Here is a 124,730-nt window from a genome sequence, read left to right as displayed (position 1 = left end):
ATAGAGCTTTAAGGCTTTATCTCCTACCGGGGGCGCTTTAGCTAAGAGGTTATCTAAGAACTAGTAAGTCTCCTATGGCCTATAGCTCTTAAAGGTAGTTTGCTAGAGTCTTTAGTTGGTTAATTTATACAAGCTCTCCCTCTATAGCAGTAGGAAGAATACTCTACATTTTCTTTTTAACAGCTATATTGCTAATCGCTATATCCTTACTTATACCTACAGCTAGTAGGTCGCGCAGTTATTAGATAAGCTTTTACTATTATAAAAAGCGGTATAACTTTACTAATACTTATAGAGATCTAAGCATTATAAGTCTCTCTTAGTTTAATCAACTCGCTACTAAGGAAGGGCTCTTTAACAATTCCGTACTAAGTGCGAATTTTATAGTAGCTACGGTTTCGAATCTTATATATACAGCCAGGTATACAAGAGATCTTAGTAGCCTTTTAAAGCTTTTTAGGAATTAGAAAAAGGATGAAGTCGCCTATATTAAATATAGTAATAAAATACTGTGTACTATACTTCTTCTTTATCTGTTCTTAAGAGCGAGCCAATTACTATTAAACTCTCTTATAAATATTCGATATATTATAAAGGGAGCTCGACCCTATAGAAGGCCTCTATAGCCGTAGTTCCTTTTAGCGCTCCTCTAGCTTTTTTAATACCCACTACTTAAGCTCCTGTTATAGTGGAATTGTATATATAGGATTGTTGGAGTTCTTAATTGCCTAAACTAAGTTATACCTATAGGTAGGCTTGGCAATATTATAATACTTACTAAGATCTATAGATAGAACGCTAGCTCCACCGGCTTTGTGATAGAGTTATACTTATAAAGCTTTAATTTAAACGGCAAGATTGTCTATAAAATAACCTCTAGGGGTATAGTAGGAGTCCTTTAGATCTTTAATCTAGTTGTCTAGATATAGTTTCTCTTACTACTAAATAGATTGCAGAGCTCTCTTAATACGTTAAAGATTAGTAGTACGCTTAGTACTTGCTACCGCTAAGGCTACAGCCTCTCTATCTATTGCTTCTATTATTTTGTAATATAGTTGCATTTTAGCTTCTTGGCTTAGTATAGGAAAGCCTTCTAATAGAGGCGGAGGCTGCCTAAATCCACTTAATCTTAACGACTGTATAGTATGCTAAATTTATTGCGTTCGAATTAAGACTAGTAAGTAATTGTAAAAGAGGCGATTGTCATTAGATAAAGTATAGTTTAGAGAAGTTACCTACCTCTAGTCTCCCTTAGCTAAATTGTCGTCGTCGTTATTATTGTTAAATTAATTGCGATTGCCTATAGAGCTAGTTCCTAAGCTTGGAATAATACTATTAGAATTACTGTCTTTATTGGCGGAAGATTTGCTAAAGGCTGAGATCTAATAACTGTTATCTTCTATATTAGAAGATATATTGTGAGCCTTATTAGCAGTAGTAAGGGCGCTAAAAGTAATGGATTAATTATTCTTATCCTCGCGCTCTTGCTTAGCGGCCTTCCGCCCATTACTATTCTTATCTAGTTAAGAATCTAAAACTTCCTTATTGCTATTTAGATCCTTATAATTAAATTTAGTGTTACTAATATTAGATAGAGGCTTCGCTATAGCCTAATAGGTAGGTAGTAGTAAAGTAGAGGCCTAAGGATTTCTCCTATATAGGTAACAAAACGGCATATAACTAATTAACTTATAGTAGGTATAATTAATTAAGGCCGTAATAAGTAGGTAAGCCGCTGCCTATTGTAAAGTTTCTATAACTCACTTTACTATATAAAGCTTCTTCTTTATAAAGCCGTTGGCCTACTTTATAAGGCCTTCTAATTATAGGTAACGGGGACGGCTATTAATAACTTTAACTCTATAATAACGAAGTAGAATAAGAAGGGCGCCTTTAAATTCTAAATTATTATTACTTTGCTAAATATAAGGGTAAACACTATAGTAATATAGCCATTGTAAAATAGTAGCGACGACTTCCTTAGCAGTCTTCTGCTTAAGAGGATAGAGGGCGCAGTATTTACTAAAATAATCGCGTATCTATAGAATTTATTTATATTCGCCGTCTGGCTTAAAGCGTATATTAATTAGATCGCCCTAGATACGGTTAAAAGAAGCTAATAAGATAATTAGCCCGCGAAGCCCTACTGCACGCGTTTACGTCGCCGTGGGTGGAAATATTATCTGGAATCCTATTCCTACTAATAGCTAAGTGCAGAGGCGATGGTGGAGAGCCGTTGTAGCGCGTGCAGCGCTGTCGTTTAACTCTGTAGTAATGAGCTCGCGACGCGTATAAAGTATCGCCCTTAACAATACTAGGAGCCTTACTGCCTCTACTTGGAGCTCTTGTTCTACTATTTAGGGAGGCCTAGTAAGGGAAACTAGGATACGAAAACCGCCTAATATATGACTACCTGGCTTATAGCTAGGCCCGAAACTGGCCTTATCTAGCTAGTTAATGTAGACGCGTCCTAGGTGTATAATAGGACACCCTTAGGCTTATACTAGCTCTAAGATCGTAAAGTAAGCGCGATAAGGGCATAGGGATCCTCCTTTTATAAGAACTTGTTAAGGTTAACGCGTTATAGATACTTTATATAAAACTTATTAAGGCCCTAAGGCTACCGCGAAGAACTTATTAAGGCCCTACCTAAAGAACTCGTTAAGGCCCCTCTATAAGGGCCTATCTGGTATTTAGTATACTTAGGTAACTTAAAAGAGGGTCTTAATAGGCGTAGTGCGCGTGACCTAGGCGACGGCGACGCGATGGCGATATAATGGCGACGTGTCGGCGACTAGACGGCTTAACGAGGTGGAAATATAGGTAAAGCTCTAGGCAGCGGAGACATAGGCCAGCTTTAACGGCCCTATAGCGTTTAACTTATAGTTGATTTACAGGCGACTTATAGGAGGGTCTTAATAGGCGTGGTGTATATAACCTAATGTGTATATATATAAGGCGACTTATAGGAGGGTCTTAATAGGTATAGTATACGTAACCTAATATATATATATAGGGGAGGCTATAGGGGAAATACAGGCTAGTTGGATAAGGACTTAATAGTTAGAGATATAGGCTAGCTTATAAAAGGGGGGGATATAAGCTTAATTAGTAGAATAGGGTAGAGTAGGTTATCTGGTGGGACCTAGTCTATAACCCCATTCTATAAGACATAATTGGCCTATTATAGGGAAACCCTTATAGGTAACGCGAAATGGGAACTGGAAGTATATAGGGTGTTACGCCCCTATATTACTACTAGCCTCCTATAAGGCGTAGTACGTAGTAGCTACTGCTGGCTCTAAGGACCTTACCCCTTAGTTAAGCTTTAACCCTTAGTGTACCTAGTAGGTAGATAGGATTATATCCTAGCTAAAGAGACTATTACGTAGCTTAAGAGAATGGATATACGTGTTGGTATATTAATAGACGGAACCGTTCGCCTTTAGGGCGGCTTGCTAGTAAGATATACTTAAGGAGTAAACAGGAGTTACTTAAGCAGGAGAGGTTTTATTTAGGCCTTAACTATAAAAGGTACCTAAGGCTTCTATATTATAGGATATAGCCACGACGCCCTTATAGGATTACGCCAGTAGGCGCGTAAGATAGGAGTTATAACCCCTGTAAATAGTAGCTTATACCTATACCGGCGGAAATAATAAAAAGAGGCGTAAAACTAGAGGCTATAGAAGGCTCCTAAGCTGTATAAAAGCGTACTAACTCTAGGAGGAGACTTTTATATAGACTGCTAGGGGGTAGACTAGTACTTAGGCTAATAACCCATTATAAGATATCTAAGAGAATGGTGAAATTCCCTATATAAGTAGTGGTGGCAGCTAACTACTTATAGAAAGCCCTAGGCCCTTAGGCCTAGAAAAGGGAAAGCTATTAGAAAACTAGGGTAGAGGCCTGGATAAGTAGGTATACTAAACTCTACTATATAATTACCTGCCTTAAGAAGTACTAGCTTATATACTTTATAAGGTAATAGCGCTACGCCACTATAGACCTTACGTCTACTATGCGTATCGCTAGCTACGAGACAGCCCCTTAGAAAACCAGTATGTGAGTCCTAGGGATCTAGGTAGACCTTAAGCTCTAATAGAAAGAACAGGTTAAAAAGGCCGCGAGTAAGGGCTTAGCAGCCTTTAAAGCGATATTAAGGATTACCGCGTCTATATAGGGCCTATTAATGCGCCGCTTACGCCTCTTATATATAGCCACCGTCTAACTAGCGATGCTATATAGTGCCTAAGTGTGGGGAGTATAGGACGACGGCGGAACGCTAGCGAAAAGCTTACTTAAACTACTATAGAAAGTCTAGAACTAGTGTCTCTGTAGGGTTATAGGGGTATACTAGCGAATACTAATAGCTGCAATGGAGAAGGAAGCGGCTATTCCCCCAATCTAACTCTATATTAAAATAATAGCCCTCTAAAGAGCTGCTAAGACGGCCTCTAATAAGGTAGAAAAGGAATTAGTAGAGGCACTTAACGGTATTTAGAATATATTAGTAAAGCGCTAGCAAAAAACAAAACGGCTACTAGTACTATTAAAAGCGCTTAGGGAATACGTAAAGGACTATAAAAATAAGATATAAGGCTTCCTCGCGTACTAGAAGGACTATATAGAGCGGGAAGCTATAATAAACCCCTATAAACGTAGCCAGCGGAACGCCAATAGAGCGTAGGCGGAGTGCCGCTACTATATAGGAGGTCACCAGCACTAAAGGTAGGTAACTACCTTTATCGCGAAATGGGCAGATTTAGAATAGCGATAATAGTAATAGGTAAAGGCTAAAGACCGTATAGAAACTATATAGAAGACCCTATAGGGGAAACCTATAATCCTATTATACGAAGACCTAATAAAAGCAGAGGTTATAGTACTATTTCTTATTTATATAGAGGTAATAGGGCTTAATATATGGCTTATATCCGTTAGTATACTAGTAGTTCTCCTATAGTACGAATGTAGCTAGATAAGGTAGATAGTCCACTATATACTATTCTAGTGTCTATACTACTAAAGGGCGGACTTTATAGCAAAATACGCCTTTAAACGCCTTTAGGATGTTCTAAATAATAAAGAAAGCGCCTAAGCGGTAGTAAAATGGCTAGTATAGTTAGGTGTTTTACCCTAGTTTTAGGTAGCGAAGGTAATAGATATAGAGGATATAAGTAAATACCAGCCCTTTTAAAGCCTAGAGGACTAGTAAAAAAATAAGGGTAAAAGGATAAGGAAAGAAGGGGTAGAGTAAGATTGTCCGCGAAGCGCGGCTAGTTGGCTTAATATGCAGACTTAAAGGTAAGTAGAAGGCGAGCCGCCGGCGCTCTAATGTTGGAACGCTGCTATCTCTCTAGCGCGGCCCGAGGTGGGGTTTTCTCTAAGTTAGAGTTTTTCCTATAGAAGGTATTAGCCTATATAAACCCACTAGGGGGACCGGGACGGGCGGTAAATTAAATTTATTATTATAATAAGACAATTATATTAAGCGGAGGCTTTATAGTAGAGGCTGCTTTTCTATAAGAATATTAGTAATATACCTTTAGATCTAGAATTTTTAACTTACTCCTTATAGATCCGATAGTAATTAATTAGCTAGTTAACTTTAACATTTTTTATACCGTAATACTCTATTATAATTATACGGTACGTCTTTTTCTACCCTAAGTGTTTAATATACTTGCTTATAATTACATTATAAATCTCTAGCTTAGAAATTTGTCGGAACGTTAATCACGTAACGTAGTTATAAGACTACGAAGCGAGACTAACTGTCTGACCTTAGAGCAACCCCTTTCTTCTAGACAACAATTAACTACTAACTTTAACACCGCATACGTACCACTATAAGTGATATTCGTGCACGTTGATAAAGCGAGTATACTGATACTGATTAGTAGATATATAGATTAGGAAATACGCAATAGCAAAGCTCGAAACTATGTATTAGCTTAACTGCTAACGCATTAGATTGCAGAGCTATCGCCCTATTTTAGTTGAAGGAGAAAGCTATATTACCCTCAAAGCTCAAGACCACGTATTAGCTTGCTGACGCGTAAGATCGCCTAGAGAATCGTATCTTTACTTAGAGAGAGCTACGTCACCCCTCAAAGCTCGAGACCACGCATTAACTTAACTGTTAACGCGTTAGATCGCCTAGAGAACCGTATCTTTACTTAGAGAGAGCTACGTTATCCTTAAAGCTTGAAACCACGTATCAGCTTACTAATGCGTCAGATCGCCTAAAGGACCCTTAAAGCTCGAAACCACGTATCAACTTAACTGTTGACGCGTTAGATCGCCTAGAGGACCGTATCTCTGCTAAGAATCGTCTTTAGTCTTTAGTCTTCAAAAACTGTAGACTCGTTAAGGGGACACGCATACACCCTTACACCCTTACCTTTACACTCTTAACCTCGACCTTAACCTTAATCTCAACCTTAACCTTAATCTTAACCTCTATTTAAGACTACCCTTATACCTATCCTTATACCTACCCTTATATCTATAACTATAGCACCAACAGAGAAAGAATAGGCTGCGATGGCTAGAAAATATGGATATAGAATCGATGCAGATAAGGCTATAAAGGACGAACTAGTAGAGTTTGTAGAGACGATAATATACCTAATACGGGACTTTATAGATAACGACTTGTAGTATATCTTTTAGGAGCAGTTTAAGGGGTTTATAGTAGAGAGTTTTAAGAAGATATATATAGACATTAGATCCAAGCTACGAAGACATCTCCTTAAAAGAGGTGTTTATGTAGGTAGACGTAATAGCAGAGTTACTATATTTAAACTGCTATTTAAAGTTATATAAGAAGAAGAGCTGTATTAATAGACAGATAAGGAGATTATAGAAACTATTAGGGAGTTAGCAGAACTACTAGCTTTAAGAGCACTACAAAATAGGCTAAATTACGCTCGTAACGGTCTATCGGGTTAGCCTATAGCTATAGTTGTAATACTACCTAGGTCTGCTGCACTAACTGCTACCTAATAGTAGTATACCCTATTATAACCTACCTCTACGCAGAATTAGCAACTATTGCCTGCGGCAACTACCTCTTCTTTAGTAACTACTACTACCCTACCTAGTTCTCCTCCTGCCTAGTATTCTTACCCTAGTACTACTAACCTTAACCCCAACTTTGTTAAACCGACAACTACCCTTATAGCTATAATACCGCCTAGAACGTAGATACCTACCCTTATAATACTATAACCACCTATAAAGTTTTAACTGTAACTACTATAACCACCTATAGAGTCTCCGCCGTAACTACCCCTACCGCTAGCTACCCTAATCGCTACCCCCGCTACCCCCCCTAGTACTCCTACCCTATTTAGTCCTCCTCCTACCTGGTATCTTTACCCTAGTACTATTAGGGATAGACTAAACCATACTTTTAACGGTTTAGCTATTGGCCTAGAATTAGTTTAGCCTATAGCTATAGCTATAGCTATAATACCGCCCAGAACGTAGATACCTACCCCTATAACACCTTAACTATCTATTATATCTATACCCCGGTAAGCTGCACTAACTACCTCTACCCTCCCTCTAGTAACTGCTCTTACCCTACTACTAGCTGCTCCGCTAATTTCACTAGCTATTCCAACTGCCGTACCACTAGTTGTCCCGATTGCTGCACCGCTAGCTACCCCAATCGTTACCCCCGCTACCCCTACTGCCCCCGCTACCTCTGCTGCCCCTACTACCCCTCCCGGTCCTTAATCCTCCAATTATAACTAATTACTATGGTTAAGAGAGTAGCAACTACAGCAGCTGTAGTAACTGTAGCAGCTATATATATATACACTACCTAGGCTAACTGTGCCTAGTATAGAATAAGGACCTAGGTAAAGACCTAGATATAGTAAGGAGGTAGCTATAATTATAAAGATTTATATAGATAACCAGAAGGCTTACTAGGGAGTTCCTACCTATAGAACTGCCGTCTTAAACCCTAAAGAAGACTTGTCTTAGTTAATTAACAAGTTATAATCTTTAACCGTTATATAGGAGAAGGAATACCCCAGTTAAGAAGCGTATACTACCTTTATAGATTGCCGCTACTATAGTTAAGATTAAGGCCGGAACTATAACCGGAATAACTAAAGCCGTAACCGAAACGGCTAAAACCTTAGCTATAAAGGATTTAAACAGTATATAAGTACTACAGGTGTTAATATGGAGGGGGTTCCAGTTAAAGCCTATAACTTTATTGGCGTAGGATAAATAAATAAACTATAAGGCATTGCCTGGGTGTACGTGTTTAATATCCGCAATATCCGCAAGATCCGCAATATTAACAATATCCGCAATATTCGCAATGTCCGCAATTCTCTACACTGATTTAAAGTCTTTATATAACTGTCTCGTCCGACAAGGAACTACGCAAGAGAAACGCTTGATGATTAATATTAATGGAGACACTAACCCTGCGGACGCTACGATAAAGGTTAAATTATGGGCCGTAGGGTAGGTTAAACGAACGGAGTTAACTTTAGTTTAACTAGGTGTAACAAGCTCGGACTATGCAGAGCCAACCGCTAAGGCGCTAGTGGCGGGCGAACTAATAGCGATTTTCTATCCCGGGGATGGAAAATCCTAATTGGCTGGTTCAACGGCATGGCAGAATTTGGCAGAATTCGGTAACATGGCAGAATTTGGCAGAAAGTCGCTATTGCGTATATGCTACGAATAGTCTAGAAGTAGGCTTAACTTTGAAGTGTAGATTAGCCTTCTTTTTAGAGTTGCTCCAGTGTTGGAACGTTAATCACGTGACGTAGTCATGAGACTACGAAGCGAGACTAACTGTCTGACCTTGGAGCAACCCCTTTCTTCTAGACAATAATCAACTACCAACTTTAACACCGCATACGTACCACCACAAGTGATATTCGTGCACGTTGATAAAGCGAGTATACCGACAAAATTATTTTTAAAGCCTTTTTATTGGCGCTTAATAGGCGCCTTTAGAGGCCTTATAAATCTAGGTAAATATCTTTCCTTATAAACCACCGGAGGTTGGCCTTTAATTTAGCGTTGCGTTCTACCTATATACGAGCTTTATAATCTAGATTAGCAAGCTAGGAAATAAGGTCATTATATTTATATTAGGAGACTCGCTTTATAGAGTTCTTTCTAGTTTCTTCTAGATACTTTATAAAGGCAGGCTTTACTATAACTAAGAAGGTAGAAATAGCTTAGGCGGCGTTATAGAACCCAGATATAGTAGAAGGTAAGGTAGTATTAGACGTGGAGGTAGGTATAGAGTTAGGCGCGGAGGCCGATATCGCTATTACTATTAGATTTAACCTAGTAATTAAGTTAGATATATATTTAGAACTTATAAAGAAGGCCTATATATTGTTAAGGGTCTAATTAAGTTATAGATAAGGTGGTAGCTAAGGAGCAATTAATGAGAATTTTTTAAAGTTTGTTATAAAGTTTAAAGTTTAAGTTTAAAGCCCCTGTGCTAAGCCTAATTAGGCGATTACTAAGTAAAATTAACACTATAAGGGGCTTATGAGAGCTCTCTAAAAAATACTTACAGTTAATTGCGAAATATTATTTAACTACCAAATATACACTTATTAAGTAGATCTTTTGGCGACGTCATATAGGCGTCGCAGGCGCAATTTAGGGTTACTATGGGCCTTATGCGATAACTATTTACCAATAAAATCTAAAGGTGAAATAAAAATTAAGCATATGGCGCAACTATTTTGAATAGCTTCGCGATTGGCGGTGTAGATATAGCGTTGGTGAGCCTCAATTGGGCTATACCGTCTTGTAATTGGCCTGATCTTTAAAAGATCTGTTCCGGAATGAAGCAATTAATCCGGAATAAAGCAGCTCAAAGCGGTACACGATTTGTTCCTCTTTGAGAACGATCTGTTCCGGAATGAGGCAGAAATATTCCGGAATAAGCCGTGTACCGGTATTGGGCAGAACACCTTAGATTAGGCTACCGCAAAATCATTCCGTATAAAGTTAACAATAAAGTAAGCAAGATAACTATAAAGGTCTATACTAAGCACGTCCTCCCACAGCTTATCAATGACCTTAAATTAAGAGGCTTAACTCTTTACCATAATAAAGATTCAAGCCACGATTCCAAAGGAACTGAAGCTTAAATCATAAATCACGATCTCTCCGTTATTAGTTTACTAGTATATCTTCTGACACCTTAATCTTTACGAAGGCCGACGGTTTTGAAAACCGTCCGTCTGCTAAAACGCAAGGAACGCCAAATCTCTACCTTTTGGAATTCGTCAACCCAACACCCAAAAATTATTAATTAAAGTATTATGCGATAGAGAAGAAGCAGATTGGTTATTCTATAGAATTTTGCGATAGTTAAATTCAAGGCGCAATTACTATTTATTTGTTATCGCGGGCCTAAAATACGCAAAATACTCACTTAAAAAATTGGCCGATTTTTAAAACCGGCGGCCTTCGTAAGTCAATGGCCTCTATATTAAAGAGAAGGTTTTATTATAGGCGGACAGCTATGGAGAAGGCAGCGCTTGATTTACACAGATATCTTAAGAAGAATTAGACGAGGCAAAGGTAGAAAGTATGTATAATTGGCATACTAAAAGTGTAAGGGATATTATTGCGGTCACCTCGGGTTGCCCTCAGGACAACCCCCGGACATCCCTCGGATGGTCGCCCGTCACGTGCTGGAGGCACGTGCCCGTAGTATATAGTCTCCACGATCCCAGAGGCCTTACCTCCTCAAGGATTCGTCTCCTCCACAATCCATCCTGTTCCACAATCGTGCCTTATAACCCCCTGTCTACAAAGTCCCCTCACAAAAAGGCTACATGAATGTGAGAGGAGAGATGGGCAAATGACTAGGCACTAGCTAGGTAGAGAAATTGAGCAATTTTAGTGCGGGCGCACGGACGAATATCGGCCACCTTTTTCTCCGGTTGAGAGCGAGGCTAAGAGCTCCTGCCCGAAGCTCCCTCTCCTTTTCTTTTACTACAATTGCTGCCCCTATACATGTTCGTTACTGTCTAATTATGTTTACTTCTCGTCTAGCAGCTCGGTCGAGCCGGGATTTCTTGTTATGCTCTCCTTACAGCTTTCGATCACCCCTCTCCAAACACCGCTTCCGAGCTTTCCATGCGACTGCCCCTCAGAGAGACGTTCAGGTAGTGCTGGAAGCGGTTCTTGCTGTACCACACGCTATGCTTCAAGGGGTGCATTCTTGTGGTCTTGCCTGGGCCTATACAATCCCTGCAACCGCTCTCATTGTCCGCTGTATCTGCGTATTTGTCCCGTTCAGCCTCCCAGCTCGAAAAACCCAACAACGATACTTGGCTCTCAACCCTATCCGGCAAGCTCATCAAATGCAGGCACGCAAACAATTCATCAACCAGATTAGGATAATGGGGAAATATAAAACTTTAGGAGAAGGGTATGCGGCGCTTGCGCTAGCTGAGGGCAAGGATTTAGCTGCCCTACACAGACGTTGGAGCTGCGGTCTCGGCCGCCGCCTGCTTCCTGTGCTCCAATTCCCTGTCTGGCTAGTAATGGCAGAAATCATTAGGAGAATGCTTGGCATTGAGAGTGGTCTTTTAGGCTTGGCCGTCAAAGCCTTCACGACAGCGCCAACTGATGCTATCGCTATTGCCGAAAGTGGAGCAGCTACACCTTCTCTCGACGGTTCCTTCTTGGAGCCTTCCCTCGCAACTGAAGGCATGCTCTGGTTTCCCAACCTGATGGTCCCAGACCCAACTTTAACCCTTCCCTTTATCCTCTCCAGCGTTATGTTGGGTAATATCTTGATAGGTTCAACCCCGACGAAACGTGTTGGAAGGTTTCAAGAGAGGCTTAGAAGACTTTTGATAGTTGTGGCCCTAGCAATTGGCCCACTTACACTACAACTTCCCGCTGGACTCTTGCTGTACTGGATCTCAAGCACCTCATCTGCCATGCTTATGAACACCATATTGGATATATTTTGGCCACTGAAGGCACCTCCAGTGGCTTGTAAGCGACCTTTAATAATGCCAAAGATCAGGAGGGTACGGCATTAAGTTCTTAGCCTACTATATGACCCGTCTAGGAGATTCCTGCATTGGCTGGATCACGCAGGCTTCATGATTGGTTCCAAAAAGCTACCGTTTCAGACCGTCGGTTTTGCCCGACTATCGGCTATTATTTGGATTTGCAAAGCATACCGCTATATATGGAGCTTTCTCTTTGCAACACAATTGAGCATTGACCATGGATGGTTCAAAAGCTTTCCCTACAGTATAAGCTCTAGTTATGTCCACACTGTTAGTCTACCGTCGTTCAGCATCCTCAAGAGATGCAAGTTCCGATGATGCAATTTTCCGTCCGGGTTTTCATTGAATGACCCTGCTATCTCGAGTATGGCCTTATGTGTGGAACGGAATTTATCCGAATAGGCAGAGGAGCCGGTGGAATTTTCTGAACTTCCGTATTCCACCGTTGGATACCATTCTCCGTCTTACTCGAGGAGTCACGGTGAATTTCTGTGACAGAATTTGCCGAAGGTCTGCACGAAGAATTCGGATTAGAAGTGCGACGCCTTTGTTTCCTTCGAAGCCAGAAAATTAGAAAACCACCCAAAGCCAGGAGAGATAACCCTCCTATAACACATCCGGCAATAACACCTGCGTTTGACTTGGACTTCGACGGATTTGTGCCCTGTGCTGGGACGTTTATCGAACTCGCAGGATTTGTTGAGCTCTCACACATCGTGTGCACATCCTCGGATACCCCATCTATCGTGCCAATGACTGCTGGGGCCAAACTAAATTTGTTCTTCGCGTAATCCACCACCAAATAGTTTTGGGAGAGAAATACGCCACCCAGTAGCGGAATGTCGACGCCATAATCCGTCAATCCTGTTCCCACGGCGGTCATCAATCTACTGGAGTTAATCACCGCATACTTTCCCTCATTATCGGTACCCCTTTCTTGACTTAGCATCTCATATTGAGGGATCACGGACGTATATCCGTTACTGAGCGTAATCGTTAGGTTTCCAATCAGCGGCTCAGCGGACATTGGGTATGTTCGCATGGTATAATTCGCCGATCCATCGCCTGGGGCATCGAATGTGTGATTCGTCAAGTTTGCCCACTTGGCAAACATGGCATTGGTGAAGGTGAATTGGTTTTGCAAAGAGTCGATACAAGCAGGAACAGTGGCTCCGGGATCCGCCATGACCGAGAATGAACCTTTCTCATTACCCAGTACGATGTCTTTAACTAGAACCTGGAGCGGGCAGGCGATTGGCAACGCGCCTACGCCGCCGAGTGGGAAATCCGTTAGGTTTACTCCTTCTGCAATGCGAGCTGCATTGTAGCCTCCTATTACCAATTCGCCATCGAAACCTTGCAATCCCGATCGACTTCCGAAGAAAAGGCCCAAAACCTTGGATGGAATGGTCCCCAGGTCAGCCAGCTTCTGCATAAAAGAGCTGTCTTGTCCAAACGCAATCGCAGATTTATTCGCTGCACTTGCGTCACTCCATACTTCGAACGGGAAATCTGTTATTTCTGGAACTCCGGATAACTTCGCCACATCGTAGCCCTGGATTACAGTCGTGCTATTCCCTGATGGGCGATAATCGATTGATGATACGTTCCAGGAGCCTTCAATAACGGGCGTCCACGTCTGACTCTGATCGGGGGAGAAGATGCTCCCTGAGGATCCTTGGCATGCAATGATAGCAGTAGTGTTGGGACCGAGCATGAGACAGTCCTCTGCGTTACGTAGACGGGTGTTGTTCAGGTTGAAAGTCATGCGCATGCCTAGTTATCAACGAAGACTTAGTGGTTGGCGCTGATGGGACCATTTCAACAATGAAACGACAGGGATGTCTACCTTCCGGTTGCCCAGGCGTTCCTAAGCTTATCGGGATCCCACGATTAAGGCCAACGCCGTTGGAGAAGGTGTTATTTGATAGGGGAAGCCGGAGAGGAGGAATGCTACAATTCATGGATGACACCGTCGTTGCAAGGCTGAGCAGCACTGCTAGTGCTATGCTGCTTGAAAGCATCTTGTAGATCATCATGCCAGGTTGATTGAAGTTCAGCTTAGTGGTAGGAGGAGTAGAAGGCAATATAGGCCTTTGAGGATAACGTAGCTACATCTTAGGAACGTGAGAGCGATCCAACTTGCGGGTGTCATGAAATAGACATTCGATAGTTCGCTCTCTTAGCTCCCATCCGCTCAGCTTCGTGGCTTGCAGCACCCCTTGTCCTCTCCATCTCGCGGGCCAATTACAGGCAGCATGGTGACCACACAGAAGGGGTTTTCTCGAGGTGCGGATAATATAGAAACCTGTGACCAGAAATTATGCGGTGGTGCAGTGACTATTCCTTGATCTTTACTCTCAACTCCCTTGTTGCTATCTGCAACTAGAAGGTGCTCCAGGTGCCCGTTGCCCATAGCTCCACTGCCAACTCAGCGATTGAGATAAAAAAGATCGCCGAAGTACATCTCAAGAATACACCAGCAGGATTTCCTCCCCTACTCAAAGGAAAGTGAGGCTGCACATTCGATTCTCTCCCCGCTACCTGTTATCCCGGCCTTACGATTAGCCTTGCGAGCCGCTATATGCAAGGGGTGGCCGCCACGCCGAAACGGCACTCGGGCCTGATTTCAGTCTTGGGTTCAGTAATCAGGCCAGGTTAGTATCCGGGCTGCTGGTCCAGTTCTCGGGTTCGGGGGTTGTGTTGGGCCGTGACGTGCCTCAGTGCCATCTCCGACAGAATGGTGCACCTAGCCTGCAGTTGAGGCTAGAGCGAGCAACCAAGGATCGGAGTAGCAGAAGGATTGCATGACGGGCGGTGCGGGTGCGAGGTACAAAAGTTCTGGATTAGAAGGTTAACTCATTTTGACATTGGAGCTCTGGTTCCGTTATAATATGGAGCCTCCATATTCGTAACGGAGGTGCAACCGAACGACCCCTAAGCCTATCTCTAGGGCTCGTTCGGTTGCAAATTGCCTCCGTTACAGTATCTGTTCGATCTGTGCGTATTTTAGCGTCGCCCATTTTATAATTAGTGGCGGCTACTACCGTGGTTTAGTTAAATCTGTAATTGAGTCGATCGTTTGGTGAGCTTCCAGATGAGGCTCCAGATTTGGCTTCGCATAATGCGTAATTGATTTTTATAAGCAATTCAAGTGACCCCCTCTGCCACTAGGCCTCTATTGCGACTCCCTGCCTTAGTATAGTAATAGAGCCTCCTCCTTAACTAACGTCCTCTTATTAGTTAACGTTTTTTACACCTTCGTTAACCTTCCGTATAAGCCGCAGCAGAGTTACCGTGATACCCGCGACACCCGCGACACCCGCAACGCCTATAGGGTATAGGAGGGCGGCGCGTTTAATATGGACAAGTAAGATAGAGAAGGCGATGTTAGAGGGCCTCGTTAAGGCCGTTAATAAAGGATATCGCGTAGATAGCTCTTACAAAGCTAACGGCTAGAAAATTACTCTTACTCGTACAATTACTATTGCCTAGTAGCCCCTTACTGTTAGGCAAATTAAGAGCAAGTATAATAACTATAAGAGGAATTAGAAGGTGTAGATGGAGCTCTACGGCCTTTTTAGTTGGGGGTGGGATAAAGCTAAAGGCGTACCTATTGCTAGTAAGGAAGTTATAGACGCCTACTTTAAAGCCCATCCTAAAGCTATAAAGTTTTATAATGCACCGCCTGCCTTCCTAAATCTACTATAGGAGCTATTTAAGGGAGTCCTGGCAATAGGTAGTTATATAAAGTTAATTAACGAAGCAATTAAGAGCTGTATAGATCCTAAGCTTCTCTTAGCAGTGGCCTTATAGGCGCCAGATTTGGTAGATAAGGAAGCTAAGGATAAGGAAGATAAGGAGGAAGTAGATAAGGCCTCTAAGTTAGAGTTAGCTCGCAGCTCTATTAAAGGCCGTTAATTAAGCTTACCTTTAGCTGAGCGCCCTAGTCCTTCTAGTATATACAGATCCTCCTCCTCCTTAACACCAAGCTAACCTTTTTTACTAGCTATATAGAAGCGGGCTCTTAAGTAGGCTGCTAAAGAAGTTAAATCTAATATAAAGCGCTAGTGAGGAAGACGGCGAGTTGTAGAGACACTAGAGGAGACAGTAGAGAAGGTAACGAGAGAGATAAGGGCTATAAGAGAGTTAATTACTTAGAAGTCTCCTTAAGAAAAGGCCTCTATAGAATTTATCCACGAGTTTAGTTACCTAGATCCTGTAAAGCAACTAGCTATTTTATGAGCTTTTAAGACGGAGTCTACTGCTAGGTTATTTCTTATAACAGCTGGAGTTGTAGAGCTTCGGCGAAGCTTAATTAATAATATTTTAGCTAGCAGGAAGGAAGGCGCGTAGGAGAGTAAGCTTTAGGTGAGATCTGAGCTTAAATATATAAGATTTTAGGTGAGATCTAGGTGGCTCTTTAGAGCCTTTCTATATAGGCAATTAGTGAGTAATATATAGAGGGAGACTATATAGATTTCTATAGTAAATATACCCAAATCTACGATATATTCTTAATTAAATTGGCCTACTAATTACCTGGCAGTAACTCTCCTATATAAGCTCCGCAATCTTATTACGTCTTTAGTTTATAACTATATCGCTTTCTACCTCTATAAGCCCTATGTCTTCCTTATTTATAACCTTATCCTCTACCTCTAGATTGCCATCTAGATTATCTAGATTATTTATATTTATAAAGTTATAAACTACAGCTAAGGCGTATACTATATCCACCTGCGTACTTAAAGGAAGGTTACGCCTACTGGCCTTAAAGTACCGGAAATAATTCTTAAAGACTTCTATAGTACGCTCCACTATATTCCTTAGTGCTACATGCCGTAGATTAAAGAGCTCCTTTGCGTTCTATAGCCTTCTATTTGCCTATACTTGCTTATAAAGATAATACCGTACGCTATAATAGGGAGTTAGAGTTATAGGCGTGTTAAAGTACCTAGCATTCGCGACGTAGTATCTACTAGGTAAGGCTTTAAATTCTTTAGCTTTTGCTAAATTAATAACTCTAGAGTTATAAGCAGAGCCCTCCCAACTAGCTAGAACGTAGAGGAAGTTTATCTAGAAATTAACAACTATAAGAACGTTTTGCAATAATCCTCCCTTCCTTCCACACCACGGAGCTTGCCTTATATACCCGCCCGGTACGGAAATAGGTAGATAAGTACCGTTAAGAGCTCTAATACAATCAGCAAAGAAAGGATATCGTTTAGGGTTATTAGCAATATCTTCTAAAGTAGAGTTTATAGGAAGCCAAATGACTTCCTTATATAATTTTAGAAGGCTAGAAAGGACTTCGTACACGGCTTTATAAGGTAGTAATTAATACTAGAAGTTTAGCTGGTAGGTAAATACTTACTTATTACAGACGCTTTAAATACAATATTACGACTATTTGGAGAGGAGTTGGAAGAAGCTAGTTGGTTAATACAAGCACGGTCTAGGATGGAACCCGTAGAACTATATAACGAAGAATGGTAACCAAAGTCACATAAGATGCTATGAGAGGAACGAGAGGAACAAAGGGAACTTATATACCTTATATATAAGACGTATATTACGTATAAGAAGGATTTTATAGGAGTACGGTTGTGTATTTAAGGATCCTTAATCCCTACCTAGATAGTTTCTTCCTTATAGTAATTCTTAGAATATAATTAAAATTAATCTATTAGGCAACTACTCTACCAGTTATTATTACGTTATTAACTTACTTATAATACCTATATACCTAGCCTATTAATAAGCCTACCGTAGTCCCTACTATAAGGTTCCGTTATATAATTACTACCACAGTTATAGTTTTAATAAGTTAAACAACATACCACTAAAAGCAGCCACTATAACGCTATTAACGGCGGCAACTACGTTAGGATTAGGTAATGATACTAGTATAGCAGACACTGACTTACAACAACCTATAATAGTAGGACAGTTATAAACAATAGTTAATTAGTTAATGGGAGATAATACAGCACTTAAAAATAGGATTAATAGGATAGGAGTAGCAAAGGTTAAGTTACTATTATTTAAAAGATTCTTAGGAAAAAAATTAAAGCTTAAAGAATTCCTTACGCAAATATACTTTAAGGTTGCGTAAAAAGGAGTAAAGCTGGTAATAACTATAGATTAAGTAGCATATGCAGGATTATTCTTATTAGGAAGAGCACTTAAATAGTTTAAGCCTTACCTTATAGAGATATAAGTAAATAGAATAATAATAACGAACCAGGAAGTACGGTTTATATTTTTAAGCTGGAATAAATTTATAGAACGATTTATATAAATATTTAGGGACCTAAAAGCAATAACTATAGCGGAAAGAAAGCTTTAGGACCTAATATAATAGACTTTAGCGATTAAGTATATAATATAATTCTAAACGCTAGCTATATAACTTAAGTAGAATAATAAGGCGCTTATAGTATAGTATAAACAGGGACTTAAGGCTAAAGTCTAGGACGTAATTATTCTAATAGAAGATGCAAACACCCTAAGGGAATTAATAGATTAAGTAATTAAGATTAATAATAGGATCTTCTAAAGGGAATAGGCTAAGAGAGGCTAGGATAGAGTTCTATAGTTGTATAAGATATAAAATATACAACGATTAAAGCCAAATTAGAAATTATGGTATAGCGTAGAGCTAATAGACCTAAGTAGTACTAAAGAAGCCTATAAGAGATAGAGTAAGAAACTATAAAAACCTAGAGGTTAAGGATTTAGTGATTATAGGATTAAGGAGTATAGGCTAAACCAGGGATCTTAATAGCAGAAGACGTTTAGGCGGACTCTATAATAAAGTTAATAGTTTAAAAACGGAGCTTATATAAATTATAGAAAATAGGGTTACTTTATAAGGGATTATAAAGATGGTTAGAGTTATTATATAATAAAGGAAACTAGACTAATAGTATATAATATATACGTATAAAGGGATAATAGTGCACTATAAGGAATAAAAGAGTGTTTAATTAAAAGTTTTACGTTCTGTTATAATAACGCATACTAAATTTATAAAGACGCTAAGTATGGTATAAGCTATTAGCTATAAAAGCTAGAGTTAAAAGGACTTAGAGGAACTAAAAAGTTAGATAAAGAATAAGATTAACTCTATAAGCTAGATTAAGATATTACAGTAATATATAGATAAAGATTAGCGATAATAATAATAGAGTTAGAGTACTTATTAATTAACAGTAATGAGAATATTAAAGGAACTAACTAGGGGTATCTAAACCTTAATAATATAATAGAAGTAGAGACTAAGACCGCTATAGAGTAAGGTTCAGTAACGGGTATTATAATACTATTAGACACAGCGTCTATTGCTTTATAAGACGGAAGGAGTAATATTTAAAGACAATTAAGCAAGCAGATGACTGCTAGTGCTAGCTTACCACTTAATAAAGGTAAAAGGCTAAAGGCTTAAGATTTTTATAATAAGACGAAAGATAACTAAGATTTTTAAAATAAGATAAGGTAAGCTTAAAGACCTACAATAAATAGAAACCAATAGAGTAGAGTAGTAGCTTAGTTTAAAGATATACAAATAAGCTTAGGATAAGAATTCCCAACGGTATAAGATTCTTAAGACGAGATAAGTGAGATCTAGGACTCTTAAGATAAGACGAGGACACTAAGCAAGCCTAGTTAGACTAAGGCTGGAGCTAAGCTTAAGTTAGAAGTAAGCTTAGGATTAAAGAATCTAAGGGGTTAAGAATTCGGAGTATAAATTAAAACACCTATAAGTAAGAGGCAAGGAGCTTCTTTATAGATTAGAGAATCTACAGCGTAAACAGCAATTAGACTAGGAGACAGATATATAGACCTAGAAGACTTACTAGGGGAATATAGTATTCAGCCTAAAGATTAAAAAGTTAATACTAAGATTAAGAAGCACGAAAACTTTAAGGATTTACTCGTAAGACGCGACGTAAAGGAAACTATGGAGGAATTTAGGGTAAGAATTACCTTATAGCAGAAACAAAAACTAGATAAAAGATCTAGTATATTAGGACGTATAAGGGATAAAGCGCTAGTATAAAGAATTACTAATAGGCCTAGAATAGGCACACTAAGAGCTAAGTAGCTTACCGAACTGGAATAAGAAGAGGATTTAGGGATTCCTATTAGGTTTAAAGAATAACACATTAAAGGCTATTACAATATAGTAATAAAGAGATATTTTCTTACGGACAAGCTATATATACTTAAGCAGCTATACTAAAAGTAGTATAGGTAACAACGCAATAATAAGTAGGAAGATTTCTATATATAGTTAGACAAGAAAGTTATCTAAGACCACCCGATTATAGAGAAGGCTATAACTTACATTAAGGGAGCCTTAATTATAATATTAAAAGATCTAGAGGAGTAATTAGAGGACTAGAGAAGTGAAAGGCATATCTTAGTACCTATAAAAGAAGTTATAACGCTTAGATTAATATAAGAGAGGTTTAAACTCTAGGATAAAGACAAGCCAAGAGTTAACCTAAGACATTAAGCATATTACACACTATTATAGATAGTATATATAGATAATGCGTGTAATATATATAAGACACTAAAGAACAAAAATTAAAAGTATTTAATAAGGATATATTAGATAACAGATAAGGCAAAATATTAAAACGCTAAGTATATATATAGTTAGCACCTAGTAGAAGTTTAAGAATAAGGGGACTTAATACTTTAACTAGGAAGATTCCTTACGGAAGAATGCCTAGACGGATAATAATAGTGGGAATATTTAAAAAAAACACCTGTCTATAGCATATTAAAGACAAGAAACGAACTAAGTATTAGCCTAAGTTAAACTAAGTATAAATAGGATCTAATAGCTAACAGTTAGGAAAAGTAGAGGCCTACAGAACTAGAGGGAACCAGTAGTAGAGCCTTAAACCCTTAAAGGAATTTAAGGATAACACCTAAATTTAAAAATTAAATAGTAAGATTAATAGTTTAAGGCATTAATAGATAGTGGAGCAATAAGAAACCATATCTCGCTAGTAGTAGTTAAAAGAATAGGGTTACTATATAGACAGAAGGAATATCCTTACCTACTAGTAACAATTTTAGGAGATCTAATAGCCTATGGAGGAGGTATTATTAATCTTAAAATAGAACCTATTTAGCTAACCATTAAAGGGAGATAAATTAAGATGTCTTTTAATATATTACCATTAGGGAATAATAAGGCAGTATTAGGAATGCCTTAGTTATAGGAATATAATCTAAAGATTAATTAGGTTATAGGTTAGGTTAATATTAGAGATACTTAACGCTGTAAAATATAATAATAAACTAAGTTAGTATAGTACTAAGTAGGAGCGACCTATAAAGAAACGGAAAAAGGGCTAAGCTATGTACTAAAAAGATACTATAAGTATAGTAAAAAACTATAGTTACCTAAGAGTAAAAAGCTATTAGAGTATATAGTATAGGACTATAAAATAGAATTAGAACTAGGAATAAGTCTAAGGTTCTTTTCAATCTATAAGCTTATCAAAAAAGAAGGTAGAGTATTAAAAGAGTTTATTTAAGAGAACTTATAAAAGGGATATATTAGACCATTATAGTCGTTAGCAGGTTATCTAGTACTATTTATACCAAAAAAGAATGGCAAACTAAGGCTATATATCAACTATAGACAGTTAAACAGCATTACTAGAAAAGATAGGTATTCTTTACCCTTAATTAGCAAGATCTAAGATAGAATAGGCAATACGTAAATCTTTATAAAGATAGATCTAAGATAGGCGTACTATTAGATTAGGATTAAGAAAGGCAACGAATAAAAGGCAGCCTTTAGGTTAAAGAAAGGACTATATAAACTATTAGTTATATAATTCGGGCTTATAAACATACTAGCAACGTTCTAAAAGCGTATTAACAATATATTAGGAGAATATTTAGATGAATTTATTATAGCATACCTTAACAATATTATTATCTACTTAATAAGCGAAGAAGAATATAGAGAACACGTTAAATAGGTCTTAAGGAGACTATAGGAAGAGTAAATGCTAGTAGCAATTAAGAAATGCGAGTTCTTCACTAGGAAGACCGATTTTATTAGATTTATTATTAAACTAGGCCAACTTAGTATAGATTTAAAGAAGATTAAGGCTATAGTGAATTGGCAAGAACTAGAGAACGTTACGCAGTTAAGATTATTCCTAGGGTTTTATAATTACTGCAGAAGGTTTATAGCGTAATAGTTAAAGAATATTAAACCACTTACGCGATTAATAAGGAAAGAAGAACTATAGGCATAGGGAGAGGAATAGCGAGAACTCTTTAAGAAAATTAAAGAGTTATTTACCTAGGAGCCAGTTCTTAAGATCTATTAACTAAGACTAGAGACGGTTATAGAAACAGATATATTAGACTTTATACTAGAAGTATATTTTATACAAAAGCATCCAGTGGCATATTATAGTCGGAAGATAATACTACTAAAGTTAAACTATAACATCTATAATAAGGAGTTATTAGGTATAGTTATAGCATTAAAGGAATAGAGAGTATTCTTGCAAGGCATGGAAAAACTATTTATAGTTAAGACGGATTATAAGAACCTAATAGGATTCCTAACGATAAAGGAACTTAACCAAAGGTAGGTTAGATGGGTAGAGATGCTTATAGAATACTATTTTAAAATTTAGTATACTAAGGGTATAGACAATACGCGAGCTAATGCGTTAAGTTAAAAAACTAAACTATAGAATAATAATAAGCTATTAAGGGCTTTACTACAAAAAGATATAGATAGACTAATTAGGTACAATTATCTAAAAATCGTAGCAACTTAAGAGAATGAGTTAGAAAAGGTCTATGAGATACTAGAAAGCTTTTAGGTATAAAGAATTCTAAAAGCATAGCTAGAAGATCTATAGTCGGACGTATACAAAAATTAAGAGGTAAAGTATATCCTAAGAAGTATAGCAGAGTAGTTTATAGAGGACTTTTATAAGGGATTAACTTAAGGATATAATAGAGCTATAGGCTTAGTATTAAGACTCTAGGAGGAGTATATTATTAATAGAATCTAGAGGATAGCTAAAAGGGTTACTAGAGAGTGTCTAGATTGCTAAAGGAATAAACTAATAAGATATAAGCTATATGGAGGGCTATAACCTATTAAAACACTAAAGAGACTATAGGAGGTTATATTATAGGACTTTATTATTAAGTTACTAAAGTTAAAAGACCCTATTACCGGATAAGATTATAACGCGATCTTAGTAATAGTAGACAAGCTTATAAAGTAGGGATACTTTATAGCCTATATAGAAGAAATCTTAGCGGAAGATGTCGCTAAAATCTACATTAAGGAAGTATTCGCGAGATATAGAGTACTAAGTAAAATTATATTAGATAGAGATCTAAGATTCGTAACAGCATTTTAGGAAGTATTCTTGGCGGAATAAGGAGTTTAAGTAGTAACTTCTACTATATATTATCCGCAGATAGACGGTTAAACAAAAAGATTAAATTAGACACTAGAGCAGTATCTAAGATATTATATTAATCACGCATAGAATAATTAGGTATCGCTATTACTAGTTATACAGTTTGCATACAATATAACACCTTAAGAAGAAATAGGTATATTACTATTTAAGGCGAATTACGGATATAAGCTAAGAATATTATTATTGCTATAATAAGTAAAGAAAATAAGTAGTAAAGCTAAGTAAAGAATGGAGACTTTAATAAATCTTTATATAAACCTTATGGAAATAGCTAAGGCAGTATAATAAAGAATAAAAAAGTACTATAATGTTAAGAGATCTAAGGGACCAGATCTTAAGGAGGGAGATAAAGTATGGCTACTATATAAAATTTTTAAGAGTTAACAACTAAGTAAGAAGTTAAACTATATTAGACTAGGACCTTTTAAAATTATATAGAGGATTTCACCGGTTATATTTAAGTTAAACCTACTAGCCAAAATGAAGATCTACCCTATATAGCATATTATAATGCTAAAGCCAGTATACGGGAATATTAAGCCACTAGTTTATAAAGCAGACACGTATAAAGGACAAGAAGAAGATAAATAGTAAGTTTTAAAGATTATTAGCTATAAAAATGTTAATAACAAAATATAGTATAAAGTAAAGTGGATAGGCTATAATAAGACTACCTAGGAGCTACTAGAGAATCTAAAGAACGCTATAAGAAAGGTATAGGAGTATCGGAAGAGAAAAGGTTAGGTAATATTAATAAAGAAGAATTACTAAAGAACGAGCTACCTAAGGGGGACCTAGAAAAAGTGACTGCTAAACTACTTAGAGTTATTTCCTTCTCTATTAGGAGAGAATCCATTTTTTTATTACTAAGTTCCTATAGACCTTATTCTATAAGTTTCTACTCCTTAGAATAAACCTTCTTACGCACTTTCTTAAGACAAAGTAGATAGGTAAATGCCGTAATATAAGCATCTAGGGCCTTTTATTCCGTATCCTAAGAATACTTAAGCTTAGTAAGGGCCTGCGCCAGGTCACTATTAAGCTTTATAGTAGTAGATTAAATATAAGACCCTATAATAAATTACTTAGGGAACTTAAAGACTATTAAGAGTTATAGGACGCGTATACTTAGCGTTAGAAGTAAAACGAATATCGCAAGATAATTAAACGTTTGCTTTAGTACACTCTAAATAAGAGGAGGGTTGCTGAGATAAAGGACTCGCCAGTATAATATATACTAACCCCTCCCTTAAGCAACAAGAATATAAAGATGGTATTATTTTACTAAGCGATAATATTATAGTAATAGTGCGAGCATAATGTTACGCGTATAAAGAAGAAGAAGCTTTAGGTATTATAAGTAACGATATTAACCAAATTAATTAGATGGATATTATACCTCTAGTAAATAACTTAGAGATATTAGGTATCTTTAAGAATAAAGATAGAGAGGAGGGAAATAGTGTTATGGATGCTTTAAATATAATATTATAACTACTTAGAGAGAAGTTAAAAGAAGCTAGTTAGTTAATATAAGCACGGTTTAGGATAGAACCCGTAGAACTATATAATAAAGAATGGTAACCAAGGTTATATAAGATGCTATAAGAGAAATAAGAGGAATAAAGGGAACTTACGTACCTTATATATAAGACGTATATTACATATAAGAAGGATTTTATAGGAGTACGGTTGTATATTTAAGGACCCTTAGTCCCTACCTAGATAGTTCCTTCCTTATAGTAATTCTTAGAATATAATTAGAGTTAATCTGTTGGGCAACCACTCCACCAGTTGTTATTACGTTATTGACTTACTTGTAATACCTACACACCTAGCCTATTAACGAGCCCACCGTAGTCCCTACTACAAGGTTCCGTTACATTACTAGTGGATCGTCGCAGATGAGTGTTAAGTTACCTTACTTAGTAATCTATATAATAAATTATTGCTAAATATTATCAGGAATATTAATAGCTTCTCGGCCGCTAATAGAAGTTTCGTGTCCTTTAAGTCGCCGTATAGTTATAACTACTTAAGAAGCTTCCTAAACACCTTAGGCCTTATATGAGTTATATTTATAAGTCGTTGCTTATGGCCGTAGAGCAACTGCGCCGTCTACCTCGTTCCTCGCTACGTATTAGTATGCTAAGTATAAACGCCCCCTAGAAACAAGCCCATCGCGATTATGAAGGTTAAGATAATAACATTATATGCGGCTTGCAAATGCGACAGCAGTATCGCGATTAGGGTGTGTGGAGTCGCCATATTATGAAAAGTCGTCACTTGGGCGCGTATGCGAGAGCTCCAGATTATAACGGAATATATAACGGGAGCTCGAAGCTATATATTAAAACAGTACCAAGAACCTCATTATAACTACTATATATAGTATAGCTTGCAAATTTGACGCGCTTACCGATATGGAGGAGCTCCATATTCAAACGGCGTCAGATCTACCGAACAACACCCTAGGCTATGCTAGCGTCTAATGGTATGTCTATCCCATGCTCTCGCACGATTGTGGCCCGTGCGCGAACACCAAAATATTAGAATCTATATAGTTTCCTACCTTTAATTGTATATCACGATGGGTCGTAAACGTACTTCCAGAAGCAGACACCAAAATATATCATTTTTGAGCTTTATTATGACGATTTAAGATGGCAATTGTGACTCTAAATCCTCGGCTTCATATCGCCGGGACCCTATCTAATTTTGGCCCCCTAACTGGTTCGTTAGCGCAAGAGCCTCTATCGACAACGCATGGGATACTGCAATCACTCGTGTGATGCTTTCCTCCCGCCTCCTCCCCCCCTTCTATAAACTTCCCGGATCAAGGCCTTGATCGGGAAAAATCTATCATATCATCTAAACGCCAAACCGGTATAATGCTTTTGTGTACCCCGAAAACAGAAGATGCGCCGCCCGAACATAATCGGATTGAAGTGACTCGCTAAAACGCGGCAAGAATGCAAAAGAAGGTAAGAAGATAGGAGAGGGTTGTATGTTGCGATGGAGGAGACTGAAGAGTGTCGTAAATGGATTGGTCGTCTCAGTAGTGTTACAGGCGTAATTTTCGTGATTTTGAGGTATCCAAGGACGCGAGGATTGGGCGGACAGTCGTCTAGTCGTCGAGACTTCCGACCTAGACAGCAAGAAAGATATGTGGTCGTTTATATCCGAGCTCCCTGGAGCTTCCGCATCTCCCTCTCATGCGCAAAGACCTTCCTGCTCGTCTCTAGAACCATCTCGAAGCCCTCGCGGCCTTTAGCAGCGTTCTGCTGGAACCGCTCAACGGTGAACTGCTCGATACTGTTCTTGATCTTCTGCCAGCCGCCACATAGCGCTGTGATTTTGGCTTGCTGCTGGAACATGGTGCGGGAGTTGGGCGCGGAGGCCGATGGCTGGTACACGACGGTCTCGCGCACCGAGAGCAGATCCGACCAAGTCATGTTCATCGAGCACATTGTGACTTTCTTCGCCTTCGGGTCGACGTAGGACGTCTCGTAGACGTGCGAGGTGTCTTGGCCGCCGAGCAGCGAGTTGACCCATTTCGGCGCTGATTGCCGGCATGTGATGAGGCGCTCCGTTCGCAGCTAACAAAAGATTTTATGTCAGTAAGGTCGCTGGTGACGGATTTGGGGTGTACACTCACGATTCCTGTCTCCGGATCCACTGTCCGAGAAAGGGTGTCGACGGCGATAACGTGTGGCGTTTTCTCATTCCAGGGGCCGTATTTCCGCCAATTCGAGGTTGAGACTTCCTCCCATGAGTAGTCAAACTCTGTGCTTGTCGAGAAGACTTTCATGATTGCGAATTTTGATGCGTGTGTGCGGTGGTGGATGGAGTCGGTGAAGGAGAAGGGTGAGGTCAAAAAAGTCTCGGGCGCGTCGGCAAACGAAAAGTAAAGCCGAATGCGGTGAGCGTGATGGAAATAGTTTCTCACGCTGACGATAACACAAACTCTGGTTTCAATCCAAGGGGATAATGCTGGAATAGCAAGTGCAGAGACATGCAGAACAATTAAGCACGAGAGAGAGGTGGAAGAGAGAATGAAATATGGAGATGGTAAGTTGAAAGGAAGAAAATGGCTTTTTGTGCATGCGATCAAAGAATCTGCATAGGGCTTGGTGGCCGCTAAGCGATGTGCAAGAAAAATTGCCGTCCAAGTTCCGAGCGCCCTGCAAGCTTTTCGCAGGTCCACGTCAAGCAGGTCCCGCGCAGCCAACGAGAGGAGACGCGGGAATACGTCCCAACGATCGCTGGCTCTAGATCTTAGGGCCAGGCCCGAACTTTGGTTGCCAACTCTGGCCTTCCAGAGCCCAATCCATTCTGTAAGCCATGCCCATGACACCATCGTTGGAGTACTGTGGAGAAGGTATCGACGTTGACAAAAGTAACTCTCTTCTTCACGTCAGCTTCGGTAGTTGGGCAACCAGTAAGTTATCAGCAATTTCTCCATTTACGTATATATGAAACCTATCAACAACAGAGCGCATTGCTTTCCAAGCCAGTCATCAATTACCACAGGTGAATAGGGAAACAACATCACCGTCCCTGCATCAAATTACTCAATAACCGGCTCCGGCCCCTTGTACAAGGATGACCCATACCTAGCACCACCATGCTCAGCGAAAAACAAGTAGAAATTAGCTCCAATGCTTCACCCTCGCGACTTTGGCGTATCCAGGTTTTTGTCAAGTTCTCCATGGACATCAGAGTATGAGGATGCGCCGGTCCGAACAAGTTCTTCTGTGTTTCTAATACTTGCGCCTGTATCTCTGCGGCCTTCTGTAGGTATCCTTGGTTCGCGTATGTTACTGCTAATTCGGCTCTAGCAAGTAGAGTGTTAAGGTGATCCGGACCTAACATACTCAATACTATAAACACCAATTCCTCCTGTAATTCCTCGGCCTCTTTTAAGCGTCCTTGGTCGAAGTACACTGCCCCCAGATCAAGCATAGCCTCCAGCGTAGAAGAATCTTTTTGGTTTAACACCCTTTCGCACGTTTCTAGTGCCCACACTAACATCTCTTCAGCCTCTTTCAACCTCCCTTGCCTCGCGATTGACAATGCTAGACATTTCATAGCATCTAGAGTATAGCGATGTTCATGTCCATGTATATCCCTCAGAGACTCCCATGTTCTTCGGAGGATTTTCTCGCCCTTAACATATTTGCCCTGCCTTACCCATATATCGCCTAGGTATATGGATGCATTAAGTGTATTAATATCACTGTCACCCTTCCATTTTCGAGAGGCGATTATCACTCGCCGCATCATTTCCTCCGCAGATTCGAGTCTGCCTTGATCAAGGAGTACAACAGCCAGGCTGTTCAAAGTGAGAAGAGTTTCGGGGCGATCTTTTCCATACCGTGTCTCCAAACTAGAGAGTTCTCGTCTGAGACGGTCTTCGTCCTCTTGTCTATAACGGAACTCAACCGATGGTGATGGGGCATTTGTCGTTTGTGACCGTAGCGGAGGCTCTGCCTGAACCGTCAATACTTCAGGGAAAGGCTTAGGTACTCCATTAAGGAAGTCTCCTTGCGACGTGGTCGGAAAAATATGTGGAGCGGCGGGGTCCTTAGGGAAGTGCGGTAGAGGTCTCCTAATTGGAGCTGGGCTCCGCCCCGTGAATGTGCTGGTTGTGGGTCGAATCATGCTAGACTCGGATGATGCCGGGGATGGAGGATGCGGACTTTGCACAATGGAGCCGATGACACTAGTTGCTGAAGTTGGGGTCCTGGCAGAAGGTATAGGACTTGGAACAAGGGAGGCTCTTTCGGAAATGGTCCTGCACCAAACGTCGGATGGGGTAGCTGAGGCGTGTTAGAGTATGTGTGTAGGAAAACAAATGATTGACGCTCTCTTACATGCATCAGGGCTTGGAGCATATGGAATGCTCTCAGGAATCTTGTTCCTTCTCATCCATCGGTCAACTTTTTCAGGTTCTACAATGTTTTCTCTAACTGCGAAAACAAGTTCCCTTTTATCAGGTTCCACAAGCTTTCTTTGCTGTCTCTTTCTCACGATCGCGCGCATCTCATTTGTCTTGACATTCTTGTCCAAGCGCCACTGACTTATTCGCGTTCTATATTGCCGTATCCTAATAAGGACTCAAGCATTAGAACGAGATGAAACTTTACATGTAACAAGTCAAGAAAATACATACTCTGCCGCGAAGCCAAACTCATTCTCCATGGTCTCTTTCACCTTTGAAAGCGGCAGGTTTTGCTCAATGTGGAGCTCTACAATACGATCTTTGTAGGGATTCCATGCATCGGCAGTCAATGTCGGAGCCTTTCTTTTTCGCGTCTTGGTTGGCGGTGGTATGGGAGGTGCAGCTATGTCTTGGGCATCACTGGGAAGCTGGAGACCTTGCGCTTGATTGGGGTGGTCAAGTGGCGGGGGCGGATTGGATACTGGCGATGTGTGGCTATAGCCGGAGATTGGTGGCATTGGTGGAGGTAGAGCCTCCGAGGCAAGTTCTTCGAATATTGGATACATTCCCGAGGATTCTGTAGCTTGGTTTGGGAGCACTTGCATCTCCATGGGATATAATGGTTCAAGTTGATGATGGCTGAAGAGAAATGGATTATCCATTGAGAATTCCATTGAGAAGTCCATTGAGTGCTCCATGTCAACGTTTTGATAGGCGCCTAGACCATTTCAGTTAACCGGTTTGTCTTGTTCCTTCTCCTCAGTTTCCAAGATGACAACATACCATGGTCATGGCCGTAAAATTGGGTGCTCATTGAAAAAGAGGTGTGTGTGTGCATGCTCAGAATTCGGAGGGAGAACGCAAAGAAAAGCCCGGTTGACCATAACGAAAGGCCGAGAGGCTGAGCGTTGATTGGTCTGAAGACAAAACTCCTTTCTCGCGCCCAAGCGCTGGCAAGGCGAACCTGCACGGGCCGTGTCAGGGATCACTCAAGTATGCCAACCCAGAAGCGGAGGTGGAGGCTGGAGATGCATGGCTTTGCAAAACTACTATTTTGCCAGCTTTCCGCTTACTACCAAGTTTCAGTGAGCTGAAACACCACCCACTCGAGATTGTCGTAAACAAAAATACTATCTTATGCATCATTTCATTTACCGTTGCTTCCGATGGCGATATAAGTAGTTGGATGATGAGGAACCGGTGTGATTGGTCATACCAATCACACGCGTCCAATGTCCTGCAAAAGTCCTATGCATGTCCTTGGCGGAGATCCGCTACTCTCCATGATTCAGTGTTTCTGGCTGTACAATACGTGTTTTTCCCCGAGTCTTTTTGTCGCATTTCCAGATAGGACTTTTGCAATTTCAATCAAAGTAGTTGCCGCAGCCTTATGTTTTTGACATCAAGTTCTTTAAAGGCCTCCAGTGTCACAACATGTCTCTCTCAGTCTCATCTGGCCAGACCCATCCTTCACCACATTTTAGATGACATCTATCCAACATGAGTAAGGAACCTCATTTATACATGGTATGGTTCGTTTACACTGACCAACAGCAGCTTTCACGCTGATAGACACCATCACCATTACATTAGCGGTGGTTACTTTGGTGGCTACAGTAATTGGATCTTACATCAACTACAAAAGCTATGTGGACGTAAAATACAAAGGTCGGTGATCTCAGTTCCGATATTCAACCTTAAGAATACAAGTTGACTCTCGCTCTATAAATAGTCCCACATGTCACAATCCTACCTCTTCATAGCTGCCACTACAACAGTGGCTTCAAGCTTCAAGCTGCTCCAGCGGCATATTTGCGTCCGTGACTTCTGCGAGAAGATTGCATGTCAGCATGTTTATCAACTGCACAATCTTATCCCAACTGCATGTCAACAGGCGCGGAGGGTTAGAAAAGGAAAGACAAGAAGCAGATGTAATGAAGAATGGAAGTTTTCTTGTGCTTGGTGATTGTGTTAAGATAGTAATGGTGTATGTTTATGTCATATCTTCCTTGCCACGACGCCCGTAGGAGTACTGTGAACCCTGTACCACACCACCTCGGCATCTCGGATAGTCCCCAAGCTGGATATCTTGATGAAAGAAGATCCCCAAATGCCAATATACACTGCTGCAGGAACTCGTTAAATTCTTTAGTGATTGGAGGCCGACGTATTGCAGTAACTTTGCACTCGTAACATTTCTGCGCCTTCATGCCTGGCGATACGTATCCCTCTCCCCATTCATCCTCAAAGGTTTTACTAATACTGGCTTTGTATAATATTGCATTTGTTGCTTAGTAGGCTGCTGTAGTTACAAAACCCAAGATAACCCTGAGGTCAGAGATCGGAGTACTAGCCTCATGCGGCACCAACGCTCGCTAGGTATGAAGATATCTCAGACCACCTCAAGGGCGCATCCATTTGTTCTTGAAGTTTAGAATACCAGAAGTAGGTTCGCGTGGGCCCGCCTAGGGATCCGAATCAGACGTTAAGCAATGAATGAATAATAATAATAATAATAATAATAATAATACTACTAGAAGTAATCGAGATGGTGCGGCGGCGGCGGTAAAGGCGGCGGTCGGGTTTCCTCCTCACCTCTTCACCCTTATGAAACCATTTGGAATTTCCATTTACAAGCCAAATGCCGGTTTGACCTCACACTCCCGACTTCTGACTGTCTCTTCTTTGATATTGTCTTAGCCGCTAAAATTATGATGTCCACCCTAACTTCGTATATGAAGGCAATATCAATGGGAGCGCCTGCGAGTGATGAAAGGATATCCATATGATTTCGAAGACTGGTGAATAGACGGATATTTTGAACATTCTGGGATACTTTGCGGCTAATCCTAAGGTCACCTAATTTCAATAAGTATTCGGTGGACACAACCACTAGCTGGAGAGCAGATTGTCATGTAAGATTATTTCCTGTTGGCTGGTGGTCACGCCGTTCCTAGAGCTTCGCGTGAGTGGACTGTTGATATTAATCTCTCCAAATGTGAATGTCAAAACAGAGCCAAAAAAAAACCGCAAAAACTTTTAACTTCTTTGAATTTCGAACACACTATCTCTCGGGAATAGCGGTAGAAAGCCTGGCTGTGTGCCTGATTTTACTTGGTGTTTTTCATTGTTAGCGCTTCTGGCCCTTCGATATCATTGAATCATTTACCAGCACTCCTGGCACCTGGAGGAAATAGAATCGGCATTCAAAGGGTGTTTGACGCAACTCTGAGACAATCCTGGTGGCTGGGTATTTGTTTCTGGAGGATGATATGGATCTGAAAAGCTGACAAAGACACTTCTCCGGAAACATCCGTTACACTTAGTGGCGACGGACGGGTGTAGTAAAAGCCAAGGCTCTTGTTGGACTTCTTCTATATTAATAGATAAGGTTGATCTCACGCGGAAGCAGGCGTGCATTTCGTAGGTCGAAGGAAATAGTGTCGCAGACCGAGTTTGACCCTAGCATATGACTAGAAGAAATAATAAAACTTAGAACACGCTGGGACGTAGATTTGTATACGTGGTGGTAGCCTCGAGGGCCGGAGAGGTGGCAGGATGAGTGGCGTTGAGACTGGCTGAAGATTCTTTCGAGGGCAGGATAGGCAGATTTTGCTGCGTAATTGTGGCGGGGAGACGATGATAGTCTTGAATATGTGTTATGATGCGTCTGTTAGAGATCAGTGTGCATTGGTCTAGTAATTTGGGCGTCTGGTGGTGGGTTGGTGGCCGCTGGAAAATTTTGCTGCACGAAATCGCGCAACATGAACACCAGATTCTCCGTCCACGGTTGGGTTTACAAGACTCGCGATCAGATTGGTGAAGTCCCTGTGAGCTATGAAACTTCCAGCGGATGAAAAGGTGATCTACTCACGAACTCTAGTCGAATAAACTTTGGTGAAGGCTTCAAAATCTATCACCATCAACCTCATATCAATCACAACAGCCAGTAGTTCACATCAGCAGAAGCACAGAAAAGAAAGGGAGTTCTTCTTCAAGCTCTCACACAAGGTGAAAGACTTAATGAAAAAAGTTGATTCGCGTCAGCCCGAGGCAGTGCAATACGAGCGACACTGTGCAACCAGACATGAGCAAGCCCAGCGGCCTGGTTGCGAGTTCCAAAGAGTGGTATAATCTTGAATTGCGACCGTAATCGCGTTTCAGAGATTCTGGACATGTTAGCAAGAGGGATTTGTCAAGAGGATAATGAGGTACTCACAAACTGAAAAGAACAGATACTACACTTGATCTAAGCCAAAAGGCAAAGAGAGCTAAAGAAAAAAGAAGGGAGATGCGAGGGACGGCCGGCGATTATATACTTGGATGCCAAGCCGCTACTAGCTAAGCGAGGGCCAGGCAGCAATCACACGTGATAAATTCACGTGCGCCCCACTCGGAACTTGCCGCCCGCGCGAACAATGGCTTCACCCTGTCACCTCCGGTGGTTAGCGCAGCCACGTCTGCTGTTTAAGGGAAAGTTAATAAAACACGCTAACCACCAGACGGGCCTGGGTGCTGCAGAATCAAAAATTACAAATTACATCCTTGAATTTAGCTGCGATTAGACACCACGCTTCTAATTTGAGCATTCATCCATAACACTTCAACTGCTTGGCTGATGCTGGGAAAGATAAATTAATAGGAGTACATATACACCGTGATCCTACAAGCGTGGAGAAGAATACGTGATTGGCCTCTTCCCAAGCTAAGGGATCTAGGGCTTTCGAATCCTCAGAGGCATTCGAGGACCCAAGCTTTGTGGCCTCGATTAGCCATTTCTTGACCATATCAATAGGACGTCGTGAGCTCCAGCCGTTGTACCCAAACCACCACAGAACCGCTTAAACTCGGCTTGTGCATCTTTACGACCCAGCAATGCAGCCTTTTTCAGGCAATCCATTCCAGCAGGAATATCTACATCAAGATCTATGTTCCCATGGGTAGGGTTGACGTTTGCATTTGGTTTCGTAGATCGTATGCCGTGGCGGCTGGGATGGGCTTTGAATGCGGCGTACGAAACATCTGCCTCAGTTCGATAGATTATCCGAAACACTTTTGAGCGAATGGAGAAGTTGTTGTGCAACAGGGTTTAGACCCCATAGCGAACTGTCCTCAGAGATGAATCTAGCTGAGAATGAGGCCATATTACCATGATCGAGATCGGAGTCACTATATCGCACGTATCAGCTCCATGATTTCCAAGATAACCAGAGGAATATCCTTGCTTACTGATGGAGACTCTCTTCGCTTTCATTGAAGTGCAGCCGTCTCTTTTCAGGATCGTTCCGTAGTAGCGTATTGAGAATGTCTCCGACCTTCGCCAACTCGTTGGTGAAATTGAATTATCTTATTGCATCGAAGCGCATGCAAGAGCTATCATGTCATCTCCATTGCTTTTCTTCTTTAATAAATGCACTTTTGCGCATCTCTACAGGCCCAAGAAGCTCATTATCCCAAGGTTCAAGCCCGTTTCTCGGAACAGAAGGCTGCAGCTATATACTGCACAGTACCGTTAGATTGCAATCACGAGAAAAGACGTAGACACTTACTATCTGCCTTGAAAAGCACTTCCATTCCTGTATCCATCCCTCGTTTCCACTCTGGAGCCATCCAAAGGCCCTCTCCCCTCTCCCGTTTTCACACCGGGTCTCTACCCACAATTTCATTGTCGTCCAAGTCGCGGATTCTCGCAGTTTGAGAAGCACCAAAGCAGGCGCTGCACACTCGCCCTCAGACACGCCCACTTGCGGACTACACATGACACGCGCGACCATCAGATTGCCACGAACCATCATCACCTCCAGTCCCGTCAACTCCATCGAGTACAGATGCCTCCCCAGATTCTTCACCATATCGCGGTATCCCGACCCACCATCCGGCAAACTCTACTAACTTTTCGAAAACCCTCAGCCGCCACGCCGTCGTGCGAGATAACGAGACACGGCACTCGAGTCTCCTCAGCCATTTCCCCATCAGCACCACGCATCGACCCCCTCTCCCCCTCCACAACCGCCTTCTCGAAATCCGCAATCTTAGCCACAAGCCTCCTCCCCGCACTCCCACCCTGCCACAGCAACACCGTCTCAGGCCTCAAATCCGTACGCGCCACACCCGCCCTCCGCAGCGCCTCGACGCGCCTCACCAACCCCTCCACAAGCTCCACGCGCACCCCCGCCGTCATCAGCCCCGGCCCCCGCCCGGGCCCACACCCCCGCCAGCGACCCCAGCGCACAGTGCTCGACCACGACCACCGGATACAGCGCCGCGAACCGCTCGTCCGCGGCCACGCCCCACGCGAGCCCCAGCACGCGCTGCGCGTTCTCGTGGTCGCGCAGCTCGCGCCGGGCCGGGGTGCGCGGCTCCTTCAGCGGGGCGTCCGGCTGCCTGCGCGCCGCGGCGCCGGCGGCGCCTGGCCTGAGGTCGAGGCGGTCGGTGTGGTGCGGTGTTGGCGGGAGGGCGGGCCGTTTGAGGATGGCTTTGGAGGGGGCTGCTGCGCGCGCGGAGGGCGGGGTGGAGGAAGGATTTCGAGATGCTGGCGGGGTGAGGGAGGAGGTGGGACGCAGGCGGGTGGTGTAGCGGGGTGGTGTGTGCTCAGAGGGAGTGAGGTTGCTGCTTGTTTGGAAGAGACGGGTTGTGGGGAAGCTGTGGTAGGTGGAGTGGGGAAGATGGTGGTGAGGTGGAGGAAGTGGTCAGGCGGGGTTGGGTGGAAGTATGAAGGAGGTTTTACGGTAGGGTTTGAGGAGAAAGCAGTGGATAGTAGAGAAGATGATGCGTGTATGGAGAATGAAGATTTGGAGGTAATTCTGTCTTCGATTTCTTCTATAATGTAGTTGCCATGGCCGTCGGACTTTTGCAACTGCAATATCCAAGAAGCCAATTGAGAAAAAGTAGAGATGGTAATAAAAAAAAGTTCTTAATTGACGATCTCAATCAGGGAAAGACACCTTTCCAATAGGCACAATAACTGGGGTTTCCCATCAAAAGACTGAAGGAAAGAAAGTCCGTACGTCACGATTATTACCCGGATATTACTGTCATGCATAGTGTCACGCCGCATCAGCCGAACGCCGCCTACACATGGGGGCCGTTATCACCGTCTCCGCGCTATCGCAGGGCTAACTCGTCCTCAGCGGGTTTCTCCGCGGTCGTCTGTGGCACTCCAACAAGGAGCTTCGCTGAGAACACTCTTCCGCGTGGGGTAGGTGTAAACAAGCTCGCTCAGCCCCACGGGAGCTAAGTCTCAGGACCCCTCATGACAGGATATATTTAGAACGTCAAAGTGCCTGCGTCCAGGGGTGCGGTCGAAGGACAGGTCTACATAGTAAGCATGTGCATCTAACTACAGGTCTGCTGCTCAGCCACAATGTCCCGCAGAAGGATTTGGAACAACAGTCGAGGGTTCGAATAGGCATGATAATCGTGGCACGCGTTAAGTTGCTTGTAGCTGTGCCTTAGTTCGAAATTAGGATGAAATATCTGNCATGACTGATCGTGTTTCACGGGCAGGAGTTCCAAGGTCTAGAGGTTACCCTCGAAAGTGATGTCCTCGGAAGTCACGAAGTCTACATTGGGCGGTAAGGCGAGGCAGAATATATGCATCCCACTAGATAATGGTAAGAGTATGTTGCATTGCGGATGCATATAGGGAACTTTGATTTTCGCGATTTTCGCTAAGTCCTACTATGGCGGTACTTTGTGTACGCAGACGTGACCGAGACGCCTCGCAAAACGACTGAAGAATTTTGAAGTTCTCGTCTAGTAAAATTTCCTTATATGCATCCGCAATGCAACATACTCTTACATAGTGATGTAGTCAATAATGATAGAATGATGAAGGTGCTCAAGTCTATTTATCTATGAAACCCCATGTCTCCCGAGCCCAAACCCCTTGTCTCCAAAAGCATAAAATGAAGGGCGAACTGTAGTCGTAATATAATCGCAGTGCGTACAAAACCCGTCGTAATCCACTGGCGTCCTAGGACCTAGGATTATGAATCTCCATAATAAGACGTAGCCCACCAGAGGCGCGAAAACCCCAACAAATTCAAAAACAGGGGGAAGTGGTATCCAGAATGAGTGCAGCCGTTAACGTAAACAAAACCTCGTAAAACAGAAGAAATAACAGAGCGTAGAAAGAGGATATAAGGAAGGTATATCGAAAAGAAGCGAATATTACCCAGAAAAGAAAGGACTGAAGGAGAACTATAGCTCTCAAGATATATCCTATCTGCTGCCTTCATAGTCACTGGCCCAGCCTCCACCGGCCGCATATGCTCTAGATGCATTAGGAGCTCCATACTCGCCGTCATCCTCTTCATAAAGCTCGCCACCACTGCTAGCATCAAAGCTGCTTCGGCCACTGATCTCGCCTTCCAGTTCCTCCGGTGGACCTGGAGGTAGCTGGTCCCATTGTATCCCAGCAAGCGCCGGGTATTGAGCGAGTAGAGCAGCGGGCAAACCATATTGTGGGCCGGCTGCAGATGCTGTTGCCGCGCCTGCATGATCCATACCGCCAGATACTGAAGGGTAGCCTTCATATCCTTGCTGTTGGGGTGGACCCATCATACCACTATAACTCTGAGGTGCCATCGGCCCTCCAAACATGTTGTTTCCATTGTCCATGGGTTGATTTTGTGTATCCCAAATGTTTTGGCCCTTCTCTTGTGCTTCCTCTTCGAGCAGTGGTCGGATACAGACGCGGCCTGCTTCTGAGCGGAAGTGACGCCCAAGAGCGTCGGCGCGTGCGAACCGACGTCCACAACCCCAGTTACCCGCATCTTTCAAGACGCCGCGGCACACAAACTTCTTCTCTCCCGAGTGTAGACCTTCATGACGTTTCCGATCGTGCTGCCGCGCGAATGCTTTACCGCAAACACTGCATACGAAGGGACGTTCATCGGTGTGAGTGCGTAGATGCGATCGCAGATTGTAGGCACGCGTGAAGCGCTTCGGGCATAGGGTACATTGGAAGGTGGCAGGATGCTTCTGAGTTCGCTTCGCGCTGGATGATGACGCATCGCCCGGGGACTGTTGCGAACTAGGTCTAGAAGGGTCTGCGAGGTCAAGAATGTAATCGCGATGGGGAATGCTGGATGTAGAGGATCGGCGGGAGGCTTTTGTTGATGGTGATGGAGAGCGGGATGAGACCTTCGCGGCGTTGGGAGATAGGGAGCGACTTGGATCCGATTGACCGTTAGCCGGCGTCGAAGCGCGAGAGCTTGCGCCACTAAATGGGTCCGACTTTGCGCGCATGCGGTTGCGGCTTCGAGCTAAGATAATATTAGGCATAATCGATAAAGATAAGCTTGACTATACTCACATCGATCCGGTGGGCTGAGAGCATCGGTTTGAGTCCCTGACTTCGCTGGCTCAAAGCTTGCCTGTCGAGATGGTGGTGCAAAGTCGATATTAATCTCCGGTGGAGACATTTGATCAGCATGGCCAAAATCAACACCACTTGCCTGATTGATGGTCGGGAACGGCTCATGTTGTGGTCCTTGAAACATTTCCATTCCTTGCTGGCCTCCATACTGACTGTTCATGCCCGGACTCAGCCCGAAGTTATTAGATGGTGTAAAAGGAGGCAACGACTGCTGCTGCGGCATGAGTCGAGGGGACATACGGGGACTGTGACCTGGGCTGACATGTGATTGGTTGTCCGAAAGAGTAAACTGTCCAAACTGCATCACGTCCTGAAACATGGCAGGATCTTGCTGGGCGCTAAGCAATGGCGAAGGGTTATCAATATGGTCGAAGCTGTCATTATTCCCCAAGTACGGGGACGGTTGTGCAGAAGAAGAAACGTCCGAGTACGTATCAGATGGTGCCTTCCGATGATTGTGGAAGCCCATTCCTCCCCACTCTGCACCTTGTCCCTGTGTGTATGCTGCGCTAGGATCCAAAGATACATGTCTCGAATGTCCAGGAGTTGGGAATGCGCCCTGATTTAAAGAGGGGGAGGCGCGAGGGCTGCTGTTCTGATGGTTCATGGTGGGCTGAAGGAGGTGAGGAGGAGTAGGAGAGTGCGCTTGTGTGGTCGCCATCTGGTTCATAAGGTTCGAAGGGTCAACCGATTGATCCTGAGGCCTCGAGTCGAGTAAGTGGGGGTCTAATGTTCCTCCACCTAAAAATGACGGATCGATTGATTGCTCTTGATTTGTGTCGTTGCCTGCAAAATATTGGTCAAAGTCCTCGTTGTTGCCACCCGAGTCGTTGATATCAATCAGGTCCTGCGAGAACAGGTTGTTGCCTTGCGGCCCGAACTGGGGGCTAGCCGATCGTTGTATGCCTTGCGCCTGAAGAAAAGTGTGTTCCGTAATAGTTGGCTGCGAAGGGAACTGCTGAGGCTGACTGGTGGTGAGGTACTGCGACGATACGTCAAAGCTCTGCCCCGACGATGTAAGCTGGTTGTTGAAGCTGTTGGTGGAGTAGGGGTCGTTAGATAGCGATTGATCTAACCCCAGACCGGTGATGGTGGTGTTATAAGGCGCATGAGGGGATGGGGAGGGCGAATGCCTTATATGATTCTGGTGGCCGGCTGATGGCGACCTCCCCCGTTGCTGGGTATCCATGATATCGAGTCCTGTTGCTTTTCTTAGAGTATAGAGTCACAAGCTTTGACCATGGATCGACCTGGAGGCGGCGAACGATAGGGCAAAGTTGCGGGGCCTTTGTTAGAGTTCCAACGTAATGACTGGTCCCCGGCGACTGAATTGAAGAGCGCAAAGTCGAGCCGGGCTGTGAGGCTTGTGAGATCACGATAGATGAGGATTGTGCTGTGCAGAGCGCGGCGCAGTCAGCCGGTTTTGGGATGATTAGGTTAGCTGCTGGGGCCGTTGCTGCCCGCGCTGGCGCCTCTGTTCCGCAAATAGCACACCCTGCTCGGCACGGGGTCGGCAGCGATTGCTGGAGCTGCTGAGAGAGTGGTTTCAGGGAGCAGAAGATGAAACCGCGTAAACTTGGGGGCCAAGGCAGCGCCAGTCGCAGTATACGAGCGGCGCGACAGAGGGCCCTCGAGAGTTAGTGGAGCTGGTCTTGCGACACTTACGGCGTGGGGAGGAGCGCGAGTATTCCAGCGTAGCGCAGCTTGTCGCAAGGAAATGAAGGACCTGAAGGATGCCGCACGAAGACGAGCGATTTGCCTAATCGGCTAACAGAGCGTGTATTGGGGACGGACGAACGAGTTCGGGAGTCCCCTCTGATGGCGATGTCCAAAACGGGGTGGTTGGAGAGGAGGATAGGGTCTAAGCCTTCTTCCTATACGGCTAAAGAAGCACCGTTAAGGTAAATGCAGGTTTTGTCTATGGGTATGGATGAGTAAGGTGGGGTGGAATAGAGGAGAACGACGCGCCGAAGGGACAGTCAGACGCCTGCTGCAGGCGATCAAGCCATACGAGAGAGGACAAATGTTGACCTTCACTCGTCCGCTTGTTCAATCGTTCAATCGTCCCTTCAAAACAAGCGCATTGTAGGCATATCCATAATTCTATTTTGGCATTTCTGCGATATCACAATTAATGCAGGTCCAGCAAATGGATGGTTGCAGGCCAATTGCGAAAAGGCGGCCAGTGGGTGCATCCAAGCTGTCAAGTTGCATCCACCGCCAGCAGGCTTGGACCCAGCACTGCCCACATGTCAAGGCTGACAAGGGGTCCGCCCACGAGGCAGACTGCCCAGGACCCGGGCCACCGTTCCACCGTTCTACCGCTCGCCTCGATCCTCGCACCACCATCTAACCCCTCCCTAGGCTCCATACCAACTCGTCGGATGTTTTCCGATAGCAACATTGCACCACCACACGTTAATCACATCTGCGTGATAATAATAGAGTGCGCTTGATCTTATCCGGCCTCTGCCGACGGGTATGTAAGGTACCATAGCGACATATTTCCGCGCTGCCGGCTTTCCAGTAATTCGGGCCCTAAACACCACACCACTATCCAAATTTAAGTCCTTGCGCCGGGTCCCACCGTCCATCCTGTGGTGGGCCAGCAGCAGGCCTGGGGTTGTTGGTCTGGGGAGTCGGAGCCCCTCCAAATCTAATTCCTACCTCTGGTGTCCACATTCCGGTATTCGGCCCAACACTTGCCCTTGTGGGCGTGGGTGCCGTCAAGGGTTCTTCTGCATGAGCTTTGGCAGCATATGGTGGGATCTGATCCGGTGCATGCCGTTGCTGTTGCAGCGAGCTAGCCTGTTGGAGATTTAATGAAGACATTGCCGTTGCAATATCGCTAAGTGGTAATCAGTAACACAACAACAGAGGGTGATGAATGGGTCGCACTTCTCAAGCTGTGAAGCTTCCGCCTTGCGCTGATAAGCGAAAGTACGGCACTCGTCCCTGAACCTGCTCACGATTTTGGCGAGATCGTTGTAAAATTTCCTCCCCACATCCAGATTGGAGATGATCTCTTTATACCTGAAGAAAGAGTTCTCCAGGCTCTGGAGTGCTTGCTCTCGCTGCTTCGTTGATTGATCTCCCCGGCGTGCACTCACAAATGCAGCATTTGCTTCTTGTAAGCGCTTGATGGCCTCCTGTTGCTCCTTGTTTTCTTCCCCTACCATTTCTTTGTCGGCGTCATATATGCGCACTCGCTTATCGAACAAATCCTCAAACTGTACAGCCTCAATACTCTGCATGGGATACTCCCGCTCTAAGCGAGCGGCTTCGCGGAGCAGGTCCGGGTCTGTGAAGCAATTAGAATACCATAGCTCTGAAACAAGCGCAATGCCTACTTATGTCATCTTGCTTGGCCTTCATCCTGAGAGCTTCAATCTTGCGTCTCCTCCTACTCTCCAAGCGACTGACTTCGTTTATACACCCTCTTAACTTTGCAGCCTCTTTCTCAACTGCCGGTGTCATTGTCGGTTTTCGTCCACTGGGTACGAAGTTCTCGAGATCTCGATCCGTACCGCTCAAAAGCTGGATGTGATATTCGTTCTCCTTCAATTTCTTTTTAACAATATTGTCACTGTTCACCGCAGCTTTGAAATAGCCGTCAATCTCTCCGATCTGCGCGTATAGTTTGGGTGCCGCTTCCTCTGCGGTTGGGCGCGACCATCGATCTGTCCCATACTTTCGTCGAACGGCCTCATCTTCTGCAGCCTCGGACTTCAGAATGTCACACCCTTCCTGATAAATTGCTTGATCACTCTTCTTGAGCTTTTTGGTGTCTTCCATCGAGAGATGTAGCCGATTGAGGCCATCTTGTTGCCTGATTTCTTCAGCATGTGCAATAAGCCCCGGTGGAAGGCCGAGAGGCTTCTCGAGCGCTTGGAGCGACCCGGGTAGATTCAAGCTGTTTAGAACTCTGAAGACTCAATAAGCATTCGGACTTCGTTTGATATGGGTCTTCGAGCAACTTACTCGTGGATCTTTGCCGTCATACCTTCCAACTCATCGATGATCGTATTGTTTACCAGACGATCTTTCCGGTCTACGTAGATACTAGCCGCCAGATGTACTGAATAAGGAACCAGTTTGGAGAATAATGGCCGACCAAATGGTGCATTATCACCTAGCATGGAATTGGAATCCGAAATTTCTTTGGGAACCTTGGCAGACACCATATTAGCTCTATCGAGAGTCTTTAATTCGGGCTTCGGGGGCACAGGCACTAAGGATATCGCCATTAGTCAGAAATTCTCGGGACAAAATCTTTTAAAGAAATATGCATACGTAGATAGATCATGTCATTATCTTTCTCTGCTCTTTTTAGATCTTCCTGGACTCGATTCTTCAACCCATTTAGATCGGCTAAGACAGCTTTATTGATATACCGCTGCTCCTTCAGTGCTTCATTAACACAGAGTAGACTGTCCCGCAGCCTAGCCACTTCTTCTCCATACTTACGTTTCTCCAGGCAGTCACGTGCAGCCCGGTATTGCGCCGCCGCAGCAAAATGGTGATGCTTTGCAGCCATATGGTGGATCCATTCGCTACTTATCGAGTTGGACTGGACTCCAAAGTCGCCCGCTTCCGCATACAAGTCGGAGACTCTGGCAGCAAGCTTAGAGATGGACACATCTTTCAGGCCATCCTTGACAGCTTTTTGCCAGAAGCACTCCTGCGCCTGTGCCAAAAGAAGCTTCCCAAGACTCTCCAGTGTCATAGTATCCATATCTTCAGGTGGCGATGACCGCATTTCGGGAACTACGTTGGTCCGGAGGTAAGAGAGAACTCCCGCGCCTAGACAGAAGTTGTTGGCAGCAACTCTCAGCCCTTCCGAAGTACCTCGGTTTGAGGACATAGCTAGCTGTGAATACATTGCGGCAAGATTGTAGAGTATATTTGCTAGCTCAAAGCGGAGATTGTTCTGGGATACTGGAATAATATTAGATTGAGCTGCAGACATTATAATTAGGGTTCCAGACCAGGCCGACTGGTATTGTACCCTAGCGCAGGATACCAAGGGAAACCAACACCAATCTGGAAGTAAATGGTCAAAAATTATCTTCCCCTTCTCGAGCCTTGGTGTACATACGTCTACTGGGAATTTCCCTCCTATCCAAACGAGTTGTGCTGCATACGTCTGCAATTTAGGGATATTGCTTGCATGAGGATCTTGTGCATGGGCAGCAGTCGAGCGAAGCTTGTCGATTGCCTCCAGGTCCTGGGTGAACATGTCTGGGTGTTGGTCATATTTGGTGGAGATGTATTGCTTGATGGCTTCGGAAAAAGAGACAGAATGCGTCCGTCGAAACGGGAGGAACAGTATATTCCTACACGTCTTCAGTTTGTATTATTTATTATCTGCGAAATTATCATAGAGCACTTACGAAGTCATGATCTCAGCTGTCGAAGTTACCTATGTTGCAGCAAAGCTGGGCGTTGTTTACTCGAGGCTGAACTGCTGAATCTTGAAAATGTCGTAGCGGGGCGCTCGCGAGTGACGTTGGGGGGGGGAATGGCGGGCCAAAGCGTGATCCGTTTAATCGCTGCTGGAACTTATACATTTGGTACAAGCTTTTGAAGGACGTTAGTCTAATATGAGAAGTGGCTTCGCAACCTTCTTAATGAAGCCTTTCCTTACTCAACGCTTTGTTGGAATCCTCTGCTAAAACGGCTTGAAGCCCTTTACAAGGCAATCGGGCTGGAACGATTAGGCGACCCAGGCTTGGGGCAGGGTTGATGGCGCAACTCCATGATTGATATTCCAACATTACTCGCATTTGGCTAGGACACTTTCCAGTTATTTTCTATGGCCAATCAGCCGGATGAAATTATCTGGTCGTGTGCCAAGTTCCCTAGACCAAACACACGTGAGGCGGTGCTGCGGTGAATCTAGTCTCAGCTCTTCCGTTCTTAAGTTAACGATAATCTGTCAGCAACAAAGCGGCGGCAATCTATAGTAATCTAAGGGTATGAAACTCGCAAAAATCCCTCTACCCCTCCGCCCCTCCTTGCGCTATATAACAAACCGACACCCTCACTGAACTACCTGCAAAGCTCCTTAATCCTCAAGTTAAACCTCAACTGTCCTATTCAACGAACTTCAAGCCCAACTCAATCAAAACCCTCAATCCGCCACCATGTCTGCTGAGCACACTTACAAGTTCAATGTCGCCATGCACTGCGATGGCTGCTCTGGTGCTGTAGAGCGTGTCTTGAAGAAGATGGACGGTAAGTTTACCTTGAGAGTTCAAGTCCAAACCGCTTCCGACGACTACCACATTCAATAAACAATAGTCTAACTTTATCTATCTCACAGGCGTCAAATCCTACAATGTCTCTCTTAAAGAACAAACTGCCGAGGTTATCACCGAAGAGTCAGTCGACTACCAAATAGTTCTAGAAAAGATCAAGAAAACTGGCAAGAAAGTGAAGTCAGGCGAGGCGGATGGAAAAGAGATGCCGGTTGAGTTGCTGCCGGCTGAGCCGCGGCCGGTTGAGCCGCTGCCAGTTGAAGCTGTGGCATGAACAAGCATCCCCTTAGAGCATAGCAGTATTTCGGGGTCGACAAACGGGTATAGTAGTTGAGTTTTCCAGGATCGCCTCGGCATGTCATTCAGTTATGGTATTCTCTCGTCTCTGACTGCAAGCCGTTGTTTTATCCATTTGCACGGTCGGTCTGAGGGCTGTTGTAGATGGATTGTTTACGGAAATGAACCTCGGTCTTGTCGATGCCACCGTCTTCAAGACTGCCTTTTATGACCCACGAGCCTTGATTTGACCATTCCATTCCGGAAAACGAATAGTGATACAATCCCCGAGAAACCCCAGTAATTAAAGGCTGTTTAGGTTTCCGATAAAATACCTCACTCGAGATACTTGCAGGCATTCTCTCGCATTCTGCGGCTCAGTTTCTTAACATATATTGTAGCGGTTAGAGCGCCTAAAAAGGCCTATTCGCTACGGTAAGGAAACCCTGTATGTACACTATGATCTTCTGGGAGGTGTTATCGATTAACCATCCAGACTCATATTCTCATGAGTCACTTATCCCAGCGTATCCCTTCTCCAAAATCCTTCGGTTGGCAGAGAAGTCCACGAAATCAAGATTGGAAAGTACATGTAGCAAACAACTTTGAATGTGACCTCTCGGATTGATTCAATATCATACATTAGTTGGAAGAGTAATTGGAAGAGCAGGTGGAGGATATGGTTAAACCTTCCAGACCCTGCACGGAAGACCCGACAAGCATCAGCTTCCACAATGCCTACTCGTGTACTCGTATACTGAATCTGGATAATTTCTTTATCAGATGGAGTCATCCATGCTCTCAGGCGGTCGTTCTTTCGCTCTCCAAACGGGCCGAGCCAAGCAACAGCCAGCAAATTCTGCTGCCTAAAGCCACACCGTCCGTAACGCGCGTACCTCAGGCAGCACTACAAGGCAGATTGCACGCAACTATCGTATAAACCAGCAATCTAAAGCGTACTGGCGACGTTGCTTGATGATGCTTCGTGTAGTGTATACGCCTTCTCGGTAACCCCGTTTTCAGTCGCTGCCAGACTGACGGAAGCATGCCACTCCTGACAGCCTCGTGGTATCCGCTTCCCTGACAACACCACAACTTATCTCGTATTGGGGGAGATTAATCCATCTCCCGAGGTCATGATGGCAATTGGGCTTGTGAATCATATTCTTCGTGACGCGTACATTAAAACGGACAAAAATGGAGGTCACGCATCTGGGTCGTCTGTTTACAGTCGCTAACTTTCCGTTTTTAACTGTATTCTGACCCCAGTCCTATAAACCGCCGAATGCTCCCCTGGTATTAGATCTACAGAACCTAGTGTACTCTTACCATTTCAAATCCAGAATCCCTATTTCTATTTTACTATCATATACCATCATTGCCCAGAAATACTCTCCTTATATCTCAATCCCATCGCTCTTGATTAAACCGAATTCCATATGTCACCTCCCCCAGGAACACCTTATCCACATCTCCCTTCCCAGGCCGACCTCTTCTACCTCTGCACAACTCTCTCCACATCCGACACATCATTAAATCTAAACGTCGGACCTCCATCCAAATCCTCTCTACTTATCGGTGTATTATTACTAGGCAATGATCTTATTCAAACACTTGACATCACACCAATTGACCTTCTCACCATGTTAAGCGAGGAGGCCATAGAAAGACTCGGCGCGCCAGAGGACATAACAAGCGATGGCATTGGGCTAGATATTCGCTACGTGAGCGAGAGCGGAGAAGGGTTATTTTCACTCACAGCCGGATTAAAGGTTCCCGTCACGGTAAGAAAATTCCCAGTTTCCCTTACCAGCGAAGGAGGCACAAAAAGAATATCAATTGAGCTTGAAAGCTAATTACTCGCCATCCAGGAATCCCTCGAAACAATACTACAATTCGACCTCATCCTAATCCCCGGCCCTCCCTCAACCTACCAGCTCTCCTCCGCCGCCACCGACTTCCTCGCCACGCAAACCTCTAACCCACACTTAATAGCCGTCATGAGTGTCTGTACAGGCGTTCTTCCGCTTGCGCAGGCCAGCCTCCTAAGTAATAAATGCGTTGCAGCGCCGCATCATCTCCTTCCCTCACTACGGCAGAATTTCCCAGACACGACGTGGGAAGATGTGCGGTGGGTGAGTGATGGGAATGTTTGGAGCTGTGGCGCGGTGACGAGCGGTGCCGATATGATGGCCGCGTGGATGAGAGAGTACTTCTGGGATAGAGCCGAGGCGGTGGAGTGGGTGCTACAGGCAGCGGGGGTGAGGGAGCGGAGGAGAGGCTATGAAGAGGTGAGATGAGGTTAACAGGGTCTACTGTATATAGGGGGAAAGTGAAGGTGGTGGATCATAACTGTATTCTCTACTCTGTTAATATACCCAGCTCTAGCGTTAGGGAGATCCATATCATTAATATAATTGTTTAATCAACAATGGAGAGATTCCTAAGATTTGCTCCTGGGCAACAGTAAAGCCAAGGTTGTGCTAACAATGGTCAGAAATGGATTAAGCTTGGTTGTTCTGAAATTACGATCAATTCAGAATTATTAGTTAAGCGTCAAGTCTACAGCATACTTTAGGGAATCTTCAAAGTCATTTCTAGATTGAGTGCCGCATGGCAATGGCTAGATAATCATCCCTTACACCCCACACTCAACGATCCGGAAGAAGTCACGATTTAGGAAACAACACGGCCTTTCACCTAGCCTGCAGTATGAGGGCATTATGCAACGTGGTCCAAGAATTACATGAACTGATCACGCCGCTGTTGTCCTGATTGCGCAATGGAGCATCGTGTCACTTTGAGACATGTCTCCAAGTTTCCGGAGTCGGAAGCCGGGAAGCTGCGCAAGAAGTTCCGTTGTCGTTATGTCCTCGCCCTAACCTAATGGATGGACGTGGGCGAAGGGTTGCCGTCTGAGTCGAAGGAATGGCTCGCTTTTTTTGCCAAACGAGGGTGGCATTAGCAACGTCAGCGACGTAAACCCCTTCATGCCCAAAAAACGCCAGATATTTAGCGCCGTTTTGACTTCATAGAAAGTTAAGGAAAAACTCATTGAACCTTACCCAATAGACACTGCAACTATTCTCGGCCGGAAGCACGCTTGTCGAACAAGGCTAAAATTGGAAGCCTTTGAAAAGTCTTCAAGCGTTCATTACGAAGACTTGCTTGGTCGTAATACCTACTTGAGGCTAACCTAAGGCTCCGGAAAATTTAAAATAGTTCATGAACTAGAACCTGGCCCAACCAGCGGCGTTAGTGACCAATTCTGGCCTCAATTATTTGAATGGAGTCCTTGGAGTTTTGAAACATGGAAGAGAGGATATCGTAATGACCGCGTGGCGGTCTTCATATAGGCACACTTAATACCACGACCATTGAGTCAATAAGCTCGTAGCATCTCTGGCGCGATTGGCTCGGTAGGTGTCCCTCGATAGTTGCCCATCATATAAGTATTTAATGAGTAACAGATTCACATTGAAAGCACAAACACTGCGTTTCCCGCCGTATCTCTTTATATTGGAGATTTCTACTCAACCTCAGCACTACTTGAAGGAACATAAAGGAAAGAGAGCGTCAAAAAACAGGCATTTGAAAGAAAAGTGATAAAAGCTGGAGAGGTTGAACTAGTTGGGATAAGGGACGCGCAGGGGGAAAAGAGAATGATACGGCGGTGAAGCAAGGGAGGCCATCTCAAAATATTGGTTTTCTGTACTATAATAGAGGAAATATAAGAAAATTTTCGTATTATTATATCAAGGGAAATGTAAGAATATAGTGAGAGAAATATCATGGCAGTTGGGAGAAAGACCTGCAAAAGTAAGAAAGCGGAGATAGCAAAGTATAGTTTAAAAGAACGACGCAGTTTAACGTAAGCTAAAATCATTGCTCGGGGGGGTGGTTCGAGTCGTGGAAATTAAATAAACCTCTGAAAACATTGTCATGGGATCGTGAGGCTATTCAGATATTCCATGAGAGCAGCTTTCTAAAGAGATGCTACTCCATGCTACTCCATGCTACAAGGGTAGGGGCGATCTTAGTGAAACTCATCCCCGGATGGTAGGGCAAGGCTCGTATAGTCAGAATAAGAAACTCGGTGGACGGTTGGAAGATCGCTCTCAAAAACTGGATGGCTGGCGAACGATGGAACCAGGCGCAGGATATCAGCTCTATGTATTTTGACAGTGTCCGAAACTTTCAGAAGCTGGAGATGGTGGTCAATCCATCTGCCCCCTTGGCTTGAAGAAAAGCCCCCACAATGTTGACAGTATGATTCCTCGGCAGCACCACCTTGTCTGGTCCAACGTTGCCAGATGAACTTCGGGGCGGCGGGATCGTCGGATCCAACATGCTGTTTGAAAGAAAGCCAGTGCTCGTAGTCTGTGGCAAGGTGCGCCGATTCAAGATGGGGGACAAACTCTTCGGAGGTTTCAAAAGTTTGGCGGCACATCGGGCAGCGAACTCTCGCAGTTATGGGGTCATATCCCATCCGTTGAATAACACTCTGCTGACGCAGACGATGGGTTTCTTCATGTGTGAGAATGTGTTCCTGGATCCGGCTCGTCTCAGTAGCAGAGAACCATTTCTTACACGTCTTGAGGCCGCATTTCCGGGCCATCGTGAACGATCGGAACACCTTTAGAAAATCGTGACTAGAAAGCAGATCAGGATATTCGGAAAGGTCGATCTCATGATGAGTAGCATGCAGCCGCAGCAAGTTTATTGGTAAATTCGTTGCCACGCATCCTTTTACTAGACAGCGGCAAAGCTCGCTCTCGGCATGGCCAGTCTTGAGGTGATCGAATAACTTGTCCCAACGATAAAATGGTTTAGAGTCTTGACGATGGCAGTAAATGACTGGACAAGCTATTGTATTGGCCTTGGTATGCTTCTTCATATGCCTGTTGTACTCGTATTGCCGACCAAACTTTGTCCTCGAACGACAGCCAGGCCACGTACATTTCCATATCTTGGTGCTGGCATCTGTATTCTTGCTAATCTCATTAGTAGAGTCTGCGTTAGACACCCCTGGAGACTGAAAACTGTTGGTCGTGTCGATAAGTTCATCAGCGGATGGTACTGTGGTCTTATTGGCAGGAAATTGACTATGCTCGGACGGAACCGTCCTAGTGGGGGGAGGTGTGGGGGTCATGGATTTTTCGGACACCATTACCTCCCCTTCCTTAGAGTCTATCGTGGGAGACATCACTAGGTCGTTCTGACTTAGTAATGATTTGGCGACATAATGGTGAACAACTCCATCAAACCGGGTCCCTTCGCCTTCAAAACTAGGAAATGGACTGGTGACACTGCTAAAGCTACTCGGCCTTGTTTCTAAGGTCGGTGGAGCGGCGATGGTCGTAGTGTCTGATAAGGTGGCAATGTGGGAATCGTGGCGATCATGCTGGGTGTTCACTAGAAAATGCTCCGGAAATATTCCACCATGAAGTGTTTCGGTGTTATTCATCCATGTTGTTGGGAGAGTCAAGTCCGGAAATAGTCCATCAAGAACAATTGCAGGGTCATGAACATGAGATGCTTCGACAAGAAGACCTTCATTCGTCTGAGGGAGAAATGGTTGGCGAGAGGAAGTCTTATCAGATGAAGACAGAAGACAGTCAGGGTATGAGAAGAGTGTCAAGGGAGTAAAGCATTCATCGACTGAAAGAGGGACCAAGCTATTCCGCGAATTTGCCCTTTTTTTAGTGTCAGCTTTTTTTTTAACTTACCCGAGGCTAGCTTCAGCCCCTCCAACCAATCCCATCATCGGAGTGTCCGGGGCGTCGAAGTCGTCCGAAAACAGCTGCTGACTGCTGAAGCCGGTGTTCATGGTTGGCCGGGAGGAGTGAGGCTTTAACACTAAGAAAAAGGGCGACTTTGGGGCGACCTGGGGGCGATTTTGAATTGTGCAGGTATGTCTTGTGCTGACGTGGCGGGTGATTCTCTGAGGAAAAAGATACGAAAGACTTGAGAAAAACCAAGCCGGGGGACTGCCCTCCTTATATGTTTAAGGGAAGTGGAGCCTGCTGTGCCACATTGAAGGGCGACTTAGCTGGGGTTAGGCCATGCGTCGTGCGTGCCTTATGAACAACAAGGTGACAGATCGAGTTATCCCAATGTCTTGTTAGAGCCTTGAGGGACTTCAAGAAAGCAGATTGCAAATTTGTGCTAGCCGCTCGCTTCTGTTCTTGACTTCTTCAGATCAATTCAAAAAATACACTGCGATGTGCGACTAAAGTTTCTGATTATAGTTTGTATCAGAGATACAGTCTTTTAGGTCCCCTCTGCTCCCCTCGCAGCTAGGTCAGGATCATCTTTATTAAAAATACAGCCTCTTCTTTCTTTACATCAATACCTTGCCCTTCTATTAAGATCTCTATATCTCAACGTCATCGTCTGATTGGTCGCCGCAAAAGTCGACCCAATATCATTCGTCTTAATATTCGAGAACGTAACCACCGCATCCGGATACTCGACCATGGGGTCCGCTGGGTTGCCAGGTGTCGTCGGGCAGGGCCCACGCGCGACACCAGGCGCTGAGGCACTCGGCGTTGTAGGATATGTGCCATCAAGCCACAGCATGCCGCTGCCGGAGTCGTCCCAGATGTTGAACACGAGCACCATGCCGCCTTATTGTGCGAAGGCGTTGGTGGGCGTGATGTCGGCGACGCTGAACGCGGCGTTCTGAATCACCTTTCCATCCTGGATGTAGAGGTGGCGGATCTCTTTCGGTATCCCCGTGGTGGTGTTGTCGCTGGTGAGGAATTGTGACCACGGTGAACCCCCGGGAAGCGTCGACGGTTATGTTGGGCCCGTGGTGGCTTCCCATGCGGTAGGGGTTGTAGTCACAGCCGTCTTCATCACAAACACCGTTGCGATGCGCGGATCCACTACCGCAGAGTGGCCCGGAGCACTTGTATGGGCCGGTGATGTTGCATGAGGAGTGAGAGCTGCCACGGCGTCGTTTGCCTCCCATAGGTCCATTTCGTTGCAGCAGGAACCGTATGTGTTCAAGTTTACTTAAATTACAGTTAGCTGCCTCTACCGGATTATTTCTCTTATGTAGGAGCTCTGCTTACCCCTCCATTCACGAAGTTTTGTTTCGGACACCGGGCATCACAATATCCGGTTCCATACTTTGCGCCTGCAGCGTTGAGTGCATTGGCACCTGCAATAGGGCTTATCTCAGAAAGATAAAGGGCACGATTGATGCCACAGGGTACCTTCGAGACACCCATATCAATGGTGATCTCCTGGTTCAAGAGCTTAAACAGGTCGTATATAGTGTCACCCTAAAGCAGATAGACTCGTGGCAATAACATAGAGGTGACGTTTCCATTTTGGATGTAAAGTTTGAGTGTCAATGCGTCACCGTTGGTAGTGATACTGTTGAACGGTAGAACTCGTGTGTGGATTGATCTATGAAGAAAAGAGACTATATATACATGAAATAGATGAGTTATACGCATCCTGATCTAACCCTAATATAGTAGCGATTGGCACCAGGTCAACGGATACCGTAGCTGGATAATCAACACCTTCCAGTGCGCAGGTCTCGACGTCGGGGCGGGGGGTTGTGTTGGAACCCCTGTTAACGCAATTTGTGTAACTGCCTACACTATGCAACCAGCGATAGTTGGAGTCGAGCACAATTGAAGTATTGGCAGAAACACAGCCGCCAGAGTGGAACAACGTTGCGACGGTAGACTTGGGTGGACCCGGAGTGTACGTTCCCGCCTGCTGAGCAGCAGCATACGCGGCAAGGGATAAAACTGCGAGTCTAACGTTCTGAGACATGACTGCTAGAGAAACGAAGGCCAAGGACTTCCAATCAAAGAAAAAGCAAGGAGTGGAATACAACAGGCACTCTTAGACTTTAAGGAGACATGCCGACATTTTTATAATGAAGAGTATCTTTCTACTTCAAGTGACGCCTTGAGAAGCTATATTCATGTGTAGGTACCATATTGATCCATATAGATGCAGCAACGTCATTGCGTTTGTTTGAAACTGTTAAATCCGGGGCAAGTTGATTAAAAGCCAAGAAACTAGATAAAGCCAGATAATCATGGGATGAAAAGAGCAGAACTCTGAATCTCTTTATATCAGACCCACATTCCTCAGCTGTGGCTGGGCGTTAGCCACCTGAAACCGCGAAGCACAAGCCACTGTGCATAGTATACAAGCATTGCAGCATATTTAATATAATTATGCTTATCGTTAACATGGGGCGGGCTGTACCTCTGCCTGAAGGGCCTGATGATCGGTGAAATTTGATCGGATGCAAAGCCGACGGTGTGGTCGTAAGCAGTCGGTACAGCCCCTCATGTTGGCAGGAGCGTCTCGTTTTACTTTAAGTATTGACTCAAGTATATTGCAGTGATTCCAATTTGGTACTTGGAACTAAAAGCGCCGTTCCAAATAAGCCAGCAGCTCCTCTTGCACCAATTACAGTAGTTAAGTTTTTGATGCGATTTCTATGATTTGGCCGGGTAATCGTTGGGGATTCCTGAGGCTTTGAGGCAAACGCAACTGCAACTAGAAAATAATAATTAAGAAAAGAATTCATAAAACTAGCGTATTCGGGGCCAATGAATAGTATTTCACAGGCTGATTAAATCTCTAGAACCATGTAGAAATGAGATTGAATAGCAGGAGTGGCAAACTTGGCGATAGTCTTGGATTGAATAGCCTCATAGGACCTTCATTTATGCGATTAACGTTGCATATTATATTCAAAAAGTCACGAGTCCTTTCAGAATCTCAGCATAGAAATTGGGATAACTTACCGGATCACTACAGTCTTGAAACTGCCCGGGTAGATTCAAGTTAACCATGCGAGTTCCGTTAGCACAAGTTTGCATTTCCTTCAATGGCTTCATCACCAATATTTGACCACTCGACTGGAACAATACCGTAAGCCACTTCTGAGGGTTTAAGGAGAGAGAAACAAAACCACTCCTCTCAGAGTCTGTTTTCTTCTAGTATTATAGTGGATAGCCTTTAACGGCTATTCAAAAATGCTTTTTGTATACCACACAGTATGCGATCACAAAGAGGCCGGCGTGTGATCGCTATTCTTGAAGAGATATGCAGGTGGAGATTGGCCAAGCATTGAATTAGTGTCAGAGAATAGGTTGAACCGTTGTATATCTACTGGTAGCCATTGCTGGTTGTGTTACTTGAGCCATTATTTCCTTTGAAGACTAATCAATTTATGTTGTAACAGTGGAACGAGTATATAGCATGACAAAAAACCCCACAAATCTGAAATGCGAAGTTGAAAAGGCAGCGTTGATGTGAAATATGCTATAACGGGAGGAAGTGAAGAAAGACGGTGGGATAGAAGGTCTTCAAGAGCTTTGGTTTGGATCACATGAGCAGCAATACTTCGTATGCGATGACACTGTGCAGGAAAGAAAAGGATACAGATTCGTGTCAATGGCCGCACATAAAATCTTAAACGTCCTCAAAACATCAGACGCTCAATCAACATCCCTAAAAACTCCCAGCAACAGAATAATAATCCAAAGCACAAACGAAGACCGAAAAGCTAACATCACCGACTGAATCACTCCACATTATGCCTTCTCACCATCAAGTTTGGCAGCTGAATCTGCTACTTCGCTGGCAACTTGAGCCAGTTCAGTGTCTTCCTTTTCTTTAACCTCCTTATCTGCTGCCGGTGCATCTTGGCTGTCCACAACCTTCTTGACTACATCAACGGTGGCCTGCGGCCCACCTCCTTCAGCTGCAAGCACCTTGCCAGCCTTATCCACAACAAACACGCCGCGCTTGGTTCCCTTGGGAGCTTTCTGCATGCCGATGGCCTTGATCAGTGTCGCCGAGGGATCGCAAAGCAGGGTATACGGCAAGTTCTGCTTGGTCTTGAACGCCGTATTAGCCTTAGGGCTATCGGAAGAGAGGCCATAGATACTAAGGCCGGTCGTGGTCAGAGGTGCGTAGGCGTCGCGGAACAGACATGCCTGGTTGGTGCCTACGGAGACGGTGAGCGTAAGCGAGACCACTCCTTGATATCAAAACGCGCGATGCGGAGTTGTAACCTACAGCCGGGAGTTGATGCCCTGGGGTATGTGAATAAAATAACACCAGCCTTGCTGTCTTCCACCAGCTTCGCGAGTGTGGTTTTCGTGCCGTCGTGCGTCTCAACCTCGCCGCCGAAGCTGGCGAGATCAATGCTGTCGCCGACCGATGGCGCGCCCGCTGCTGGAGCGGATTTCTTCGCCCCATTGGGGCCGCCAGTAACGACCTCCTTGACTGCTTCGACTTTGGCAGCCACAGCTGCTTTCGCCTTGCCGGCCTTGGAGGTCGCGGGTTTCGCGCCGGCCTTCTTTTTGGCCGGGCGCGCGGGCGCGGGTGGAGGCGTCTTGCGCTTGCGGAGCTCAACCATGTTGTGAGATAGATCAGACGATAAGCTACGTAGCTGCAACAGCTATCGGTCAGCGTTGCTTGAGGGTTTTGAGCGCTCTGGGGAGATTTGAAGGGCTGGAGACAGCTTCTGTGAAGCTGGAGAAGCTGGTCGCGCGGAGGGCTTCATGCCCTGTTGGCGCTTACTCACTTAGTTGTAGTGATACCTGCAGTATCACGCCTAAGAAAACGCTGAGGAGCACGAAAGCTGCACGAAGATACAAGTCGCAGAAACGATGATGTTTACAAAGCGCGTTAGAAGAGCTGTTGTGCAGGATCAGGTTAGAGTGAGACCGCTCCACCAAGCTCTCCTTGGCTTTAAGCCATGTCGATTTAGGCAGATTTATGGTGTCCCTGCTCCATCAGGATTTCGCTGCCGGGCACGTTCGATGAATCGTGAGGCGCTGATTGGTACGTTGCAGCCCTCCCAGGATGCTGATGAATGTGCGAGCTGCACCGTCTGCCGTTATGAGGCGTCGTCCGCTTCGGCTCCAAGCCCTGCAAAAGCCTGGCCTCCCTCTCCAACCTCATCGACTTGCTTATCAGCCATCAACCATCAACCATCAACCACCCTGCCAACCATGCATATTTTGAAGTTGGGTGGAATCGCATCGAACGTGGTCAGATGGCACTATTGGATCTCCCGTCGCTTTCTCGTACACTGTCCTGCCATTCGTTCTCCTCGCCGTGTCTTATGCCCGCTCGTGAGCCTTGGCTCTCTTTCATTTACGGCCAGCTCTGGATCCAGGCCTTGATATAGCCTCCTAGGTAGTCGAATCTTCCTCCTCCACTAGGAAATGTCATGGTACCGTAATGTTGGCCTAAGGCTCTGATGATATGTNCATGGACCTTCGCTACGCTGTGGGGAGCGGCTCGGACCGTGCGAGGTGGCAAGCTGCTATCGCAAACGACTCGGAGAAGTTCGGCATCCTCCAAAGCGGTGCAAAGGCGCAAGAGGTTGGTATCAGATCTAGAGCTTAATAATTAACGACTTGAGATAGATAAACCTATTGCTACATAATATTCATTTGCTTTATCATATTTCCTGCTCCGCGACGCTTACGGTCTTCATATGCTCGGAAGATCATCAGAAAACTGCATATCATGAGACTAAACGTTCCAAAAGGCAGCGATTATCTCCGGTGAGCTCTGGAATATTACTCATTAGCCTTTTAGATAGAGTTCGTTAATCGGATGTCGGTTGGCTCCTGCTGTTGATATCAAGGCTTCCCCAGACTCAAGGTTAGTAACTTTGTCATACAAACATATCTACGGCACGTTGTCGAACTTTAAACATGCCCGCTATTTAGTGATCAACCTGAAATCCCCATCATGTATCTTTGTCATTCATTTTCCATCCGCACAGCTTATGACCCTTTGAAACTATCAACAACTTCTGGGCGCCCATCTAAGTCGAAACGGGGACCATGGCCCCTTTAGTTGTTCCACGGGCTTTCATTTGGGACTGCAGGCCCTAGAGCTCCGAAGGTGATTCTCAAAACTCGTTGATCAAAGGCGCTAGAGACCCCAAGAGCTAGGCTATGATTGATCTGGAAAAACAGCGTACCAAATCAAAAGGCGAAGGACATGTATGGCAACAAACGAGGAGTTCAATTGAACTGATTGCCGGTGTAGGTTGAGGATCCGGCCTTTGGTAATGAAGCTGGAGCAGCCATACATTATAGAACGATGGATTGGTGGTAAGTATGATAACCTTAAGCAGGTATACATTTACTAACCCGGGGCTGCAGGCATGCCGGAATATGTGAGGTCTCCATTCGGCTATGGCCACCTTTAGGACGCCGTGAACACACTGCTTGTAGTGACGCTTGTAGAAACAATCTCATTAGGTATTAGCACTTCCACAAGCGGTCGCAACACTTAGACTAGTCCCGTATGTATCACAAATGCCTACCAATTTAGTACCTACTAACAGTCTTCGGTAGCGACCTTCTCCTCATCTTCTTCTTAGGCATCACCGCGACATACACTGGCTATGTTATTGGGCAATTCAAGCAGGCTTTTCCTCAGGTCCAAAGCTTTGCTGATGCGGGCGGACTCACCGCTGCCCGATAGGACGGGAGTTATGGCCATGTCTCAAATCCTCATCCTGGTTTTCATAATGGCAGCTCACGTCCTGTCATTCTCGATTGCGATAAACGTCCTGACAGGCCACAGTCTTTGCTTGGTCTGGATTGGATTCTTCGGGTTGGTTGTATGCTTTATGTTAGGCTTGCCTCGGACGATGAAGGTGATGTCGCATTTGTCGATAATGTGAGTACTTGCCAGAGCATAAATATTATGTTTGCAGGCGGCACTGATATGGATAGCTTGACTCTCTGTCATTACAGTTATGACTACGGCCATGGTCGCTATCGGAATCTCTAGGCTTGACGCTGGCGATGTACTCGCGGTCCACTCAGCTGTACTGTTTGTCAAAGGCCTTGGCCCTGTCATGAACATTATTCTTGCATATGGTAAACCTTTCTTACTTTTCACCTGCTATTTGAACTGAATGGCAATTACTAACTAGAATCTCCACAGCCGGCCATGTCGCCTTCTCATTTTGCGCTGAACTGAAAAGACCTAGCGGCTTCCCTAAAGCCCTTGCCTTCATGCAAACCACGCCCTCCACATTCTACCTCCTCATCAGTGCTATTATATATTATTATGCTGGCCCGCACGTTGCGTCACCTGCGCTCGGCTCCGCTTCCCCAATCATCGCAAACATCGCTTTCGGCCTCGCGCTGCCGACGATCATAACCCCAGGCGTCGTTAATGGCTCTATGGCGTGCAAGTATATCTACATGCGCATGTGGAAAGGGACAAGTGTCATTCACTATAACAATTTGAAGAGCGTTGGGAGCTGGGTGGGGATTTGTGGGGGTTGTGGGTCGTGAGCTGGATTATAGCGGAGGCCATTCCGAGCTTTAATTTGTTGTAGGGGTTGATTGTGAGTCGCTCTAGCCTGTCTAGGTTTTCATATAAGCGAAGATGAGAAAGGACTAATTGTTATCTTAATGAAGTGCGCACTCTTCTGCTCCTGGCTCAGCTGTAAGCTTCCCTCTCTCGATTAACCAAGCCCGAAACTGAAGATGGAAATTGACTGCTTTGACTGCTCTCAGATGACATACCTGGCAGTCTTTGGATCTACATGAACAAGGGCAAATAGTTTTCCACGCGTTAGAGACCTACCTTTTCTTCCTCAGCTGCGGCGTGTTATGCCTTGGAACTGTCATGGTAAGTCACCTCTACACCAGCCATGTCTCGTATCGAATATCTAACACAAGTATGTTCATGCAGTGTGCTCTCTGTCTCTACAGCTCGGGCACAGCACTTCATGAAGGCGCGGCTGGAACCCCATTCTCTTGCACTGACAACTGCACGCCGGGGTCGCTGGCGGGTTTGTGAGTAGTGGTAAAAGCCTGTTGTGATGTCAGCACTGAATGTGATGTATTTTAATTTCTCGGAGGTGCCGCTCTCTTGAGTTAGATAACTCTTGTGGACATGGGGCGGCGTTGTTGAGACAACAAATCAATGGTGTAACTTTATTTCATAGAATACTAGTTTATTTATTGGTATCTAAGCCGAATGAAATTTGCGGATTTGTAGCCGACACATTTGCTATGAAGACTCTTTAACACCTGTGATAACCAAGAAATTGTCTATATTCCTTAGTTCATGCAATCGGATAAGGGCATCCCGTGATGGATTGAAGGGTTGGGGATCCTACGTCTGACTGATGGATTGGATGTTGGCTTGTTGTTGGATATTTCGGCGATGTGGAGGCAATTCCTAAATGTGTCAGGCTACGGGTTGATTAGGACTCTGGAAGAGTGGTTGGACGGGCGGCCATGGGCGGAAGCCTTTTGGTACGGAAAGCTCTTGTCCTTCGGAAAGAGACTGGAATAATTGAGTTTCGGTTTGGCAGATGTCAGGGCTTGAAGGTCTGATGCAAACAAAATCCTGCCAGCGAGATCCGTAGATATTCTAACATGCTTCGCTTGGCGTTTCGGCGTTTCGGCGGTACGGCTTCTAGCAGTTGAATAAAAAGGGAAGTGATTAGGCGTAGCAGTGTCGTGTATCCTAATTTTGGTGGCGATTAAACTGATCGAGAATATTACGATTCAATAAAAGCCTAGAAATACTCATAATTCATGCGTTTGGACGTTGCATATCTTGGTGTTGTTGGAACAAGTGACTGAACTAACGAAGCAGAGTAGATGGAAAGAATAAACTTGCCACACCTGAAAACACAAAGGATGAGGAGTTCAAGGAATTACATATCTGACTACAGGGAGTGATGGCGGTACAAGACAAAGGCCTGTTAAGGGTTAGATAATAATAGGAAGATGTCAACATGGAATGTCTATGTACCGAAAATCAGATGAGACTTGAGGTGAGCAAGAAGGATTAGATACACTAACTGTGGCTGTTGATTTCAACATGCCTCTACTGCGTACATCCCATCACGAAGCATGGTGGTTGACATTGGGATTCGGAGACGGGCTATGTGTTTAATCGGAGTCAGCAAGGGCCATGAAGCGGCTTTGCGAGAGCAACAGGGGAATTCAGTAAATTTGCTGGCGCTCGTGTCCGAGCCGACGCAACGAGGGGCAATATACAAACTCATTTAAGCTATAGATGAGAGGGTCTGTGGCGGCTCGGCGCGTCACATCTTGATGACTTTGGCAGATCTCGCAGATGCTAGCCAATGGTTGGCAACCGGGATGCCTGTTTTGATGGGTCCGTGGCTGAAACGCTTGTAAACGAGAGTGGGAGAAGGAATATGTGCTGATTGCATGTTGGGCTGATAGCCCTTGGTCTCCACGAGAATTGAGAAGACAAGGGGAGCCAATTCATGCACCTTCTGCCGTCATTACTGCACACGCCGACCTCTGGCTGTGCTGCTTGTGCCATTAGCCGAATGGCGGCGCCTTGTCTGCCAGGTACCCGCGATGGACGAGCCCTATGTCGGGGGCTTTGTTTGAGCCACGGGCGATCGGCGCAGGGACGATTCTTATTTTGGCCCTGCGTGCCGTAGGAAGGAAACGAGATTTGTTCCTTTTCGCTGATGCGAGAAACAAATTAACATTTTCGATCGGCAGTGCAAGAGAGGCAACAAGTGACGGAGATAGATCCACTCGGGAGTCGCCGAACCACAGCAGCAGTGGTGACGATGCTCCCATACGTGGACGGCTGTGAGGTTACAGTGGCACAGCTGCCCATGANAAAGCGTTTGGCATCCAGAGCAATCATCGTCAACGTGCAGCTCGGGGGCGCCTGGCCCCAGTTAGAGGAAGGCGATAGGCGCATTTCACTGGCTGACTGTGCTGCGGTTCCTGATCCACTTGCAGCTTGATCCTAATCAAAACATGGCCTGGAATGGCTGGGAATGAACTGGGTAGCGCACGCTAGGGCAGACTAGCCTGTTCCTTGATACCACCCGCTGAAATTGCGGCGCTAGGGGGCTGACCCTCTTGGCGGGACACAGCGCAATCAGCCTGTGACTTTTCTATACCCTCCCCCAGGTCCCCTCACTCTTTTGCTTTCTTGCTCACCACAAAGACTTCAGTTCTTTAAACGCTCGTTTCGTCTTTCGTAGACATTTTCTCTCCTTAAACCAACCTAAGTCACTCCTTCTGGGAATCTCTGGCACTTTCGCGGAATTGATTTCTGCTTGTCTTCGCTCTTCAGCACTGCATTTATCACATCGACACGACCCGCATCACGAATTTCCAGATACCGAAACCTTATCTGATACCCTAGGATCAAGGAATACCCAACCACGACAATGCAGTTCTCAAAGCTCTCCGTCGTCTTCTTCGCGGCTCTTGCCTCCGCTTCCAATGGCCATTTCCATGGCCGTCATCACCACTTTGGCCGCCGTCAATATGGCAATGAGACTGGTATCTCCGGCCCTCAGATGACCATCTCCACCATCTACGAAACTCAGACCTTCACCATTACCAGTTGCGCTCCTACTGTTACCGACTGCCCAGCCGAGTCCACCCAGCTTGTTACCAGCGTTGTCGCTGTTTCAACTACGGTTTGCCCCGTCACCGAAGCTGGAGGCTACGCTGTGTCGACTCCACCATCCTCGATTGTTGCCCCAATCAGCACTGGTGTCTACTCGTCTGAGGGTACTGTCGCTGCCAGCGCCCCGGCTGAATCCGTGGTTACCAAGGTTACCAATACCACCCTTACCTATACTCTTGGCTCTGGCTCGTCTACCACCATTGTAACCACGACTATCCAGCACACCTCGACTGAGACTATCACCAAGGTGAAAATTGCAGCGCCAGCAATTTTGAATACCTTGCTAATTTGTAATCTTAGACTGTCTACATGACCAGGCCTGCCGGTGGTGCTGGTGGTTATGGTGCTTCTTCCGTGAATGCCGAGGCCGTTGCTACTCCCACCGCTACAACCACTATTAGCTCCACCTCAACTTTCACCAAGACCGTGACTGTCTATGCTGTGCCCTCTGAATCTAGCTCTGTGGTCGCTGCTGCTACTACGGGAATCAACGAATGTGCTGCACCAGTCACTGTTACTATTACTGCTCAGGAGACCGTCACAGTGGTAAATAAATTGTGCGCAAAATTAATATATGCTGCTAACGTTCTTACAGACTGCTGAATCGGAGAGCTATGCTGCTGTTTCGACTTCTACTGTTTCAACTCCAGCAAGCGGTGTCACCACTCCGTCAAGTTCCATCGTACTCCCTATCGGGTCCAGTAGTCCTGCTTTCTACCCAACCGGCACTCCCTATGGCAACTTCACCCTGCCAAGCGCTGTATCCAAGGTCCAGCCGTCTGGCTTCATGACCATAAAGCACCTATCAGGCACTGGCCCAGCTCCTTATGTCCCTCCTAAGCCCACTGGCGGCTACTAAATGGTTGTCTTCACTGGGGAGCGCACGGGGAGTGCCGGATCTAGGGATGCAGCTAGATACCAGCACCCCGCCTTTTCTTTCGTAAGCCCTTATTTTATAGAAAGCCAGGGTTCCCATTTCTGCATATATTCTCCCACACTTGTGTGAACTTTTGTTTTTATTTTCTTTTGTCGCGCGGCACGGGCATCTCCATGGACTGGAGCGGTGGGACAGGGTCCGTTGGTGTTCGTACGGGCTACGAGAGGTACCTTTTTCCTGACAATCGAACCTTTCTTTTCTGTCTTCACAGACTTGTTCACGAGGGTTGTGTTGTTCCTGTGCGCAAAAGCGACCGATCGAGCACGCTACGCGTCACGAATTATTCCCATCAGGCATGGCGGCGGAGTACAGTTGGCTTTTTTTCCCTTGTCTTGTGTTAGCGGGAAAAAGAGCTGCAGGACTGCTGCGACTACGTTCTTCAAAGCGAGTTGAAAAGAAAAACTGAATTGTTGTATCTGACTGAATACGAAAAAAAGCTAACCAATACGCTATGTCAGTACACAAACTCATTACCCTGGGAAATGGTGCATGTATCGAAGCCTCAATTTTCACCAATCCTCGAAGATTATTTTAGTTCCTGGCCGCTGTGCCTGATGGCTGGAATTTTTGTGAATTTTGTGTTTCTGTGCCTGCATTCGTGTTTCTATTCTCGTGTACCACAATGGATGTTTTCGATAGATATCTAGACACAGTGTTACTATGCGGCCCGGAGCTGCCTTGCGTATATTAAATTAAATCCCTCCTTTCCCGTGATGTGAATGCTGCGGAAGCTGCAACGCACGCTCATATCCAATATTCCGGAGATAAGATTAGTGGTTGAAGAGTTTCTGCTGCTCGAAATGTTCATCTTTTATGTTTTGTAATTTATACTTAATAGAGCTTATCTGCTTCACATTTTTTCCCGCTTACTCCGGAGTCTCCACGCCTTAGTTTCCCATCCTTACGGCATGCGGCCAACGGCGGGAAAGCTTGGCGTGAAACGACGTGATACTCTATCTCAATCCTATCCTCGCGTTCGCATTTAATAGGACGGCGGGACACATCTACGACCGATATGTTATCATGGTTCTACTATGATATTCAGGCGACGATGTTAGAACTTCATCACGCGACGTTTGTATCACCTCCGGCATATTTGGTGGCCTTGTATTTTTGAAGTCCGAACACAACTGTATTATGTTTAATTTTGTTCACTCGCAGAGTACCACAGCAGTATTTCCTAGACAGTAATCTATACACCGCATTGACATAATTATATTACCAATACTTAGTACCAACGCTGTTTGGACAATATTTAACTTCAGTCTACAAACCATACACTGTCTTATATGTTCTGGTTCTCAGCGCTGCAGACCCCGCACGGTCAGTTAAAAAGAGAAAATTAAGTATATATTCTGTCAGACCGATGACCGGTCTGGTGAAAAAAATATATAAGATGCTCTATGAGGAGGAATCTAAGGGGCTTGATGGCCCATGCACTGTCACGTGTACTGTCACGTGCACATCGCGGAGCTCAAAGAGGCTGCCCCTTGATCTAACACTTCTAACTGCAGGGCTGCCAATCGTGGATATGCTAGGTTCTTCTAGGGTTCGTTCGGTTGCAAATTGCCTCCATTACAGAATCTGTTCAATCTGTGCGTATTTTAGCGTCGCCCATTTTATAATTAGTGGCGGCTACTACCGTGGTTCAGTTGAATCTGTAATTGAGTTGATCGTTCGGTGGGCCTCCGTTTGAGGCTCTAGATTTGGCTTCGCACAATGCGTGATTGATTTTGGTGAGCGATTCGAGTAACCCCCTCTGCCACTAAGCCTCTATCGCGACTCCCTGCCTTGGTGTAGTAATGGAGCCTCCTCCTTAACCAACGCCCTCTCGTCCGTTAACGTTTTCTACACCTTCGCCAACCTCCCGTACGAGCCGCAGCAGAGTTACCGCGACGCCCATAGGGCACAGGAGGGCGCGTCTAAGATAGACAGGTGAGATGGAGGAGGCGATGTTAGAGGGCCTTGTTGAGGCCGTTAATAAAGGATATTGCGTAGATATAGCTCTTATAAAGCTAACGGCTGGAAGATTACTCTAACTCGTATAATTGCTATTGCCTAGTAGCTCCTTACTGTTAAGCAAATTAAGAGCAAGCATGATAATTAGAAGAGGGATTAGAAGGTATAGATGAATCTCTATAGCTTCTCTGGCTGGGGGTAAAACGAAGCTAAAGGCGTACCTATTGCTAGTAAGGAAGTTATAAAGGCCTACTTTAAAGCCTATCCTAAAGCTAAAAAGTTTTGTAATATACTACCTAACTTCCTAAATCTACTGCAGGAGCTATTTAAGGGAGTCCTAGCAACAGGCAGTTATATAAGGTTAATTAATAATGTAATTAAGAGCTATATAGATTCTAAGCTTCTCTTAATAGTAGCCTTATAGGCGCTAGATTTGGTAAATAAGGAAGCTAAGGATAAGAAAGATAAGGAGGAAGTAGATAAGGCCTTTAAGTTAGAGTTAGCTCGCAGCTCTATTAAAGACCGTTAATTAAACTTACTTTTAGCTAAGCGCTTTAGTCCTTTTAGTATACTTAAATCCTCCTTAACACTAAGCCGGCCTTTTTTACTAGCTATATGGAAACGGGCTTTTAATTAGGCTGCTAGAGAAGTTAAATCTAATATAAAGCGCTAATAAGGAAGACGGCAAGTTATAGAGATACTAGAGGAGATAGTAAAGAAGGTAATAAGAGAAATAAGGGCTATATGTAAGGTGTGACGGCTAAAACCATCGAACAAATGTCTCACTAGAGACTTGAACGAATGCTTGCAAGATCAAGCGAACGAATGCTGTATTACGAAGATATTAAGCTAAGGAGCAAGAGAAGGTGGCTACGTCTATATACACATGCCAAGTCTTAAGCGAACCCCTGACTAGGTGACGCGCTCCAGCGCCGTCACATAAGGGATATTATTGTAGACACCTTAGGTTGCCCTTAGAACAACCCCTAAACGCCCCTTAGATAGTTACCGGTTATATACTAAAGGTATATACCTATAGTATATAGTCTCTACAATCCCAGAGGCCTTACCTCCTTAAGGATTTATCTTATCCTATAATTATATCCTTATAACCCCCTATCTATAAAGTCCCCTTATATTTAAATCCTTCCTACTCTATTTAGAAGGGCAGCTGGCTTAAAAACTAGATTATTAATTTATACCTTTTATTTATAATTACTATCTCCCCTTAAAATCTTATAATAACTTAAATAGAAACTCTACGGATACCTTATAGAAAGCCATTATACTAGGATAAAAAAGTCCCTTTAATAGTAAGAGATTATAATAATATAAACCTCTAGATAAGACGGCTAAATAAGCCCTAATACCTAGATACGCTAGGAGCTTAAAGACTCTTATATACCTATAGTTACTGCTAAGGAAAATATAAATACCCTTTATAACAGTTATAATGCTATTAAAAAGTAACTAAAGCTCCTTTAGCCCTACCTAGGCTAATTATAAGATTAAGCGCTAGAGGTAACTTTAAAACCTTCCCTTAAGTTAGAAATGCTAGAGAAATATACTAATATATTTAACTAAGGACTTAACTAAAACCCTCCTAAAAGACTACTATTCTATAATTAGTATAGTAGTAATATATAGACTACTTATAAGCTAAGTAGGCCTACCCCTTTAAATAATTAAACTTAACTACTAACTTAAGACCTAAGCCTTATTAGAAAATCTATACTAGCTATTAATATTAATACTACCTTTATAGCTAGAGCTTCCCTAAGGCTAAGGTTAGAAAGTTAAAAGCCCTAAACCAATTATCTTTAAAATAGATATTAGGAAGCTGCTATAAGGCTCTTAAAAGCTATATAGAAAGGAGCCACTAATAAATATATTAGAACCCTTTAGAGGTAGATCTAGATTTAGTAAAGCTTAATTTAGGCTAAATAAAACCTTTTATAACCTAGCTAAGGCTAAGGGCTTTTTAAGAGCTACTTAATACCTACCTAAGGAGGTATAGAAGACTTAGAAAGATATCTATATTATAAATAGAAAAAGGATATAGACTAATTAGCAAAAGCCTTTAGTAGTTTAGAACTCTGCTATAAACCTAACGCCTAGCAGCTAGATAATTGGGTTTATAAGGTAGATAACTTCTTTAAGATGCTAATAATATAAGATAATACTAAAAGCGTATATACTAGATTATTAGCAAGATTAAAGACTAATTACTAAACCAAATTATATTTAATTAGCTTAATAAAAAGTAAATTACTATATAGCTATAGCTATAAACCTTTTAAAGAAATATATTTAAGATCTATATATTATATAATATAATAATATAAAGCTATCCTAGAATAGGATATAGCTTTACCGCTATAACTTCCGCTAGTTTATAAACTTTATAAAAACTTATACTTAATAAATAAATCTAAAGTCCTTTAAAAATAAGAATAGTAGTATCTATAAAAAGAAGAAGATTAGGTTTATTTAGGCTATATATAAAGCTTAGTAATAGCGGAGACGTAGCTATTTATAACTAAGTATTAGACTATTTTATTAAATAGGGCGTTTAGGGCCTCCTCGTCCCATATCTCCCCTTCTTCCTTTATAGCTTCCTCCTCTACAGCTATAGCTACGGCTACCCCTATAGCCGCCCCTATAGCTGCCTTCCCCTCTTACTACCCTCCTACCCGCCTAGCTATCTTCTGCCTCTTTTTTACTTACTTACTATCTATAAGGGGGCTATAAAGACACAATTATAGAATAGGATAGATTAGCAAGAGATATAAATCCTTAAGGAGGTAAGGCCTTTGGAGTTGTAAAAACTATATGCTATAGGTATATACCTTTAATACGTAACCGGTAACTATTTAAGGGGTATTTAGGGGTTGTCCTAAGGGCAACCTAAGGTATCCGCAATAATATCCCTTATATTACCCCCCTCTTTCTTACGGTTAGCCCCTAATTACTATTACCTTATAATAGGGAGATTATAAGGGTTTATCTTAGAAGAGGTTTAGAGAGATATTAAAGAGATATTAGTATACCGCTATATATTATCTATCTGTCTAACCCCTACTTTAAACTCCTAAAAAACCTTAATAAGGAAAAAAATATAACTAGAGGAAAGATATAAGGATTACTAAAAGACCTATTAAAAGTCTATTAAAAGCGTGCTAGTAACTACCTAAGCTAATATAGGGATTTTCATACAACTTCACTTTTAAACCTTTATGCCGGCTTATAATTAATTACGAGTATTATAGGTAATTTAATATTCTAGTATAGTTCCGTAGAACCTTTTAGTATAGGATTTAACGTATAAAGTCTTAGCTTGCCATTGTCTTTAACTACTAAGATATAGTTTATAATTTTTTCCTATAATCCTTTTCTTATAATCCCCTATATTATTAACGCATTACTTTTATATTTACCCTTAGGCTATTAGATACGGTTAAGGTATTAATTAGTTCTTTAAAGAGACTTATCTCTTAAGATTTAGTATATATACTTTTAAATCGAATAGTCCTGTACTATATATTTAGCGTAGCTCTACTACTTAGTAAATAGGAGGGACACTTTATAATAGCACCTATAGCTATTATACTATTGTTAAAAACGTCTATAACATTATTCCTTAATATTATAATATCTTTTAGGTATAATTTAACCTATATATATCTTTAATTAACGTCTTAATTACCTTCCCCTAGCCGCGTTATTAGTTTTATAAGAAAGTAATAGCTAGATAGCTTATACGCGTATTTCCTTCCTTTTAAATAGCGCTATTATAATGGAGTTATATTGGTAAGGTTGCGGCTATTTACTCGAAGGGTATTAGAAGGTAAAGTATAAAGATACCTTACTTATTAAGCTTAATCCTTTTTCTTAATACCTTACTTCCTATTATTAACCTCTATCTAATTTAGACATATCTTTAATATACCTCTTTATTCTCCTACTAACTACTCTTTTAAGTAAATTCTATAGTGTATCTTAGCCCTACCTCTATATATAGAGCCCTAACTCCTACTAACCTATAACTAGTGCTAGTCCTACCTAAATAATTTTGCCTATACGTTTTTAAAAGACTAGAAATCTAATAATAGGATTTTAGAGGCTTATAATAAGACGCATTACGTTAAATTTAATACCTTTAGTCCTTATAATTAATGTATACGTACTAAGAGCGGTAATTACGTTAAAGTAAGCTTTTCTATCCTTAATAGATTTCTATTGCTAACTTTAAGCTTTAATAGCCTGGGCCTAAGTAGCAACGTTCCTTTAATATCCTTAACTACTATATCGCCTAGGCTTTCTCTTATTTAAGAGCTAATACTAAACATCTAGGTTAAATTTAAGATTATACTATAGCTATTTATACCGCCTATAACTCTTAATAAGCTAGCTAGTAACGCTTAATATAAAAGTAAGGTTAGTATACTAAGGATAGGGTAAAGGATAGGGGTAATAAAAAGAAAGTTGCCGTCTACTATAGGAAGGAGTTTACGCATACGCATTAAGTTTTAAAAGAGTATAATATAATACGTTATTAGGTAGGTTACCCTTTAGGCACCTAGCGAATAGGTAACTAATAATTGCTATAGTAAGGTCTTAGTAGTTCTGGTCTATACTAGCTAGCTAATATCTCTATTTATTTTAGACTTAAGCGTATTTTTATTAACTATAAGCTTACACTATAAGAGCTTTATTAGTATTAGTTTAGATCTAATATTAGTGTTAAGCGTTTAAGGATCTCTGCCCTAGCTATACCTTATTGTCCTACCCCTATTTTTATGCTTACTTATATCCCTACTAAGAGGTTTAGATCCCATTCTTATTAGCCATTACTTAGTAGCCTAATAGATAATAATCCTGCTCCTAAGAATAAGGCATAGTAGCTCTTTAGATTAGGTATTTAGGATTTATTCTTATATATAGTAGTAATTAAGGACCTTAATTAAGGTGCTTAGGAAGGCCTTAAAGGGCTTTTAGAAAGGACTTAGGAGCCCTAAAAATAATATTCCTAGTATAGATTAATTAATAGGAATGCAATTCTAGTAAAATGCCCTATTAATTATATACTATGTATATAAAAAGGCTAAGGACTAGTTCTGCCTTAAGCTATAGCCCTAATCCTTATAATTTTTGGAGCTTATCTATTCTATATCCGATTTAACCTATTTACTTTTTTTTGCGAGCTTTTTTTATAGGTCGCGATAACACTATAGTATTAAAGCGCTTTTTATAATTTGTAGATTATAGACCTTAGTCCTAATATTCTTTTAGAATATCATTATAATAATTAAAGTAATCCTCTAGTTCCTATATAGAGTTCTTAGTAGGTTAGCCTAGCTATTTAACTTTATATTAAAGCTTGTTCTTAATAGACTTATAGTATAGTATAGCTTTAACTTCGTACCGCTCGCCTACTACCTTAGGGTATTTAATTAGGCCTAGACGAAAGTTCTTTTTAGGCAGTAGTCTATACTATAGCTTTAGTAAGTTTATATAAAACACTAGATGTATATAGGCTATAAATAGGGGTAGTTAAAGACGGTAGGTTAGCTTACTAATTAATTTTTTTAACTTAAAAGAGACCTAGGTATTTTATATCGAGCTTCTTTAATAGTTAATAGGTCTTAATATTCGTTAAATGTAATAGAACCTTATCGCCTACTCTAAAATGCTTATCCTAGTGCCTGCGGTTATACTAAAGTCTTTATTGCTTTTAGGCATTTTATAGGCTCTGCTTTATATACTTCTATTACTTCTCCTATTCTTAAAGGTATCCTTATACTCTTTAGTAGATATTCTTAGACTTCCTAATAGGATCCTATAAGTAATTATACGGCCTCAGCTAGTAATTATTAGGTATACTATTAAACCTAAATAGTTAGACGCTATAGGTAATCTGGATTAGTGTATACTTATATAATATATAATATTTTAAATTATAAGCGTACTCTATATATAGAAGTAGTCTATACTAGTTATCTTACTAATAGTTTAAATATATTTATAAGTAAGACTCTAATTCCTAGTTCTAGCGTTTTATTTACCCATCCGTTTATAAATAGTATTACGGCGCTAGTGGAAACTAATAGATATTAGTAAAAACTAATAGATTGTAACTAATGGATATTGGTAGATTATAGCAGATAGTTGTAAATAGTTGTAGATAGTTATAGAAAGTTTTATATAGTTTTAGACAATTGCCGTTACGTAACCAGAGGATTGTATATAACGTTAAGCGGCGCCGCCCTCCGTCTCCTTTCCTTTCTCTAGCTTTAGATCCTCGTTTATAGACTACTAATTATATAGGCTTACGCGTCCCTCTTGCCGTATTTATACCTTAATTAATTAAGTCGCCAATATTATCTAAAGCCTAGCTACCCTTTCTTCCTAAAAAGGAACTTAAATATATCTACGGACTATAAACTAGAATAGAATATAGAATTAAACTTAAAGAATATTACTAGAACTAGAAGAATGAGAAAGAAGAATAAGACCTATAGAATATGCATAAACCAGGACCTTTATAGAATCCTATTAGAAGTTACCCTAATAACCGTACTATAATGCTAAGAAATACAGCAGCTGGTAAAGTAGCTATAGGACCCTTAAATACCTCTAATAGTAAAATAGCAACTAACTTAAACTTTTAGGTAGAGCTTATAGCAGCTAATGCCAAAATTAAATAACTTTAAGAGCTGCTTAAAGCTAGAGGAACCCCTACGCCTAGTAAGGAATTATTAGACATCTAGAGACTTACTATAGTCCTTAGGGCTCTAGCCTAACATATAGCATTAGTATTATTATAGTCCGTAAAGGTTGCGGACCCCCTATTACTTATAAACGGAACTAACCCTATATTTAATAGTTGGAAGCTTTAATTATAAAACAAGCTTAAAGTTAATGTGGACTACTTCCCTACTACTTAGGCTAAAATGGCCTACGTCTTTAGCCGTATTAGTAGGGATATATAGACGCACCTACGTCCGCGATACATATAGGACTTAGTAAATCCCTTCCTCTCTAAAAAAGAAATAATTATCTACTTATCTTTTATTTATAAGGACCCCTTTAAAGTATAAAACGCCTAACTTAATTATAAAAGCCTAAAAATAAAAACAACAGAAACCTTCTTAGCTTTTAGACCCGCTTTCTATACCTAGCTAGCTAAGCTTAAATTCCCTAAAAAGATTTAATGCTAGACCTATTTAATAAGCTTATCCTAGACCTACAGCGAGCTGTATAACTAGTTTTTACTACTATATAGACGCTAAAGGAACTTATAGACTAGTACTTAGCTATTAACTAAGGCCTCTACTAAATTAAGGTATGCGCTAAACAGTATAAAGCTAGAAACCCTTTAAATCAGACTATAAGCAATATAAGAACGGCCCGCAATGCCCTAGCACAATTAGTAACCCCTATCCCTTCGTCTGGCAGCCAAAACCTTACGCTAGAAAGGGGGGGTTCCAGGGGTCAAGTGGCATCGCTTTAATGCATATTACATAATACATTACTAGCAATTAGCATTATTAGAATGAAAGCGCTCCTAATAATGCCCCTCCTTATAGAGGGACACATTACAGAATATACACCCTCCTCTTAACCGTTTTACCCTACCTTTTGACTCCTTCCCTAGGACCTTTTTACACCTTAATTTGTATAAACACCATGCGCAATTACCCTGTTTAGGACGGCTTTCCTAATAGTGTAAATGCTGTAATTTAGGCGCAAATACTCGTTTCCCACTAAGTCTAATCCGTAAGCCCTGTAGCTTTGCCTTACTAGAATAGTCTAAAAGCTTACAATAAAGCTCTATCCTAAACTGTAGGTGCGTAAGGAGCTTTCCTTTTGTAGTTAATTGATATAATCTATATGCATTTACACAGACTATGTTAATTAACTAGTAAAAGAGGGGCCACTAATTCCTTTATATAATTTGGTGAGTCTTATATGACTCCCTAAACTAATTTGCCAAGTCTACACCTCCTATATAATGATTATAATTATTAATAAAATAAGGAATACGTAGTTCCTTCGTCGAGGCATTACCAAATACTTGTTATACGATTCTCCTATTAGTTGATGTCTTTATAGGGCGTCTCCTAACCTTCTTATAAAAGTCCTTTGTAGTATAAACAGTGTGTATATTGCTTAAGGCTAAGATAATATTATTATCTTGCTAAGCTAAGTAAAGGGTATTATTAACTACCTTTGCAAGGAGGGTATTCCACTTAAGCTTTATAGCGAACTGTGTCTTAAGCACCTTAAATCTAGCAGGGAGCTCTTTATATGGGCATGTAGTACCCATTATACCAAACTTATAAGCTTGTAGCTCTGTAAATAAGGGCATAGATGTAAAGTAATTATCCATATATATCGCAAGGCGACGTTATAGGAGGGAGAGGGTAAGGCTGCGTATGAGGCAGGCCGTTTTTGTAAGTCCTAGGCGGTAGAGTATATCTTATAATCCCTTCTCTCGCGAGCTCTAAACAAAATTATATAAGTATCCATGATCCGCGATTCCATAGATCTTATAGCCTTATTTAATTAGCTTATTTAGCATCTTATAAGTATGCAAAGACCTAAGGGATTAGCGGGGTAATAGGAGTAAAAAGGAGGGGAAACTTACTTGCTAAAATACCGAACTATAAGCTCGTTAATACTCACTTTAGAAGAAGGCGAGTAATACCGCTAAAAGGAAGCTTAAAGAGTTAAAGCTAGAGGTTTAACCTTATACCACTAGATCTTATTAGAGGGTAAATAATATCCCTCCTTTTAATCACTTTTAGAACAAGAGATAACGTATTCCACTATCGAGCCGGCAACCCCACCGAGCCGGCAAGTCCATTTCCCCACCAAAAATTATAAAAATCACAATATAATATCTTAACAACCACTTAATAATAAATTCTAATAATTTAGATTTAGACTTTTATATACACTCTACAGCTTCTATTAAAGTTGTATAGTAAATAGGTTAGTAGTTTTTAAGGTATTAAAATTTGGGGGCCAAAATATAGCCAAATTACTATATCTTAAAAACTACTAAACTATTTACTTATGTAACTTTAATAGAAGCTATAGAGTGTATATAAAAGTCTAAATCTAAATTATTAGAATTTATTATTAAGTGGTTGTTAAGATATTATATTGTGATTTTTATAATTTTTAGTGGGGAAATGGACTTGCTAGCTCGGTGGGGTTGCTGGCTCGATGGTAGAATACGTTATAGTAATATCGTTTAATTTGCTTAAAGCGGCGGAGTAATATATGCCTTAATATTAAGTATAAAGGACCCTTATTAAAATCTATATTCTAATATATAGGAATTTAAGGCTCCTTGTGTACCCCTATATATATAATAGCCCTAATAAACACGTATAGCTTCTCTATAAGTAAATCCGACCATTTACACAAGCCTTTGTCTACTACGTATATCCTTTATATATTCGCGTATTAATTAGTATTTATAGTAATCGTATAAAAGAGATCGGGGGTAAAAAAGAGCGTAAAGTAATCGTACGGATGTGGTTGCGTAGGAAAGGTTAAGGGTAAGAGGGCCTTTGCAGGTCGTGGTTCTTCGGTCTAAAATGGCGTATAAGATACCCGTTTAATTGGTCCAAATTCATAGAGTATATCTTCAAGGGCTTGAGATTTGTGCCTATTAGGCTTTGTAGGTTAGCTAGTTAGTTTAGAGCTAGAATTAGAGCTAGAATTATAATCTATTTTTAAAGTATAATATAAGAGAATATACTATAGAGCGCGTTCGTGTTCTCTAGAATGCTTATATAATACAGTAAGGACCAATAATATTATAGTACTACGTGTATATATAAGGGCCCCTACTAGCGTAAGGTTTTAGCTGCCAGATAAAGGGATAGTACTACTTATATAGCCCGCCACTAATTTAGTAGCTAGCTATATAGCTAGTCCTACTATAGGTCTAGTAAATGCTTAGCCTATATATAGTAAACCCTATATATAGGCCCTTAGTAATTAAGGAGCTTACTTTTCTTATAGTTAGAAAGGCTAATATATAAAGGATTACCTAATAAACGTAAAAGTGGATAAGGTTTTTATTAATCTAGGAGGATAGTATAAAGTTAGAAAAAGAGGAACCCTAAAGGAAGACTCCTCTCTAGGGTTAAAAGGGATTAATATATTAGATATTAATTTAGGTTGGCTAGTTAATAAAAGAAGCTATACTATCCCTTATACTTTATTCTATAATAAATACTAAGTTTTAACCTCTGCTTTAGCTAATTCTAAAGTAAATACCTTTACTTTAATAGATACCTAGTATACCGTAAAGCTGGCTAACTTTCTAAATATACCTATTAAAGAACTGCCTAAACTAATTCCTATTTATGGATATAACGGGCGGATAGGGCTACCTATTACAACTATCTTATAGATTTATCTCCGTATTAACGGATAAAGGTAGTATAATATCCCCTTCCTTATTACGGACCTAGGTAGCTATAATATAATCTTAAAGCGAAAATAGCTAGCCTATTTAGGCTTATAGCTCAATATATAAAGTAAACGGCTTATTTAGCCTAAAACTCTACTCCTAACCCCTTCCTTTATAAAAGAAATTAGTATTATAATAAAAAACCTTATATAGCCCTAGATTAATACTATTTACTAGGCTAATACTATATATAGGGACTAGGCCTTTAAGAAAGATATATAGCTTAATTCGCAACGGATCCATATACTACGTTACCCCTAAACTACCTATATTACGCCACCCGTAATAAAGACCTAGGAAGTTAATAGTAACCTAAAAAAGCCCCCTATAGAGAGCTTAGGCCCTATATAGCTATAAAGAATAGTAAGGGATATTAAACGTTATACTAAACTAATAAATTGGAGGGATAACCTATAGAAGATAGAATAGGAGCTAAGAAAGGCTATAAACCCTAGACCGTAAAATACGGTCTAAAAAACAGCTATAAGGAAACCAGCGGACCTCCCACTAGTTAATATCTACTATATTAATGCCATAGGATTTTACTAAAACTTAGTTTAGCTTAATACCGTCGCCTTTACGACGAGATTATATAAAATTAATTAAATAATTAAGGAAAAGGGAAGTAAGCTTAGCAGATAAGAAAGCAAGCTTATGGATAAGGAACTAGTAAAATAAAAGCTACCCTATTAACACCAAAAATTTAAGGACGTATTTTCTAAAGTAGCGTCTAATATACTTTTACCTTACTAACCATATAACTATAAAATTAAGATTAAGTAGGGTAAGGAAAACACCCTTAGCTTTAGCCCCCTTTATAAGTAGTCTATTACTAAATTATAGGCTATAAAGTAGTATTTTATTAATAACCTATTAGGTAAAACCTAAGTAGATAGTTATATAGCTATAAGGTACGGGCGACCCTAGGGCAACCTAGGGGTAACTCGTCTAGAAGGTACGTGCGCTATATATACCTAGGGAAAACCCTTTCTACCTTATATACAGACTCCTCCTTTTCCCTTAAGGATTCGTCTCTATATACATAATATACCCTATTATTCTATTATTAGACTCCCTATCTACACCCTTACCTTATATTTAAATCCTTACTAATCCCCTTAAAAGGATAGCTGGTTTAATTTTTTTATAATATCTCTAAAAAGAAAACTAACGCCTATACCTAACGGTAATACGCTAGCAATACGACCGCAGAACGCCTTAGGATCTAGTATAGACAAAACCGCTAGAAGTATGCTAATAGAATTTAAGCCACCTCTAGAATCTTAAAATGATTAAATATCTATAAACGTTAAAGACTAGTTTAATTTATATACCTAGGCTTAAGAAGAGCTTAGTAAGGTTACTAGCGTCCTACTAAATACTACTAACCTAAAGGAGCTAGATAAGCTAGCTAAGAAAATAGCTAACTTATAAAGTATTATTAATTTAATAAAGCCTTTCTATTAACTCTCTAGTAAGGAGTATAAATTACGTAGCAAACGCATACGCTAAGTAAATCTTAACGCCTTAGTTAAGAAGTCACTACCTAATATTAGCGGTATAACTTAATAGCATTTTAACTGGTGGATCGCTATAGTTAAGAACCGATTTAAAGTTAATAACACTAACTATAACTGCGAATAACGCACGCGCTAGGCTATTAAAGGTCTTATAAAAGAAAAGATAATCGCTTAACTAGTATATTAACGGCTAGGCACTAAGGATAAAGGTCCTTTACTATAGGATAAGTTTAAGACTATATAATAAAACCTCCTTAGTACAATATAGGGTATATAATAATATTATCTATATTACGATATACACCCCTTAATTAAGCCTTTTTTGGTGTAATATTACAATAATCTAACTTTTGACGATATCGTTAGTACTTACTACTAATATTAGTATAACGTAGTTTACAAGCGAATACAAGCGAGCTGCGCACCTCAAAACTTCACCAAAAATTGGAAAAATCGCACTATAATATCTCGACAACCACTTAATAATAAATTCTAATAATTTAGATTTGGGCTTTTATATATACTTTATAGCTTCTATTAAAGTTATATAGTATATAGTTTAGTAGTTTTTAGGATATAATAAAATATAGTAATTTAGCCTTATTTTAGCCCCCAAATTTTAATATCTTAAAAACTATTAAACTATATACTATATAACTTTAATAAAAGCTTTAAAGTATATATAAAAGCCCAAATCTAAATTATTAGAATTTATTATTAAGTGGTTGTCGAGATATTATAGGGCGATTTTTCCAATTTTTGGTGAGGTTTTGAGGTGCGCAGCTCGCTTGTAAACTACGTTAAGCAGATTTTAATTCGTTGGATTTAGCCTTTACTTACCATAAGTATAGCCATTAAATCTATTATATAATAATCAAAATCCATTAAAATTACCCTTATATCTTACTCTCTATACCTAATTCTATCTTATTTATTATAGTAAGACATTAAAATCCTACAAGGCGACGCCGTTACGGCTTTACTAATTATAAGCGCTAGAAAATACGCACCTACTACTAAAAATACCCCAGTCTACTATAATTGGGGGTTACTCGCTAGGTAAGCAACTTCCTCTATTATAATATTAATTAATCCTTAATATTAGAAATACTAAGCGATAAATTCTAATAGCTTAATTAAGCTAAATTATAATGTAGGTAAAGTATATAAGAGTAAAAGAGAGCTGCCGAATATCCTCTTCTAGAGGAGGCTCTCTTTAAGTAGTACTAGCGCCTATAGAACTCTTGTATTCCTATTACTAGCGACCTTATATATACTACCGCCACTTAATTATAGCAACGAATACCTATACTAGCGATAATAATTAAGCTAAAGTTGTTACTTGGCTGGTTGGAAGGCTTTAAATCTTACAACAGTATTTATAAGAGGAAGTAGTATAGTAAGGCTATATTAGCTAATATAGAGGGAGTAGAAGATTATATAGTAGACCTTTAAGCAATTATCGCGCCTTATTTACTAAAGAATGTCTATAATATAGATAAGATAGGGCTATTTTAGAAGGCTATACTGGATATTATATTAGCTATTAAAGCTCTATTAGAAATAACGAAGTAGAAGGCATAAATCTCTCTAGGTAATTGCTCTAATGTAAATAGCTTAGATAAGCTTCCTTTTTTTATAATTAGTTTATTACTAAAGCTATATTACTTTATAAGCAATCGGATTAATATAGCCTCTATAAATATTATATAGAGGTATAATAAGAAGGCCTAGATAATAACGGTAATTATACTTAAGTAGCTTACCTAGTTTAATAAAAGGATATACGGCAGGAAGATACTACTCTTAATTAACGGCTTTAGCGCCTATAAAGCAGCTATTTAAACGCTTATTAAAAATGGCTCTCTTAAGAATATACGCGTAGAGTTCCTTCCTGCTAATTATACCTTACTATATTAACCTCTTAATTAAGGGATAATTATAAACTTTAAGCTGCTCTACCAGCGATACTAGCTGCGATTTAGAGTAGAGCTCTCGCTTTAAGATAAGGATCTAATTAAGTAGATATATGTCTTATAGGCAATTTGATAGTTAATTAAAGCTTAAAAGGAAGTTACACTATAAACAATTAAAAATTGCTTAATTAAATCTACGTTATTTAGCTCTTATATAGGCATACAGCCTCACCCTTAAGATTATCTAGATCCTCCTATAGTTAATAAGATATAGTAAATAGTAGAACAACTGCTTGCAGCAGGAAGAATTCGCGCCGTAATAAATATTTAGAATTTTATTAAGCTACCAGGTAAGAAAGTAGAGGATTTATTAGAGGATCTTATTAAGCATATAGCAGAGCTCTATATAGGGCCCAATTGCGATGCGTAAATAGATAAGGAGGTTATTAAGCAACCTTAAATTAAGCTTAATGAGGCGCTTATGGCCTTATAAAAGCTTTGTCTTTATAAGGAGCAGTAAAGCAATTTTAATAGAGACGTAATTACGACTCTATTAAGGCATGAGCGTTAAATTTAAGGCCGATAACCTTAAAACACTAAGCAGCAATCAATCGCGATATATTTTAGTATAGCCGATCGCTTAGTTACAACTTCACACGCGTAGATATATAATACTATTACCTAATTTTAATTTTGGGTGCATTTTATATACAAGTATATAATACAATAATACCCTTAGTATTACGATACGCTCGGCCAAGCAAACCGTATCGTACTAAAGAGATTTTACTGTAGTCTAAAACCAGATTAAGAACCCTATAGTTAGGCGCTTTAATAATACTACTATATACTATATAGCTATTATAAAGGAGAACTAGAAATTTAACGTCTTCCTAGCCTATATATATAGCTTAGAGGACCGCTTCTTATATACCCCTTTTATTAATCCTAAGCAATAGGTAGACTTTTAGTTCTTACGCCTTTTAGCCTACCTATAGGCAGAGCTTTTCTACCAAAACTTTATTAAACGGGTAAGAACCACTAAAGATCTCTTTGCTAAAACCCACTATATAAAGTAACTATTTAATACTATAAAGCTTGCGGAAGACTGTATAGGGGGCAATAATAGATCCGCGCGCTTAAAGCGCGGTTATAGTATAGGCTTTATAGACTTAGGCTTAGGGAATAAAACCTAAAAAGGGCAACGCTTTTCTAAGTAAACTCCTAGGAAAACTACCTAAAAGTTAAATAGCTTAGGGGACCCCCTAGATGCTAGTGCTACGTAGGCGAGTTAAAGAACTATAGGTGGCTACTATAAGGAATACTAGAAGTAAGCTAATAAAGAGAAGTTAGCTCGGCCTTTAAAAAACCTAAAGCCCTAATAGCGTATCTCTCTTAACTATAACTAGGGCCTAATATAGAGGGAGAGAAGAAACGCATTATAGTATATATTGTAATAGATACGCCCTAGGGCGAAGTCCGCTTATATACTTTATATAATAATAAATACTAAATTAACCTTATTAATTAAGATATTGTCTATAGGTTTAACCTACCTATACGCTATATGCTATATTTATATAAACCTATTATTTATTTCCTTAATAGCAACCAGATAATAATCTAGGATACTTATAATCTAACGGTTACTACTAGCGACTTTTAAGGTATCTCTTATACTATTAGCCTGTAGACCTTTTAGGGCGGCTTATTTAATAGTTATAATATAATTTTTAGATAGGATTAGCTCGCGGAAGTAGATCTATTAATTAGCTTTCGTTCTAAATAGTTTATCTAGGGTACTTTAGACCTTAAACGCCTTTAAATAGTTACCCTTAACGCTCTCCTAGTAGACATTAAGGCTAGTAAAATAGTCTATTTACTATATCTAGAAGACTCCTTCTTTACGCTAGTTATAAATATAATAGAGGACCTATTATTACTAGTAGTAAGTACCTATATAAACCCTTTAGACGTAGAGATACCAGTTATAAATATAGTAGAGGACCTATTATTACTAGTAGCGAGTACTTATAGAGACCCTCCAGTACTAGTGCAGATTACCTATAATTAAGGGGGAGGTAATTAAAACCCTAAAACTATTAAGTATACTATAGTAGAGCTATATATACTATTAGTATAAATATACCTATAAAATATATATTAGCTACACCCTTTTCTTTACTAGCTCCTAAAAGTACACTACTATATAATAGTTGCTTTAACCTCTATAGCCCCCTGGCCTACCAGATATATATAAGGAGGAAATTAATATCTTCTTTAATAAGCTAGTAAGTATACTACCGCAGAACTCTAAGTATAACTATATAATTAACTTAAAAGAAGGTAAGACGCTATTATAAATGCCCCTCTATAACCTTTTATAGAAAGAGTTATAGATCTTATAAGAATACTTGGATAGTGCTTTTAAAAAGGGCTAGATTGGGCCTAATAAGTCGCCTATTAGAGCGCCTATCCTCTTTATACTAAAAGTAAATAGTATAATATGGCTATATGTTAACTATAAACGCCTAAATAAGATTATAATTAAGAATTGGTACCCCCTACCACTAGTTAGCGATCTCTTTAATAGGCTTAGCTATATAAAGATATTTATAAAGCTAAATCTTTATAATACGTACTATAGAATTTATATTAAAAAGGAAGATAAATAGAAGACCGTATTTAAGACACGCTATAGTTACTTTAAGTACCTAGTAATGCCCTTTAGTTTTATTAATACCCCTATAATATTCCAGAGCTATATTTATAAAGCTCTAAAAACCCTAGTAGATACTATCTACGTAGTTTACCTAAATAATAATAATATTTACTTAAATAATAAGGATAACTACGTTAAGTATATCAAGCAGGTACTGCAATAGCTTTACGCTTAGGGCCTATACGCCAAACTATTAAAATATATCTTTTATACCAAGAATATTAAGTTCCTAGGCTTTATTATTACCCCTAGGGGTATTATAATAGACACTAACCGCGTAAAAGCTATTAAGAAATAGCCTAAGCCTAAGTCCTATAGGGATATTTAAGTCTTCCTTAGCTTCGATAACTTTTATAGGCAATTTATCTAGAACTATTTAGATACTATATACCTCCTACACGCATATCTTATATAGGTATATTAGAACCTAAGGTTAAATAGGGAGAAAAAGTAAAAGTATAAGTTAAAAGGGCCTACTAAATAGTATTAACCTTAGTCCTAGCCTAATAATACTTAGTAGGCGTTCTATAAGCTACGTGTTACAAACGCTTTAAGTACAATATTATAACTACTAGGAGAGGAGTCGGAAGCAGCTAGTTGGGTAATTAAAGTACGGTTTAGGATGGAACCGATAGAACTATATAACGAGGAATAGTAGCTAAGGTTATATAATATACTATATGTTAAATAAAAGGAATAAGAGGAACTTACGTACCTTATATACTATATATAACTTACGTATAAAGGGGATTTCTTAGGAGTACGGTTGTGTATTTAAAGGACTACAGTCCCTACCTAAATAGTTTTCTTCTTTATAGTAAATCTTAGAATATAATTAGAGTTAATCTATTAGGTAACTACTTTACCAGTTATATTTACGTTGTTAACTATTTTATACCTATATACCTAGCCTATTAATAAATCTACCATAGTATTTCCTATAAGGCTTTGTTATATATTTACTACTAAGGTTATAGTAAAAAAAGTTAAATAATATACTACTAAAAGTAGTAGCTAAAACGCCGTTAACGGCCGCAACTATATTGGGATTAGGTAACGACACTAGTATAGCAGACACTAACTCTTAGCTAGTTACCGTTGGATAGCTATAGGAAATAGTTAATTAATTAATAGATAATAATAGGATATTTAAAGAAAGGATTAATGGGATCGGAGTAGCTAAGGTTAAGTTACCCTTAATTAAGCGATTCTTAGGAGAGAAGTTAAAGCTTAAGGGATTCCTTATATAAATGCATTTTAAGGTTACACAAGAAGAAGTTAAACTAGGAATGCCTATAGATTAAGTCGCTTATATAGGATTATTCTTATTAGGAAGGGCACTTAAGTAGTTTAAGCCTTACTTTACGGAGGTATAAGAGCACGGCATAATAACTACTAACTAGGAGGTACGGTATATATTCTTAAGTTAAAGTGGGTTTATAGAACAATTAAAGCAAATATTTAGAGACCTAGAGGTAACTACTATAGTAAAAAGAAAACTTTAAAACCTAGTATAAAGAACTTTAGTAATTAAGTATATAACGTAGTTTTAAATATTAGTAATATAGGTCAAATAGAATAATAAGACGCTGTATAATTACAGCACCTGTTATACCAAACGCGTACTTACGCGTTTAGTGCACTAACTACTTGCTTATAACTAATTAGGGGGGAGGGCGCGTTAGTATATAGACTACGTAGTCTACCTTAATAGAATCGACAGTCACTACTATTTAAAAGAGTATATAATACTATACGTATTTCGTGCCCCTAAATATAGCTTACTTATATTATTAAGTTAATACAAACACTAATTAGTAAGCGCGTATAGATTAGTAATTACTTAACACCCCCCCCTAAGTGATATATAATAGCGACTACCTATTTATATCCTAGTACGACCTACTAGAAGGTTAGAAGTTGGGGATTATAGACTATATTACCAACTCTATATACTTATTTAAGTCTTAGTACGGTTTACTAAAAGTTTATAAATATAAATATAGACCTTTACAGAACTCTCTACCCTCCTACAAACTATTACGGACCTATTAATTGCCTTTACGGACTATTATAAGACCTCTTAAACTATTACGGACCCGTTAATTAATTTCACGGACCGTTATAAGACCTCCTCTACCCGCTATAAGCTCCTCTTAACCAGTTATAACTTATACAGATATACTACGCTATATAATATAGCAGATATAAGCAAGTAAATTAATAAAGGTTAAAAGAAGTAGAGTTAGGGAGTTAACCTTACGTCTGTAAACGGCGTTAATAACTATATTAATTTTAAAATCCTTAAATACGGATACTTTAAGCTTCTAAATAACGATCTATAGGAATAATATAAGGAAGACTTTATGGACTTTATAGAAGCTATCTTTAAGACTTATAACCTTATAGCTACCCGTAACCTATAAACCCTCCTATATAACTAAGGTGTATAGGTTAAAAAGAATAGGCGAGTTACTATTATATAGTCTCTATATAACACACTATATAAGGAGAACCAAATAGAATAGACTAAAGAGTAAATCTTAGACTACATTAAAACCAGCGGACTCTTTACCTCTTTTAAACTTAATAGGATCTCCGGTCTTATAGACGACCTATTTAACTAAATTCGTCCTATAGACTAAAGAGATTTTAGAATTAATCTTATGGGTTAAAGTATACCTAGTAGTTAAATTACGGACTATAATACCCTTATAAACCAAAATACGGACTAAAACCCTCCTATTACTTAAGTTACAGATCCGTAAACTACCTAAGTAAAGACCTATAGTAAAGAGCTAGCTAACCTAGCTAAGCTCTATACCAACAAATCCAAGTATAACGGTAAAAATAATAACTTTAACTTTAAACTAACTATCTTTACAGACCTCTATTAGAAGGCGAATATTCCTAAATAGGAGTTTAGCTAAGCCTACTCTACTATACTATGCGGCCTAGCCCTTAACTACTATTACACTAACCTTAAAAGTAACCCCCTTAGTGTTCCCTTTAATAAGCTATATAAGGCTATATATAACTACTTTAAAGGGCCTAAATATAAGCGTAATATCCTTACCTAATAGAATATAATTAAACTACGAACCGTAATTAATAAGAATACCGAAAAATCGACTATAGAGTGCCTGTAAATTCTTATTAAAGACCTTTAGCACCTATAGCACGGCCTTAATATTAAGCTTTAAATAGACGACTTTCTATATAATAAACTTATTACAGCTTGCTAGGAAGTAAAACCCTATAAACATGCCTATTATAAGCCTACAGACACTATAGCTAGCCTTATTAACGATTTACGGTCCTCTATTATAACGTATAAAGCTTTAAACCCACTAGGTAGTACTTAAGCCTTTATTATAGACCTATAAAACCTATAAACTAACTTAGATACCTACTTTACGGACCGCCGCTACCGCTAGTAATACCTATACCAACTAAGCCCTACCTATAAACCCTAAAGTAACTCCCGTATAAAAGTATACCCTTATAAACAAACCAACTAGAAGTGCTTTATGTGCGGTAAGAAAGGATATTAGTCTATAAGGTATACCTAGGAAGAACGTAATAAGTCTAAGAAGAGATTTAACAATTAAATTAACTAGTTTATCTTAGACTATAAAGGAGAGAAAGTGGGGGAGTCTCTTAATAAGTTAATGGAAGCCCTTATAATTAACTTTAACTTAGATACTTAGGAATAGAAGACCTTAAAGACATTCCTAACCACTTTTAGACCTTTTATAAATAACTAAGCCTTTAATATTACGACTGTATTAGCCAACCGCTCCTTTATACACTTAATCGCACCTAAAAACTAACCTATAAGTATACCCGTTAAACCTATTACGGATATTATAGACTATAAATAGGACCTATTTGCATATATTACCACAGAACGCTATACCCCTAAAGAATTCTATAGCGTTATAATTAATATATATACCTCTAAGAAGTCTACTATAGGTTACGGACAATACCTTATATATAAAACCACCACAAATAATAATACGGATATTAATACTATACAAACTAGGGCTGTAAACATCTAATTTAGCATTAGCTTAACCGCATTAATTAGATTAGTTATAGTTAAGACTCTAATTAGCCCAGTTAACTTCTACGTAGTAAAAGCGAATACCCCTTTCCTACTCTACCTTGCGGATATAGATAGGTTATAGGTTTACTATAACAATATTACAGACACCTTAATTAGCCCCACAACTGCCCTAAAAAGTAAGAATATTACCCTACTAATTATATAACGATTTAGACACCCATTCCTTATATAGGGAGAAACTTTATAGACCTATATTTAGGAATCTTTTAACTATAACCCGTGCTACCTTACCAGTACTTAAATCTACCGCCTATACCGCTGTTTTAGCTACCCGTTAGCTAAAAAGCTATATAGAGTCCTTAAACGCTTTAGACATAACAACGTTAATAGGAAGGCAATTAACCACCTAACTAAATACTGCTCCTTCTACTAGAAATACGGACGTTCCCTAGGCTAATTTAAGTTTACTCTTTATAAAGACCTTAATTTTAACTACTTAGTATACGTAGACATTATATATATTAACGGCAGCCTAGTATTATATATAATTAACGAGGCAACCCACTATTAAGCCACCTATTAGTTATAAAATATATCTATAAAATATACTTAGGATATTTTACGGACCTGCTAGATTAATATATACATTAGACTACCTAAGTATATTACCTATAATTCTAGTAGTAACATTATTAGTAAGGAATTCTAATAGTATGCTATAGCCATGGCTATTTTAATAAAAGCCGTTTTAGTTAAGACGTACTAGTCCGTTAAACTTATTAAGTAAGCTTACCTAGCTTTATAAAGAGCTTATTAAATTATTATGGACGAGTATAAGGATATCTAAAAGGAACTAGCTTTATAGATGGCCGTAAAAGCCATTAATAATACTACTAGCCCTAACGGACTAGTACCTACCTTCTTAGTTTATAGAGCCTATCTAAGAATAAGCAACCTAGGCCCTTTTACCCCGTCTATTACGGAATAAGCAGCTATAATACAGAAGACAATAGCCAAAATAGTTAAATTATAGGCTAAATAAGCTATTAATAGCGCCCTATATTACTGCAACGGACCTAATACAACCTTAGTTTATAACTTCCCGCTTAATTCTAAAGTCCTTATATAGCGTAAAAGCGGCAACTAGACTAGACCTTATCGTTTACTAGCTATAGAAGACAAAATGTACTATATATAACTTCCTAATAGACCAACTAACTTTAAAAGCATATCCGTAAAACCCTACTTTTAGTCTAAAAATACCTATACCGTTAAACTAAATAAACTAGAAGCACTCGCTAAACCAAATAAACTGGAAGCACCCCTACCTACTTTAGAAGTTCCCTAGAAACCTATTAAACCTACTAAACCTGCTATAAAGCATAGTTAAGGACGCTCCTAAAAACACCCTATAACTAAGAACCCTATAATAGAGAATTACCTAACCTCCGCAGGCATATCTGTAAGGTAACTCCCACCTATAGATATATTAGTTCTAGTATAGAAAAACCCTTTTACGGACTTACGACGTAAAGAGATTAATAGACTACTTAAAAAGGGTATCTTTACGGTCGTAATAGAGAAAGACGTTTTGTAAGGCGCCTGTATATTTAACTTACACTTTATTAACAAGATTAAGCACCCTAGTACTAATAAAGCTTTTAAAAAATTAAGGCTTATTATATAAGCTTATAATAACTAGAAAAAGGACTTAGTCCTTACACAATCGCCTATAATTTAATAGATTAGTTAACGGATTATACTTACACTTACGCCTAGACTACAGTAAACTAAACCCGTAGCCCTTTACTTACGGGATATTTTATAAGCCTACGTGCAGTCTAATACTTACCTAAGCAGGGACATCTTTATATAACTACCCCTTAAGCTTAATTTGCAACTAGAAACAATTTTATAGATTATAAAACCCCTTTACGGAGTGCTAAAAGCTAGAAACTATTAGTTTAAAACGTATTACTAGCATTATATTAGTAAACTTAAAATAGAATAATTAACCTACAACCTCTGCCTTTTATACACCCTATTAAACGGCATTAGTATTATTAGACTCTAAATGGATAATACCCTCTTTTTAGCGGACCGGACTTTTTTTATGGACGCTAAAGAGACTAAACTATAAGAGGCAAAGTTCTTAGTAAAGCCGTAAGAGCAGTTAACTAAGTAGACTCCAATTAAGTTTAATAGAGGCTTAATTATATAAAAGGGTAACCTAATCTAGCTAACTTAGGAACGCTAAGCTTAAAACCTAAGGCTTATTATAGTAAAGCCTACGGACCTTACTAGTTCCCATAAAGAGACCCGTAAAACTATAAATATAAAAGACTAATACGTTGTATAGCGTGTAAGAGGCGCCTATATTACTATAGTCTGTTAACCTAAATCTGCCTATAATTTATCCTTTACGGCCTAGGTAACAAATCTATAAAAAAAAAAAAAAAAAAAAGTAGCTTAACAAACGCATTTACTGGCAAATTAATAATATAATAAGAGGACTTACTTTTATACTACTAGACCTAAATTCCCTTAACTTACTAGTATTTATAGACGCCTTCTTCGCCAATAATAGGGACCTATTATTATAAATTGGCTTCGTAATTATACTTACGGACCGTAATTAGGATATAAATATAATTTACTAGTCCTTAATTAAGTGCAAATAACTAACCCGCAGCATACTAGCTTCTAAGCTATATATACTAGCTTATAGCTTTAATATAGGAGCCGTAATTAAGTTAATAATCTAGAAGATCCTATAATTAGAGTAATTACCCCTAGTTCTATGCACCGATTTAAAGTCCCTTTATAACTGTATAGTTAAACTAGGTATAATATAAGAGAAGAGGCTTATAGTCGACCTAATATGCTTATATTAGGCCTATAAATAATATAAGATTATAAAGGTCAAATAGATTAGCAGCGGAGATAACTTAGTAGACGCTATAACTAAGGTAAAGCCGTGCTAAGCTCTTAAAACCCTAATTAACATAAATAAGCTCAATCTAAGGTTATAGAATAGGTAGAACGAGACTAACGGAGCACTTACGGTTTATTTACGGTCCGTTAAAAGGCCGTACGGTTCATTTTACGGGCCGTAAGTAGGACTTACGGCCAGCTTAAAGTACCGTTTAGAAGGTAGTCTAGAAGGAACCTTAGGAGGGATTTCCTATATATTTCTTTTATGTTTTACGGTTTTATTAAAAGCAATTACGGAGGTTATATATAAGTGGGTCTATCTTCAAGTACTACTAGTGTATAATTATAGCACCTGTTATACCAAACGCGTACTTACGCGTTTAGTGCACTAACTACTTACTTATAACTAATTAGGGGGGAGGGCGCGTCAGTATATAGACTACGTAGTCTACCTTAATAAAATCGACAGTTACCACTATCTAAAAGAGTATACAATACTATACGTATTTCGTGCCCCTGGATATAGCTTACTTATATTATTAAGTTAATATAAATAGGCGCTTATAGCACAATATAAGCAAAGACTTAAAGTAAAAGTCTAGGACGCAATTATCCTAATAGAAGATATAAATACTTTTAAGGAATTAATTAATTAAGGAATTAAGATTAATAATAGGATCTACTAAAGAGAGTAGACTAAAAAGGGTTAGGATAGAGTTTTATAGTTATATAAGGCGCAAAGTACGCAATAATAAAGTTAAAGTTAAAAACTATAGTATAGCGCAGAGCTAATAGACCTAAGTAGTACTAAAGAATCTAAAAGATAAAATAAGAAATTATGGAAACCTAGAGGATAAAAATTAAGTAATTAAAGGTTTAGAAAGTAGAGGCTAAACCAGGGATTTTAATAGTAAAAGATATTTAGGTAGACTCTATAATAAGAAAAATGGTTTAAAGAAAGAGCTTATATAAATTATAGGAAATAAGGTTATTTTATTAAAGACTATAAAAGTAGACAGAGCTACTATATAGTAAAAGGAATAAAACTAGTAGACGATATATATATATAGAGGGATAATAATATACTGCAAGGAACAAAAGAGTATTTAATTAGAAGTTTTACGTTGTGTTATAATAACGTATACTAAGTACGGCGCAAGCTACTAGCTATAAGAGCTAAAGTTAATAGAGTTTAGAGGAACTAACAAACCATCTTACAGATTGGATATTAAGGACGATAAATTTAATATAGGCGAAATATTTAGTAATAATAAGGTAATAAAGGCGGCTTACTAGGAGTATATAGACCTTAGAGATGTTATATAAGAGGTAAAGGATAATTCCACTACAGAATAGGGAATATTAGTAGGGATTAAGACCTTACTGGATACGATATTTATCGCTTCGCGAGATGTAAGAGAAGTAGGATAGTAAACCACTTCGGCACTTAATAAAGGTAAAAGGCTAAAGGCTTAAGATTTTTAAAATAAGATAAAAAATAACTAAGATTCTTAAGATAAGATAAGGTAAGTTTAAAGACCTATAATAGACGATAACCGATAGAGCAGAGTAATGGCTTAGTTTAGTAATATATAAATAAGCTTAGGACGAAGTTTCCTAAAGGTATAAGATTCTTAAAGTAAGATAAGTAAGATTTAAGACTCTTAAGACAAGATAAGAACACTATAAAAACCTAGTTAGACTAAGGTAGGAGCTAAACTTAAGAAAGAAGTAAGCTTAGGATTAAGAATTCTATAGGACTAAGATTTCTAGACACGAATAAGGACTATTAAATAGATTAAAATTAGGAAGTAAGAAGACTTTAAGGATCTACTTGTAAGACGCGAAAAGGAAAAAACTATAGTAAAATTTAGGGTAAAAATTACTGTATGGTAAGAACAGAAACTAGATAAGAGATCTAGTATAATAGGTTATATAAGGGACAGAGCACCTATATAAAGAATTACTAATAGGCTAAGGGCAGGCACGCTAAGAGCAAAGTGGCTTACTAAACTGGAAGATAAAGAGGATCTAGGAATCCCTACTAGATTTAAAAAACGATATATAAAGGGCTGTTATAACGCAGTAATAAGAAGATACTTCCTTATGGATAGGCCGTATACACTTAAGGAGCTGTACTAAAAGTAGTATAGGTAACGATATAACGATAAGTGGGAAGATTTCTATATATAGTTAGATGAATAAGTTATTTAAGACCACCTAATTATAGAAAAAGCTATAACTTATATTAAGGGAGCCTTAATTATAACGTTAAAGGATCTAAAGGAGTAATTAGAGGACTAGAAAAGTAAAAGGTAAATCTTAGTACCTATAAATAAAGTTATAACGCTTAGAATAATATAAGAAAGGTTTAAACTTAAGAATAAAGATAAGCTAAGAGTTAACCTAAGACACTAAGCGTACTATATATTGGTATAGATTGTATATATAGACGATATGTATAATATATATTGAGTACCTAAAGATAAGTACTAGAAGTACTTAGTAAGGATATATTAGGTACTGGATAAGGTAAAGTATAGAAATGCTAAGTATATATATAGTTGGCACCTAGTAGAAGTTTAAAGCTAAGGGGATTTAATACTTTAATTAGGAAGATTCCTTACGGAAGAATGCCTAGATAGATAATAGTAGTAGGAATATCTAAAGAATACTTGTTTATAGTATATTAAAGATAAAAAGCGAACTAAGTATTAGCTAAAAGTAAACTAAGTATAAATAGGATCTAACAGCTAATAGTTAGGAAAAGTGGAGGCCTATAAAACTAGAGGGAGCTAGTAGTAGAGCCTTAGACCCTTAAAGGAATTTAAGAACAATACCTAAATTTATAAGTTAATTAGTAAGATTAGTAGTTTAAAGTACTAATAGATAGTGGAGTAATACGAAACTATATCTTACTAATAGTAGTTAAAAAAATAGGATTACCTTATAGATAGAAGGAACAACCTTACTTATTAGTTATAATTTTAGGAGATCTAATAACCTATAGAGGAGGGATTATTAATCTTAAAATAGGACCTATTTAGATAACTATTAAAGGAAGGCGAATTAAGATATCTTTTAATATCCTACTATTAGGACGGGATAAGGTAGTACTAGAAATACTTTAATTACAGAAATATAACCTAAGGATTAATTGGATTATAGGTTAGGTTAATATTAGAGATACTTAACGCTATAAGATATAATAGCAAACTAAGTTAATATAGTACTAAGTCGGAGCGATATATAAAGAGACTAAGTAAGGCTTAAGTTATATACTAGAGAGATACTATAAGTATAGCAAAAAGCTGTAGTTACTAGAAAGTGAAAAGCTAGTAAATTATATAGTATGGGATTATAAAATAGAGTTAAAACTAGGAATAAATTTAAGGTTTTTTCTAACCTATAAGCTTACTTAAGAGGAGTTAAAAGCACTTAAGGAATTTATCTAGGAGAACTTATAAAAGGGATATATTAGACCATTATAGTTATTAGTAGGTTATTTAGTATTGTTTATACTAAAGAAAAATAGAAAGCTTAGACTATATATTAACTATAGATAGTTAAATAGCATTACTTAGAAGGATAGATATCCTTTACCCTTAATTAGGGAAATTTAGGATTAGATAGGTAATATATAAATCTTTATAAAAACAGATCTAAGATAGGCATATCACTAGATTAGAATTAAGGAAGGTAATAAATAGAAGGCAGCCTTTAGGTTTAAGGAAGGACTATATAAACTACTAGTTATATAGTTCGGATTAATAAATATACTAGTAATATTTTAGAAACGAATTAATAGTGTATTAGGAGAACACCTTAATAAATTTATTATGGTATACCTTAATAATATTATTATCTACTTAATAACTAAGGAAAGAGTATAGAGAACATGTTAAATGGGTCTTAAAGAGACTATAAGAAGAATAGATACTAGTAGTAATTAAAAAATATGAGTTCTTTATAAGGAAGACCAATTTTATAGAATTTATTATTAAACTAGATTATATTAGTATAGACCTAAAGAAGGTTAAAGCTATAGTAAGTTAGTAAGAACTAGAAAGTATAATATAGTTAAGGTTATTTCTAGGGTTTTATAACTACTATAGAAGGTTTATGGTATAGTAGTTAAAGAATATTAAACTATTTACTAGGCTTATAAAGAAAGAGGAACTATAGGTATAGGGGGACGAATAAAAAAAGCTGTTTAAGAAACTTAAGGAACTGTTTACTTAGGAACTAATCCTTAAAATTTATTAACTAGGATTAAATATGGTTGTAGAAACGAATATACTAGACTTTATACTAGAAGTATACTTACTATAGAAGTATAAGGACGCATAGCACCTAGTAGCATATCATAGTAGGAAAATAACACTACTAGAATTAAACTATAATATCTATAATAAGGAGTTATTAGGTATAATTATAGTACTTAAGAAATAGAGAGCATTCTTATAAGGCGCAAAGAAACTATTTATAGTTAAAATAGATTATAAGAACTTAATAGAGTTCCTAATAATAAAAGAACTTAATTAGAGATAAGTTAAATAGGTAGAGATGCTTACAGAATACTATTTTAAGATTTAGTATACTAAGGGAACTAAAAATATAAGAGTAGACGCGCTAAGTAGAAAAGCTAAATTATAAAATAATGAAAAACTATCTAGAGCAATGCTACGTAAAGACAATAATGGATTAATTAGATATAATTACCCTAAGTTAGTATCAACTTAAGAGAATAATAAACTAAAAAGAGTTTATAAGATACTAGAAAGCTTTTAGGTATAAAGGATTTTAAAAATATAGCTAGAAGATCTATAGATGGATATATATAAAAACTAAGAAATAAAGTATATTCTAAAAAGCATAGCAGAGTATTTTATAGAAGATTTTTATAAGGGAACAACTTAGGGGCATAATAGAGCAATAGGCTTAGTGTTAAGACTTTAAAAAGAATATATTATTAATAGAATTTAGGGTATAGCTAAAAAAAAGTAATAAAGAAGTATCTAGACTATTAAAGGAATAAACTAATAAGGTATAAGCTATATAGAGGGCTATAACCTATTAAAATAGTAGAGAGACTATGTGAGGTTATATTATAGGACTTTATTATTAAGTTACTAAAGTTAAGAAATCCTATTGCTGGATAGGAATATAATATAATCTTAGTAATAGTAGATAAGTTAACTAAGTGGGGCTACTTTATAGTATATACAGAAGAAATCTTAATAGAGGATGTCGCTAGAATCTATATTAAGGAAGTATTTATAAGATATAGAGCACTAAGTAAGATTATATTAGATAGAGATCTATAATTCGTAGTAGTATTTTAGGAGGTATTTTTAGCAGAGTAAGGAGTTTAAGTAGCAACTTTTATTGTATATTATCCGCAAATAGATGGTTAAATAAAAAGATTAAATTAGATGCTAGAATAGTATCTAAGATATTATATTAATTACGTACAGAATAACTGGGTATTGTTATTACTAGTTATATAGTTTATATATAATATAACACTATAAGAAGGAATAAGTATATTACTATTTAAGGCAAATTACGGGTATAAGCTAAGAATATTGTTATTACTACGGTAAGTAAAGAAAACAAGTAGTATAGCTAAAAAAAAGAATAAAGATATTAATAAATCTTTATATAGACCTTATGGAATTAATAAAAAACATATAAGAAAGAATAAAAAAGTATTATAATACTAAGAGATTTAAGGGACTAGATCTTAAGGAGGGAGACAAAGTATAGCTACTATATAAAAAATTTAAGAGTTAACGACTAAGTAAAAAGTTAGACTATGTTAGACTAGGACCTTTTAAAATTATATAGAGGATTTTACTAGTTATATTTAAGTTGAACCTACTAGCTAGGATAAAGATTTACCCTATATAGCATATTATAATACTAGAGTTAGTATACGGAAATATTACGCTACTAATTTATAAAGTAGATATATATAGAGGATAAGAGGAAGATAAATAGTAAGTTTTAAAGATTATTAGTTATAAGGACATTAACAATAAAATATAGTATAAAGTTAAGTAAATAGGCTATAATAAGACTACCTAGAAACTATTATAAACCCTAAAAAATGCTATAAAAAAGGTATAGGAGTATTAGAAGAAATTAGGTTAGGCAGTATTAATAAAAAAGAATTACTAAAAAAGAAATTACCTAAGGGGGACTTAGGAAGAACAGTTGCCGAACTACTTAAATCTATTCCCCTTTTAATTAGAAGAGAATCTATTCTTTTATTACTAAGTTCCTATAAACCCTATTCTATAAGTTTCTATTTATTAAAACGGACCTTTTTACAAATCTTTTTAAGATAGAGTAACTAAGTAGATGCCGTGATATAAGCGTTTAAGGCCTTCTATTCCGTATCTCGAAAACGTTTTAACTTAATAAGGGCTTAAGATAACTTACCATTAAGATAAACAGCGATAGATTAAATATAAGACCTTAAGATAAATTAACTAAGGAACTAAATAACTATTAAGAGTAATAAAGCGCGTATATTTAGTATTAGAGGTAGAGCGAACGTTATAAGACAAATAAATATTTACTTTAGTACACTTTAAGTAAGAGAACGGTTATCGCGAAGATGGGTTCGCTAATATAATATATACTAACCCCTCTCTTAAATAGCGAGAACATAGAGATGGTATAATTTCACTAAGTAATAATATTATAGTAATAGTACGAGTATGACGTTGGGCGTATAAAAAAGAAGAAGCTTTAGGTATAATAAGTAATAATATTAACTAAATTAATTAAGCGGATATTATACCTCTAGTAAACAACTTAGAGATATTAAAGATCTTTAAAAATAAAGATAAAAAGAAAGGAAATAGTGTTATAAACGCTTTAAATATAATGTTATAACTACTAGGAGAGGAGTTGGAAGCAGCTAGTTAAATAATTAAAGTATAGTCTAGAATAGAACTAATAAAACTATATAATAAGGAATAGTAGCTAAGGTTATATAATGTGCTATATGCTAAATAAAAGTAATAAGAGGAACTTACGTACCTTATATACTATGTGTAACTTATATATAAAGGGGATTTCTTAGGAGTACAGTTGTGTATTTAAAGGACTACAGTCCCTACCTAGATAGTTCTCTCCTTTGTAGTAAATCTCGGAATATAATTAGAGTTAATCTATTAGGCAACCACTCTACTAGTTATATTTACGTTGTTAACTATTCTATACCTATATACCTAGCCCATTAGTAAGTCTACCGTAGTATTTCCTATAAGGCTTTATTATACTACGCGCTATATTTAAATAGGCTCCTCTACTTCATTACTTTAACCTAAATTTACCCTTAATGCTAATTACTAACGCTTTTACTTATACCTATAGCGGTATACTTCTACAGCCTTTAGAATAGGGAGATCAACTCTATTAGCACCTAATTACTTATTATAGTTAGAAGCTTACTAGCCTAAAAGTATAGTATAATATATATAATAAAAAACTACTTTTTTTTATTTTTTATATTTTTATATCCGTTGTATTATACTACGTATAATACTGCGCATGCAGCCTCTAGGCTATGGCGCTATAGTCCTATATACATAAATCCCTTAGGGCAGCTTAATATGTACTAGTAACTATGTCCTAGTAGTTTATAAGCCCCTAAACTAAGGGTTTATAGTTCCTTAGTAAAATACTAAGTTATAAGCAACTACTAGGTAATAAGAAAACGGTAAAAGACTATAAGAAATAAGAAATCCTAACGCCTGTCCCTATCCTTTTGTAATTTAATTCTGTCCTTTTACTTACTAATATCTCTTTACTAGAAGCCTAGTAGGAGTTACCTCCTTCTATAGATCCTGCTGTTATTAGCCACTTTCTAGTAGCTATCCCTATCCTACTTAGAAATAGGAAAAGCGCCTCTCTTNNTTTTNNTNTACAAAATAGNTTNTNTAAAGAGAGNGAAGAGCNTAGTTTCTTTTGCATTTCTCTTCTTTCTTCTCTATATAGGTTGTAGTCTAGTAGTAGGTGCCTAGGGGTTTATAGTACTCTATATTCCCTAAAGCATCTACCGTCTTCATCCTCTCCCCCTATTACTTTAAAGAAGGATTTAAAATAGCCTTTTAGGATATTTATCCTTAGGGGCTTTAAGAGAAAAGGAATAGCTTCCTTTACAGATCCTAGTATAGTGTTTTCCCTTATTCTTATTCTGCTGCTAGTTGTTTTTCCACTATTCTAGTATCTTTTCTCTTGCTACTCTCCCTATATAGGCTAGGGAGGTATAAAAAGATTATAGTTTTCTTCTAGAAAGGCCCTTTTTAGCTAGCTTATCTACTATTTCGTTCCTATAGATTCCTAGATAGCTAGGAACCCAGTAAAAGTTAATAGGGATCCCCTTACTAGCTAAATAGGAACAGCTTTGCGTAATTTTAAAGACTAGTTCTTACCCCCCTATAAGAGATTTAAGCTATAATCTTTTAATAGCTACTTGGCTATCTATAAAGATATAAACTTATTTCTCTTCTAGTCTTTATTATTTTAGGTGCTCTAGGGCCCTATAAACTGCGTAAAGCTCTGCGTTTATAATTTCTATATAGGGTCCTAGATTCCAGTTTATTACATATTTAATCCTATTTCTCTCCCCTATTTTATATATAGCAGCTATATTTAATTTATTGTCTTTAGAGCTATCTATATAGTATAAATCTACTAGGTCCCACTCTAGGGATTCTTGTAGATTTTCTACTAGTCTTAGATGTTCTTGTGCAGCTTCTTCCTTACTACCTTTTAAGATAGAAAAGGATGCGGGAATAGGAGGAGACCACGGTTTTTGCCAATCTAGAGAGCTTCTCTTTATTTTCCAGTTTTAAATTAGCTGCTAAACTCTAGAGGCTAGAGATAGTAGCTGTGTCTTTAGCTGTAAGAAGTACTTTATAGTAGAGTTTTTAGGGTTAGAACTAGAGCTAGAACTAGCTACTAATTCATCCCTATCTTTGTTGATCTCTTCTATATAGGCCTTCTTAATTACGTGGTTTTCCTTAAATTTTAGGATTCTTATTGCGTAGTTATTGTAAAGCTTTTTAAATCTAATCCTAGGAGGAGGAATAGAGGCTTTAATCTCTATAGCTTGGCTAGGAGATCCTCTAAACGCTCCTAGAGCTAGTTTTAGAGCCTTATTTTATAGAAATTGGTACCTATTTAGTAGGTAGTCTCTAGATTTNCTTTTCTANNAGNATTATANNCNGTAGTCTGCTATAGTNGTAANGNAAGCTATATAGAGCTGTCGTAGGGCTTATAGAGATAGACCTCTTTGTATATTGCCTAGTCTTCTAATTAAATAGAAGGCTGCCTTTACTTTAGAGATTTGTATTTCTATATATTGTTTAAAAGTAAGCTTAAAGTTTAGGAATACCCCTAACCACCTAACTAGGGGTTTAGGGGATATTTCTATGTCTCCTAGCTTTAACCCTTCTTCTATAGTAATACGTTTACTATAGAAGTGTATAAGCTCTATTTTGCTAACGTTAAAACTAATAGTAGCTTCTTTAGCTTTAGACATTAGCTTTAGCGCTATTCTCTCTAGTTTTTTGCAATTAGATTTGGTTGAATTTGAAGTAACTATAATTGTAAAGTCGTCTATATAGCTAAGAGAATAGGCTCCTTCTGTCTGTATGCTGTAGATATTATGTATATATAGTAGAAATAAAATAGGGGATATAGGCGATCCCTATGGTATCCCTATTTCTAGTTCTACTTTTTCTTATATTTGCCTATTAAAGGAAAGTTATTATAGTGCTGCAATGAAGTAGACTAAATAACTACGTTATGGTATAAAGAGGGGAAGAAGGTGGAAAGGGGGTATTATATACAAATAGTAGGGCTGGCCGCTAAGTCGCTAGTAGTAGGCTAGCTAACAGTAGGAAATAGTACGAGACAGTATAAAATAGTATGCGTTAGGTTAGTGCCGTAATAGTACTCCTCTCCCCTAAATGGTTTGGTCCCTAAACCGAATAAATAACTTAAAAATAGGCAGTATATAGGGTTGCCTATTTTCTACCGTAAAGATGTTAGTTCCGCTTACCGCCTTTAACTAAGCTAATAGCGATTTTCTATACCGGGCATAGAAAATCCTAATTGGTTAGTTTAGTGAGTAAGGTTAGTAGAACTCTACACCGCCACCTAAATTGGTCCGTGTGGCGTTTCTTAGCGAGAATTTGGCTAATTAGACAACTTTAACCGCCGGTTAAAGTTCTATAACATCTTAACTACTATAAATTTTAATACGGTGGTCGGCTGTGACCTTAGCGTGACTTTTTTTTATCTTATACCTAGTCTGGGGGTCCTAGCTTCTTAGGGTGTTGCTTATAAAAGCGCTATATAGCTTGTTTATAACCCTTTAGGTCTTCCTCTAGCTACTAGGTTGTATCCTTATAATATTTCTATTTAATCTTATAAGTTAGGCCCTGGGGGTCTTTATTGTGTACATTAAGGATTTTCTTAAACTCCTATTTATCTTCTATGTTGCCGTCATTATCTTTCTCTACTACTCATCCTTATACATTACGGCGCTCTACGGTATTAATATTTACTTAGCTAGGGATCTCTTTAGTAGCCTAGAGGCGGACCTTAGATATATAAAAGGATTTATTTACTTAAATATGGTCCAGGAGGTTTACTACAACTGCCCCTTAGTATACTATAAGTATAGGGTATAGGCCGTCCTATTTATCGTCCTATTTCTTTTTAGATCTGTTTATCTTTATATTTTCTAAGCTAACTATAACTATATTACCTTTATAGAATAATGCGCTCTCGTCCCTACGGGTATTAGTATTATCTTTATAGCGTTACTATAAAATTTAGGCTAGGGCCTTAAGCTATATTAATATCCGCTTAAAGCGGTTGGCTATAGAGTCTGCGCGGAAGAACTCCTTCTTTACTTATACTAATAGTATTAGTAGGCGAAAGCTAGTAGGCTCGATTCTGAGGCGAGGGTTAAAGCTATAGTTTATAAAAAACGGGGAGATACCTATACTCTTGTTAACTTAGTTATTTATAGTAAACTTAGTAAGTAGCAGGTAGTTAACCTAGTCGTCCTATATAAAGCTAACAAAAGCATAAAGGTATTTATTTATAGCGGCGTTAATAATTTTGGTTTAGCCGTCCGTTTCTAGATACTAGGCTAAGCTTAGTTATAAGATTATCTTAAGGCGTTTACTTAGTTATCGCCAGAAGTCGCTAACAAATTGTGTGCCGTGAGATAATCGTGCTTAGTGCACCGTGGAGCTTATATACGTTATTAATAAAGCCATTAACTAACTCCTCTGTTAAGAGTCCTGTTACTAGAACGAGGTATTATATTTTAGTTAGGCGGTCCATAATAATAAGGATATGTTTATATGCCTTGCTATAGCGTTGGTATACTAGTAGCGTTATAATATAGTTAATTAAGATATTGGTTTACGGGCGGGCGGGTAATTTTAGTAGCTTTAGGAAACCGGGCGGGGTAGAATAGGGGGTCTTAGTGCGAAAGTATAGGGCACAGTCTTTAATAAAGGTAGCCGTAAACTAGGAGATTTCTAGCCACTAGTATATTCGGTTTAAGAGGTTAAGAGTTTTAACCCGGCTAAGGTGACTAATGGGGCCGCTGCTATAAGAGTAATAGGTAACTTTTAGGCGGAGGTCTAGGGTATTAGGGATAAAAAGACGTTAGCGGAAGTAGATCTGTTTGTTAATAATACTGCATTCTAACTTATCGTAATAGAGTAATTTCCTAATTTTCTTTAGCTAATGGCGAGCTTTCTAATTACGTAGGGCTGCTATTATATCTCTTGTGAGTTCGTTCTCCTAGTATTCTAGCCAGATTAACTCGTCTAGTAACTTTTCGGCTATTTTAGGGTCTAGAGCGGCTATAAACTCTGCGTTATTAGAGTTACGGGACTTATATAGTAATTCTTCTAAGATTATAGGGTTAACTTTCTAGGGCGGTATAATAACTTAGGCTCGGTAGTAGAGGCGTTTATTATTAGCGTCCTTAGGCCTTATTCCTAGTAACCAGCTTAGGGCGTTAGGGAGCATGGCTTTGCTGCTAGGTCTGTATATAATTATAAAGTTAAACTATAAAAGGAACTTTGCTTACCGGACTTAGCGCTAGTTTAGCTGCTTAGTAGTTATAAACGTCTATAGGTTTTTATGGTTAGTAATAATTTTAAACAGCTCCTTAGTCCCTTATAGCTTAGGATACTATTCCTCTAAAGCCTTAATAATAGCTAGGAGTTCTTTGTTGTAGATCTTATAGTTATATTTTAGCGCGGAGTACTTTATAGAAAAGAATGCAACTAGTTTTAATTTTCTATTATCGTTGTATTGGGAAAGGACTCCGCTAGAAGCCTAATTTAATATATCTATCTCTACCACTATTTTCTTTATGTAGTTATAGTATACTAGTACTAGTGCTAAAGTAAAGGCTCCCTTAAGGGCCTTGAACGATTTGGCTTGTTTTAGTCCCTATAGCCATCCAATATCTTTTTTTAGAAGTTTTGTTATAGGTGTAGTAATAGCAGAGTAGCCTTAGATAAATTGTTAGTAGAAGTTTGCGAAGCTAAGAAATTGTTATAGTTCTTTAATTAATGTTGGGTCCTTCTATTCCTATAAGGCCTATATCTTCTTAGGGTCTATAGTTATACTATTAGTTAAGATAATTAAGCCGAGGTATTTTGTTTTAGTAGAGTAGAATTTAAACTTATTAATATTAATCTAAAGTCTAGCATTGCCAAGTCTTTAGATAACTTTATTTACATACTTAGTATACTTAGCGCGTATTTTAGAAAAAATAAGGACGTCGTTAAGGTAGGCAGTGTAGTAGTTATTAAGGGCGTTATATAAAATATGGTTAATATAGTTTTAGAATGTAGTGGGTATATTATAAAGGCTAAATAGTATAACTAGCATCTTATAGAGTCCGAACTGGGTAATAAATACTATAAGCTATTTATAGCCCTTTGTAATCCGGATCCGGTTAAATATAGCAATTATATTAAGTTTAGTAAAGTACTTAGCGCTATAAAGTGCGTTAAGTGTCTCGCGGATTAGTAGTAGTGGGTATTAATTCTTAATAGTAACTGTGTTTAGGCCTTAGTAGTTATAGTAGATTTATATACCGCCGCTAGGCTTAGTAGTAAGGAGGAGTGGTGCGGTAGCTAGTAAGGTTAATTTACGGATAAAACCCTTATCTAGTATCTTATTAATCCACTTTTTTACATACCTAAGTTTAGTAGGTGAGAGTGGTCTATTTTTATGGTATGGGGCCTAGTTTCCAGGGGTAATCTTAATTTTATAGTCCTATGGTCGGTAAGGGGGCAGCTTATTTATATTCTTAGGGAAGAAGTGCTTAATATGTTTACTAAACTCCTTTAGTAGGCGTTATAGAATATCTTCGCGGGTTAATTCTGGTTTGCCTTTTAGGAATTTTTTAATATTAGTATTGACTATCTTCTAACATAAAAGCTTAGGTTTGGTTTTTAGATTTGTCTTAAGGAAGTTATAGAAATAGGGGGGGAGCGCTTTACGGGCTTCCTTTATTATATAGTCGCCTTCTACTAGCTAACGGAAAGACCTTTTTAATAGGTTTAATACTTCTATTAGGCCTATAGGCAGCTCTTTAAGCAGCTGTTAGTATTTATCTTATTTAACTAGTTTTACTAGCTCTGCTATATAGATCCTTATTACCTTTACGTCTTTTTGTTTATAGAACTAGGTAAAATTAATAGCATAGGTGTATTTAATATTGTCTAGGTTAGGGCGTGTTTAGCTCTCTAGTGTTACGGCTAGGCTAGCATAGCTTAATTAGCCTAGGGGGGCGGAAATGAGGCGGCGGCCCTATATGGTACACGCGGGAGACGGGTATAAGGTTAGGTATTATAGTGGCGCGGTTTCTATCATCTAGGTCTTAGTAGTTCTATAGCCAGTCCTTGCTATAACGCGAGCTATAGTATGCGTATATAGTATATAGCTTAGTTCCGGGTATTAGGCTGGGCGGCTGGGGTTTAAATAGTGCCTAGGTTAGGGTTGGTTTCTTAATAGTAGCGGCGCAAAGTAGACCTTCTTTTTTGGTCTTAAGTACTAGATTAGTCCAGTCTTCTACTATCTCGTTTCTTTACAGATATATAGGCTCCCCTTTATTAGGAACGTCTTTTACTATTAGGGCTTTATATATAGTCCTAGGCACTAGGCTTAGTAGTACTGAGTATCTACGTAGGGTATCCCTACTAACGTCGGCTATCCCCTACGGGAGGTAGTACTTAGAGTAGTAGTTTAAGTTAAAGCGGATCTTAAGTTTCCTAAAGCTGGGATGGGGCTTATGCTTCTAAAGCTAGGGTATACTTAGGATAATTAGGGTAGTAGGCGAGAGTTTAGTAATAAAAAAGAGTATGGCTTTAGTATAGAGGCCGATTAATATTTAGGCGGTAAAGTAGTCTATAATAAGCGAAGTTAGGATACTATCTGCGAGGCGTAGTGGCCTAGGTGCTAGTAGCTTCTTAGTTATAACGTTATACTTTCTTATAATAGACTCTACGTTAGTAAATGCCATTATAGTACTACCGGAGTCTACTAGGCTTACTATATTAATATAAACTTGGGGGTATAGGTTACGTAATAAGGAGAGTTGGGTTTAAATAAGGATTAATTTCTTATTACTATTTGCTAATCTAAGATTAAGTGGCAGTTTACTAATAAAAAGGACTGATTAATTTAGTAACAGGGACTTAATCTTCTCGTCTTTCTCCTTATATAGTTTAGACCCTTAGGCGTGACTTAGTCTAAGGGTTTGCCTTTTAATGACTAGGGTATAGGGCTGTCTTAGTGGGGCGGTTTAGTGTCCGTTTGGCTAGCGGTGTCTATCTCTATTTTAGTTAGGGTATAGGAAAATAATGTGGTGGGGTAAAATGGGCCACTACTTAGTGCCTTAGCATTTTCCTGTATATATCGAGCCTTTGGCTTCTCTCCTTCTCTATATAACGACCTACCGGAATACATTCTTTCCTTTCTTCTTACTAACTGCTTTCCTACTAATTGATTATAACTGATAATTAACTGATGACCGACAGACCGACAGACAGACGGTACTGTGACTTTCCTATCTGAGAGTGGTTGTACCCTCCTATATATTTTATGGCATTCCACGTGGGGATAACGGCAAGCTCTTTAGATTAGAAGTCTGGCACTCTATACACAACTATATATACAGGAGATATGTGTAGGAATATACTACAGCTATAGAAGAACCGCTAGCTGTAGAAGAATAACTAGCTGTAAAAGAACCGCCAGCTAGACTAACGAGACAGTAGAAGGAGAGAACTAGGTAGTGTTAGATAGTAAGGGGAACCAGGTAGTCCCTAAATAGAAAGATAGCGGAAAAGACGGGATAGCTAGACTCTATGTATAGGCTAAAGAGTGGTAATAAGGAGTAAAGGGTGTCTCGGAAAGTTATATATAAGGATATTAAGCGAACCAGCGAGCCAATTAGATAGCTTTAACCGGCAGTTAGAGATACCCGATTTCTACTACCTGTGTATAAGTATGGCTAGAGCTTTATTAAAGATACAGAGATAATAAGCCAAGAGCTAATTAATTAGATGGAAACGAGATCTAAGGTATCTAGCAGTAGAGGAAGTCAGTGCTACCCTTTAGGAACAGAAGAGAGAATACTAGCTAAGGTTGCGAGTATACGAGATTAGATCTGCCCTCGAAAGCTTCCTATTCTGGCTTAGCTTTATCTTCTTTTAAGTTATCCGGATTGTGTCAGCGGCGGCTATAGAGGTGTTCTATAAAGAAGTAGATATAGGCAGAAGCGTAAGACTTAGCAGCACCCTACTGTGCGGAATGATAGTAGGCCGAAATGGACGAACGTATTGAGACCCGGTGACAACAGATGATAAAGACTCTATACTTTCTTAGGGAGACCCCCCCTTAGGCGTTAAGAAGCAGGTGCCTTCTATTAGGGACGCAGATGTATAAGTGGACTAGCCGTAGTATGCACGTATTAAAGTACCACTAGGACAGCTATCTGGGACACCTACTGTTAAGACTACGGCCATATAAGCAGACCTACCGCAGCGTTTACCTAGGACTAATAACTATTAGTAGATAAAGGATAGGAGCCGTAAGGATTACCTGTAAGCTCCTAAGGAAGCTCTAAATGCACTATCCTATGACTAGTAGTTAACGGCTTAAGATAAGATTTATGTTATAGTTTAGCCTATGCTAGCCCCAGGAACTGCTAGAACTCCTTACTTTATAGGATAGAATGTATTATAGTTTATTAAGTAGTACGAACGGCTATGCGCCTAATATTATATAATAAGTAAGGAGAAGTACTAGGGTTTTCCGGAATACTGCGATTACTAGATAGGAATGTGGATCTAAAGTCTACCTGAATTTATAGCTGGCAATTAGACGGAGCTCGTAAGAAAGCTTAGGGTAGAATACTAAGGAAGTAACCGCTTTTGTAAAATAGAGACGGTAGAATTCTTAGAGGCCTATATACTATAGTATAGGAGCAGCCCACCTGGCGTGCGTAAGTACTATAGGTAGTTTATACTGATCTCCTAAAGGGTTACGGAGGTAGGCAATCTAGGGAACGCTTAGCGAGGGTACTGGTTTATAAAAGGACTTCCGCTTAAATATTAAAGATACGCTATAGCTAAAACGGGAGCTAATTTAGATAGACGAGAGTCCTTTAACTTCTATTAGTTACTAAGAGCTATAGAGGACAGGCTTAGTTTATATAAGGGCGCGGATTGTCTATTAAAAATAGACCCCGAGAAGCAGAGCCTTTGTTAGCTGGTTAAGCAGTTCTATAATTAGCAGCTAGTTATAGGTAAAGATGCTACCCTTTAACCACCTGCAATCTTTTAGCTAAATAAGACAGCCGACGCCTGTTAAGCTAGCTAGAAAACGGACCTAGTTAGACTAGGTGTATATGGAGGAGCCCTAATACAGCAGTAGTTACCTGCTATAGATTAGGCTATAGTTCTAAGCCTAGTACTAGGATATAAAGACTGGCAGAACAGCACCTAACCTCTATAGGACTCTCAACCTCCGTAAGGCTTTCGATATCTGCAAAGCTCTCAATATCCGCAAGATTCTACTACCTTTAGACGGCCGTAGCGGGACGTATAAGGTTAGCAAGGTACGCGAGGACAAGGCTAACGGACATGTTTTGGATGCGGAGGAAATCACCGTTTCACTAAGCACAAATATTAAGGCTTAAAGGATCTTATTTAGCAAGGATTTGTATATCTATTTAATTAAAGAAGACTGGTAACTGGGATATGTAACCGACCTAGACCTAAACTACCGTAGCTCGGCAATAAAGGACGATTAAAAGGTATTAAGAACTAGCTCTATGCGTACTAAGGAGCAGACAGACTAAAAAAAGAGTAGACGTAGTAGTGGGCCTTCTATAATGGAGCAGCGCTAAAGATTAGTGACGAGAAAAGTATAAACTGGGAGGACTACTATTAGAATTGTTTGACCTTTGGAGACGGTCATTGGAGACGGACGCTTAAGTAATAGGCTCTGCAGCAGGCTCCGCAGTAGGCTCCGTAGTAGGTATAGGATGTTTAACTAGGGGACAGTTGAGTTCTAAGGTGGGGGAGGGGATGCAGGTAACGGCCGTATAAAAGATTTCTATTTATCTGCTTAGTTATAGTATTTTCTAAGGCTCCTTTTCTTATTTACTTTCTTAATTATAACGCGTTAAGACGCGTTAGTCGCGACGACCGACTGCAAAGATATTAGTTTAGCTCACCGCCTATTACCAAGCTAATAGCGATTTTTTATCCCAGGGATAGAAAATCCTGATTAGTCTATTTAGCAGTAAAGCCGGTAGAACTCTACACCGCCCCTGGAATTTAATGATGTGCAATAAGAACGGCACTAAGAGTCTCAATTAATTGTATAAATATAGGGCCGATTGTATAATGCAGAGCCAGACGTAGAGCTGTATGCAGAGCATTGATCGAACGACTGTATAGAAGCTACGATTAGCCGTATATAGATATAGACCTGCGGCCAGCTAAAGAACTAAATTAAGCCAGAGCCTTAATATCAGCACATCTTGTCCCTAAATTAAATTAGTTAAATGTTATTAAATTAGAGCCTTCGACCGGGCCGACTTTGTTTCTTATTCAAATAACAGCTAATCGCAGCACAACTGTCACTGCCACCTGAATTCAGCACTGCATTAGCTGCATAACAAGAACAGACGCCGTAATAAGGAAGGGACCTATATAAAGGCAATAGCACGATATCAGTGACAAAGCGCCGCGGAAACGGTAGAGTAGTATGCAAAAAGGCACTGTAAGAGATTATATATAGGGCACGGCTGACCACGTTAAGCCTAAGCTATCCTTATGCAACTAAAGATAGGATAAAGCCGTATTTAATTAAGCTAGTAAAGGACCTTATCGAGGATTATAAGGGAAATAGGAGTTGGACGTATAGGAGCTAGCACTTTTTAGAGATCGTCTTAATAAAAGGACTATATTATGGACGTAAGGGTAAGGGATATGCGATAGAGGTAGTTATAATAGCTGAGAAGCTGCCACCGGATGATAAAGAGACTAGAAGTAGAAGATAGTCCCTAGAAGGCTCTTAAGCTGGAAGAAGATTAAGGATACGTAAGTGTACTGCCAGCAGTAGGGGTAAAGAAGCAGCCGTAAAAGCCTAAGGATATGCCAAAAGAGTTAAGTAAGGACGGCTTAGAAAGGGAAGAAAGCAGCTATAAAAGACGCCCTAGGAAAGCAACGGGCCTGCAGAAATAGTCTACTAGAAGCTGCCGTTTATACTTATAAAGGAGGAAGTCTTAAAATAGGTCTCTGAATTGGACGTCTAGTGGATACTAAGAGCCTTAATTGACTACAGATGCAGAGCCTCAGTTGTATATATAGCAGAAGACACCTTAAGTTAAGCTAGGGCCTCATCAGATCTTAATTAGCTAAACGCCGTCTCCGCATTTAAATTAGGACAATTAGAGCCTTTAACCGGGCCGACTTTCTACCTTAATTAAACGACTAAACGATTAGTTACAGCATATCGTCGCTGACCAATTAGACAGTCTTCGTCTGGTAATTAAAGTAGGCATATACGCGGACACTAGGCCTATATAGGAAATCAGTACGCGGTTAGTAGATCGTCGGAAGTATCACTAGTCGATGTTTTAGAACTATGGATGTAGACACAGACGTAGATATAGACGCAGAATATGCAATATAGAGCTATTAATGTACAGCTAGATGCACATCTAGATATACTACCCGACGCACAGTTAGATATACAGTTAGATGTAGAGCTATATAGACGTAAAGCTTGATGATATAGGGCCTGATGCAACGCCACGGATAGAGCCTTAATTAAGAGCTGTGTATGATACAGACCGATATAGAGCTAGATGTAGAGTCTTAATATTAAACAACCAGCCGAACAATTGAGTTGGGTTATAGCCTCTGCCGTCCTGATTGACTGCCCTACTACCGCCGCCGCTGCTGCTGCTATTCCGTCCGACTGTTCTATCCCTCCTGTCTCAACTAATTGCTCTATCTCTACTATTCTAGATCTGTACCGTTGCTGGATCTATTTTACTGCTAGATCTGCCGGATCTGCTATAACGCCTAATTGTTTTGACCGACCTGTTCCGTTCTAGTTTCTACCAACCGCTACTCTAACCGACTGCCGCTAACCAACTGTTCTACTGCTACTGCTACTGCTACTATTACTGCTGTTCTGACTAGCTATTCTATTGCTGCTATTCCACCGTTCTATTCTACCGATTTAACTGTTTTACTACTACTGTTCTAACCGACTGCCGCTGACCGGCTGCTACTGACCGTCCTACTACTAAGTGTTCTGCTATTAAAAGTTCTGCTGCTAGATGTTCTACTGCCTATTATACGGACCGAGCTCTTTTACCGATTGTTCTATTACTAACTGTTCTACCGCTGACTGTTTTGCTTTATCTTACCGCGCTAACTATCTGCTTTTATTACTATTTCTATTACCGTTGCTATTACTACTGTTGCTACTGTTACTGCTACCGTTATTGTTTCTAGTTTACTGCTGTCCTAGTTACTAGGTTGGATCTTAGCTATAGGTAACGGAAGGACACTATAGGATAGTTTTATAGGAGGGCTAAGGATGAGGTTACCTGTGTTCTTTTAGGGATATGCTTTCCTTTTTCTATTCTGCTTTTGCTATTCCTTTATTTGGCTATTCTTCTATAGTATAGAATGTTAGGGGATAACGTTTTTGGTGGGGGAGGTATGTGGTGGGGTAAAATGGGCCACTACTTAGTGCCTTGGCATTTTCCTGTATATATTGAGCCTTTGGCTTCTCTCCTTCTTTATATAACGACCTACCGGAATACATTCTTTCCTTTCTTCTTACTGACTGCTTTCCTACTAATTGATTACGACTGATGACCGACTGACGACCGACAGACCGACAGATAGACGGCACTGTGACTTTCCTATCTGAGAGTGGTCGTACCCTCCCACAATAATACCTCGCCGACGATGTGGCTGTGTTTATATTCGCTAGCGCAAAGTCGCTAATACTGGGCGTTATTAATAGGTTGGGCTCCTATATAGGGCATAGTTTGGAGTAACTAAGCCGTAGGGTTAAAGGGGGGGGGTTATCTGCCGCGGCTATAATAGGCTTTGTGGTTGCCGCGTTTATAATGGACTCTATAGTCGCCGCGTCCGCGGTTATTTGTTCGCGTTGTTTAATAGGGTAGTATTAGGACTGGGTTTGCTATCTTAGTAGGGTTATAGGTATCCTTTTAGTGGCTAGGTAGGCTATAGGCAAGGTATAGTCTATTATTAACGCGGCGCTTACGCTCTGTGTCTAAGATTTTATTAAGATCTATAGGTTCTCTAGTTACTGCTAGGGTTAGGGTTAATATAGGGGCAGGGGCTTAGGTAGGTAGGTAGTGGTTAGCGTTCTTCTTAAGGTTGGCTTAGTATGTATAGTTCGTGAGGTTTTTAGCGAATATATCTATCTACTTGCTCCAACCTATATAGTTACTGTTATTAATTTTGTGGGCCAGTCTAAATACCAGCTTTTCTATCTTTGGAGAGATAAACTTTTAGAGTAGGTTTACCTTCTATTTATCTATCTTCTTAGCGCGGACTATTAGCTTATTAAGCTCTCCCTTTTAGGACCAGTAATTACGCTCGCCTTAGGGGAAATAGTTAAGCTTATTCTTTACAACCTAGGTTATATTAAGGACCTCGTAGTAGGTAGTAAAGTCTTTAAGTATATTTTTCTTAGTAAGCCATTTCTATGTAGATATATTATTTAGGTTCTTGTATATAAGCTCTAGGCCCTATTTAATAAACTTATAGGCCTTGTCCTCTAGTATGTCCGAGATATAAAGGATTTAGGACTGAACTGTATTAAAGTAGTCCCAGTTTTGGTCGAAGACTCCCTTGATTTTAATATGCTAGGTCTTAAAATTAGCTTATCGTTCTAGCGGGGTGCCTTTTCCGCTAAATATTGGCGGGTCTTTAGATCTCTGTTTTTTCTGCTAGGTTACTACCGTTATTATAGGGGTTAATTATTTTAGAATGGTAATAGTCTCTGCCTAGGAGTTAATAGTTCCTATTTAGGAAGCGATAAGGGCACTAAGGTTTTTGTTAGCTTTTTTGTTGGCGGTGTTTGTGTTATATATATACTATAGTCCTACTTTAATATTGTTAAGGAACTTATTGGTATAGTTAATAAGGGTAAGGTAAGCTTTGCTGGGCTTAAAGGTTTTAGGGTATAGTGGGGAGCGGCGGATTGTCTACGCGATATTGGGGTATGTCTTTGTGAATAGGTCTACAAAAACGTTATGGGGGTTCTAGGTTTCGGCCATTTTGGCGTCGTTAGTGTCGCCTATCTAAGCGCTAGGTAAAAACTGAGGATTGTTCTAAAACTGTGCTGGGGACGTATTGGTTTTAGTAGAGGCGTGCGTAGGTCGCGATTGCTCTGGGGCGGAGGTTAATTGGCTAGGGTATAGGGAATTAGTGATCGCGATAAGGCGTAAATTAAAGATACCACAAACTGTTATAGTGCTGTAATGAAGTAGACTAAATAACTACGTTATAGTATAAAGAGGGGAAGAAGGTGGAAAGGGGGTATTATATATAAATAGTAGGGCCAGCCGCTAAGTCGCTAGTGGTGGGCCAGCTAATAGTAGGGAATAGTACGAGATAGTATGAAATAGTATACGTCAGGTTAGTGCCGTGACAAAAGTTATAGCTTTCTATTGCTAAGGAAGGTAGCTACCTATTGTGTAAACGCTATAGGTAGTCTTAGTTCCTTATAGATAGATAGAAGCTGGTTTTTAGAGATATGGTTAAAGGCCCCTTTTACGTCTAGGAATAACGTAGTAGCTATCCTTTATCTAGCTTTTTTTCTACTATTTTTAGATTGGATATTATTTAGAAGTAGTAGGACTGCGTTTATTGCGGACCGCTATCTTCTTCCTCCTAGTTGCGAATTTTGAAGTAAGCTAGTAGTACTAGCTAGATATCCTAATCTAGTAGCGAAGATCTTCTTTAGGGTTTTTCCTAGGCAGTTTAATAAGGAGATAGGTCTATAGGACTTTAGTAAGGATTAATCCCCCTTATTTGCTTTAGGGAGGATAACTCCTTAAGCTTCTCTCTAGGCTTTTAGTTGATAGCCTAGGGTAAATAAAATCCAGTAGATTCTATATAGAAGATCTTTAATAATAGGGTGGACCTTTTGTAGAATTGTAAAGGATATTTTGTCTGGCCCTAGGGCCTTTTTATTAGAGCTAAAGAAGATTGCCTATTTAACTTCTATTTTCTCCAATTTTGGCCATTTCTATTTACTGTCTATAGTATAGTCCTTCCACTCCATAGGGCTAGTAGAAGGGGGGGGTTTAGGAAATAGAGTAGTTATAAAAGCTTTATACTGATCGTTAAAGCTTTCTACTAGTCTCGTAGTCCTATCTTTACTATACTTTAGACTAGGAATTATTCGCAATGTTTTATCCTTTGTATATCTTAGGGCAGTAAAGATCTCTTTTCCTTGTGCTTTTCTAGGAAGCTATTCCAGCAGCTAGTTTTAGCTTCTCTTATTGCGTGGAAGTATAAAAAAACTACTTACTATAGTGCAATACTTTAAAATATAGCGCTATTACCTTAAATACGCTACGTATATAACACGCGTACTTTATAATTATAATAATCTTAAGTACTTTATAACCACTAAGAGCTTATCTATTTGCTAGGCCTAGTATGCTAAAAAATTAGCTAAGTTTAATTTTAAGATTAAATATAAGCTAGGTAAAGTAAATCCCGCTAAGATACTATCTTAGCGCTTAGATTATACTAAAAGCTTTAAAGATAGTAGTAAGAGGACACTCCTTAATGCAATACTACTTATATTATAGTAAAAGTTGCGGGTTATAGGCCTTATAGGCGGCCCTAGTGTTACTATACTACACTAGCGAGTAGTATACGTGTAGTATATAAGTAACCCTTACGAACTTAGCGCCGGCGGACTAAAGCATCCTACTATTCTCTTTAAAACTACTTTAATTAACCTAATAGCGCTTAACCCTAAGGAAGACCCCTTAGCTTAGGTTATAGTCCCCCGTAATAACCTAGTAAGTTACCTATATATTATATATTACTTTACTAGCACTAACTTTACGCAGAGTCTTATACTACGGTAAAAGGTAGTAGTAGCTACTTTAGCTAAAATGGCGTTTATGGAACACCCCCTTAAGTTACTAGTTAATTTTATTTATAAAGTATAAAAAAAAAAGGGACGCCTTTATACGCTTTATATATAACCAGCTAACCTAAGAGTAAGTTCCTACTGGTAATAAAGACTATACCCTTAATAATTAAGGACTTTTAAGGTAAAATAACAAGGTCTAGGTACTAAATTATATACTACTATAATAGGAGATCCTTAAGCGAAATTATAACGATCCTATAGGCGGCCACTATAGTTTTAACCGTACTTTTAAGGTAATTGTGCGAAAATACGCTTAAAACGGCCTTACTTAGGACCTCTATAAATACCTAAATAATTATAATGCCTACTAACGCTCTAAATCGCGCCGCTATAAACCCTATAGTAAGCTATAGCCTCTCTAGGTCCCTACCTAAGCCTAGCGGTATTATTTACTTAACTTTATTATATATTTTCTAGAGTTTAAAACTCTTAATAGCGTAGAGTATAACTCCGTCCTTATCCTTATAGACCGTTTTATAAAGCTAGTATGCTAATATTTAGTATGTAAGATAATTAATGCTATATAACTCGCAGAATTCTTATTTAAAGTTTTTATATAAATAGGGCCTCTAGATAATATCGTCTCTAATAGGGGTAATATATTTATAAGCGAGTACTAAAGCACTATATATTACTATCTCCGCGTTTAACGTAAACTTAATACTATATTTTACCTATAGATAAATAGTTAGATAGAGCGTTAGAACTAGGAGCTTAAGGTATACCTACGTATATTTACAAACTAGAAATAGTCTAATAAGGCTTCCCTACTTAAAGAAGTAGCCTTTACCTATAACTCTAAGGTCTATACTATAATAAAGCGTTCCCCTATTAAGCTCGCTTATAGCTAGCTGTTAGATATCTTAAATAGAGTCCTAGATAGCGTTTAAGATGTTAGGTAAAGTAGGGAAGAGTTTAAGTTAATAAATATCTAACTTGCAGAGACGTATTTATAACGCCTACGCCTTATATATAAGGCAGTGGCGGCGTTAATAATATATACCTAAAAGCTTTAGGTAAAATACTATAATCGTCACCACCTGGCTAAGTACTTCGCTATTAGTAAATAAGTCCTACTCTCCTTTAAGAATATCCGCATAAAAAGTCCCTATAAAAAGCTTAACTATAAGTTTATAGGACCGTTTTAAATCCTAGAGTGTATAGGGTAGCAAGTATATAAGCTAGAGCTCTTACTTATTATAGTATAGGTTTACCTAGTCTTCTATATCTCCCTATTAAAGCCTTATAGGTTACGCTCTAGGTTTTAACCCCTAGTAGTAAAAAAGCTTAAAAAAGGTAGCTAGAAAGTAAAAGTAATTATTACCTATTAAAATTATGCTAGATAACTATAGTACCTTATTAAATGGCTAGGATAGCTAAATAAGTATAATAAATAGAGATATAAGATAGAACTTAAGAATTATTAATAACTGTTAAATAAGTACTATAAGTGGCATACCCTAGCCTTATAGCTAAAGCGTAGGCAAAAAGTAAGCGCCGCTATTAAAATATAACCTATATTAAAGTAAAGTAGAGTATATTTTAAGGGATTAAAAAATAAGTAATAATTACTATAAGAACTGCGGCGTATATACAGGGTAAAGTTTTAATTTATTAATATCCTATATAAGCTATACTTTAATATAACCTAGCGATGCTAATAACTTATAGATAAGGCTATAGCGTATACTAGTAATAATACCTAATTTAGAAAGCACCCTTTCTAAACCTAGTTTATTACTCTATACTAGCTAGGCAAATTATTTATATATTAGAGAATAGGCCTATTTATAACTAGGGTTTATTTAACTAAGGTTTATAACCTATTAATAACCCACTAGTAGTAACCTGTACTAACAACTTACTATTCTATATATATACTATATAAATAACGCGTAAGGCTAAAGTATAAATTAGCGGCGGATTTAATAGGTATATAGTCTTACCGTCCTAAACCTAGCTATATATAAGTAACCTATAACCTACCTATAAAGTATATACGGCACTACGCCGGTATAGCGTAAGGCTAAAGTAGGGTTAGTAGCGGATTTAATAGGTATATAGCCTTACCGTTTATAAATCTGGCTGTATATAAATAACCTATAAAATATTGGCGACCTACCTATATAAGCAAGCTTTTAGGTCGCCCCAGGGTCGCCTATACCTTACACCTATATAACTATCTACTTAGGTTTTACCTAATATAAAGTTACCTTTAATAGCGAAAGGTTATAGAAAATGTTAGGCTACTTTAGTAGATCTCCATATATTATTAATTATATTCTTATTATATTATAAATCTAACTATATTATATAGAGGACTAAGCTATTATATACATTATATTCCACTTTAGAGTTCTACTAAAGAAAGATAATAAGGTAAGTCTAGGTAGTTATAACTATTACTTAATTATAATCTAGCTATAATATAGCCTAATTATAATACTATATTTAAGATTTCTAGTAAGATTAAGAAGTAGAAGTATCTAATATATACTAGGTTAAGGTCGAGCTAAGAGTTATAATTAGTTAAAATTTTACTCGGGTCACCTAATACGTGCTACCCCATTAAATTTGCAACTAAGCGACCTCTTTTCTTACCCCTTACCACTTAAATATCTTCTATATTATTATCGCCCTAGTTACTACTCCCTACTTACTGCCTAAATAAATGCCTTCTAATTGTATATTTTGCAATACCTATAAGCAGTATTACTCTTTTACTAACCTTGCAACAAACCGTTATAGAGAGCTTTGTATAGGACCTGTAACTCTTATAGGGTTAATTTTTTACTCCTCTTTTTTAACTTATTACCTTTCTAACTCTATATATATAGGAGAAGGGAAAAAGGCGGTCTTAACGACCTTTAGCGGACCTTCCGCAGCCTATAAACCAAACCACTACCGCTACTACTGCCGCTACTACTTCCGCCGCCGCTTCTCCCCTTATACCGCCCGTATTAATTCAGCCGCAACCGCCCGTATTAATCTAGCTACAACTACCTATATTAATCCAGCCGTAACCTACTACGGTCTGCCCTATTGCGGGCTGGTTAGATATTAGGCCTATTACTACAGTTTACCGTATTACGGAGCAGCTAAATTATAGTCCTATTACTACGGTCCGCTATATTACGGAGCAGCTAGATATTGGTTTTATAGACGTTACCTACAACTTTTACGCGGCTCTACATTAGATTAATAAACGTATTAGTATATCACAGCCTAGCAATCCACGCTTTAAAGCCTACTATAAGCGCAGTAATATAAACCTCCCTCTATTCCAGCCTCCGCTAGAATATCTATACGATCTTTTATAGTCCCGTAGTAGTTCTACTAGGTAGTTTAGGGAGCGGCTTCGCTTATATAATATAGTATTAGCTTTTACGTCCGTAAACTATACCATTACTAACTATAGTATAGCTCATAGCGGCCCAAATTGCTTCTAGATATATAGTAAGCTTTACCATCTATAGGGCCTACTAGAGCCTCCTACTAATATTACTCCGCGGTACGCCTAGCTATACTTTTATAACCCTAGTTATGCCACCGATATCTAGCTATAGGCCCGTCCCAATACCTAGCTAGATATAACTATTCTATAGAGCCTTATTGCTATACTATCTAAGGAACGGCTTTAGGCTTAGCCTATAACGGCCCTGTCGCGGATTATCTTAAACCTATAGATGCGGCTTATCTTAGAGGCTAGTGCTAATTACCGCTGTAAAAACCTCCTAATAAGTAACGAGGTGGCCGTTATTATACTAGATAAGTATAATAATACTAGCTTCCGCAATATTATGCTTATAAAGCGTTATACGCCTAATAAGCGGCCGCGGTACTACCGTATTAACCTAATATATACCGTATATATACCCTTCTACTATATACTACTCTTCCCTTACGGTAATACTGGCTAGCACTAGGGTCTCTAGCTACGTAACTCTAATTAAGCCCGCTAGCGAGACTATTTAACATAGCGAGTATACTTTTAGTTCTACCTACACATCCGTATTAACTCTAGGTTAGTCCCTTTTACCTACTACTAGCTATTTTAGTAGTATATTGTAAATATATGGGCGCTATATAATTAGAATAAGCTTACCTAGATCCGCTCTAACTAAACAACCCTTTATATAAACCTATACAATAGCGTTACGGATGCTCTTACCCGCTATAATCTAGACCCTAAATTATTAGGCCGCCGCGTAGTTCTTCTATCTAATTTCCTTAGCGGAGATCGCTGTATCGGCCAGTACTATTAGGATTTAATAGCTATTATTTATAAATACGGCCGTCTAAGTATATTTCTTACATTTACTACTAACCCTAAGTAAAATAAGATTACCCGCAAGCTACTACTTAGCTAGACTGCTATAGATAGGCCCAATCTAGTTATACGCGTCTTTTATATAAAGCTTACCTACCTTTTTTATAACCTAAAATAGAAGTAGATCTTTAGCCAATACCGCGGCTTTATTTAGACTATTAAGTACTAAAAATAGGGCCTGCTCCATCTATACCTATTGCTCTTCCTATATCTATATAACTATAATAGGCTATTAAACCTAACTATTATTAACTATTTTATATCCGCGGAGCTTCCGCAGCTAGAGGACGATTTTATTAGCCGTCTTACTAAAATTATAAAGTTAATAATAGTTTACGGCCCTTGCGGCTCCTAAAATCCGCGAGCTCCTTATATGGTTATGCTAGGGCCGGGCCTTCTACTAACCTGCTTAAAGCGGTACCCTAAGCCTTTTAACCCTACTACTATTATATATAAGGACGGCTATCCAGAATACCGCTATTATAATAATCTATAGTTATAGTCTGTCCGCTTACTAGGGGGAGCTATATTTAAAATAGATAACTGCTAGATTATTTTATACTGCCTATATCTAACCGCAAAGTATTATACCTATATAAATGTTAAGGTCTGCGCCTCCGTACGGTCCGTTAAGTATATCTATAAGTATATATATAAGGGGAGCGACTATACTACTTTACGGCTTACGGACGGTGATAAAGTAAGCTAGTATTTACAGGGCCGTTATATTAGCCCCTCTAAGGCTATCTAGCGGCTATTTAAGTTTCCCCCCATAATCTAGCTTACGGTATACCTTTTAGGTAAATAGCCTATATACTTTTAGCTAGACTAGTCTATAGAGAAGATTTAATAGCGCCTTAAGCTCTCCTACTCTACCTTAATAGCCTTCTTTAAGTATAATGCGGAGTATAATAGTAGCCGTAACTACCTATATTAAGACTTCCCTAAACGGTATATTTTTTATATAAAGTAGCGGGGGTGGCGTCCTCGCTAGCGAGGCACTATAATAGGCCGTATATATTACTACAGCCCTATTATAGGTAAGAGGTTCTACTTACGGCTACTACTAATATCCGTTCCCAGCCCTACCTCCTTTAAGAACCTCCGTACTATTGCTAGTATAATCTATCTAACCTTCTAGGCCGCCTACGTAGCCCTAGAGCTACTAGAGAATAACTATAAGTAAATTAATTACTTAATAGAGGCCACCGCTTTTGCTATTAGCGCTTAGCTACGCTCCTTATTTATAACCACTTTACTTTACGGCCCTATTATAAAGCTAGTTACTTTATAGGACTGCTTTAAACAGTTTATCTATAATAATATACCTTACTTTCTAGCCCGCTAACCTAATACTCCTCCTATAGTTGCTGAGGACAATACCACCTATTTTAATTATGGCCTATAGCTTATTTATTAAATACTTATAGATTAATAAAAAAACACTTACGGACTATAGCCTGCCCTAGTTTTAGTACTAGTAGGGCGTTATTACAGAGGGAAGTAACCCGCTTCTTATAGCGGAGCTACTACAATATAACTATATAGAGGAAGAATGCTAGTTTACTAAGCTACACCAGCAGCTAAATGCGGATTAGGCAGCCTACTTTAATACTATTATTACCGCTATAGATGCGGATTTATAAATAGCCTACTTTTTTCTCTAGAGCCCTATAAGTACTAGTAAAACATTTCTCTATTACTACCTCTACTACTACTATCGCTTGTATAGTAAAATTGTTCTTTATATAGCTTTTTCTAGTATTACGGCCCTTTTACTACCTAGCAGCCGTACTACCTACTCCCGATTTTAGATACCTATCGATATATATAAAGAGTCTACTTACAACGTCTCTAAAAGGTTAAATCTTATTAAGCTTCTACGCTGTACCTCTCTGCTTATTTAGGATAAAATACCAATATAGTACCACTACTACTTTAAAGCCGTGTACCATATGCTTATGGACGTCCATTTTAACAACTCTACCTTTAACAGACTCCCTACTATCTTAGGTAGCGACTTTACTTAGATACTATCTATTATCCCATAGGGAAACCGCGTAGCTATTATAGGTGCCTGCCTATAGCGATCGTTCCTCTAGCTTACCTTCTATATACTTTCCCTACAGTTAAATATACGTGTCCGCTAGGGCGAGATAAATTAGTAATTTATAGCTTAAATATAAGGCTTATCTAATAATACAGCCCTAGCTGGCAGAATTAGTATCCCGCCTAGTATAGCCCTATTCTAGTCCTAAAAACCCTTTTACGGCTATATATACTCTCTATAACTACTTACTTAGGTATATACTACTCCTAATACCTTCCGCAATTACGCTATCCTAACTATTTATAATAATACTGTAGCTGAGATTAATAAGGCTATCCTTATGCGGCTCTACGGCTTCTTAAGCACCTTTTATTTTATAGACTCTATAAAGCAAAATAGAGAAGAGGATTATATAAAATTTCCGCTAGTAGAGCTCCTACAGACATTTAACCCTAGTAGCCTACCTCCGTTAAAGCTTTCCCTAAAGGTAGGCGCGCCCGTAATTTTTTTACAGAACCTTTACCCTAAGGAAGGGCTCTATAATAGCACCCGTATAGTTATTATACGCCTAGGCCGCCGCTACATTAAAGCTTAGATACTTAGCGGTAGCTTTTATAGCTAGCTGCGGCTAATCTATTATATTAAGCTTACCTCTATAGAGGGAGAACTGCCGTTTATTATTAGTAGAAGGCAGTTTCTAATCCGGCTATACTTTGCTATAACCATAAATAAGTCGCAGAGTTAGTCCTTTAACTTTATAGGTATTAATTTATAGATACCGGTTTTTACCTACAGTTAGCTCTATATTGCCCTATCTTGGGTTACTACTATAAATGTTACGGACGCTTTAAGTACAATATTACGACTACTAGGAGAAGAGTCGGAAGCAGCTAGTTAGTTAATTGAGGCACGGTTTAGAATGGAGCTAATAGAACTATATGATAAAGAATAGTAACTAAGGTTATATAACGTGCTATATATTAAATAAGAGGAATAAAAGGAACTTATATACCTTATATATAAGACGTACTTTATATATAAGGAGGATTTCCTAGGAGTATAGTTATATATTTAAAGGACCACAGTCCCTACCCAGATAGTTCTTCTCTTCTTATAGTAAATCTTAGAATATAATTGGAGTTAATCTATTAGGCAACCACTCTACCAGTTATTATTACGTTAATAGCTTCTGATTTACCTATATACCCAGCCTATTAATAAGTCTACCGTAGTTTCTGCTATAAGGCTTTATTATACATTTACTACTAAGGTTATAGTATTAATAAAGTTAAATAATATACCACTAAAAGCAGCAGCTACGACGGCGTCTATCCCTTGCAACGTCAAAATGGGTTATTATATTATCGATAAGAACCAACCAATCAGATTAGCCGAATTCGGTGCCCGAGGACATGCCATTAGTGTTCCTGTACGGACCACCCACTCTAAGGACCCTGACGTTGCAAGGGATAGCGGCAACTACCTTAAGATTAGGTAATGACACCAGTATAGCAGATACTAACTCGCAACTAGTTACTGTTAGATAGCTATAGGAAATAGTTAATTAATTAATAGATAATGATAAAATACTTAAAGAAAGGATTAATGGAATAGGAGTAGCTAAGGTTAAGTTACCCTCAATTAAACAATTCTTAGGGGAGAAGTTAAAGCTTAAAGGATTCCTTACGTAAATGCACTTTAAGGTTATATAGGAAGAAGTTAAACTAGGAACGCCTATAGATTAAGTCGCTTACGCAGGATTGTTCTTAACGGGAAGGGCACTTAAGTAGTTTAAGCCTTACCTTACGGAGGTATAAGAGCATAGTATAACGACTACTAACCAGGAGGTATAATATATATTCTTAAGTTAAAACGGGTTCGTAAAATAATTAACGCAAATATTTAAAGACCCGGAGGCAACTACTATAGTAAAAAGAAAGCTTTAAAACCTAAGATAAAGAACTTTAGTAATTAAGTACACGACGTAGTTTTAAACGTTAGTAATATAGGTCGAATAGAATAATAAGGCGTTTATAGCATAGTATAAGTAAGGACTTAAGGCAAAAGTCTAAGATATAATTATCCTAATAGAAGATACAGATACTCTTAGGGATTTAATTAATTAAGTAATTAAGATTAACAATAGGATCTACTAAAGAGAGTAGACTAAAAAGGGTTAGAATAGAGTTATATAGTTATATAAGGCGTAAGGTACGCAATAATAAAGTTAAAGTTAAAAACTATAGTATAGCGTAAGCTATTAGCTATAAGAGTTAAAACTAGTAGAGTTTAGAGGAACTAATAAACCAGTTTATAGATCGGACATTAAGGATAATAAATTTAACGTAGGTAAAACATTTAGTAACGATAAGGTAATAAAGGCAGCTTACTAGGAGTATATAGACCTTAGAAATGTTATATAAGAGGTAGAGAATAATTCCACTATAGAATAGGGAATATTAGTAGGGATTAAGACCCCACTAGATATAATATCTATCGCTTTATAAGATATAAGAGAAGTAAGATAGTAAATTACTTCGGCACTTAATAAAGGCAAAAGGCTAAAGGCTTAAAATTCTTAAGACGAGATATAAGATAATTAAGATTCCTAAAACAGGATAAGACAAGCTTAAGAACCTATAATAGACGATAACCAATAGAGCAGAGTAATAGCTTAGTTTAGTAATATATAAATAAGCTTAGGACGAAGTTTCCTAAAGGTATAAGACTCTTAAGACAAGATAAGTAAGATTTAAGACTCTTAAGACGAGATAAGAATACTAAGAAAGCCTAGTTAAACTAAGGCTAGAGCTAAACTTAAGATAGAAGTAAGCTTAGGATTAAAAATCTTATAGGACTAAGATTTTAGTAATAGAATAAGGACTATTAAAGGAATTGCGAGTAAGGCTCAGTAATAGGATTAAAATGTTAATACCAAGATTAAAAAGCAAGAAAACTTTAAAAATCTACTTATAAGGCAAAAACCAAAAGAAACTATAAAAGAATTTAGATAAAGAATTATTGTATAGTAAGAACAAAAACTAGATAAAAGATCTAGTACACTAGGACGTATAAGGGACAAAGCATCTATATAAAGAATTACTAATAAACCTAGAGTAGGTATGCTAAGAGCTAAGTAGCTTACCGAACTGGAAAATAGAGAGGATTTAGGAATTCCTACTAGATTTAAAGAATAATATATAAAAGGCTGTTATAATATAGTAATAAGAAGATACTTCCTTATGGACAAGCCGTATACACTCTAGCAGCTATACTAAAAGTGGTATAGATAATAATCTAAAGGAATAATTAGAGGACTAGAAAAGTAAAAGACGCATCTTAGTACCTATAAATAAAGTTGTAACGTTTAAATTAATATAGTAAAGGTTTAAACTTAAAGATAAAGATAAGTTAAAAGTTAACCTAAAACACCTAGTATATTATACGCTATTATAAATTGCATATATAAACAATATATATAAAATATATAAGAATCCAAAAGAAAAGAATTAAAAATACTTTATAAGGATATATTAGGCGCCAGAAAAGCAATAGTATAGAAATACTAAGTATATATATAAATGGCATTTAACGGAAGTCTAAAAGTTAGGAGACTTAATATTTTAACTAAAAAGATTCCTTATAGAAGAATACTTAGACAGATAATAGTGGTGAGAATACCTAGAAAACACGTATCTATAGTATATAAAGGATAAAAAGCGAACTAGGTATTAACTAAAGAGTAAACTAAATATAATAGGATTAAATAGCTAATAGTTAGGAAAAGTGGAGGCCTATAGGACCAGAGGGAGCTAGTAGTAAAGCCTTAGACCCTTAAAGGAATTTAAGGATAATACCTAAATTTATAAGTTAATTAGTAAGATTAGCAGTTTAAAGCACTAATAGATAGTAAAGCAACGCGAAACTACATCTTACTAACAGCAGTTAAAAAAATAGGATTACCTCATAGATAGAAGGAGTAACTTTACCTATTAGTTACAATTTTAGGAGATCTAATAACCTATAGAGGAGGAATCATTAATCTTAAAATGGGACCTATTTAAATAACCATTAAAGGAAGATAAATTAAGATGTCTTTTAATATCCTACTATTAGGACAGGATAAGGCAGTATTAGAAATACCTTAGTTATAAAAATACAACCTAAAGATTAATTAGATTATAGGTTAGGTTAATATTAAAGATACTTAATGCCGTAAGATGTAATAGCAAACTAAGTTTGTCGGTATCACCTAAATGCACTTAATTGGCCTATTAACTGTTAAATTGATTCTTGTCTAATAGGTACCGAAAGTAGAGGATTATAAGGATCGCAGTACCTAAGTAGGGGGTTAATAAGTCACTATAAGGATAACTAATTAGATACACGACCATGTAACGTCTACCCATATATTCCTGTCCATATATTCTAATACTAGCAGTTCTTTCTTTTATGCTTATAGTACTGTAGGAAGGCAGCAAGGCAGCAAGGCAGCAAGGTATTAGTTTAGCTAAAGGTGGAAGCAGCAAAGGTCTGTTTAGGTAGTAGTACAGTACCAGCGGCGGTAGTAATAGTGGTTAAGCATAGAGCTTGTCTATTCGTTGGTCGGTTAATTATAGGCGTATAGGCACGATTATTCGGTCGGTAGATCGCAGGCGTATCGGTGCAATCAGTATCATAATAGCAGGTATAGCGGCGCTATTAGTTTGTCAATGGTATATAGCAGTACGGTGCTAGCGTTAGGTGGATTATAGGCGTAACGGCACAATCGTCTAGTCGGTAAACCTCTATCTATATATTCTAACACTAGCAGTTCTTTATACGTAAAATAGCTATCCTAGCGAAGCTTAGTCTATATCCAAATTCCCGTTTATATCTTTTAAACAATAATATCCCTAAACGTGCTTATAGAGAGTAGTATTTAAAGGGAATATAGATCCGCACTTAGTATATTAAAATGGTTAACAATCTAGCAAATGTTTAAAGAGTGCTTAACCTAAAGGGAACGTAGTAGAGCACTTCTCGCAGGTTTGAGGTTGCGGGGGTTTATACAAGCTTGGCTGCCGTAGCTCTTTAGCTTTAGTTAATAAAGAGGGTAAAACTGGCGGAGCTTGCGCGGACGGAGCTTATATAGACGGAGCTTATGCGGACGGAGCTTGTGCGGACGAAGCTTGTTATTGCTGTAATTGCTTAACTACGCTTTATAACTCCTTAATCTCTTCCTTTTGTTCTTAATATGCCTTCTAGACTCTTTCGTACTATTATTAACGTAGGTCTAAAATATCTTGCTATTAGCGTAATTTTATTTTAAAAGTCTGCTCTTGTTATTAAACTATATCTTATATATCTTAAATCTGTTTTTAGTAAGTGGTTATAATTAGAAACTCCCATTAGGCTTTATTATTGTAGATATTAATATAGCAAGGCCGTCTGGTGGTTGAACAGTTCCCACTTTTCCATCCTTTAGGAAGTTATTGTGCCATATTAAGAGTTCGTAGCTGCCGTAGATGCTAGTAGAGGGTAGAGGGTAGAGGAAAGTGAGCGCACTGGCGTTGTAGGCGCGTGCTTAGCAGGTCTTAATTCCTCTAGCGGTTCTTTCTTTATGCGTAAAACCACCAATATATAGACTTTATTAATGTGGTATTTGTGGCTTGCAAAGGCCATAGGAGGGAAAGGGGCACGTTAGCGTTTAGGGCGTACTATTGGCGTGGTTTTCGACGTAGCAGATCTGTAAGGTAGCAGACGGTATCAGGGTTATAGGGGGTGCTGCTAATGCTACTGGGTTATAGGATGCTGCTAACGCTGCTAGGTTGTTGGGTATTAGGTGCTACTAACGCTGCTAGGTTATAGAATACTGCTATAACGCTGCTGGGTTATTAGGTATTTAGTGCTGCTAACGCTACTAGGTTACTGTGACGCTAAAGTACTACACAAGGCTATTAAATATTGATTTATATGCTAAGACGCGTACTAGATATTAGTTTGCTGCTAAGTTGCGTAGCTACGCTAGGGTACTGCGTAAAGCAGTTAGGTAGTTAGGTGTTAGGTGCTGTAAAAGCTAGTATACTGTGTACGGCTAGAGCGCTACTATAGTACTACTGGGGTAG

The 124,730-nt window shown here is 39.3% G+C and overlaps 15 protein-coding genes across 15 annotated transcripts; 7 read left to right on the top strand and 8 right to left on the bottom strand.

Moving 5' to 3' along the window:
- Positions 1 to 11,051: 11,051 nt before the first annotated feature.
- K441DRAFT_540499 (uncharacterized protein) lies at positions 11,052 to 12,071 on the top strand (the record flags this gene model as incomplete). Its single annotated transcript, XM_067642599.1, has 1 exon — positions 11,052 to 12,071. The coding sequence occupies one exon, from the start codon at positions 11,052 to 11,054 to the stop codon at positions 12,069 to 12,071; it is 1,020 nt and encodes a 339-aa protein (XP_067508656.1).
- A 164-nt stretch (positions 12,072 to 12,235) lies between these two features.
- Positions 12,236 to 14,162, bottom strand: K441DRAFT_259919 (uncharacterized protein). The gene is made up of 2 exons (XM_067640815.1): positions 13,894 to 14,162; positions 12,236 to 13,820 (listed from the first exon to the last, which is right to left on the bottom strand). Exons 1-2 carry the CDS (start codon positions 14,081 to 14,083, stop codon positions 12,400 to 12,402), a joined length of 1,611 nt encoding a protein of 536 aa, XP_067508655.1. The 5' UTR covers positions 14,084 to 14,162; the 3' UTR covers positions 12,236 to 12,399.
- Positions 14,163 to 26,718: 12,556 nt separating this feature from the next.
- K441DRAFT_540012 (MSF1-domain-containing protein) lies at positions 26,719 to 27,353 on the bottom strand (the record flags this gene model as incomplete). The annotated part of the gene is made up of 2 exons (XM_067642582.1): positions 26,719 to 27,141; positions 27,201 to 27,353. 2 exons carry the CDS (start codon positions 27,351 to 27,353, stop codon positions 26,719 to 26,721), a joined length of 576 nt encoding a protein of 191 aa, XP_067508654.1.
- A 476-nt stretch (positions 27,354 to 27,829) lies between these two features.
- On the bottom strand, positions 27,830 to 30,308 carry K441DRAFT_628514 (TPR-like protein). Its single transcript, XM_067646198.1, has 4 exons — positions 30,270 to 30,308; positions 29,718 to 30,204; positions 29,419 to 29,651; positions 27,830 to 29,364 (listed from the first exon to the last, which is right to left on the bottom strand). The coding sequence occupies exons 1-4, from the start codon at positions 30,298 to 30,300 to the stop codon at positions 28,094 to 28,096; spliced, it is 2,022 nt and encodes a 673-aa protein (XP_067508653.1). The 5' UTR covers positions 30,301 to 30,308; the 3' UTR covers positions 27,830 to 28,093.
- Positions 30,309 to 31,093: 785 nt separating this feature from the next.
- On the top strand, positions 31,094 to 31,594 carry K441DRAFT_653633 (uncharacterized protein). The gene has a single exon (XM_067647560.1). It carries the CDS (start codon positions 31,225 to 31,227, stop codon positions 31,450 to 31,452), a length of 228 nt encoding a protein of 75 aa, XP_067508652.1. The 5' UTR covers positions 31,094 to 31,224; the 3' UTR covers positions 31,453 to 31,594.
- Positions 31,595 to 35,010: 3,416 nt separating this feature from the next.
- On the top strand, positions 35,011 to 36,682 carry K441DRAFT_259837 (uncharacterized protein). The gene has a single exon (XM_067640814.1). It carries the CDS (start codon positions 35,315 to 35,317, stop codon positions 36,314 to 36,316), a length of 1,002 nt encoding a protein of 333 aa, XP_067508651.1. The 5' UTR covers positions 35,011 to 35,314; the 3' UTR covers positions 36,317 to 36,682.
- Positions 36,683 to 37,709: 1,027 nt separating this feature from the next.
- Positions 37,710 to 40,057, bottom strand: K441DRAFT_541627 (uncharacterized protein; the record flags this gene model as incomplete). The annotated part of the gene is made up of 2 exons (XM_067642657.1): positions 37,710 to 38,755; positions 38,806 to 40,057. The coding sequence occupies 2 exons, from the start codon at positions 40,055 to 40,057 to the stop codon at positions 37,710 to 37,712; spliced, it is 2,298 nt and encodes a 765-aa protein (XP_067508650.1).
- Positions 40,058 to 40,941: 884 nt separating this feature from the next.
- K441DRAFT_653630 (BRO1-domain-containing protein) lies at positions 40,942 to 44,353 on the bottom strand. The gene is made up of 8 exons (XM_067647559.1): positions 44,262 to 44,353; positions 43,967 to 44,204; positions 43,857 to 43,911; positions 43,162 to 43,806; positions 42,850 to 43,099; positions 42,219 to 42,793; positions 41,767 to 42,169; positions 40,942 to 41,716 (listed from the first exon to the last, which is right to left on the bottom strand). Exons 1-8 carry the CDS (start codon positions 44,267 to 44,269, stop codon positions 41,422 to 41,424), a joined length of 2,469 nt encoding a protein of 822 aa, XP_067508649.1. The 5' UTR covers positions 44,270 to 44,353; the 3' UTR covers positions 40,942 to 41,421.
- A 295-nt stretch (positions 44,354 to 44,648) lies between these two features.
- K441DRAFT_653628 (heavy-metal-associated domain-containing protein) lies at positions 44,649 to 45,510 on the top strand. The gene is made up of 3 exons (XM_067647558.1): positions 44,649 to 44,844; positions 44,932 to 45,105; positions 45,194 to 45,510. Exons 2-3 carry the CDS (start codon positions 45,015 to 45,017, stop codon positions 45,400 to 45,402), a joined length of 300 nt encoding a protein of 99 aa, XP_067508648.1. The 5' UTR covers positions 44,649 to 44,844; positions 44,932 to 45,014; the 3' UTR covers positions 45,403 to 45,510.
- A 1,166-nt stretch (positions 45,511 to 46,676) lies between these two features.
- Positions 46,677 to 47,802, top strand: K441DRAFT_693290 (class I glutamine amidotransferase-like protein). Its single transcript, XM_067652641.1, has 2 exons — positions 46,677 to 47,188; positions 47,276 to 47,802. Exons 1-2 carry the CDS (start codon positions 46,844 to 46,846, stop codon positions 47,702 to 47,704), a joined length of 774 nt encoding a protein of 257 aa, XP_067508647.1. The 5' UTR covers positions 46,677 to 46,843; the 3' UTR covers positions 47,705 to 47,802.
- Positions 47,803 to 49,440: 1,638 nt separating this feature from the next.
- K441DRAFT_674071 (uncharacterized protein) lies at positions 49,441 to 51,234 on the bottom strand (the record flags this gene model as incomplete). Its single annotated transcript, XM_067650710.1, has 2 exons — positions 49,441 to 51,100; positions 51,134 to 51,234. 2 exons carry the CDS (start codon positions 51,232 to 51,234, stop codon positions 49,441 to 49,443), a joined length of 1,761 nt encoding a protein of 586 aa, XP_067508646.1.
- A 518-nt stretch (positions 51,235 to 51,752) lies between these two features.
- Positions 51,753 to 53,201, bottom strand: K441DRAFT_684581 (glycoside hydrolase family 7 protein; the record flags this gene model as incomplete). The annotated part of the gene is made up of 5 exons (XM_067651796.1): positions 51,753 to 52,033; positions 52,098 to 52,443; positions 52,484 to 52,669; positions 52,712 to 52,790; positions 52,885 to 53,201. 5 exons carry the CDS (start codon positions 53,199 to 53,201, stop codon positions 51,753 to 51,755), a joined length of 1,209 nt encoding a protein of 402 aa, XP_067508645.1.
- Positions 53,202 to 54,500: 1,299 nt separating this feature from the next.
- K441DRAFT_693288 (AhpC-TSA-domain-containing protein) lies at positions 54,501 to 56,254 on the bottom strand. Its single transcript, XM_067652640.1, has 2 exons — positions 55,473 to 56,254; positions 54,501 to 55,401 (listed from the first exon to the last, which is right to left on the bottom strand). Exons 1-2 carry the CDS (start codon positions 55,813 to 55,815, stop codon positions 54,986 to 54,988), a joined length of 759 nt encoding a protein of 252 aa, XP_067508644.1. The 5' UTR covers positions 55,816 to 56,254; the 3' UTR covers positions 54,501 to 54,985.
- A 1,931-nt stretch (positions 56,255 to 58,185) lies between these two features.
- K441DRAFT_674068 (uncharacterized protein) lies at positions 58,186 to 59,176 on the top strand (the record flags this gene model as incomplete). Its single annotated transcript, XM_067650709.1, has 5 exons — positions 58,186 to 58,309; positions 58,377 to 58,728; positions 58,859 to 58,886; positions 58,974 to 59,072; positions 59,156 to 59,176. 5 exons carry the CDS (start codon positions 58,186 to 58,188, stop codon positions 59,174 to 59,176), a joined length of 624 nt encoding a protein of 207 aa, XP_067508643.1.
- A 2,450-nt stretch (positions 59,177 to 61,626) lies between these two features.
- Positions 61,627 to 62,730, top strand: K441DRAFT_674067 (uncharacterized protein; the record flags this gene model as incomplete). The annotated part of the gene is made up of 3 exons (XM_067650708.1): positions 61,627 to 62,118; positions 62,172 to 62,417; positions 62,467 to 62,730. 3 exons carry the CDS (start codon positions 61,627 to 61,629, stop codon positions 62,728 to 62,730), a joined length of 1,002 nt encoding a protein of 333 aa, XP_067508642.1.
- Between the last annotated feature and the right edge of the window lie 62,000 nt (positions 62,731 to 124,730).

The sequence above is a fragment of the Cenococcum geophilum genome (assembly GCF_001692895.1).
Source record: "Cenococcum geophilum 1.58 unplaced genomic scaffold K441scaffold_5, whole genome shotgun sequence".
Classification (NCBI taxonomy): Eukaryota; Fungi; Ascomycota; class Dothideomycetes; order Gloniales; family Gloniaceae; genus Cenococcum; species Cenococcum geophilum.
The sequence above is the reverse complement of the archived record's forward strand: the minus strand, read 5'-3'. Positions and strand labels throughout refer to the sequence as shown.

Excerpts from the sequence above, each read along its gene's own strand:
- K441DRAFT_259919 (XM_067640815.1), bottom strand. The coding sequence starts at position 14,083 with ATGATGATCTACAAGATGCTTTCAAGCAGCATAGCACTAGCAGTGCTG. Across the intron at positions 13,821-13,893 it reads AACGCCTGGGCAACCGGAAG|GCATGCGCATGACTTTCAAC; the intron begins GTAGACATCCCT and ends GTTGATAACTAG.
- K441DRAFT_628514 (XM_067646198.1), bottom strand. The coding sequence starts at position 30,300 with ATGAGCACCCAATTTTACGGCCATGACCATG. Across the intron at positions 29,652-29,717 it reads GAGTTTGGCTTCGCGGCAGA|GATACGGCAATATAGAACGC; the intron begins GTATGTATTTTC and ends AGTCCTTATTAG. Across the intron at positions 29,365-29,418 it reads TGCTCCAAGCCCTGATGCAT|CTACCCCATCCGACGTTTGG; the intron begins GTAAGAGAGCGT and ends AACACGCCTCAG.
- K441DRAFT_653633 (XM_067647560.1), top strand. The coding sequence starts at position 31,225 with ATGTCACAATCCTACCTCTTCATAGCTGCCACTACAACAGTGGCTTCA.
- K441DRAFT_259837 (XM_067640814.1), top strand. The coding sequence starts at position 35,315 with ATGCCTCCCCAGATTCTTCACCATATCGCGGTATCCCGACCCACCATC.
- K441DRAFT_653630 (XM_067647559.1), bottom strand. Across the intron at positions 42,170-42,218 it reads GGCCAAGCAAGATGACATAA|ACCCGGACCTGCTCCGCGAA; the intron begins GTAGGCATTGCG and ends ATTGCTTCACAG. Across the intron at positions 41,717-41,766 it reads GAAGCTTCACAGCTTGAGAA|CGATATTGCAACGGCAATGT; the intron begins GTGCGACCCATT and ends ATTACCACTTAG.
- K441DRAFT_653628 (XM_067647558.1), top strand. The coding sequence starts at position 45,015 with ATGTCTGCTGAGCACACTTACAAGTTCAATGTCGCCATGCACTGCGAT. Across the intron at positions 45,106-45,193 it reads TGTCTTGAAGAAGATGGACG|GCGTCAAATCCTACAATGTC; the intron begins GTAAGTTTACCT and ends TCTATCTCACAG.
- K441DRAFT_693290 (XM_067652641.1), top strand. The coding sequence starts at position 46,844 with ATGTCACCTCCCCCAGGAACACCTTATCCACATCTCCCTTCCCAGGCC. Across the intron at positions 47,189-47,275 it reads GATTAAAGGTTCCCGTCACG|GAATCCCTCGAAACAATACT; the intron begins GTAAGAAAATTC and ends CTCGCCATCCAG.
- K441DRAFT_693288 (XM_067652640.1), bottom strand. The coding sequence starts at position 55,815 with ATGGTTGAGCTCCGCAAGCGCAAGACGCCTCCACCCGCGCCCGCGCGC. Across the intron at positions 55,402-55,472 it reads CAGGGCATCAACTCCCGGCT|GCACCAACCAGGCATGTCTG; the intron begins GTAGGTTACAAC and ends CCGTCTCCGTAG.